The sequence below is a fragment of the Ascaphus truei genome, chromosome 1 (genome assembly GCF_040206685.1).
Source record: "Ascaphus truei isolate aAscTru1 chromosome 1, aAscTru1.hap1, whole genome shotgun sequence".
Lineage (NCBI taxonomy): Eukaryota > Metazoa > Chordata > Amphibia > Anura > Ascaphidae > Ascaphus > Ascaphus truei.
In genome coordinates this window covers 119,361,904-119,475,815 of record NC_134483.1, presented here as the reverse complement: position 1 = coordinate 119,475,815, position 113,912 = coordinate 119,361,904, and the positions used below count along the sequence as shown (strand labels likewise).

Genomic DNA, 113,912 nt, shown 5'->3' with positions numbered 1-113,912 from the left:
AAGTATCTATTATTATTTTTTAATATTTATATTTTATTTTAATTTTTTTCTTAATTTTGCACTAACCTTTGTTGCCATTAATAAATAAGGTATGCTATTAAATCAGTATTTTGTAAGTTCGGTAGAAAGAACACAGCTGTTTATTTCCACTGAATACTAGTGAATACTGGCTGTTAGATGGAAAATAAAATGACCCTAAATTAGCTTCTCTTTCTAAGGCCCAGATCCACAAAATGGTGCTAAGCTTTAGCAATCCTTTACTCGCATTCCTATGAATGGGAGCTGAGGCGATCTAGGACGTTTAGCCGCGACCAAACCACAGCCAGCTCTGCGCCATCACACATGTTGACGCCTTTACAGCTCGCCGGCAAGACACCTGACCGCAGGGAATATCTCGCTTTTTGCCGTGCGTGTTCAACACCATCTTGAAATGTTAATGTCCCGCTACACGTCCTAGACCGCTCGGCTTTCAACAAGCCAGCTTTAAATGTACACATAGGACTGCTACATGTCCTAGACCGCCTAGCTTCAACACGCCATCTTTAAATGTCCCGCGCCGAAGCAGGCAGTCTAGGCTGTATAGCATGCTGCGAAATGTCAAGCGGCCAGGTGTCCCTGCGGCATTTTGGCCACAACCAAACTTACCATTCTGAGCTGAGGCGTGTCAAAGTTTTGCACCCTTTTGTGGATCTGGGCATAAGAGTTCGTTCTTGGCTTGATTAAAAAAATGTGAGCACTTCGTGATGTAATTTGCCAGCAATGTTTGATGTACCAATACTACTCGGCCTATAAATGTACTGCACCACTGTAATTACATTAACAATTCATCCAGCAAATACACTTTCATACATGGATGTTAAAATACAAACAGCATTTCTTCACAAACACATTTGAAACAAGCTCCTAATAAACATGTCCTACTAGATAAATGCTAGCCTCTCTTTTTAAGAATATAGTGCTACTTTTCCTACGTTCATGTGCACAAATAGCGGGCTACTTTATGAAATACTGCTACTATAAGGCCGAGTCCAAAGCAAGGGAGGCCGCGCTGAGCCGTGCTGACGCTCCGCGCTGAGCCCCTGCATCCTCCATGAGGATGTCTTTAGAGGGGGCTCACGGGAGCGTCCGCAGGCGTGCTGAGGCGTTGGATTTTTCAGCCGACAGCCAAGCTGTTTTTTAGAGCACTGTCGGCTGAAAACATCCAATCAGCGCGAAGCAGCGTCAACGTCACTGCGCGTCGACGTCTGTGCATCGCGGGCGATTGGCCCAGCGACATAACTGCCCCGCCTCCCTCAGTCTCCCCCCGCCTCCCGATCGCGCCCGCTGGCTCGCCTGCATGGGCATGAAATTGCACAGATTTCAGCAGGTGAGCCTCAGCGCCGTCCAGCACTGACAACCCCTCTATGGACGCAGCCTAATGCTGTAGTCGCATCTCTTCTCCCCCCCTCCAAAAATAAATAAAGGTCACATGGGTATGTAAAGTGCATCATGGATACAAAATTATGCTTTTTTTTAATTTATTTTTTGTGTGTGGCCCCAAACAGGTAAGTGTATCGTGAAACAGTGGGGGGGGGGTCCCTGGAGCTGAAACTAACATGGTTCGGCTCCTGGGATCTCGTGCTTCAAACCTATAATTCTTAAAAAAAAAAAAAGACAGGATTGTCACTTTAACTTACGGTATGTCACTATGCTGTGAGAGACATGATTGCTTATATGGCCAATCGGTTGTTCCAAGCTCTACGTAGCTGTGCTGGTCTTACAGCAGTATTTATTTGTTCTAACTTGTGATAATTTAGTGGAACCAACATGGCATTATAGAGCTTTTAAAACTTCACACTTCGCTTCCATTATATTGTCACACAAAAAAGTCCTACAACAAATCTAAGAAATATAGTTTTTGTATGAACTTTTTCATTTCAGCTTGTAATGGCACGGTTAATAAATATAAACCCTCTTGTACAGTGTTGCACCTCCTTCCCCTCCCCTACATTAATGGTCTTGTTACGGAGATACTTCATCCATTCCTAATTTAAGTTGTGGTATTTAATTACTACTAAATTGCATATACCATATATATACAAAGGAAAATCCCCAAAAGGTCCCTAATAATAAATGCACTCTGAGAAAAGAAAGGGAAGATTGTATAGGTCAACAAGATACCAATATCGCATATGTGGCTGTCATCGATGACCAAAGCATTAGTGACCTGTAGCTCAAGGGCAACAAGTACAATGATCTAACGATGACCATATAAAGAATAACACTTTTACATCAAAATCACAATGGTGAATGATTATTTACAGTGAAATCCTCTTAATCACCAATGGTGAGGTGGCAGATAGTGAAAATCTAGCAATAGTGTATTGTTCCACAAGCTTAGTCACATACAGACATCTAGGTGCTCTGTGTAGCCATCACATGAAAATCAAAACCATATTGGATATAGACAGTCTAGATGAATGGGCTATAGCGCTATCCCCTTGACTCAAGCTCCAATGTCCATATATACCAAATGTGTAGCAATGGTCACCACCAAATACAAATGTTATAAATTTCACAGTAATATAGAAATGTCTTGTCGGTCCAAAATAACTAGTGTTCTGCATAAACACTATTGGCAGCTATAAGTCTGTTGGCTCAATCCCTTATTGCTTGTCAGATCTAAAATACAATCTGTGTACGGCGGTCATTCTTCATAGGTAAAGACACATTTGTAATCACAAAACCTGTATGTGTGGCAAACCGAGCTGTGCGCAGCAGGCGCAAAAAGAAAAACCATAATAGAATCGATATCTGTTGTGTAGTGCGTGGTTGCGCTGCCTCACCTACAGACGTCATAAAAACCTGACGCCTGTTTCGTGTGACTGCATACTTTATCAGTGGAAGGGTCGGTCACTAGTGAATACTTCTTTATATATCCAATGCAATAGAGGTGTGGTACATTTCTGGGCCAATCACAGAAATTTAACCCATTAGTGGCCAGATATCGCAAGAGTAGTATATGACGAGTCAAGGCCTACAATAACAAAGGTGGAACTACTACTAATAAGTAAATGGAGCAACAATAATGAGGCAGCAATAATGAAAGAGTCCAGATACATGAAAGATAATAATGCTCTGTAATTATGTAGTGTGGAACAATATGATTATCTTATGTATTAGTTGCCCTATATTATCATTGTCACAGTAGACCAAGTCTTTTAACACATTTATATTTAAAGGATCAGTCAATAGGCAAAACAAGTAGAGAAAATTAGTAACAAACCTCAAATCCTGGTGCTGCAACTCAGGCAAATAGTCCTTTACTCCATAAAACACTGAGACATAACGTAGACATGGATTAAGTAACTTGATCCGCTGTAAATGATCCAAGTGTGACCGGACTCTCTCGGGGACCTATAGAGCAGTGAGACTGGTAGAGATATGGAGGCAAAACAAGGCAGTGGAATAAAATGAGGTTTATTCGGATGGAGACCTCGGAAACACAAAATACAGAAAATATACACACTTTCCTGATCACCCTGGCAGTGGGCACCATTGGGTTAATCCCTTCTCACTCTAGGTAGGACAGGAAATAGACTTTTGCAGGTAGGCCATATAAGGCCCCTCCCTCTACCTGCACCTTAGTCTTTTTCCTGTCCTCACAGCTAGGAGTAGGATTTTTTATTTTCTAATAGTACTCACCTACTGCACCTAGTGCAGATATCCAGGGTCTCAGCCTCTCTGCCCTGAAGCTCCGGTCGACGCGCCCTACGGGTGGCAAGACGGAGACCCCTTAGAGTCTGGGGAGCCCCTGGAACCCATTGGGGGGAGCAGCTGCAGCCGCGGGCGGGGAAGCTTATGTGCAAAAGCCCCAGGACCAAACGAAGGGGCACGGGCGCTGCAGCTGGGAGCCGTGGAGGCCCAGACTCGCCGCATTAGCGTCTGGTACGCTGCGGTAAAGTACCCAGGAGCCCGCTACACGCGGAGGGGGGAGCAGCCATAGCTGCGAGCCGGAGAAAAGGCTCAATTGACTGCGCTAGCGTCTGGTACGCGGCGGTAAAGTACCCCAGGAACCCTGCTACACGCGGAAGGGAGTAGCAGCCTTAGCTGCGAACCGGAGGAAGGTTCATATTGACCGCGTTAGTGTCTGGAACACTGCGGTAAAGGGTACAGTGCACGCGGCCGCTCGGGAGCGCGCGCGTCACATCCGGCCGGCAGATGCGTGCACAGACACGCGAGCCATGCACGAGCACTTGATGACGTCATAGAAGCGACGAACACACTGTGTGTATGTGTGAGTGAGAGCTGCAGCATGGAACGCTCAGCAGGGAGAAACCAAGTGCTGGAAATGGATTCAAAAATGGAAACACCCAAAACTTCAGTTCCCAAGACTAGGTGAGTCCTTAGTTTTAGTTCTACATGGGAAAGAGAGATGGTATATATACATTAGGGTGTATGTCTAGTATTTATTTTGTTTTTATAATTTAGTTCGGTGGTTACCTTACCCTCCCAGAAGCAGAATCTTCAAAAGGGACGGGGGAATCCCTGCAACATAAAAGAAAGGTTGCTAAAAAAACTAAATGGTGTTCAGCTTATGAGAAACCAGCTCTAATAGGGAAGAAATTATGTAAAGATTGTCTTAAGGCAGCAGCAGGTGATGCCAATGAACAAATGAGCACTTTCCTTGTATTGATGAAGGAGGCAGTTAAACAGAGTGTGGATGAAGCAGTCCAGCAAGCTGTTAACCCTACGCAGAAAAGATCTAGATCCCAAACCAGTCTGGATAAGGGGAAAGGTTTTTCGTCAGATGAGTCTGAAATTGATTGTTTTCAAATATCAGAGGGGGAAATTGATTTATCAGATCAAGATATTCAGGAGGAAGAATTTGAATTTGATGTAGAAATGGTGGATCCACTTATCAAAGCCATGAGATATGCGTTTGAACTAGAAGACACCGAGGAGTTAACCCACAAGAAAGATAAACTTTTTGGGGCAAGACAAAGAAAAGGTAGAGTTTTTCCTATCCATCAAGTGATTAAAGACCTCATTCAGGTGGAACTGGCTCGACCAGACGCCAGAGTATTTGCGCCTAAAAGATTTGGGAAGATGTATCCATTCCCACAAGAAGAGGTAAAAAATTGGGAGGTTAGCCCAAAGGTGGATACTGATATTTCCAGAATAGTAAAAAAGACCACAATCCCAATAGAGGAAGCTGCGTCACTAAAGGACGCTATGGATAAGAAGATGGATTATGTATTGAAAAAAGCATACGTTTGCGCAGCAACAGCCTACAAACCTGCCATAGCAACTACGTCAGCAGCAAGGGCTATGCGAGTATGGATTGCCAACATTGAAGAGGCAATAGACAAAGGCGTAAAAAGAAATGCTATTCTTAAGGCACTGTCAGAAGTAAAATGGGCAACAGATTACATAGCAGAAGCCTCGTTGGATGCAGTAAAATTAGCTGCCAAATCTATGACACTGGCGGTATCAGCAAGAAGGGCTTTATGGCTCAGACAGTGGATGGCTGACACAGCATCAAAGAACACCTTGTGTGCATTACCATTTGAAGGTGAATTCCTCTTCGGCAGCAAACTGGATGCAATAATAACAAAAGCATCAGGAGGTAAGAGCACTTTTTTACCTCAGGAATACAGAGCCAGAAGATTCGGTTTCCAACAGGCTAATAGAAACCAGTATAAAGAAGCAAAGGCATATAGACCTGGTAGGTCTTTCCCAAGGCAAACAACATGGAGAGGTGGCCAGAATCGGCTTTTTCGTGGCCCCAGAGGAAGAGGATCATTCACAAAGAATAAATCCACATGAAGGTCAGAGGGCCCAGCAGTTGTCCGTAGGAGGGCGGCTGAGACAGTTTTCTGCAACATGGGCCCAAACAATACAGGACAATTGGGTATTACAGACCATTCGTCAGGGGTACAGTATAGAATTCAGGGAGATACCAAGAAGGAATATGGGCGTAATAACATGTATACAGTCCAAGGAGAAAAGAAGACAGATGAATTCGGCTTTAAAGAAATTATTACAAGCAGAAGTAATAAAGAAGGTACCTCAGGAAGACAGAGGAAGCGGAATTTATTCCAGGATTTTTCTAGTAAAAAAACCTACAGGGGATTACAGAGCAATCCTAGACCTAAGAAGGGTAAATTCATTCTTGAAGATAAGAAAATTCAACATGGTGTCGTTGAATCTGATTATTCAAGAGGTACAACCAGGAGACTGGATGGTGGCGATAGACTTAAAAGACGCTTATCTACCTGTGCCCATAGCAAAGGGACATCAAAAATTCCTAAGGTTTGCAGTAAATCAAACATCAATTCCTGCCAAAGGTGGTATCACAGTTCCACATGAATCAAGAAATTGTGATTCCGTCATTTTGTCCAGAACCAAAAAATAAGAAAAAGACTACACAAATTAGACGTGGTAAGATGTCTAAAAGTGTACCTGAAAAGGATGCGAGATATCAGAAAGTCAGACAAACTATTCGTCATTCCAGAGGGACCAAAGAAAGGACAAGCAGCATCAAAGACAACAATTTCCCAGTGGATTGTGTCTTGTATTAAAAAAGCTTATGAAAGCAAAGGACAAGATAAACCTTTGAACATTAAAGCTCATTCTACAAGGGCCATGGCTACTTCATGGGCATTTAAGGCCCAGGCTACACCAGGACAAATATGCAAAGCAGCTGTCTGGTCTTCATTCAATACATTCTTGAAATACTACAGACTAGACGTACAATCATCAGCTGACGCAAGCTTTGGTCGTAGAGTGTTAGAATCTGTAGTGAAATAAAGTGTAAAGTGTATTAATAAAGGTCAAACTGATAAAGCATTAAACTGGTGTTGTCTATTCTGATGTATCCCTCCCTAAAAATTTGCACTGCTTGGGTATGTCCCAATGGTGCCCACTGCCAGGGTGATCAGGAAAGGAGAAAATTTAAACAACTTACCGTAATTTTCTTTTCCTGGAACCATGGCAGTGGGCACATAGTTACCCTCCCTATGTATGTCTAATGCCTCCCTATGTATGTCTAATGCCTATCAGTTATATTTTTCATCTATGGAAGAATCGTAAGACTAAGGTGCAGGTAGAGGGAGGGGCCTTATATGGCCTACCTGCAAAAGTCTATTTCCTGTCCTACCTAGAGTGAGAAGGGATTAACCCAATGGTGCCCACTGCCATGGTTCCAGGAAAAGAAAATTACGGTAAGTTGTTTAAATTTTCTCCTTTCTGGGGGTTGGGATCTAGCCCTTTCCTAGTTCGCTCTGGTTGGTTCCAGCCTACTGGCTGGTCTTCTCCATGCTTCTCTGCAGGTGTGTGTATAGCTCTTTCACCCAGAAGCACCTTTGAGAAGCCTGCCAGCAGCTCCTTGTCTCCTCAAATCTCTAACAAAAAAGAGCTATCTGCTATACTGTACTCCCTTATATAGGACTTGCTGTCTAACTAACATTGAAAGGACTGGCAGTCAATTAGAGCACGGATTGTGGTTGTGCATTCAATGAGAGGAGGGGAAAATTCAAAAACTTGCCAATGATAATCATGCCTATGGATTTGAAGCCCAACAACCTTTTCCTGGCTATCCCCACACCAACTGTGGTCCCAACACCTCTGTGTCTAGAGGAAACAAAGGCTATCCTGAAGATAGCCAGTCCACAGCCCTTCCCCCTCACCATGTGCCACAAACCTGCATGTCTTTTGCAATTAACACAGGGAATCCCTATACTTGTGCTGGTGGCATTGAAATGCTAATCCACGTCTGGTTACATGGACATTAATACATAATGTATAAAACACAATAAACCATACTTTAATACAGTATAAACATTGGGGAATCTTATATATGTGTGGGACCTGCATCAGGGATACCTGGGCTTGAAAACTAGGAGACTGGGAGACACTGTTTAGCCCCAGTGTAATTCTCCTATCGTATCCACAAATCATGCCTGCACGTCGGGGAGAACGACTAGACCTCCAGTAACTTTGTTCCCCGAACTCCTGCAAACAAAAGGAATACATTTCGACCCAAATATCCCACCTAAAACTTACACTCCCAAAATATGTTTCCCGGACACCGGGAACCCCAAAAAACCCTAAACAGGTAAGGTTTTTGCTATACTTTACATGGGACTTCCATAGGTCACCCCATCCCTATGTACAGACGAGTACCCGCAAATTATACACTATTTGCGGGTAACATAACAGTACTACCGGTTACCGGTCACCAACAGAATATACTTTTTTAAACCTAGGTGATCCCTAATATCCACCCTTAATCTCCTGCTCCCAAAGTCACTTTCCTGCAGCTATCTCCTGGGGGAAATAACAACCCTACTTGTCATTCCTATCCCACAACCCTGCAGGGGACCATATATGGGAACATGGTTACAGAAAATACATGGTTTTACCTTGCTGGACGCAAGAGCTAACTCGCTCGGCCAATTACCCACTGGCCAGGCTTTACCTTTATTAATGAAGACCAGCTACCTCCGACCGTCACAATCATGATAGGAGATAACTGTCAGAGATGGTCATCCCATTAGAAAGCAGCCCCAGGTAAATATGGATGTATATCCAGGTAGAGAGGCACAGTCTAGGTATATCAGATTGAAAACTAATCAATATCCTAGTGTAAAGTATGTATGGTATGTATATTGCAACACTGATCTAAATAGATCTCCCCTTCGGTTCAAATAGCAAAAGTGTATACAGTAATAAAATAATGAACTAAACCTAGAGCGGGCCGCCTATAGAAGTCAAAACGGACCATCATGAGTATAATTGAAACTGTATACCTGGATCCTGCTACCCATATAGTCCCTATTCAGTAAGTGGAGTCTAATGAGGAGACGGTACTATCGTATCCGTGGTGAAGATAAATGATGTGCCAACAAAGAAGATCAGTGGTTGGATATAACCACTGGATATGACCGTGATAGCCAGGACCCAATCCTGGGTGAAGAATTCAAATAATACCACAGTGAAATAAAAACTGGCGATACTAAAATATGACATAATATGTGACCCTAGGAAAAAGAGTATTCACAAAATTTGTGGTGTGCACCATGATACTAATAGCCTGGGTAGGTGAATACGGATACACGCACCCATATAGGCGAGGTCGTGAGATGTGAGTGATAGTAGTGAACATGTATATATAATCTATATGGTGAATAAAGGTGGATAATGTCTGTGATAATCCCTTTGCATGAGTGGTCCTAATACTATATGGCTAGATAAATAAGTAAGTGGTGATGTGTGTCTAGTATTTAGTTAATGGGAAAAATAAAACCCCTACTAGATAAATCATACCCTGTGAGATCAAAATACCTATAATTAAAGAAAAGGTGAATAAATGAATCCTTCATTTAATCCTAATGGGCTAAGCGTCTACAGACTATAGATCCTCCTACAATCTTTCTGAAGCAGACGTTTTCCCAATCTCCTTTACAGGGTCCCTGAGGGACATGTTCAATTCCTGTAAAGTGGAGGGTTCTACTGTCACCTTTGTGTGCTTCCACCACATGTCTGACTACAGGGGTGTCTTGTAAGTTTCTAATAGCTCCAATATGTTCCAACTCCCTGGTTTTAAAATTCCTGTGGGTATTTCCCACATATTGTTTGCGGCAGTTGCAGGATATAAGATGGATAGCTCCTTTTGTTAGACAGTTAAAGAACTCTCTAATTTGGAAAAGTGATGTCTGTTTTGAATCAGTGAATTCCTTAGTGACCGTTATGAACCTACAGGCTCTACATCTCCCACAGGAGTATGATCCAATTGGTTTGGTTCCAAGCCATGTTTTTTTTAGATATAGTTTGATTGTGACTATGTACTAGTCTATCTTTCAGATTTCTAGTCCTTCTGCAGACCATACTGGGAGTTGAGTATATGAAGATAATGGGTGCTCTAATAGCCCAGAAATATTGAATTATATTCATCAATAATAAGGAGACACATATGACTCAATTATGGAGTGGGTAGACTGCTGGGTGAGGGAAATATACCACTGGAAGCATAAATATCCTTGAAGGCAACAGAAAAATTATGTAACACACCCTTCGCTGTACCTCATTGGAAATAGCTGTATGATAGAGTCCAGAACTCACCCCAGCATGTAGTAATGAAGATGATCCATAATAATAATAAAGTATCCAAAGATCTTACCCACTCCTAGAGCCTGTTGTGATCCTAGTGGCGTGTCCAGCCGCTGGTTGAGTTCCAAACAGTCTAAGAAAAATGCAAAAGAATGCACAAAGCAGCGCACTGCCCAGGGACACAGGTGTACAAAAATGAAAAAATGACTTTATTGTCAATCAGACATGACAAACAAGGGGGTAAGCACCCTCCAACGCGTTTCACACAAAGTGCTTTATCAAGGAAAATATGGGTTCCGAAAGGTTTTGACAAATGTGGACACTGCAAAATCTGCAGGTTTGTAAATCCCATCAAATGAATTAAAAATAATAAGATGAAAAATCCATATACGATACAATCCTTTAGAAACTGTAACACCAGTTATGTTATGTACTATCTTGAATGTGATTGTGGAAAAGGATATATAGGCAGAACGATCAGGCCATTAAAACTTAGACTCATGGAACATATATGATCCGTAAACAAAGCATATGATAGATATCCAGTCTCCAGACACTTTTCAAACTGTAGGCCTGCAGGCATAGATAATTTCCATTTTTGGCCATCGAACATATTCCCATCTCTAAATCGAGGAGAGGATTTTCTCTTTCAAAACACACCCAGAGGTATCAATGATGATTGAGAATTAAATGACTTATGAATACTGACAAAGTTATAGCTATACATGTATAGAGAGTTCTGTTATTCTTATACAAGGGGAAGTATCACCGTATGTTTCTCCAATCTTTCAATAGTTCTATAGTTCATTATAACATTTTGAAGCAAGTATTATGGATTGTAGTTGACTTATCTTCCATTTAAATTGCACATTTCATGGATATTGAGAATCGATTTCCATTTATACAATATCGGATGCCTTCTTGCAGTATACATTATAAATATTAATCTTGATTAAAAAAAATACATATTCATTATCAGAATGATAAAAACCCAAATTTGTAGGCTGGGACAGATGTAGGTCTTGACATCGAATATATACTTCCATATTATCAATCACATTTGATATCTTTGAATCATAAATGTATGAGGTGTGTGTGTGTATATATATCAATTTTATTTAGTTATGTATTCTCTTGATTGTCCAATGTTTAGAACATATTCTGAATACAGAAATGGGTTTATAAATTTCTATGGATCCATATACGACAAACATTTTTGATGTAGAGAACTATATACATACATACACACACACACATGGATTTTCTTACAAAAGTTATGGTATTATGAACTCTCCAACTATATTAACATTCTATTATTCTTTATTCCGTTCCAAACATATTGTTCATGTCTATACAATTATCCGATTTATTAATAAATATTGTTAGAATGAAAAGTTTATTTTTTAGGTATATTACTTGCAATTATATATTACATGGATTTATAAATGTAAGTTAGTTATGTGTATAACTTTGTTTATATCCATATGTATCCCCGATTATTCTTCTCCTCTACAATGCTAGCATCTTACTCATTTTACATATACTATTTTATGTGTTTCATACTTCCTCCGGTTTATACACCTGGAGAGGAGGCATTTAGCTTTAACACAATCATGAACAGTATAAAGCAACGGAACAGGTTTTCTTTTTAACTACTCTTTGACAAAGCGCCAATTCAGGAGTGAAACGCGTTAAAAGATTTTTGTGCTCTCATGGCTCTTGTTCAATAAACACCTTTTGTTTTTCCATTCATCAGCCCTCCAGCCCTCATACATGTGGTCTGCTGTACATAGTTTGGTTTTCCTGTTTTCATTTGCTCATCTGATATACGATCAGCATGCTGCCTCAGAGAGACGGATGGCTGGTGGAGAAAACATATGGACACACTACTTATGTGACTACCAAGTTTAGATCAACGAGAACCTGCGGATGGATGGATTACTTCTGTGACGTTATCATGTGCATGGTTGCTCTAGGACACCAGTTGCCGGGTGTTCTGCAGGTTCTCTCGCTCCGGACGTTTCGGAGTCATCGGTTGCAACCGGGGCTTCAGTTCCGCATTACCCCGGTGGATGTCCATTCACTTTTATTACATCCTCAGTCTATTACCCTGCGATCATCCAGATTTATGCCTGGTTTCAAGATTTGACATTCTCTCTCTGTACACGGGCATTTATTGTGTTTATATACTATACATTTGATCACATTCTCTTGGAAGCATCAAGATTCTCTTTGCTCTCTACACGTATAAGTACTGTATTTTGAATTACTTAACCACGCATTATAGAAGTTAAGGAGGGTAAAAAAAGGTGACACTATGTGCTCGTTTGCATGTCATTGCCCAGCATCCCATGCTGCAGAGGAAGCATTGTATGCTCGGAGATAATGGTGAAAAGCCGAGTTGGAGACCTGAGATATTTGAATGAGGTGATATTTTTATTTGTTGAATTACATTTTTAGACTTCTATTATCTCCATGGTAAACAAATGGGGTTCTACAATCTTTAATGTCTTTTTGGGAGAAGTCATAATTTGTTTTTTATAGCTTTGTTCCTTTGCAAAGTAATTATGGTGCCATCATTCGTCCGACATAAACAAGTCACTGATATGCTTGAATCAGTGTTTCCAGCAAGAAGCCAAAGATACATCTATCTTGTAAAAAACTAGTAAGGCAATTACTTTCACTGTGATTTAATCTTTTTAAGGAATCCAATTACACTGGTAGGTTATTTTTAAAAACAAATAAGATGAACTGCCTTTTTCTTTTATTGCAAGAGATGTTTAAGCATCATCTTCTACTTGTGTGCTGCCAAGGGAAGTCAAGAACAGATATCTCTGAAACATTGGTGATCAAACTTTTTACAATGAAAAACATTTGCCCATCTAAACAAAAACATACCCCACCAATTGAAAGTATGGAGTGGTACTGATGTCATGAATTGCAATGCACTATAGAAAAATGAATCCAACAATTGCACTTCTACCTAAACGGTATACTTCCACAAGATGTTGGCCAAATAAATACTGCACCCGATTGAAATATTACATGAATGTATTGACAGTTCTTGTACTTACAACCCTACTTATAAAAATGCACAACAATGGTCAAGAGAAGATAATTCAGGGAAATATTTATTTTGGCCATGGAATGATGCATGCTATAGAATAAATGTAATCTCATGTTGATTTGTTTCCAAAGGACACGGCGCAGATTTTAACTTTAGTTTAAATTCTCTAGCTTTTTCTTCAGCAAGGAACCCTTCTCTTGCAGTTCAGGCCTGCTGTCCATTTCCATGGTGGATAAAGATGCAATGATGGTCTCTCTGCTGTCTAGACTCAGGCTTTTCCACTGTTCAGAATCTAGTTAACAAAAGATGGGAAAATCAATTGAGGAAATTCACCAGAGTAAAGCAGCACAACCTTTGATATGTTGTATCAAATTGAAGAATAAATGAACCAATAAAATTCAAAACAGGTTCCCTACTTTAATTATCTTCATTGGGGGAGTTCCCAACATAGACTTATTCAGAAGAAATTACATTTTTTGTTACACAAGGATTTTGACCTTTTCCAAAATGGCTGCTGCTGAGCCAATCACTAAGGGTAACACAATTAGTTTTCCTTACTGAACTGGCTTGTAGCCTACAGTTGCGAATCATTTAAAAACCAACTACGGTATATGGATTATTGTAGAAGTGGTTCAGTCCTGTGCTAAAATTCCACTCAATTTAAATAATGGAAAAAAATAAAAGTAAAGAAGTACAGATATATATATACTGTATATATATATATATATATATATATTGCACAAACTGTTTGCAAATACAACTTTAATAGTTTCTAGAACAGGCATCCCTGTGTTGTGTTACATGCCAAGAGCAAAATTTGCTGTATGATCTTACCATACATTTTTAAATATTTAATTAGCAAAAATTATTTCATAGATAAGACAAAATAATCAACGTACCTTCAAGTTTTTTAAGCAGTAGTTCTAACACGGACACAGCCTCAGCTCTTACAGATGAATAGCTCTTATTTTCTATAAAAATAAAAAACATTATTCCGTTACCAGTGAAATTGGAAATAAAACAATGCCACAATTTGGGCATTTTTTTGTGGGGAGTGCAAGGGAAGAGAATGTGTCATGTTAATCGTTTACAATACACAGATCGGGGCTCCTCGTGCAGAGTTCCTAAAGAAGCTTTGCCTTAATTATAAAGAAGAATGTAACCCCCGAAGCAGGGGGTTCCCAGTGCAGAGCTGCGTTACATGTGGCCCCGGGGATCGCCTGCTCCCAGGGATACATACATCTGAATGTGATGCCGGTATCTCTCTTCTGTTTAACGGTCCTGCGTCACACGGGCCAATAAGTAGCTGCAAGGGATGACGTCACAGCTTCGTATTGGCCTGTGGGACCTTTAAAGAGACAAAGCAGCCCTTTCAGGTGTAAGTATCTTGAGAAGCAGGGGGTCCCTGGAGCTGAAATGAACGCGATTCAGCTCCAGAGACCCCCTGCTTCAAACCTGTTAAAAAAAAAAAAAAATATCAATCCACTTTAAATGCCATCAACATTTCAAGATTCCTCTCATTAACAATTCAACATTAACACGAAGACAACTTGTTTACGTGTGTACTGCCCTGAAATCCTGGCCTGTACAGTGGTTCTGGAGGACAGAACCTGGAGAGTCCTATGTGGATTATAATGCATACAGCAGCTACACAGTTATGGAATCAAAAGACAGACCATGGCATGAAATCAATGCTGTTCCTAAGAGAGTTTTACTTATTAGATCTAAGGCCTCGGCCATGCTCCCTGCTGGCGTGCTGAGGCGCAGGGAAAGCAGGTGCTTTCCCTGGCCTTGCGGTTGCTTACCGCACACACTGTCAGCAGCCGTCAGGGGGCGGGCTGGGGGCGGGCGCGTCACTGGCCGGGGGCGGGCCAGTGACGTCACGGAGCTGGTTCGCCCTCATTGGGCGAACCGCTCACGTGACCGTCCTGTCGCGCCGGCAAGCGGGGGAATATAAAATTCCCCTAAGACCTGCGCTTCCGCAAGCGCGCGGAAGCGCAGATGAGCCCCTACTAAAGCCGCTCGAATTGCGGCTGTAGGGGCTCAGTGCTGAGCGGGAGAGCGCGTCAGCACGCTTCCGCCAGCAAGCGCTAAACATGGCCAAGGCCTAAGAAGTAACACTTGAACAAGTGACCACAAGGGCTTTTAGTGACCCCTGGTGGTCACTTGTTCAAGTGTTGGTTGTATATTATTCCCTGTGCACCAAGTTTTTTATTATCTGTACTATTAGGTGAGCGACTAGTCACTATGTTTATGTGATATAGATCTAAGAAGTGCCTACTTCCCTTACTAGGTAAATAATTATTCCTCGATGTCTGAGGAACACCCTCTGATATTGGGGTAACGATCCCAGTGCCCCCACACGCCCTCTATGATCAGAGGGAGAATGGCCACCCTGTTCCAGGTCCTTTCAGAAGAGACTAGAAACTGGTCAGAGTTGACCTCTGAATTCGCTCTCTATAAAACACATTTTAGAGAAGAAAAATACATGCATAAGATGATTCCAAAAATAAGTCAAATGCATTATTTTGGATTGCTAATGTACCTAGAGAATGTGCTATTGCTGGACATGCTTCCGTGAGGATTTCTGTGAGAGCAGCGCTGTCTGAATGCTCCCTTTCTAAAAGCAGCAACCTGAAAGAAAAAGCAAAAACAACAAAAATATGTTTTTGTGCAACACAGCAAATAAAGTATTATGGGCCAATTTCTGGGCTGGAGGATACCTTAGAACCCATTGAAGTGATGGAGCCATGAAGGACCAGATTAACTAATCCATGTTACTCCATAAGACACCTTCCATGTATATTTAGCAGCAAGTTGGTATACTGTAGCGCTTTACAGACACATTTTGCAGGCACAGGTCCCTGCCCCGTAGAGTTCACAATCTATGTTTTTGGTGCCAGAGGCACAGGGAGATAAAGTGACTTGCCCAAGGTCACAAGGAGCTGACACCGGGAATTAAACCAGCTTCCCCTGCTTCAAACTCTGTGCCAGTCAGTGTCTTTACTCACTGAGCCACTCCTCCTATGCATACATCTTTGGGAGTCGAGCTGCTGAGTAAATATGGCTCTTTATACACATGAAGTATATTTCTGATCTTTCAACATACATAGGTGACAAAGCAACCACTTCAAGAACTGCGAACCAGAACTTTACATCTAAATCCTACTATAGTTAGGGTGACCGGATGTCCTGGTTTAGCGGGGACAGTCCCGTTTTTTAAGGTTGCCTGACATTCTTTAAAATGTCCCGGTTGTTCTGACTGTCCCGGCTTTGAACATCAGAGCAAGGGGGACAGCAAAGCGTGGAGGATACCGGCAGGGAGGAGAGCAGGAGGAGAGCGGAAGCTGGGCTTAACTGCAGCTGCAGAGAGTGGGGGCGGAGTTAGCTGCAGAGGGCGGGGTTAGCTGCAGAGGGCGGGGGTGGGGTTAGCTGCAGAGGGCGGGGGTGGGGTTAGCTGCAGAGGGTGGGGCGGTGTCCAGTTTTTTACTTTTGTAAATCTGGTCACCCTAACTATAGTCTCTAGATTTTATATTTTAACATATAAAGAGAATATAAAACACAGATGTTTTTAATGTCCTAATTCTGGGGTATAAGTGCACTCAAGTAATCCTTGGGGCTGAATGAGCAGCTGAGCGAGTAAAGGCACTGACTGAAAGCAATGACACTGACATTCTAGTAGGCGATAGAGTCTAAAAAATCCGGGGAGCAGTGGCTATACCGAATGGAAGAAAAAGAAAACTACATAGAGCAGTATAGTTGTGATGCCAGTAAAAATACAGAACAGTAGTTCCTACTCACACTTTGGACGTTAAATCAAGCATTTCCAAAACTGGGGCAATGTGAAGATGTGTAAAGATGTGGGTATTCCGATGTGCACTGGCTCTGGCTGCATCAGTCATGTCCGCAGTCGCGCGCTCCCACGTCCCGTTACGTCACTTCCGGTTCCGATTATTCTTGTCCGGCGGGGGGAGCTTGAAGCTGCCGATCTTCAGATTCTGGCCATTCACCGAACCGCTTCGTCAGGAGTATTCACAACTATACAACCATACTCTAGTTTTCTATTTCTTTCATTCGGTATAGCCACAGCTCCCCTGATTTGTTGGGGAATCTATTGCTTGGAGGAGACTTGTGGAACAGTCTTAAGAAGGGTCGAGTAGAGGCTTACTTATATTCACTTTTTATCGCTTCAATCACCTATTATGTCTTGATATTTATTATATTATCACCGAGTTGCACATTCACTTAAGAGTGATTAGAGCGCCACCATCTGATTTTGGTGCTATATTCAAGTAGGCGAGCCTGGTTCAAATCCCTGTGTCAGGACAAGTCATCTTATCTCCCTGTGCCTCAGGCACCGAAGTTGGATTGTTATGGGGCAGGGACTCATTGTGCCAGTAAAATTGTATGCACAGCAATCTGTACACGGGCAGTGCAATATAAGAAAAATAATGTCATTTATTTAAACAAATAAACAGTCCCCAGTTAAGCCAGATTTACTTGCAACCACAATACCTTGAAAATAATTTGGGGGGCCTTCATCCAGCAGTGGATTAACAAGGGCTGAAGATGATTAATACATATAGATTACTATATTATTTGACAAGATAATGCAGCATTCAGGGCAAAATTATTCAATAGTTCCTGGAAAACGCTTAGCAGCTGCCATTTTAACAAGGGACAAAAATAATGTGATTTTAATACTTTTCGAACTTGTTAGGAATTCATATTGGCGCATGTGGTCAATATAATAAAAGTGTTAAAGATACCGATGTTTTAATTACAGAATAAGTGAACTTACCCTTGAAAATAGGCATTCATTGACTGCAGTACTGCAAGTTGGACTTTCCAGGTGCTGAGTTTCAGTCTCTCACACATTAACTTGCATACCTCAAAACGGTAACAACCTTTCGCAGCAAAACACATGAAGAGAGCATGAAGAGAGCATGAAGAGAGCATGAAGAGAGCATGAACAGAGCATGAACAGAGCATGAAGAGAGCATGAAGAGAGCATGAACAGAGCATGAAGAGAGCATGAGCAGAGCAATGAAGAGAGCATGAACAGAGCATGAACAGAGCAATGAAGAGAGCATGAACAGAGCAATGAAGAGAGCATGAAGAGAGCAATGAAGAGAGCATGAACAGAGCATCCTTTTAGTGTTTACATGTGAGTGCAAAAGATCTTCTACCTGGCCCTGTCTATCTATTACTGTACTGTGTCTACCAAGCTAATTACAAATGGCTCACAGCCTACTCACAATCCAGAAGCATTCACATTATTTGTTACCTATGCAGAAAGAGTGACCTTTCAGGCAAAGGCGGTGTATTCCTCAGCCATTGCCTCTCCGATTACCTATAGTGGGGCGTATTATCTCTACACAACGCTCGTTTATATGCTCTTTATAAAACAAATACAACGTGTATACTAGGACGCCAAAAATATCTTGTATAATGAAGGATAAGTACTAGTTAAAAAAAAACGTCCCAACCATAGATGTGCTATACAAACATCACCAGGCTCGACTTGAACCCAAATCACATTAACTAACGATTTTGAGCTGCCTCACTGCTGAAAGGGTTAATACTGTACTGCACAATGTCTTTTATTTTAACAAGCAGAATAGCTTGAACAAGACCCAAGGTTATGACTGCATACCCACAGTTGGTGTTGCCGACACCATAGTGTGGCGTTATGAACAGCAGCCGAGTTGGTTTTGTGAAGGTTAACTCACGTTGGGTCTCTGGATTCCTGGGCCAGGCTTTGCCCAGGGATGAGTAGGCACACATTAGAGATGCCGTCTGCAGCTCTTTTGCTTTTTTATTCTCATCTTCGTCGTCATCCTTTGGTGAACGGGCTCCAACTGTTTCCAGGGAACTCTGTAGAAAGTATGATCCATCAGAGCCGTATAAGAGAAAGCGAAATAAATGACCTCATGCCTATGTCACTTGATAGCACAAACCTTGATGCTCAAATCTGAACAGTACTTTTTTTGCCAGTCAGCATTTAATAAAACTCACAGTATGTCTAACCTTCCTTTTTTTGTGTCGCTTTGCCATCTATTCATGCTAAACACGTCAAAGCCATGTTGTATCACTTAGGCCCTTATTCAGGTAGTGAGACAAAGATAGAAAGACATTTTCCGTCACATTTATTTGAATAGAGCTCAACTCTTCAGCACTGGGAAGCAGCTTCAAAGACAACTCAAAAGAGGTCTTCGTGTCGGTATACACAGAGGTCCTTGGAAGTCTTGTGTCAGAGAGCAATTCAGTTATAAGAAGAGACACAAGGGGCCTGCTTAGCACCTGATTAAAATGGGGATGTATAAACATTTTTGGCTGTAATAGCTTTTTTTTTTTAAAATCTTTCTATGCATTGAATAAATTGTCCATGTCTAAGGTGTCATTCTCCGCTGATCAGCATTAAACACCAGTAGAGTGGTTAGCAAATCTCTTACAATGGATGTGGGCTTACAATTTCTCGCTCTGTGGCAAGGCATTAATATCGGCCTTTTGACACACTCCTACCAATGTCGCAGGATTTGTTTTGTATCTATGGGAAGTTCCATGGCTTTAAATGCCAGATACACACGAAGAACAGATGCTTCTCACTCGCGACTGACACTCGTAGGAAGGAGCCCATGAGAAGAAGAGACACAAATATCCGATTACAAACCGAGTGACCACTCTGTCAGCAGATGGTTAAACAGAAGATATCATATCTATCCATATTTACAAACTGGATGGGAGAGCGACCGCCTCCTAATTTAATGTTTGCTTTGCAAGAAGGTCTTGCTTCTCCTCTCCACAAGCACCAGCACCAGCACCATTTGGTTTTACCCAAACTGAAAGCCTAAGTGAGTGGATTGATAATACTGTTAAAGATTGGATAAAACATTACAAATAGCAGTGCAGTACCGAAATGGTGAACTTAAAGGCAGCATTCAAACCGTTGTCATATTTATACTAGAAGAACAGAAGGATAAAGCATGTTTTTTAAGCAGATCCCTCATGCTAAAATGGAAAGGAAGTGTGACCAAAGCAGTTGTGTTTGGCACTATTCACCACTGCATGTTGCAAAGCAGTCTCTCCGTCATATTACCTTCTTTATGAGAGGAAACAGGATATCCGTCAAGTCGTGGAAGTGGTCCTCCTTTGTGGCTTCCAGCACGTCTGCAGCACACTTTAGCGCGCTTATCTTGTACCGGACATTCTCTTTTCGGCACTCCTTCAGCACGGCCTGCACAATATCATCTACGCTGGGCTGATCAGGGACGGATTGTTTCAGCTCTTCGCTATAAGGGGAAGTGTATTGTAAATACGTTCTACTCAATGACAGGCAAAGATTAAAGGGTCCATGTATCAAAGCAGAAGGGGAGCAGTTCTGTGGCCAAACAATCACTCTACTTTTGCGTTGCTACGAAGACCCCCCGCGTCCATTAGTGTCCCAGGAATGCTTGAAAAATGTAACAAAACACCATGACAAAATCCTACCCTATTGGCGACTGACACTACAGAGGTTTTCCTTTTTGTGTCAAAGTATTTTTAAGTATAGCATTCAAAAATGTTCCACGGGGTTACGGGGAAACACTGCTGGGAAACCTGCGAGCTGCTCAGAACTAGAAGCTCTTCGGGGCATGGATCCCTTTCCTATTGGTACTTTTTATGTCTGAAGTGCTTATTCCCATTATCCGTTATATTAGTACTGTATGTCCTGTGTATTACTTCTGTGAAGCGCTATATACATGGATGGTGCTGTATAAATAAACATATACATACATACATACATACACACACACACACACACACACACACACACACACACACACACACACACACACACACACACACACACACACACACACACATACATAAGTGACAGGCACACAGGTTTAGGTGAACTAAGGTGCAATTGGTCCAGAATCGCCTTCTGGGAAGATTTTTTAATCCATGATGGCGACACACTCAAACACTCAGGAAGAAGGGAGCCAGCACCTGGATGGTTGTGGCTACGTTCACCAGCTCACACACTCACAGTTAAAAAGAATACAATGAGCCCTTATTAAGCAATGGAACAGAACAGGTGCCGGCCACGAACATGGCGCTGAAGCAGATTATCTGGATTGGTGGCAAGTCACCAGGGAGATCCAGTCTGTTCTATTGTGTGATACTGTAAGTGCTCATTTTATCATCTTTCAATGGGTGTGTCGACCACTGGCTTCATTCTATTACGATGCATGTCTACTGTAATGCATTAGGGTTTGTTGTTGCACAGTTTATGTTTGTATTGTGTTGAGGAGTAAGCTAAAGTACCGTGGTATTTTTTGGCTCAACTGTAGCTGCTCTGGGTTTCAATGTTATTAGCACTGGCTTTTAAGTGCGTGTGTTCCTGTAGGGGTCTGTCCCTTGTTTTTTCACCCTGTTATTGGGATCCTCTCATGTGTGGGAATGGGGGACACTGCCTGATAGCATCACCATGTTTAGGTGGATCACCATTTTTTGGCGTTTTTGATTATTGGTGGTAATGATGAAAATTGGAGCGCTTTTCTCCTTATGCTTCACAGTTGTGATTTGCAGCCTCTTGAGTGCTGCGGTAATTGGCAAACATACTTCTATTAACCGCATTTAAAAAAAATATATATATATATATATATATACAGTATATATATATATATATATATATATATTTTTTTTTTTAAAAAAGAGATTTCACCAGTAATAGTAACGATCCATTTGGAGCAGGTTATTGGCTTCCGATTTAAGGTTCAAAGGGTCAAAGTGTGATGGTGCCAGGGGGTACAATAACTATATTTACAAATCCAGAGTCCTATACCACAACTGTATTACTTACAAACAGGGAGCTTCTTTATTTTTATTTCATTTTTTACAAAGGTCACCCGTCTTTGCAATTTTTAGAGCATAAAGACTGTGTGTAAGCATTTTTTTTATTTTTTTACTTATTTGGATACATAATTTTCTCCTAATAATTTAGCGCTTTCATATAGAAGCATTGGCTAAATTCAGGTATTTTTTGTTTTTGCTGTCTTTGTTTTCTCTTGGTTAAAAGAAAATAAACAGCTCTCACTCATAGGGATTCCCCCCCCCCGAACCGAGATGGTAGTATGCTGAGATAATAGGGTTACTGTTTGTGCAATATTAAGGGTTTTACTTATCGAATTCCGAGAATTCAGGTCATCTGTCTGTCACGCGCCTCACTTCCAAGAAATGTGTGTGTAAGACCTATGTGGTGGTTAGAACTAGCCCTGTTAACTTAGCATAGAAGGAAATTACTTTAAAACTTTTTCGTTTGTGCAACCAGGCTGTGTGTATTCACCATGCGTGATTTTGTGAAGGTTGACGCTCAAATAGCTTTTATTCATATTTACCTGCAAGCTGAAACCACAATTCCGAGAGCTTTTATTAGCTCTTCCTGTAGGAGAAACACAATGATCAGTATGGGCAAGTGGGAGAACGCGAAGTATATTTATTTGAAGAGAAGGTAGGTTTAGATAAAGAATCTCCGCTGAAATAGGCCCAGTGGACTTATTGATTTGGTACCAGATTACAGGTTTCTACACTAGCCTGTCAATTCCATGTCTTCATTGCTGGGGATCCCAGAATCCTCTCACCACAATGGTGCATAGTGTCGTATAAGCTGTACTTAGAAAAGGTTCTAGAGCCTATATAATAATAGGCGGTGCAAAGTGCATACAGTATATCAACATTTATAGGCAAACATCAGACAATCATGTACTTCTACAGCATTCAAAAAAACAAAGGTAGTTATTTTTTTTTTACAAAGTTATATTAAAAGAAAATGCCCAGTTAAAAATGACCATAAAACCGCAATCGTATGCTATATCTAAATTAATGACTTGGCAGCAAACACAGATTGCAACTGCTTATAACAAAGAATACATAAAACACACAATTGAAACATGTGTATTTAAACAGGTGCCATTTATAACAAACACACACATATTGTCATGCTCAGTAGCACTCCTTTTTGACATTTATATACACATATATATATATTTTGTGGTAACTTTTGGGGCTTAAAGCTGCAGTTCAGTCTTTTTTTTTTTTTTTACATTTATTTTTTTACTTCAATAGTTTTATGTGTGCAATCTCTAATTACCTAAAGAACAGTATAGCTGCAGCTCAATTCGTTTTCCATGTATTGATAGGTCGAAATTTGGTGACATATTAAAAGCTGGCATTTGTTTATAATCTGCTTGACTGGCAGTGGAAGCTCATGAATATTTATGAGCACTCCTGCACTGACATGTGCTAGAGGGAGGGCAGGGCTGACAAAGGGGTGTGCCAGAGCTTGTGACAGGACATGTATGGGCAGTGCCTTAGCAAATGGTTGTTAAAATAGAATACAAGAAAATTGGTCTTTCAAAGTTGTTTTTTTAAAAACAGAAAATGCTAAAAGTATTTTTTCTTACTACAGAACTGATTTATTAAAAAAAACAAACATGCAGGATATTGACTGAACTGCAGCTTTAAATGAGGTTACTGTGTATGTGTGTGTGTTTGTTAACTTTGTCCAGCTGGTCAAAGCTGATTTGGAGGTTGCCCCCCCCCCCCCCACCCCCCACCCAGGTTTAAAGCTCGTCCCACCCCACTTTCCATATGCACAGGTCTTTGCATGCAGCTGATTGCGACAGATCTAATACAGAGCATTCTTCCTGGTATTGTCCCGGTAAATAAGACTTTCAATAGGATTTAGAACCATGCAGCTGATTATGACAGATCAATTACGATCATTCTTCCTAGCATTGTACAGGTTATTAAGAATTTTAATCAGTGTTAGGACCTGTGAATTGTGGTCATGCCTTGAAGGGGCTCACAGGCTTACAATGCTTTAGCCAAAGTGTTAAACTAAATTACCCTTTTATTCAAGAGATATATAGGGATTTCACTGTGTATTTTTGCCATTGGATGTAGCACTGGGCTCTGCTTGTGTTTGTTTATAGTAGCCATTTATAACAGCCAGACATACGGTCATTCTGATCCTAGAATTATATGTGAACTATGGTCAAGCAGCAATCCCTCAAGGAAAATTTAGTTATTCAAATGTGTTTCCCCCCCCCCCCCCCCCCCCTCTTTCTTTAAATGAACCAAGCTGATCCGAGCTCCGGTCACTCCCAGCGTTTCACTATTGCCAGTGCGCTCTCCAACAGAATCAATATGGCCGCCAAGTCTAGCGGGACTATAGGAAGCCGCCAAACGAATGGGTAACACAGGCACCAAAAACTGTAATTATCTCGTGAATAACAGGGTCTGTGGAACTGAAAATAGCATGCTTCTGCTCCAAATGACACATTGGGTCCAATGATGTACAATGATGTACAATGATTTTACAATTCTGACGCCGTTGAAGTAATTATGCATTTCCCCAGTCTTGGAGGAACATTTCACACCACATGTGTAAAGGGTCACACCGTTAATACTGGATACACTGATTGGATTAGGTGACCCTTAAACATAACGTACATAAAAAGAACTCTACAATAAAAAAAATGTCTTCTCTCAGCAAACAGCTGGTTTTCTGTAGGGAAAATACGTAGATGCATCCTTCATGTTATGTTGTATGGCTTAAGCCAGGGTGCTCAACTGCAGTCCTCAAGCCCCCCGACAGGTCAGATCCTGAAAACCTGACCTGTTGGGGAAAGGGAGGGGTACGGGGGGGGCTTGAGGACAGGAGTTGGCCACCCCTGGCTTAAGGCGTGTCTATATTGTGTTGTGTAATCAGTACACTTTAAACTAAAACAACCTAAATACATGTTTACTTTAAAAAAAAGAAATAATTATTTTGTAACCACCCGTATTGAAGATACATTTATACACCGTAGGTGCAGTTTGGAAAAGTAAAAACGAGGTAAAAAGCCAGCTAGAGATGCATGGGTTTACCAAACTTAGACGGGTCCTAATGAAAGGAAGGGGAGGAATTTAGGGTAAATTTCCAGTACCTTCCCTGCCCATGTTTTCCCAGGCAGCCCCTGCAGCAGAGTGCTGACAACCATTCCCAGGTGAGGCGGGACTAGAGATCCAGTTTGTTGCTTAGCAATCGATGCAATGGCAGCCGCCCCCTGAGCCTTCATTTTCCAAAATGGCGACTGCAAGGCCTTCTGGGTAATACCGATCAACTCCTTCATATACAATCGAATGCCGCCGCCGATACTTCCTGCGTATGTTAAACAAGTAATAATAAAGTCTATTGCAAGACAAAAAATCCCTGTGTGACGAGAACATTACTTAGAAAGGAGCACAACATTTTTTTATGCATCAATAATAAGCACACCCCTCCCACCCCTCCAAAAAAGAGAAAAACCAATGTCTTCAAGTAATTAGACAGAAAAGTAGGTGAGGAGAGCAGCAGAGGAGATAGGAGTATCAAATTATCATATTTTTCTAAGAGAAGCTATTTGATAGTCCCATAAAACAGTGATGATCTGATAGTATTACTGCACTTCTGGTCACTAGCAAAACCCCTCTATATTCAATTAACTGTATATTCAATTAATTTCAGACTGCATTGTCAGGTTGAAAGCTAGCTGGGACAGGGTGCCTCCTCTTACCCATCCGTTTTTATTTTACAATATTATACGAGGAAATGTACATATGTTTCAACAAAACAGTTACATATGGTAATAGGGGTGGACACAGATTTTTTTAGATTTGCATTAAAAAATAAAAGTTTACATTCGGAATTTTGGATACGCAAGTTAAACCCCCATCTCCAAATGGCTTAAATGATATTTATTTGTAAAGCAAGGGAACGGGGGGAAGAAGGGAAGCTCCAGCATCAGCTTGAAAGTAATACACAATTATATAGTAGTAGGAAATATCATCTGGTGCAAAAAGGGATGTAGGGATGAGTAGACACAACAAACAGAAAATATACCCTCTTGAATGCACTCAAATTGATAGAGTAGGAATATAATTTTGAGTGCATTCAAAAGGGTATCTTTTCTGTTGGTTATGATATTTATTTGGCCAGCTTTTTTTAGGGATCATAAATACTGTATCTTTGTCATAAGTATGGAGATGATATTTTCTTGCTCCTGAGTAGGCTTTTTTTTCCTATTGCAGTGACATTTCCCGTAATTATTACTCAGTTATAGTTAATGTAGTATATAGGTTAACAGTATACATAACATATATCCATAAGTGCAAGCATATTTTGATTTATTGTGTGGCTTTTATTTAATTTACGAATATATATTTTCTTTTAAGTGTATGCAAGACAATGTGAAAAGATCTTCCAAATGCAGGGGAAAAAATGGCACTCCAGAAGACTTGATAGAAAAATATTAAAAATAGATTTATTGAAACGCACAATTATTATTATTTTATTTTTTTAATCTGGAAGACAATGTGTACAGTTTTCATTGGTTAACAGAGCCCCCTTTTTATTTTTTACTCTTCCCCTCTTCAATTGATACTTTTTGTTTATCTATACTATTATTATTTTTTACGATTTACAGAATAACAGTTCGTTATAAAAATAGTCATGCTACTGAAAATGTTGTAATTAAGTACAGATGGTCCTCTGTAATCTGCCGGAATCCATCCCGCAGACGGATAGCGGACTGTCGGATTCAATGTTATTCCGTTCCAACAAGCAGATAATGCGTTCAGCGGAATGCAGAATGCATTATCTGGTGTCAGCTAAGCCGATCCACGGATAACAGAGCCTTGTATAGCGAGGACCCCCTGTATCTATTTATAATTATAACTTTAAAAAAATATGTTATATGCATGTTACCATACCAAAACTAATATAACAATTACATTTTTTATCATTGAAATGATACTTGGATGTAACAAAATAGTTTGAATTCTGAATTTAACAAAGTGTTATTTTATTGTGTTATACAAGTATCTCCTGTTCTCCTTTTGATCTTAAAGAGTGGGCAACTAGGCACAGAGTTTGCCATAGCAACGAGACGCTATGGTTGCTGTGGAATAAGAGGATTTAGTAGAGAGCTACCTCCCTCCCACTGCCGCCATCCCCCAAGAGGATGTCTCCTCTAAACACGTAAGGGTAGTTCTCTATTGGCCCTTGAAAGTCAGGAAGCGAGTAGGGAGTCAGGAAGCTAGTAGGGAAGCAGTGGTTGAATTGGTGGGAGGTTCTGGTGCACCGTGGCATTGTGATGTAGACACGTGGTATGACAGAAGGACGGTGGAATTTTCCCTGCACGCCCCTTACCCAACGGAGGACACCGACAAACTGAGCCATTTTACTACGACTTGCAGACTTGCATCCATTGTTTGCCAGTGAGATTTTATGTGCATCTCTTTGATTATATGAAAGTACTATTCTATGGAGTTTGTGCTCTCTCTGCTTTATCTTTTCCCATGAATGTGTGTGTATACAGGGTTCACACTCCTTAAGTGTATAACGAGTGTGTTGTGTGGACTTTCCAGGCTGACAGTACCAACCCAATAAGTGTTATTTGTACCTGGCACGTTTTCCTGCCATACTTCTTTCCAAAGGTTTGAATCCTCTTTCTCCTCATCAGAAACTGCGTGCATGGCCAGAAACGCCAACGGCAAGGCCACCCCCGAGTGGTTCTTCAATACATCCGGGCTGTAGCGGCTGATGGCATGAACCGTTAAAGTGCAAGACGTCCTGTATGCTGGCTCTGAGAACAAAGGAGAGCCAGTACAAAAGCACATAAATAAAATGGAACATGTGGCAATATGAAGCAATAATGAGCTTGGCTACGTTCAACACCCTGACAACTGAACGTGGCTGAGGAAGATCATTTAGATATTTTTTAACAATCCAAAGTTCTCGGTGTGCTTGTGTTTACACGCAATATTTGCCGATCTACATGTACAATTGTGTGAAAAAGAAAGTACACCCTCGTTGAATTCTATGGTGTTACATATCAGGACATAATAACAATCATCTGTTCCTTAGCAGGTCTTAAAATTAGGTAAATACAACCTCAGATGAACAAGAACACATGACATATTACACCGTGTCATGATTTATTTAACAAAAATAAAGCCAAAATGGAGAAGCCATGTGTGAAAAATCAAGTACACCTTATGATTCAATAGTTTGTAGAACCACCTTTAGCAGCAATAACTTGAAGTAATCGTTTTCTGTATGACTTTATCAGTCTCACACATCGTTGTGGAGGAGTTTTGGCCCACTCTTCTTTACAACGTTGCTTCAGTTCATTGAGGTTTGCGGGCATTTGTTTATGCACAGCTCTCTTTATGTCCAGCCCCAGCATTTCAATCGGGTTGAGGTCTGGACTTTGACTGGGCCATTGCAACACCTTGATTCTTTTCTTTTTCAGCCATTCTGTTGTAGATTTGCTGGTGTGCTTGGGATCATTGTCCTGTTGCATGACCCAATTTCGGCCAAGCTTTATCTGTCGGACAGATGGCCTCACATTTGACTCTAGAATACTTTGGTATACAGAGGAGTTCATGGTCCACTCAATGACTGCAAGGTTCCCAGGTCCTGTGGCTGCAAAACAAGCCCAAATCATCACCCCTCCACCCCCGTGATTGACAGTTGGTATGAGGTGTTTGTGCTGATATGCTGTGTTTGATTTTCACCAAACGTGGCGATGTGCATTATGGCCAAACATCTCCACTTTGGTCTTGTCTGTCCAAAGGACATTGTTCCAGAAGTCTTGTGGTTTGTTCAGATGCAACTTTGCAAACCGAAGCCGTGCTGCCATGTTCTTTTTAGAGAGAAGAGGCTTTCTCCTGGCAACCCTTCCAAACAAACCATACTTGTTCATTCTTTTTCTAATTGTACTGTCATGAACTTTAACATTTAACATGCTAACTGAGGCCTGTAGAGTCTGAGATGTAACTCTTGTTTTTTTTTGCGCAATTTCTCTGAGCACTGCACGGTCTGACCTTGGGGTGAATTTGCTGGGGGGTCCACTCCTGGGAAGATTGTCAACTGTCTTGAATGTTTTCCACTTTTGAATAATCTTTCTCAGTGTAGAATGATGGACTTTAAATTGTTTAGCAATGGCCTTATAACCCTTCCCAGATTGATGGGCAGCAACAATTGTTTCTTTAAGATCATTGCTGATGTCTTTCCTCCTTGGCATTGTGTTAACACACACCTGAATGCTCCAGACCAGCAAACTGCTAAAACTTCGGCTTTTATAGAGGTGGTCACACTTGCTGATGATTAATTAATCAAGGGCATTTGATTAGCAGCACCTGTCTGCTACTTAGCATCTTAATTCCTATGGAAGCAGTAAGGCTGTACTTAGTTTTTCACACATAGCTTCTCCATTTTGGCTTTGTTTTTGGTAAATAAATCATGACATGGTGTAATATGTCATGTGTTATTGTTCATCTGAGGTTGTATTTACCTCATTTTTAGACCTGATAAGGAACAGATGATTGTTATTATGTCCTGATACTGTATGTAAAACCAGAATTCAACGAGGGTGTACTTTTTTCCCTCACACAACTGTATATGTATAGTGCGGTGAAGATTAGTGTAGAAGCGCTAGTTATACTAATGTATTAATTAAAGTGCTCATGATTAATATGTGCACATATATGCAAAATGCAATAGAAATTGACCAAATGACTTCAGTCCATATGCTGCCTAAAAACTCTTGCTGGTTTTCTTGGGGAGCCAGATATAGAAAGTTTGGGGAACAAAAAACTTTTATGGCACCTGGATACTTAATATATAATTTGAATACTCAGTGAAATCCAACCAAACCAAATGTGTGATCACAAAAATCAGCTGCTCGGCTCCGCTCTGCCTCTCCAGGCGCGCATCCCATTCGAATGACGTCAGTATTAACAGCTGTAGGATCCCTGAGAGTGCTCCGAGTTTAACCCTACGCGTTTCAAGACACGAATCTCTCTTCCTCAGGGGTGAAGGAGTGCACAGCATTGATAATACTGACGTTATTCGAAGGGGCCGCCTGGGATGCGCCCCGGGAGAGGCAGAGCGGAGCTGAGCAGCTGATTCAGCGAGTCCTCCACACTACTGACAGACCCGCTGGGGATTCAGCATACAACCAGACCTCCATGTACTTGGCGCATGTCCTAGCTACTTCTAGTACGTAGAATTCCAATTTTACACACCGACAGAAGAAGAACATCGAACCAATACGTTTTTTATTTGGTTTTTAATGATTTTATCAATTGTATGGTCACATGTACCTGTTTCATACGGATTTTTATGCAGAGATTCAATTAAATATTTTTGTGATCCCACATTTGGTCCTTATGAGGGCATTATTCCTCTAAATCTGTAATCAGCAATGATAATCATTGATGGCACCATCTCCATTTTCTTGTCTCCAATCGCCTATATGTACGATGGCATCGCAGTAAACCCCAAGGAGTTTCTAACTGCAGAGCTGATCTCCAAAGGATATCCAACAGGACAGTTTGAATTCACGGAGTATTCGACTTATATATTATTAAATATCCAAGCGCCATAAAAGCTTTTTGTTCCCAAAACCAAGTATATTTATAGCACTTACTGAGCCCCTGTTAGTTTTAGAAGTCATACGTTTTGGAGCTGGGTCTCCTGAAAAAGCCGAGACTCCCAAATGACATGGCAACGCAGCGTGTTAAATTACGCCACGGGGTCAGGTGATGTGATGTCACATGACCCCGCGGCGTCATTTGACGCCGGCATAAAGGTAAGGGTGGCGCGAGCACAGGGGGGGGGGGGTTTGGGGCGGGAGAGCAGGTAAGGGGGCGCAGCACCTAAAGTTTGCGCACCCCACAGTGAATTAGTGAGGGCATGACAGCGGGACTCACCTTCCTTCTCCATGTACCATGTACTCAGCTTCTGCAGTAGCTTTTCTGTGCTGTTATCCCTCGCTGTCTATAAAAAGATGGATTGGAGGAGACGTTATGAACTAGACCATTTCATTTTTATTTATCAAAAACGAATGAAAATATATCGGAGGAAAATACTCACCCGGACTAAATGGCCCAAGGCAAAGGCGTAAGACTTCTGGACAACGCTGTTGCGATCACCGAGCCCATTCAATAACGCACTCATAAGTTTACCTGCGTAAAACAAATGGGCACAGGAAAATATACAGGATAAGTGGTTTGCGGTTCTGCAAAGTCACACATAATATTTAAAGGGTTCCAAGTACAATATATTTCAAATAAAACATTCCCCGGCTCTGAAGGATGAAATAGGAAACCACTAGAAATGCTGCAATTTGACGCCCTTTTACTTGTACTTGAAAACAAATGGGTCAATGTTATTGTACTAGCATTCGTTTAGTGACAAAAACATCTTCAAACCAGCCATTAGTTACCCTAAAAGAGCTTATTCAGCCGAAGTGGCCGATCCATGGGGAACTGCGTCCGAAAACGACCCAACTGGGTACGTCGGTGCATACTAAATAATTCCCTCAGCCGGTCACACAGACACAGATTGTGATGTCACAAGATGTACAGTGTCTCAATGTGATTACTGTCATTACTGAGGCCGAGATTACAATTTACCGGTCCAATCTTAACTTCTCATGGCCTCAGAGCAGCAATCTGCACAATATGGACATTGTTTTCTTGAGACATCGCAATGCAGGACCACGTTGGTCAGAAGACTGGGAACCACATGTGTACTGAAGATACTGCTGTGTAACCATCTGCTATACAAACGGTGCGTCCCGGGATGAGGAGAAGTGGACACTGGCAACTCTCTAACGAGTGAGCCCACGAACAGCAGTACATCATGAAGAACATCCTCTCCTGTCTACCAACAACGCCTATAAAAGCCAAGAGCGTCCCAGCTGCTTGCTCTCATGGCAAGAAGGATAGCTCGCTTGAACCTTATAGGTAACATACGAGGCACTTATACTGACAAAACAAGGCAGCAACCTACCAGAATAAGGCATTAAATCCTGAGGACACTGTGTTGTTAAAGATACAATGACGCTCGCGCAGCCACCCTTTAAGAGAAGAAAAAACATCGTTACGGACGGAACTAATCAAAGATTCCCAATAACGACAGATGTAGCCAGACTCGCGCTGTAAAGAGCCACGTGAAGAAAAGCAAAACGCAGCGGGTCTTGGTACACAAGAAGCTGCAGTTGCCAGTGGTGAGAACCTCCCCCCTCGCACCCCACCGGGGGGAAACCTCCCCCCACAGAGGGATTTACCACTGCCAGAGGATGCCGCAGTCAGTTATCTGGGCTTCCCCCGGCAACGTGAATAGTTAGTCAAAGTGTTAAATGTGGCTTTGAAATTAAAACCCATACTGAGCTACTTCATGATTGTATTACATGTAGTATATAAAAAATCTATTCCACAAAAGTGTGAGGCTATCAATATTCCCTGTATAAGAGCTGTGTACATAGCGCCCGCTGTGAAGATGCAATGCGGCAGCTGTGGGAAGGAAAATGGAAAATCCAGCTTGGTGAATTCACTTTGCAATGTACCTTAGTGCCCAGACCAAGTCCACTTTTGATCAACTCGCATAATCTTGGAACCAGCTCTCCTAAAACCGGCACATCAAGGTGCTGAATGCACTAGAGATAGGAAAGGAGGGCTTCAGTAAGGATTACGTTGGTTACAAGGCACCCACTAGACAACTTCATGTGACATAGATAAGACGGTGATAAAAGCCTCTCATTTGGTTGCCTAGCCGTAGCATACTGTTACCAGATTGGCCTCCGATCATTGAACTTCAACTCAAAGATTGACTTTGTGGAAGGTTGTCATGAAAAACTCCGGTTCAATTAATAAGATTTACATCTGTAGAGGAGACTTCTGTGGAACTAAAATCTACTGTGCAATTTGCAGTTACAGTATAAGGAACGGTCTTGATCCATTAAAAGGTGTCCCCTGCAAAATAATTTCTCTTTCTTTAGGACCAATAATTCTACTGCAATGCTACGCTAAAGTCAACAGTGATTATAAAGATCTACATTTGGGGTTATTCATTTAACTGCGCCCGTGCTGATCGGAGCAAATCCCATTGACTTCAATAGGAGTTTCTCTGCGATACAGATATATATATATATATCCGCCAGTATATGTGATATAGCCGCCATGATCGCAGTTTCATGAATAAGCCCCGGTGTGGCGGAGCAGAGGCGTTAAAATAACGTTTTAACATTGCAAAATCTGTGATGTTTTGGAACGGCAACTGTTACATTAATCAGTACAAGTACAACACCATATTAAGCCATTGAGCAATTAAATAGCAGTCACACAAAATTATTTCACTGGACAAAAGAAAAAGTAAGAGATGGTGCAGGTATCATACAATGGCAACTTCTAAATAATTAGCTATGCAAATGTATGTATCAAGTGTCAAGCTATTGAGGTTTATATTTGGATGAGACATGTATATATATATATATTTATAAAGAAGACAAACTGGTTTCAGTGATCATGTTCAATAAATGTTGATGATACTTGCAATCCTGATTTACGGTATTTGATCTGGCTATAATAAAATGAACCTTACTTACCATATTGATGGTCTCCATCATTGGGGAGGACTTTGCCGCACTTAATCTTGCACTGTCTATTGCGCTCTACAAAATAAAGACAATCCCATGCCATATAATATATGTAGTCAAGTATGAGCATATGAACCTCAGTAAGAGCACATGCACGTTCCAGGCAGGTCCCCAAACCTGCCTTACCCCTGGGTCAGACAGCATCAGACAATGTTTCCACTGCAGCCAGGAACTTCATGCAATTGAACACTCATGGGGGGAGATTCACCAACTTCCACTATGGGTTAGCACACTGCGATCCCGGGTTAGCACACTGCGATCCCGTGTTACCGGCTATTGACTTGAATGCCAGTCAAAGCGGGATTGCAGTGTGTTATCCCATAACGGAGGCTAGTGAATCTCCCCGGTGGTGCATCTTTTTTTGTTCTAAAATGCGCTGTCAACACAACTCATTTCCAATTCATTACCCAGAATCCCTTGCTGCAGTGCAAGCACTGTTCGCAGTGTGATTATGGAGTAGGTTTGTGGTCCTGTCAGAGACCACATAAGTGGTCATAAATGTTCTTTATCATTGCTGTGCTCTATATGGTGGAGGGTTTTTGTCCCTTCTTTTATTCACTATAACTTGTTTATATAAGAAAAGTTTTGATGGCACCTACACATTTACTTTTTTTTGTGTAGTCTCATTACGGTGACAAATTGTTGCATATTATTTGTATTTCCCCGCAGTTTCCTTTTCTAAACGCTTTCTTTCCAGTAATAGAAAGAAATGCACCAACAGTCACTGACCAGACAAAATGTAAAAGGGATTAAAGCCGTAAAGGGGCAGACCTTGTCGTTACTACGCTTTTAAAAAAATGTTTCTTTTGTAAAATATGTTTGAAGCAGGGGGTCTCCGGAGCTGAACCACGCTGATTTCAGTTCTGTAAGCCCTCTGCTTCCGGAGATACCTCTGTGTGGGGTACTCGTAGGAGCAGTGACTGGGTTCACAATATGGCGACTTCATGTCATCCCTTGCAGATTCCTATTGGCCCACATTTAAACTGAAGAGAGATATCGGCACCCCATGCGGAGCCAAGTATCCCGGGAAGCAGCGGAAATGAACGCGGTTTCGCTCCGGAGACCCCCTGCTTCAATCCTATATGAAATACTGTTTTTTAACGCATAGCTGCAAAGACTGCTCCTTTAACCAGTCCCTAAAGAAAACAGGTTGTATTGTACATTCATGTGTTATTGCGTTAGCTTTCCAGAGGAATCATTTAACCGTTACACTGCCCTAACGATGTACCTGAAACGTCACCGGCCCCGGCATACCAATGTGTCTAGTGACGTTCCAGGAACATCATGGCGATACTGCTTGTTGTGTAGGGCATGATCAGGCAGACCGTAAGCAAAATGGTAGCGGAGCCCTCTCCCCTTACGTTTACATCAGCCAGGTGATCGCTGCTGAAGCTTTAACAATTTTATACATTTTCCAATAAATATTACTAGTTATTAACTCCCTCTCGAGGAAACCTCTGTAACACCACATGTAAGGAATAAGTAATAATATTGATAGTGCTGACAATGTGCGTATCGCTGTACTGTACATAGAACGTGGTTTCGCTTGCCAATGTAAAGATGTTGTTAGACTATAAAAAGGTATCAGAGAAATAGAAATGATCGATGCCGCTGCCTCTCAAAAACCAGGGACTCACCAGGTAAAAATAAAACTGAAGTTTATTCTAATCACATTAAAAATGAACACTCAGGACAAACAAAAAGAGAGCAACCTCCTTGAGAAAGGGCAGTGCATGCCCGAAACATGTGGGAGGAGGTTGCTCTATTTTTGTTGGTCCTGAGTGTTCATTTTTAATGTGATTAGAATAAACTTCAGTTTTATTTTTACCCAGGTTTTTGAGAGGCAGCGGCATCGATCATTTCTATTTCTCTGATGTTCCGGATCGGGCCAGCGCCGGGGAGTGACGTCATCGGTGTGCGCACACACTGACATCAGGAGAGAGAGAGCGAGAGCTACGGACTTACAGAGGATGGCTGTATCATAAGTAAAGTGCTACTCCAGGCTGATCCTGTCTTTCTGCATCATGTTACATGGATACAATTGTCTACAATAGCAGTTATACTCTCTATAACCTCTCCCCGAGACTCCTTATCTCCCATTGTTATGACTGGCAGACGCCATTAGGTGTTTACCTTTGAGCTCCTCAGTCGGTTTTTCTCTTTATAAAAAGGTATCACAAACAACAGAGATACATTTCCTTTGATATATTTGATTGTCCCTGAAGACCTGGTCTTCTGGTTGCCCGAGGACTGAACTTAAAGAAGCATATGCTCTTCAAAAAACATATCCCCTCCTAGGTATGAAGAGGGAGGGGTCTCCAGAGCTAAACAGTGCTTATTTCAGGTCCTGGGTCCCTGTTGCTTCCCGAGAGGATACTTACCTCTATAAATCGGTAGGAGCTCAGCAAGCGTAAATCTTCCGGTCACGCCGGCCAATAGAAGTTTGCAAGGGATGACATCGTGGTCTCCTATTGGCCCGCGTGACAAGGGACATTTAAAGCCGCCATTACAGGAACCTGAAAAAGCTGAAATGAACACGGTTCAGCTTCAGAGACCCCCTGCTTCAAACCTATAATTTATATATATATATATATATATATATATATATATATATATATATATATATATATATTTATATATATATATATATATATATATATATATATATATATATATATATATATATATATACACACACACACACACACACACATATATATATATATATATATGTGTGTGTGTGTGTGTGTGTGTGTGTATATATATATATATATATATATAAAATAAATAAAACAACACACCAAAAAACTCAAAGCAGGAGTGCTGCCTTTGTCTAGTACAATCAAACATGAACTTACCTTCTCCTGATCTGTAGCGTTTAGACTCAGATAGTTGAGCACCTGCGGTTCCAGCACACTCAGAGACTCCAACAAAGCCGGGATAAGTTTGGGGGCATGAGGCTTCAGCAACTCCCCCGCGTTCTTGCTGATTTTAACTAGCGTGTTGATGCTGCATAGAAGAAACATCGAGGACGCTTGTAAAAAAGCACACAGCTCAGAGACATGAAATAGCATGAAATAACACCTCATAAGAGAGGAGATATGTGAAGGGGGCTGAGGGGTGTTTGCTGGAACATTATCAGGTGACTTGTCATGGTATCGAGACATTCTGTGACACAAGAAACAATAGGATTGCTGTCAAATTTTTATATCACATAATTCAATGCTGCCATTGGCAGTTTTCTTATGTACATAACTTATACAATAATATAAAAGGAAGAACGGTGAATGGCCTGGGCAGCATGATTAGTGCATTGAATGGCTACTAAATTAAATGGTTGTAGAGAAACCTTTATTTTTTATTACAGTGGTGTGCAATGAAAAACAGCTGTTGTAATAATATAACAAAAGTCTGTACTTTTAATGCAAGCAGCTTGGAAAGGGAGGATAGGGAGGGGAGGAGGGGGAGGGGAGGATAGGGGAGGATAGGGGAGGGAGGATAGGGAGGATAGGGGAGGGTGGTAGTGTTCCCGAATAGGAAGACAGACATGTAGCAAAACAAGTGGAGTCAGATTAAATACAATGGCAAAGATCCCGCACAGCACCAAGAAGGGATAAAGATCCATATACAGTATGACAGAGGTGGACAACTCCAGCCCTCAGGGGCCACCAACAGTTCAGGTGTTAGTGATATTCCTGCTTCAGCACAGGTGGCTCAGTCAGAATGAATGAATGTTGGTGCCCCCTGAGGTCTGGAGTTGGCCACCCCTGCAGTATGATAATATATTTTGAAGTGAAACTTCTTTGATGGCACCTACAAAGTTTTGATAGGAAAAATCACTTGTCTTGTAACGGAAAAGCGTGACGGAAGTGACGCCTGCCGGCTCGGCGCGCATGCGCAGGAGCAGCAGCAGCCCCACAACACTTGTGAGGCAGAGACACCACACACACAGATACACACACGAGGAATTCCCAGTTAGTATAAGTATAGAAGTGTAAATAGCTAAAACGGGGGGTGTGTGCAGAGCACGTGCATTCTAAGTCACACTTCTTTGCATTTTGTCACTGAAATTGTGTTTTGATTGTTAAAAAAAATATCACCATCACAAATATAATTTGTGACAAAAAACAAAGAAGTTTCACTTAAAGCTGCAGTTCAGGCAATATCCTGCATGTGTGGTTTTTGTTAATAAATCAGTTCTGTAGTAAGAAAAAATACTTTTAGCATTTTCTGTTTTTAAAAAAACAACTTTGAAAGACCAATTTTCTTATATTCTATTTTAACAGCCATTTGCTAAGGCACTGCCCCTTCATGTCCTGTCACAAACCCAGGCACACCCCTTTGTCAGCCCTGCCCTCCCTCTAGCACATGTCAGTGCAGGAGTGCTCATGAATATTCATGAGTTTCCACTGAGTGACAGAAGCAGAAGAAAAACATATGCCAGCTCTAATTATGTCACCAAATTTCGCCGATCAATACATGGAGAACGGATTGACCTGCAGCTATACAGTTCTTTAGGTAATTAGAGATTGCACACATGAAACTATTGAAGTAAAAAAATAAATTAAAAAAAAAAAAGACTGAACTGCAGCTTTAAAATGCACGTGTTCGGCACACACACCCTTTTTTTGCATGCAGTGTCTGCAATGACGTATATAAAATTCGATAGGAACAATAAGACTTTGCCGTGAAAAAGATTTTAAATCTAAATGAGTGATGGAAACAAATGATTAACAGATGAAGTAGCGCTATTGATTTGAAATGGGGTTTCCCAGCGGTGCGCAAACTGGGGGGCGGGAGATTTTTGTAGGGGGGCAGGGTGGTTGCAGAGGCCCCGCTCTCTTCCCCACAGCATTTAAATTAAATGCTGGGGGATCGTGTGAGGCCTCTGCAACCTATTACTTACCAAAATTCAGACGGCTGCTGACGTGTCGCCATGGCGTGACGCCCCATGACACGCTGGGAACGGAGGTAAGGGGGTGCGAGTACCGGGAGCAGCAGGCAGGGGGGGGGCGCGCAGCTGTTAAAGTTTGCGCACCCCATGGTTATCCCACTGCAAACCCAGTGTCTTTTAGAACAGGCCTCAAAAAACAACCCTAATGAAGGTTACTAATCTGTCACACAGTTCTAATGATGTCACTTCCTGCGATGTAATGAAAAAATTCAATCTAAGTACATCAACACCTTGGTTCATGATCCTTTTACAGGGTCAATTATGTGTGCAAGATAAGTTTAATATTTTGAGTTGATCTCTGTAGGAACGCACTGGAAACAAGGCTAATCGCTAAAAACAATGAGAAGAACTAAAAGTGTTAAAAGTGGCACACACCTAAGCGCCCGGACCTCATTCACTGTGCTCATCATCCCTTTATCTAGGAGGCATGGCAGGATAACCGCGATGGTTCTTTGGCCCGATGCTCCTTTGGCGGGTTCACACATCCTTATACACACCTGCAGAGATAAAGATGGATACAAGTACAAAGGTTCATTAGCATACATTTGACATGTTACCATAGATATTACTAGCATTAACTCTACCCCCATGAAAGCTCTGCAACACTGAATGCAAGGCATAAGAAATAGCACGATGTAAAAAATATATACAGGGTATACTTTTATTTTTAATAGTTGTTGACGGTATACATAGCACTGTACATAGATTTTTGCCAGCACTCTAGAGCAGCGCTGCGCAATCTTTCCTGCTCGCATCCCCCTCCCTTACCTCTTCTTCATGCCACCGTGACGTCACATGACCATGCGGTGTCATTTGATGCTGCGTTGCCATGGCGACGCGTTGTCTAAGGGTAAGTGTAGTTGCAGAGGCCTCACGCGATCCCCCGGCCTTAGTTTAAACGCCTCGGGGGAAGAGCGCGGGACCTCTGCAACCGCCCGCGCCCCCCCTGAATAATCTTGTGCCCCCCAGTTTGCGCACCGCTGCTCTAGAGCTTACAATCTCATTTTCCGTATCCAAGGCACAGCGAGATAAAGTCACTTGCTGAAGGTCACAAGGAGTTGGCACGGATTCCAACCAACTGGCAGCGTTCTCATCATTAAGCCACTTCTACGGTTAAGATATTAAATAGATAACCAATAAATAAGGAAAAACACTTAATGTGCGTGAAGGGGTCATGCTGCATGGTTGTCACTAGATGCAGATCTGGCTGGGGTTTGTTGGGGCTGAGAACACACTGTCTATGTTATACAGTAAAAGCCGGCATTTTACCAACGGACAAGCTTTAGTATCCGGAATTTCTGATATGTCCCTGTACAAATCTTCAAAGTAATAACCAACATCCATGCCGAAGCTATCCGGCACCACCAGATGGCTCAGAGTATTTCCGAGTGCAGTCGGATGTTTTCGACAGTATTATAGTAGTATTACTACAGTACTTGATTGGCAAGTACATATAAAAATACTAGTTTATATGTTATAATGCATTGTAATGCACCTGCCGGATAACAAAGCTTTTACTGTACCTATTTTTATAAAAACACCAGCCATCTACTGTATACAGCACTTGTCAAAGTGTAAACATATATTTAGATCGTAAGCTCTTCGGGGCAGGGACTCCTTTTCCTATTGTTTTATGTTTGAAGCGCTTATTCCCACTATGTGTTATAATGTTATGTAACTGCTGTAAGGCGCTACAGTATATACCTGGGTGGCACTGTATAAATAAAGATATACATGCATGTGAAGAAATAGAAATAAAGAAGAATGGTGATACAATGAAGAGCAACAATATTTTCAACCACTCTGGAAACAAAGTAAAAAATAAAAATAAAAGGTTTATGTGAGCAAGTGCTAAAGAAAATATGACGTTTGGATGCTATGTCAGGATGCATTTACCTTGCTTAAATTTTTCAGAGCTAGTTCCGCAGCTTTCCGGACCGACTCCTGACAAGAAGCAGGCAATGAAATTACACACAAAATATTATATAATATATATATATATATATACAAACATATAAATAACAGTTAAATATAGAAGGCCCATACACATCCAAAATGACAAATTATTGAGTTAATTTCTAAATGTTTTTTCTTCTCATAAGTATGAGTCATTTAGTTCAATCTGTTGGCCAAAACATATCAAGCCTGCAACCACATCAATGTCACTTTTCCAGTAGCACAATTTAATAAAGAATACTGTGCTGTGGATCTGGGTTTGAGCTTGCTAAATATTTAGTGAATATATACACACACACACACACACACACACACACACACACACACGAAGATGTAAATATAGCCATTGAGGGCTAGCTGCCGTGCCAGGTACACTGGTAGATGCAGGAAGGCGTGTACAGTAAGTGCATGAATCACTGACAAAAGTTGTTGGAACAGAATAAAGGGAGCACTATGGACTAAATAAACCCACTTTATTATTTTCCAACAACTTTTTCAGTGCAAATATTTACTGTAAGTTTCATGCCCTTACACCCTTTCCTGTTAACGGTGTGTGTGTGTGTGTGTGTGTGTGTGTGTGTGTGTGTGTGTGTGTGTGTGTGTGTGTGTGTGTGTGTGTGTGTGTGTGTGTGTGTGTGTGTGTGTGTGTGTGTGTGTGTGTGTGTGTGTGTGTGTGTGTGTGTGTGCAATGACACTGAGTTTGAATCAGAGGAGCCTGGTTCAATTCCCAGGGTCCCATCCTTGTGATCTTGGGGAACTAACTTCATCTCCCTGTGCTTCAGGCACTAAAGGCATAGATTGTAATCTCTACGGGGCAGGGATGTGTCTGTAACATTCCTATGTGCTCCGTACCACGCACTCTACTGTAATTTTGAAGCACTGTGACACACAAACATATATTTCCAAAATCTGCTAGACACTCAATAAACATGTAAACAAAGATAAACACAAATACTCCCAAAGTCCATGACACAAGCAAATCACAAAGTGTCTACAGTATTGTGCATATAATGTTGGAAAGACTTCCTCAACTAACATTGTATAATTATAATAATTATAACAGAAGGGTATGGGTCTTCATTAATGGGCACAAACATTTGGAAATGCAGTGTGTTAGGCTTCCCATCATAAACCTGCCCATTTACTAACATTATATTATACAACCATATTAGGATCCACTGATGGAGAATAACACTTGTAAACATTTTAAGCATAAATTCAGCTTAATATTGAATTACAACCTTGTCATCCTTATTACAGACAGGCCCATCAAACTCAGAAGAGCTTGGGGGCCGATTCTCATTCCAACTGCAAGACTCGGGCCGCACCAGAAATGTATTGTTTTAATAGAAAAAACGTCACTATAACCTACACATACACTTTTTCCTTATTAAAAATATGTAAACATCGCTGGTATCTCTCCCCCCCCCCCATCTCTCCTCAATCACTCTTTCCCCCCCCTCTCTCACTCACTCTTGCTCTCTCCCCACCACACACACACTCGCACTACTCCGCACCCCCACAATACATACACACACACAAACTACCCCTCATCCCCACATCACACGCACACACTACCACTCCTCCCCACAATACACACACACACACACACACACACAAACTACCCCTCATCCCCACATCACACGCACACACTACCACTCCTCCTCACAATACACACACACACACATAAAATACCCCCGCTCGCCCACAATACACACACACACACACACAATACCCCCCCGCCCCACAAAACAAAGAACCCACACACACACACACATACACAATACCCCCCTGCCCCACAATACACACACACACACACAATACCCCCCATGCCCCACAATACACACACAGCGTCCCAGGCCCCCGCTGTTACCGGGCACGGGACTCCTATCGGTGCGCGGGGGTCTCATGGCGACAACTTGTGCCACGTGAGTTTGACGGCCATGATCTACTGTACATCCACAGAAATGGAAGCCACTTCATTCACGGGCACATTTACACGCGCTCACAGACTTCTCTTACCTTAATATCATCCTGGACTCTGAAGAGCGTCTCCCATATTTCAGGAAGTTTATCAACAACACCCTCCAACTGGCGACCACGCAGCAAGTCACTAAGCGCTAAACAGCTGCATGAAAAACGTGCAACCAATTAGATTTAATGCATGTAACATTTTAACCATTTCCTACCTATCTACCGGCTGCACAAAGAATAGAAAAAGGCCTGCTGGGTGCAGTTACTCAGGTAAAAAACACACAGCATGGCTCTCCAACGTGCAGCCCCCGAGCCAAATCCGGCCTTCGAAGGGTGTGCAAGTGGCCTTCAGATCATCTGCTTCTGTTGATTTCAGGGTAGATGAAAACATTTGCGCAATTTTTATTTTGGGAGCAAATTGTTTCTCTTGGTTCAGATCCCCCCCCCATGATGCGCTCTACAGCTCCATGTTTGCAGCCATTAACATTACAATCTGAGCCTTGCTAACCAGCTCTTTGCAAACTGCAGTTGAGGGTCCCCGGAATTGTAGCCCGCTTTATTCAGCTCCCGGGACCAACCTAGTTCCCATTATATATACTGCATACCGGTAAAAGTATTGTGTGCCAGTCCCCACCAGGTGAAGCAAAATGGCGTTTGAAATCTCCAGCACCATGCAAGGCCTATAGGAAGCCGCAATGCCGTTTGTTGTGGCGTCTTATTGGCCTGCGTGACGCTGGAGGAATAAAAAAAAAAACAGCAAGTACCGGTGCTACCTTTATCGAGAAGTATTTTGTGACCCAGGAGGTCAACAGAGCTGAAAATAACACACTCCCCCTTGTCACCTCCTGCTTTCGATTATAGTAAAATATAGCGGGAGAGGGGTATATGGAGGTGAACAGCTGCTTTAAATTAAAATAAAATAAATTGCATCCATTTTATTTTTTTTACGGTCACTACTTGTTCGCAGAAGGCTGGGGGGGGGGGAAACCCATCAGCCTTTTGCCACATTGTGAGTTTGATACGCATCACATTGTATGTACCTCGATTCACGGATCCGCCACATATTGCTCGTCAAGTTATTTATTAAGTCTTGAAGAATCTCAGTCAAGTATTTATCCACCTGGTGATAAGCAGAGATTGACAATGAACAAATATACTGCTCAGCTGCCCTGTCATGTCTGACATCCTTTTTTTAACATCAGTGGTCCAACAGACTTCAGAGAAACTTATTACAAGTCCCAATATTTCTACGGACATTTCATATTTTTTCTTTTTTGGGGGGCTCCAAAACCCCTACACTTAATCTCACTCATCTGTGACACTGGGAGCTTCACAACCATGCTAAGTTCATGCAACGTATCTAAAACTGAAGGGAAGAGCAGCCCTGTCGTTAGGGTACACGTAAACTGGCCTTTAAAGTGGGAGATTCCAGTTTGCGTGACGGAGCTTGCTAGGGTCTGTAGGTGGCTAGATGTTTCTGGATACTAAACCCACGGGCTGCTAGAAGAACAAGCAACACTTTGCAAAGCAATGAAAGGTTATAGGCACAGTCCCACTTAGCCAGTTCAACAAATGATTCTTTACTGCTTATTACACAGATGTAGCGCGTGACATTGTCGCCTCAGATAGTGCAACATATGCCATTGTCATGCAGAATGTCACAGAGTCTCCATAGGATTCTGTGGCAGTGATGGTGCAGAATATGCCAACATAACACGGCAGAGGGGACAATGAATCCCGCTACATCTGTACACATACACAGAATGGTGACGTGGTACAGAAGTTTCTTGCTTTGGGGAGGGGGAAAGAAATGTAAATTTTCCTATTTAAACATGCTATTTAGCATATCCCTTAATGGAAGCACCGTGTACTACTTGGGATATGTGTTGGTACACATTTTACACATAGGTTTTTGGGCCTACATTTGCCAAGATATACCCATATCTAAATGCTTCCAGCGCCGGTTTTGCATCAGGACATTCGATGGAAGAGAAGTCCTCACATATGTAGATGAAGTAAATCTGAAGTTAGCTTGGCACCCACATCTCAGTCATTCTGGTCCATGGTACACGGGGGACTTACTGTAGTCTTGTCAGTGACCAGAGCATTCCAAATGCTGGTCATAGCCAAACGAATTCCAGTGTTGGGGTCAAACTGATAGCGATATAGACGTGGAACCAGCTGGGGCAAAAAAGGAACTAGCTGCTCCCCAGCCCTGGTGGCAATCACATTGAAACCAAACGCAGCTCCCTAAAATAGGAGAATGAAAGTTACATAAAAAAATAAATAATCATCTTTACATGGTCAGTCTATCAGCTAAACTGATGGACATCCCTGTAAGTGTCAAAGCTACAGTATCTTGACAGCTTAAAACACAAAAGTGTAGTAAGCCTATACGAACTAGCAATACGTGTCGCAATTTAGTATAATTCTGAAAACGGTATGAAAAATAAAAAAAAGAAGTCCAGCAGATTCTAAATAATATGCATTATTAATTAAATAGAATGCCGAAGGCTCCACAAACCCCATATTTAAAATACAGATATTTCTGCATGAGGGTGGGGGGGAGGGAGTGGGGGGCGGGAGAGCGAGTGGGGGGTGGGGGAGGAAAGAGGAGTAGTGTACTGTTAATGACACTGCCTTCCGGATCCAAATTGGGCTCACCTACTTCTCGGTCAGCATCCTGTGACCCTGAGGAGGTCACTTTAACTTCCTTTGCCTGAGTACCAAACATTTGATTGAAAGTTCACTGGGAAAGAGCTTTGGGACTGAAAAACTCTATGTGAACTGTACTATTTCAATACAATTAAGTCCACAAATAAAATACACCACAGCTGAGTCTGTTTGACTCCTACTCTTAGGGCTGTTCTATACAGCATGCGGACGTGCGTTCCTATGCGAACGCGCGTGCACGTGCCGCATGCTTTTCATGTATATAGAGCCGGGAGCTGCAGGTTAGTATATATGTGTGTGTATGTGTTTGTATATGTGAGTATATGTGTGTGCATGGGTTGTGTGAGTGAAAGTAAGTCCTAGATAGATTTAAAAAAAAAAAAAAAAAATAAAAGTTTACATTTTTTTTTTTACAATCCTTGACACACACACACACACACACACACACACACACACACACACACACACACACACACACACACACACACACACACACACACACACACACACACACACACACACACACACACTTGAGCGCAGGTATCGGCGCGAAAAGATGAATTTCTTCATCTTTGCCGCTGTCTGTCGGCTCCCCTCTCCCTGCCGTGCACGCGGCATTTCTATAGAAAGGCTGACTAACGTCAGCCAATTGAAATTCCGCGCACGCACGGCGCAGCACGCGATCGGCACTATAGAACGTGCCTTTTATATGCACATACAAAATGCATCAAATGAGAATTCCTCTTATATAATGTGGGCATGGACAAAACACATAGAAAGCCTTTGACAAAATAGATTAAGAAAGAAGTGTACACACTCCAGACAAGGACTCCCCTCTCTATCCTCTTTTTTACTTGATGTATAATTGAGGACTTGACTCTAGAAAGCAAACAGCGGAGGGGGGAAGGTCTGATAGAGGTGTATACAATTATGAATGGTAACTTTTGTGGACAACAATTCACAAAAAAACACAAGAGACCACATTAAAAAGGTAGCACCTATACAGTAAAACAATCAATAGGAGGCACAATTAACCTTTGCAAGCGTATTACCACTGGATGTTTTATCTGTGCATAATATTAGGGTGTTCAAAAAGAGTACAGGCATAACCCGCTTTAAGTACACTCACTTTAAGTACACTCGCGAGTAAGTACATATCGCCCAATAGGCAAACGGCAGCTCACGCATGCGCCTGTCAGCACGTCCTGAACAGCAATACCGTCTCCCTACCTGTACCGAAGCTGTGCGCAAGCGGGGAGACTATAGAGCCTGTTACAAATGCGTTATTTACATCACTTATGCACGTATATGATGATTGCAGTACAGTACATGCATCGATAAGTGGGGGAAAAGGCAGTGCTTCACTTTAAGTACATTTTCGCTTTACATACATGCTCCGGTCCCATTGCGTACGTTAATGCGGGGTATGCCTGTATTACAAATATGCAAATCCATAAATGACTGGCAGCTGGATACACATCAATGTAACCTGCGTACCTTGAGCTTACAAACAAATCCTAATAACTGGAGCACAAAGGGTGGAATCCTCCCTGGACCTGTTCTATGCCTACTACTGCTGGAAACTTGATGGACCACATAGGTCCTCCTGGTTCTTGGCAAATTGTGTTCTATTTGTAGTCCCCTGTCCGCGAAATACACAATTCCCCTACAGTATATTGTAATAGTGCAGTCTTTCAATAGAACCACTGAGATAGATATATATCAATAAATAAACATTATACACATTTACTTTATAGCATTATCTTCTACAGCAGCCTTTTTGTCCTATCCCCACAGAACAAAACGAAATGCAGCAGGTATCTCTGGAGTCCTATATATTTAAAAAGAAAAGCGGTGGGCCTTATTCATTAAGCTGCGATAGTGCCGATTGCATCTTGATCCCGGTAAAACTGCTACGGACTTGAAATCGCCAGTATCACAACTTAGCAAATACGGCTTAAAGCTGCAGTTCAGTCAATATCCTGCATGTGTGGGGTTTTTTAATAAATCAGTTCTGTAGTAAGAAAAAATACTTTTAGCATTTTCTGTTTTTAAAAAAACAACTTTGAAAGACCAATTTTCTTGTATTCTATTTTAACAGCCATTTGCTAAGGCACTGCCCCTTCATGTCCTGTCACAAGCACTGGCACACCGCTTTGTCAGCCCTGCCCTCCCTCTAGCACATGTCAGTGCAGAATTGCTCATGAATATTCATGAGCTTCCACTGACAGACAAGCAGAATATAAACAGATCCCTTCACTAATTATGTCACCAAATTTCGACCTATCAATACATGGAGAACGAATTGACCGGCAGCTATACAGTTCTTTAGGTAATTAGAGATTGCACACATAAAACTATTGAAGTAAAAAAATAAATTAAAAAAAAAAAAAAAAAAAAGACTGAACTGCAGCTTTAAATTAGTCACTGCATTGAGGTTAAAAAGCTGCGTTTAAAAGGCGATTTTCAATAGAAGAGACGTAGCACGTGGACATTTAAATTGTCAGTATGATTTGACTACCGACTATTCTGATGCAAGTGCACTTTTTACAATTAATTTCTTAGCTGCTAGAAAAGATCAAATACTGACATCCCAAATCAATACACCCATACTGTATATGTAGAGAGAGAGATACACACACAGACACACACACACACACACACACTAAGAGAATTACCTTTCGAGAGTTCCACATAGCATGGTGATTAGCCAAGTTCATAAACTTATACACGAGATCTGGTTGGCTTAGGTCACTGGCCAATGAGCACAGCTCCTTGTATGTGGAGAGGCCCTGTCTTTGGGAACACAACAAAATACAAAACGTATATCATTACAATGCATCCATGTTAATTGTTTTACTCCCTAACTACACTTCATTCCCATACAAGAGCGATGTTGAAAACAGGCTATTCATCTTATGTGATTCTACCCATTGTTACAGAGGAAATAACCCATAGGGAACTGTATGATCAAGGGATGAAGATATATAAAAAGCTTTTAAATAAAAGCAGTCCTTTAAAGGACTAATTTAGCTGTAAAAGGGGGTGCGCTAAATGAACATATACTTTCAATGATTACCAACAACTACAACAAACAGCTATTCACTTAATATGTATATTTATTGTTCCTTCAAAAAAAAAAAATCTTACAAAGCCATTAGAGAAAGAGGCCTTTTCGCATTTGTATGAGGGTCTCAAACTAGCTAATGCAAAATGAAAACAAGTACAGTATTACAGAATTTGCTCTTGAAGATAGATACCTGAAGAGTGACAATTTTTCTTGAAACCATATATTAAAGGTGACTTAATTAGCCGGTCATTCAGAATCAGTAACTATAAATACATCTTGATTTGCACAACTCTGGACAGACCGTACAGCCCAATGAATCATTACCTGATGTGGTCTCGCTAAAGTATTTACTGTCATTGAAACTATGCTGCAGAGACTTGAAAATTAATAAGTTATAACAGACAGCAGCAAATCGCCACAATTTGTTTTAATGGTTCCTCTGACTGTGTTTGACTAGCACAGCCAGGTGCACTGAGTGATTGGCTATGTTAGAAAAAAGTGTGTAACTAGGATCATAAAAAATGCAGCAGGTAAAGGAGATGGCTCAAAAACATCTGAAGGACACATTTAAAGAAAGAATACCAGCGCAAAAAAACATGTTCCAATATAGAAGATATTTATATTAAATGTAGGATAAGAAAGCACAAATAAGTGCTGTGACAAAACACTTGAAATACTTAAACAAGAATATAATTAGAACGATACAGAGTTACCAGAGGCTCCTTGTGTGTTGTAAGTGCTGATGTAAATCAGCTGATCCACTCCACTCGTTACCCGGGTGCTTTCCCTGGCCGGTACAAGCCGAGAGTGGTTAACCGGGAGCGGGTGCTTTCCCTATCCGGTAACGAGTGGAGCCGGACGTGGCGTGGATCAGCTGATCTACATCACCCACTGCTGAGACGTGAACTGCCTGCACGGACGAGCGGAGAGCGGGTGCTTTCCCTGTCAGCGTTGCCTTAACCACAGGACTGCTACTTATGTTGCCTTTTTCAACGGCTACACTTACAACGCACAAGCAGCCTCTGCTAACTCTGTATCGTTCTAATTTTATTCTTGTTTAAGTATTTCAAGTGTTTTTTCCCCAGCACTTATTTGTGCTTTCTTATCCTACATTTAATATAAATATTTTCTATATCGGAAAATGTTTTTTGCGCTGGTATTCTTTCTTTAAATGTTATGTTCTATGTCATGGAGAGATAAAACTGCAGACAACAACAAGGCTGTTGCACATGTTTAAAGCCAAGAAAACATCCCAAACGATGAAACATAGTTAAAAAGGGTTGACACAACAAAGGTCTTATTCGATATGCTGAGATCGTGAGCGGCGGTGCAGCTGCCTTGGAGAAAATTATGACCAGTACTGCAAAAGTCTAAAAGTCTAGGCACGAAAATGTATTAAAGGCACATTAAAAACAGTAAGAGAACACTCTTACGCGTTTCGCGTGGTCACACATGCTTTATCAAAGAGTACGGTATACAAAACCGATCGATCACATAAATACCCATAATTCCTCCCTTCACTCGTGACGTATCGGCGTTTTCATCCAATAGGAATCATCACGCCCCTTCTCTCACGGAGAACTAATATAATTAAACTAATAGCCAGCTGATAAACACCATGCAAAGTAACATGATGTAGGGAGGCAAAAAGAACACTCCCTTTCTGGTGACGTATCGGCCCCTCAACCAATGGGAGCCATCATACCTCTTATCTCACAAAGCGTTGTTAAAGCTGGATATCAGCTAAAAAAAGACTGAAAAAAATGACACGAGGAAGGAAAGAACTGGGCACCTAGAAAGAGACATATAACCTAATTGGGGCAGTGCAAATATCCCACACATATATATACATATAAAACAACACATAGAAAAATCAAAAGCACTGCCCCATATGAAATATTGACCATTGCTAAAACACTATCGAACTTGTAGTGATTTAAAATAAAAAAAGCAATTACTGTAGTATAAATCCTCACAATATTTGAACCATATAATGACTAAGAAAGAAAAGAAAAACAAAAAAGAGAACGTAAAAAACACATCATCATGATCATAAATCATTAATTAAATGGACCATTGTATATCTTGTGGAGACATGTCAAAGGAAGTTTTAGACCAATGCACGATGGACATCCCTAAACATTATTATTTGTATTATGTTTATTAATGTATTTATTAAAATAAATTTGAGTCCCTATCTCAAGAGGATTGCATCACTGAACTCTAAACAACTCTTGTATGAGATCATAATGATGATCTCCCATTTACATATGACCGGGATAAATGGAGGAACCCTGAGAAGGGGAGGGGGGGAGGGGGGGAAGGGAGGGGGGGAGGGGGGGAAGGGAGGGGGGGAATGAATTAAGTCATATGTGATAAAAATACATATTTAGTGCAGAAAATGCTGCAATTCCCAATCAACATTTATGCCGATTGGGGCCAGAGTATCCAAGGAAAACACCCAAAACATCTCTCTTTTATTCAAACTATTTAGTCTATCTCCTCCACGTTTTGGAATCTCAATGTGCTCAATTGCCATGAATCTGAAGTACGCTAGACCACCCTGGGGACATTCCACAAAGTGTCTTGAAACTGGATGGTTTAAATCTTTATTTCTAATAAACCTCACATGGTTCCATCATTCGCTGTTTCAATGGTCTTATTGTTCTCCCTACATATCCCTTAGTACATTTACACCATATGTAGTACACTACAAACTGTGTATTGCCGTTAATGAAAGATCTAATTACATAGGGATTTTTCATTTTCTTTACCGTAAGATTTTTAACCGGATAAGCGTACCTGCAAATCTTGCAAGTACCACATCTAAAGAAACCTTTTGTTTTATTTAGGGATACTGCTGTATTTGCTGAATAGAAGAGACTGGGGGGTAGATGGTCAGCCAAAGTTTTGGCTTTTCTGAAAACCATTCTAGGACCCTTCTCAATAAATGGAAGAAGGTCACAATCTAAACTTAAGACCCCCCAATGTTTGTTAATGATGTTCTTAACTTGTTGGGCCTGGTTACTGAATTTCGTTATGAAAAAAGGTGTTGTGGATTCATCATTAGAACCACTATTTTTCAATCTTTTCTTAGATTTATCTCCACAGGTTGAGATAAGACTCTCTCTATCCAACTGCACAGCATGTTCAAAAGCATTTCTTACGGTTAGATCATCCTAACCCCTATCTTTAAATCTCTGCATAAGATTTTTAGAGTGATGAATGTATGTCTCATCTGAAGAACAAAGTCTCCTTAACCTAAGGAATTGACCCTTCGGTATCCCCTTAATTAGGGGCCTGGGATGACTGCTGGATGGTACAGGATAGATCAATATACAAATGTATATCTAAATAATTAATATTAGTTGCATGACTTTCAAAAGTGAAATTTAAATTAAAAATTGTTGTTATTCAATATATCGATGAATGTACCCAATGTATCACTATCCCCATCCCAAATAAGGATGAGGTCATCGATATATCTTTTAAAAAAGATTATGTGATTACGAAATAAATTTTTACTACCATAAATGTGAGTGCTCTCCCAAAAAACCATAAATAAATTTGCATATGATGGGGCAAAAGACGTCCCCATTGCAGTACCCCGTGATTGAAGAAAAAAGTGTGTGTCAAACATAAAATAATTGTGAGTCAACAAAAACATAATAGAATCCACCAGACAGATCTGATTGATGTAAATAATATTGGAGAGCAGTCATTCCCTGGTCATGGTCGATAATACTATATAATGATGAGGCATCCATTGTCACCCAACGGTAAGACTTAGACCATTGTATTTCCTTCAAGGCCTTGATCAGGTCCGCTGTATCCCTGATATTGAAGGCAACAATTTTTCCATAGGCTGTAAGAACGCATCCACGTACCGAGAGAGACCATCTCCCAAAGATCCAATGCTGGAGACGATGGGACGACCCGGAGGGTTCTCCAGCGATTTATGGATCTTTGGGAGATGGTGAAATATCGGTACAATGGGACATGGGGCAAGAAATATGGCACCTTCCAGCATGGATCGTGTGTTCTGGAGTAAGCACTTCTTAGTATATATGGACCATAGTATTGAATAAAAAAATCGAGGTAACACCGCCACTCCAACAACAACAAAAAATAAATAAAAGAAGACGGTCCATTTTGCAAAAACAAAAAACCTCTCATACTTGCTTCTATCCAAATAATGGAGCATCAGGATACAGAATAACACACAGCAACATTTCGGGCTATGAAGAATTTTGTCCCATTCAAGTGAATGGAGCTGATCTCTCATGCATGGACAATCTGTGTCACAGCATACTGACTAGAAGCGACGTGCCATTACTTTATTGCCCCCATGTTTCTACGTGGGACTGCAATGTATGTTTAACTTGTTAAAATATTTAAAAAAAACACACATTGCTTACACTTACCCATCCGGCGTTTTGCCAAGGGAGGTGCCCTGAAATACCTCAGTGTCTCCAGAAACCTCATGCTTAGCCCTGCAAGAAACCAATGAGGGTTAGGTATCTGATAATGTGAAGTAGCCAGAGGACAAGAGTAAGCAATCCTTACAGATGCAGTACACTGGTTGAAACAATACCCTTAAACAAGCATGTTACTAAAAGATTTTTATATATATATATATATATATATATATATATATATATATATATATATATATATATATATATATATATATATATATATTTTTTTTTTGTCCTAAATATTAATAACAATGCATTATGGGCCATATTTAATAAGTGGTCTTATTGCTTAAGTCACGTTCTGGAGCTAGAAGACACTTTACGGCTCGTTCAAGAGAACAAGCCGGAAGGCGAGTTAGGGAATAGCACCTCCGACTGCCATTTTATGAAGACCGAGAACGCCAACATTGGAAAAGTATCTCTCTTTAGACTGAAGGGAGCAAAAATCAAAGAAAACTCAAATGAAAATCAGCAGTGCCGATTGCCGCTTTAAAAAAATATTTTAGACAGAATTGTGGCCCGGAGAGGTCTTGTATAACACCATTTATATACACTGTAATTTGTATACGTGTCTCGTTCACAAGGCCGCACCAAATGCAGTGCGCGCTGGAAGCTCAATCACTTCAATGGACTCTTCGTGTGTTACAGTTCTTAGAGATTTATTCAGACACAATATTTCAGAGTTTCCAACACAAATAAGAATAAAAGAATTCAGGGTACATTATTCTCCTCACAGTTTCCAAATGCTTCTATCCTAGCAAGGCACTTGTTTACCAGACAACCAAAGCAGGAGGAAGTAGGTACAACAGGTAGCAAGTGGCTGAAGTGGGATGATATAGTGGTACAGAATACAATTACTTTTCTATTTTGAAACCTAAGCTTCCACCACTTTAGATAGAGATATATATTGGAAAAAATGGCTGCACACACCATGTTAAATGCCTCAGCAGAGGAGTACTGTATGTGGTACTTAAAAAGCAAAAAAAACCAATGGATAAGTCAAAATAGATGGCAAAAGTGATCAAAATACCAGCTCAGCACTATAAAATCACAAACAAAAAAAAGTTTATTTAGTCCAACATGTACACATAGCCTGACGGTTCGGTCCCCAAAGGGGGTGAGGGAGACATCTAAATAATGTAAAACCGCTTCTACCTTGGTTTTTACAACATAAATATAGCACAATTCTTTCAATACACAGTTCCTTCAAAATACGACTCTTTGACCAGGTTTTTAAAGATTGTGTTTCCTCTGATAATGGACATAAACCCTACTTCCTTTTAGTCCATATTTACAAATGGTGCCTAACACATTAGCCTCGGAAGTGAGCGGCACCACTATGAGAGCTGGTGCCAGCCTCGTTAGATTAGGATCTTCGGAGTAAGAATTGATCCTATCTGTAACGTTCTGCTTCCTTACATTAACAGCCGACAAAATAACATTATTAGCAAAAATGCTGATGTCAAAGCTGAAACGCACATCAAATGAATGGCACACGCTTAACAACACGACGATCCAAAGTACCTTTTCCCAGTCATAAGTGTGTCCACAAGCATGGCCACCAGCTCCTGTTGGTCTTGTTCACTGCCCAGTTCATATACCAACCCAAGACCCTTCGATGCAACATCTTGGCTAAGTTCTGTAACAGATTTTGTGTAATAAACAATCCAATTTTTAAAAAAAAAAATTATAAAAGGGTATCAACACAGACATAATTATTAATGAATTCAAAGGAGTTAGGCTGATAAATGGACTGAGAGATCAATGGTGTAAAAAGGGCATTCAATAATGTAAAAGTAACCAGCCACTATAGCAACTTCATGTCGTTGGGGGGGGGGGGGGGAGGGGGGTTATTAATTAAAATCTAAGATCGTGCCCATCTGGGCACTATGGCGCAGAAAAGTACATTAGTGCCCCGATCAGCAATATCGCAGTTTAAGGAGTAACCCTCTCTGACGGTTTAGTAAAAATATTTATTTTTGGGTCCACACCAAACTTCTTAAAGCTGCAGTTCAGTCTTTTTTTTTTTTTGTATTTATTTTTTTACTTCAATAGTTTCATGTGGGCAATCTCTAATTACCTAAAGAACTGTATAGCTGCCAGTCAATTCATTCTCCATGTATTGATAGGCGAAATTTGGTGACATCATTAGAGCTGGCATATGTTTTTATTTGCTTCTGTCAGTCAGTGGAAGCTCATGAATATTCATGAGCACTCCTGCATTGACATGTGCTAGAGCAGGCCTGCACAACAAGCGGCCCGTCTGGCCTCTCTGTGCGGCCCGCGATGATTCCGGCCGGGCGCCAGTTAATTAAATACATTTAAAAAAAAAAAGTTTAAAAAAATGGCGGCGATTCATCCCCCCCCCCCCTCCCTCTCCCTCCCTCCCCCTCCCTCCTCGCCCCAGGGTTTTGCGGTGCGCGGGGGCAGCAGCAGCATGAGGAGGATGTGGCAGCCGTGTGTTTTTTTTCTTCAATAGCAGGCTGCCGGGAGGTCAGAGCATGCCGGGGGCGGGGCTTAGTACCGGGGAGAGAGGATGTGCTGAGCTGATCTAAGAGAGGTGTGTGGTGTGTGTGTGTGTGTGTGTGTATGTATGTATGTGTGTGTGTGTCAGGCTGGTGGGGGGGTGGGTGTGAAAAACGGGCTGGTGGGGGGGGGGGTGAAAAACAGGCTGGTGGGGGGTGGGCTGCTGACATGTGAGGGGGGGTGGGCTGCTGACATGTGAGGGGGGGTGGGCTGCTGACACGTGAGGGGGGTGGGCTGCTGACATGTGAGGGGGGGCTGCTGACATGTGAGGGGGGTGGGCTGCTGACATGTGAGGGGGGGCTGCTGACATGTGAGGGGGGGGGCTGCTGACATGTGAGGGGGGGGCTGGGCTGCTGACATGTGAGGGGCGTGGGGGGGTGGAAGTGATGTGAGGTGCAGGGGGGGGAGAGAGTGATGTGAGGTGCAGGGGGGAGGGAGAGAGTGATGTGAGGTGCAGGGGGGGGAGAGAGTGATGTGAGGTGCAGGGGGGGGAGAGAGTGATGTGAGGTGCAGGGGGGGAGAGAGTGATGTGAGGTGCAGGGGGGGAGAGAGTGATGTGAGGTGCAGGGGGGGGAGATACTGATGTGAGTTGCAGGGGGGGGAGATACTGATGTGAGTTGCAGGGGGGGGAGAGAGTGATGTGAGTTGCAGGGGGAGGGTGAGAGTGATGTGAGTTGCAGGGGGAGGGGGAGAGTGATGTGAGTTGCAGGGGGGAGAGAGAGTGTCATATTGAGGGGAGGGGGAAAGAGTGTCATATTGAGGGGAGGGGGAAAGAGTGTCATATTGAGGGGAGGGTGAGAGTGTCATATTGAGAGGAGGGGGAGAGTGTCATATTGAGGGGAGGGGGAGAGTCATATTGAGGGGAGGGGGAGAGTGTGTCATATTGAGGGGAGGGGGAGAGTGTCATATTGAGGGGAGGGGGAGAGAGTGTCATTAAGTGGAGGAGGAGAGAGTGTCATATTGAGGGAAGAGAGACATGGGGGGGATGCTGACTTGTGGGGGGGGATGCTGACATGGAATGTGCTGGGGGGATGTGGAGGGGGGTATTGTATGTTTGATGTGGAGGGGGGTATTGTGTGTGATGTGGAGGGGGGTATTGTGTGTTTGATGTGGAGGGGGGTATTGCTAGATGGGAGGGCAGGGCTGACAAAGGGGTGTGCCAGGACATGAAGGGCCAGTGCCTTAGCAAATGGCTGTTAAAATAGAATACAAGAAAATTGGTCTTTCAAAGTTGTTTTTTTAAAAACAGAAAAAGCTAAAAGTATTTTTTTCTTACTACAGAACTGATTTATTAAAAACAACACACATGCAGGATATTGACTGAATTGCAGCTTTAACACTTGCAAATTTGTTGGAATTAATGCATACTTGTACACCCTCAAAATAAATCACTTTTATGCATGTCACACTGTATGTTCATTTTTTCTTTACATTGTGATAATGCATTCTGCTTGCAGATGTTTAGAAAAATCAATGAAAAAAACATTTACGGTGTGTTTATATATATATATATATTAAGGCCAAAACAGTCACAGTAATAGCAGAAGGTAATGCCTCTTTAGGTCACGAGAGAGAAGGAGCAATCTAGTAGAAAGTCGAGCCCGATTCGAATTCCACGGGTGACGACTCCTTTGAAAAGCCAAGGCATCCATGTTTCACGCATCCAGAAAATAGATGGAAAGCGCTTCTATGCAGGGCTCACGAACTCTAAGTTTTATTTACTATTTACCCGAGAACACTATGCCTGCGGCTCAGTGAGTACAGACACGGACTCTGTAAACCAACGACACTGGTTCTAATCCCAGTGTCCGTCCGCTCCTTGTGAGCTTGGGGAAGTCACTTTATCTCCCTGTGCCTCAGGCACCAAAAACATAGATTGTAAGCTCCACGGGGCAGGGGCTGTGTCTGTAACATTCCTATTTTCTGCTTACCGTGTACTATATTGTAATTGTGAAGCATTGAGTCCCATTGGGAGAAAAGCGCTATATGCAATAAAGTTATTTATTACAGCAGGGCCCCGGGTATACGGCGGGTTCCGTTCCAGAGGCCCGGCGTATAGTGAAAATCGGCGGAAAGCGGATCTGGCGATTTTCAGTGCTGCGCATGCGCAAACCGGCATTTTCGCCGTTCTGCGCATGTGTGACCTGCGGTCTGCGCGCGCAATCGGCGGTCTGCGCATGCGTGCCGGGCGCACCCGCCCGTTCTGCGCATGCGCGATTTGTAATTCAACATGGCGGCCCCCTTCTCGGTGCCGCCGTATCAGCGGATCACCGAAAAGCGGAGCGCCAAGAAGCGGGGCCCTGCTGTATTAAAATTAGATATCCACCACATTTCTGTCTCACTTGGAATATTTGCTTCCCGAACGTGCATTTTAAACGCAGCCGCTGCAATAATGTCACTGACACATCTGCAGACCCTTTTATAACTTTGATACATATTCCCTTTTGCTGTATCACACAAACACCAATTAGCCATGCAGCTCATATTTCTAATTTTTTGTCGAGTCGTTTTAATTTGATACCAATTGTGATTACATTGACGTAAATGTGGTGCTCTTGATCATCATATTAAAGCAGCAATACAACTTTCCAACTTTTTCTTTCTTATTGTTAAATGTGAAGCATGTGACAATGTATAATTCTACATTCTTACCCAAGTTGGCAATCAGGTGGGGCTCCTGTTATAAATCTGTCAAAATCCTGATTGCGTGCCTAACATAATGGCCGCTTCAGTCAGTGTAACTCAGCAGCTACAATGTATCCTTATATCACTAAGATAACATTATCTATTGTTACAGTTTACAGCTCAAACTGCTTGGAATAAACTTTCGCACTGAATCAGCAAGTACTTGGAGACTCTTCCCAGCATAAGTGGTGGAGGGAAATATTATAACACGCTTGGGACCGGCACATGGGTACAGACGAGACCACGAGTATTCTAAAGCTTGCCTTAAACTAGCCCGGTTACATTCTGCGTATGTGCTGGGTGTAACCTGGCTAGTTTAAGGCATTTCTGCATTGACTAATGACCCATAGGATTCACACAGCAGGGGTCCCTGGCAGTCCCATCCAGTTTGAATGGGACTGCCAGGGACCCCCGCTGTTAATCTGATGGGCCATTAATCAATGCAGAAATGCTGGGTCTGGTTTAAGGCAAGTTTAAGGCATGTATCCAGCATGTACCTGGGTCTTTTTGGTGATTGCCACTGGTTTGTGTTAGAATAACCGTGGGCACTACAGTATGTTACGCAGCTAGGACCTTTTATCTAGCACGATATGTGAGCTTTCCAGGGCAAATGGGCAAACTACATAGAAGACATTAACCAATTAGCCCACCTCCTTCAATGTAACTTGATGCTACCCTCTCTCCCACCTTCAAGACTAACCTTAAACCGCCTCTCTAAAAATGAAGTGCTTCAAAAGCCTGCACTCATGGCTACTGTCCCACACCCACGATCGCTGCTACCAAACATTGTGGCCAAAGCACTGCCATCTCCTGCACGCATTCCCTCACCTGCCATCTCCTGCACGCATTCCCTCACCTGCCATCTCCTGCACGCATTCCCTCACCTGCCATCTCCTGCACGCATTCCCTCACCTGCCATCTCCTGCACGCATTCCCTCACCTGCCATCTCCTGCACGCATTCCCTCACCTGCCATCTCCTGCACGCATTCCCTCACCTGCCATCTCCTGCACGCATTCCCTCACCTGCGGTCATTGTTAGCTCCCCGGGGCAGGGATGCCCTTTCCTGTTGTCTGATCTTATTTGTTGCACTTATTGTACTATAATTCCCTGCACTGTATTCCCTCACTTGTAAAGTGCCAAGTACAGCTGTAGTCACTATACAGTATAAACAAACCTACATCACTTCCCCACTTCATACAGAAACAGCAGTATTTGCTAAAAAGTTTATACATACCATCGTTCTCGGACAGGACGGAGATAAAGGCGCTTTGGATCTCCTTAAGTTTAGACTAGGAAAAAAAACAAACAAAAAAAAAGAAACCTCAAGATAGGATTTTCAAATTCTAAGTAATAAAACATCCTAAAAGTTTCTCTGACGTGGTTTACAAATACATCGTTCCCATTCCCAATTCAAATGAGCCCACAGTGCGCCTTTTGCTTTAAATCCATTTTAACATGGACCTCTACATGCATATGCATTACACAGCTTTTCAGCACAGCCTGGGTTAAAGACGCGCATAGCCAGCGATCCTACCGACAGACAGCGGTTTCAACCTTGTGGGTCTCACAGTGTGAGCTGGCTGTATTAGCTTTGCAATGTAAAGCTGGGATAGGTTTCAACCACACATTAAATAAATGATGGTGGCTAAAATAAATACATGTGGCCTGTGGCGGCTTTCCCATTAGGCCCGATTGCCAGGGGAGAGCGTGGGGCCTCGGTAAAGGTTCCTCACCTTCTCTTCTGCGCCGCCCTCCTTCTGCAGCACCGCGGCGCCAAATAACGCTGCAATGTCACCGAGTGGTCATGGAAACGCGTCACGTGACGTTGCGGCGTCATTTGCGACACTGCAGAAGGAGGGCGGCAAAATACCCCGCAGTGTTAACCCTTCGGTGCCACGACCACCGTGGTCACGACCATGAGCAGCCGCTGGCACCGAAGACATCAAGTTTTACAACATCTGCACCATGTAATTACTTTACGGTCAGCTGCACAGGATTGTTCTTATTATGCAATAATTCATTTTCATTGTATGTGACCAGCATTAGGATTCCTCAGCGATGACATTTTAGTACATAGTGCTTATGTAAACAGAGCAGTGGGCCCCTGTATAGCAGGCATAGTGCACGCATCATAGGAAATAAATACAGTTGTATCTCTAAGGCTGCGCTTATAGTTCACGCGACGGCGACAAAGTGACGGAGCGACAGTGCTACCAAAAATGTGGTAGTCACTGTTATTTAATTTTTTCGGCGACGGTCTCCCCTTGCGGCCAATCGGGGGCTTCTCCGTGCCTCTGCCCGTCCCTTTTATGACGTTGCTGGCCTTGCAGCTAGCGACGTCGCCCAAAACTAAAGTGCAACTCTAGCGATTGGCGACGTCATCGGTCGCCGTCGCCAGCACTTTAAGCGCGGCCTTACCCTGACCCATGGATCAGAGCAAAAAAAAGAAGCAGCACGTCACTGTCAAGTGTATCAAAATAGTGTATTGTACACAAAAAAAACAACTTTGGACCCTTACAGCAGGACCTTCATCAGGGTGGTGCTTAAGACACCAGTGAGGTTTTGAAAGCTCTGCACACTAGAATTTAATCTACGTAGAATTCTCTTGTTGGTCCCTTGAAAGGTTTCACAACCAATCTACCTTCCTCCAGGACAGATACAGCTACAAGTACTTTGATCTACAACGACGAATACAATTACAACTGGTGAGAAATATACAGTCCCTTCAACAGCACATTAAGACGGGATGCTTACAGGGGAATTGCAAGTTCCGTAGGTAAATCTTTACCTCCGTCCCCGGAACATGGTGCGTCTTGCAATGCTTCTGAAACTCACTGCCAGCCCTTTCATAGCTCTTTCCTCTTGGAGAAAATAGAACAAAGATACCCCAAATCTTCAGAGCATTGCACCCCATAAAAATAATGATGCTCATTACATCTGCGTTTATCCGCCAGTAAGAGGAGAGGCCTTTACCCGCACTGAGCGGTTTCTGTTGGTGCCCGAAGAAGGTTCATATGGTTTAGGTGGAAAGAGGGGGTGGACTTTAGCATTTTTAGAGAGCCCATATAGCACTTTCATGGTTTGAGTTCTATATCCCGAAGAAACAGTTACTTGCAAGTCTGTCATCATACCCCATGCGGTTTTATATTACCGAGATGAAAAAAAAACCTAGATTGCAGAGGAGTCAACATTAAATGGTAATTGAATGAATTCATTTCCTGCAATACATAGCAATGTTCAAACTGAACAGGACTCTTGTTTTGTTTTTGCTACCCTGGGATACACCACTGGCATTTATGCTCTTGCAGATATCCGCGTGTGTGAAACCGCTACATGGAAATTACCCGGATATCTTGATGTGTGCTCAGCTTCTTCACCAGTGACAAGAGCCAAATGCAGGCAGCCTGGCGGATGTGTGGGTTTACGCTGACTACGTATTTGTTCAGAATCTGCTCCAGGACCCACGGAACCTCATCATTCACCTTCACATCTATTGAAGGAAAGAAACAGACAGACAGACACAAACGTAAGGGGATATGAAGCACGCACTAACGGGTGGTCAAAGGTTTGCCGGCCACAGGCAACAAAAGGTGCTATTTATTTATTTATAAAATGTTTTAACAGGAAGTAATACATTGAGAGTTACCTCTCGTTTTTAATATGTCCTGGGCATGTGGGGTGTGAAAAATCTCATTGAAGGTCCCCTACAAATTTTTACAACCTACAATAAATCTGCATTTCTCCAGCACCAATACGGCAGCTGGAATTTTGAACTACCACAATGGAACTTCTGCTGGTGAGAAATATCCAGCCCCTTCAAACAGCCGATGAAGACGGGACGATTAAAGGGGATTGATTGTTTGGGACCTCAGTTCCCTGAAAATAAACATGGTGCTGAAAGGATGTGTGACTGCGCCTTTAAGAATGAGTACAAAAATCTCCTGTTTTGCAGCTTCTTTGTTCATTTTTTTTATTCTTGGACGTTACTTCCATTTTTGCACCCGGACTTGGCATCAAAAGGGTTGTTCATAGTTTTTTTTTCTTCTTCTACAGATGACCTTCACTTACCTCCTGCTTTAGTCAATCCAGTACGATCAACAACACATATTTGCAACTTTACTATTTCTATTACAAGATGCCGAGTCTATCCTCCTAACAGACACTAGCATGCGTTAAAGATGTATTACTCTAATCAATCCAATGGTATCAAATGTATGCTACGCCCCTGTAAGAGGCAGAATATACTGTTTTGCAATTCCTTTGTTAAGTCATGTGTTTATACCCCTCGTATCTTACTATAGTAAATCCAGCTGAATAATTACTCCGGTGCTTGTGTCTTATTTTCCTCAAATATATTCTTTAACAGTGCATCCCGTAATGTGTCTTACCGTTTGTAAACACTTCCAGCCTTTCACAGCTGTTTCTTCTTAGAGAAAAGAAAAGAAAAATAACTCACACCTACAGAGCGACGTGCCCTGGATTTATTCTTAAAAACAGACATTTGATGACATCTCTCAGAGAAAATGTAATTTTTCTATAGATTGCCAAAATTCTAAAACAATAAAAGCTTTGAATGGCAACGGAATTTAAAAAAACAAAAGGTAAAATTAACTTGTTTTTTCTGAGAACTGAGTGGGGACAATTGGAGCTCTGAAAATATTTCATCAATAATGTCAAATGTTACCTGAGAGAATTGCTTGTACAGGACTCGCTTAGCAAATGTCTGAAGTAATTTTCTATATAGTACATCTGATTAGCTGCACCTTGAACACACTACATTGAGATGCAAGAAGTGAGGGAACTTGACAAACAAAAGGTTTGTTTACTCCACACACTTGGTATAACCAGTCTTTTGTTTGTCTTGTTTTGTAATTAACATTTAGACCCCGGGGAAACAGATGCACATTCCTAGCAGAGATAAAACCATGGGAATGGTTAGATAGGATGAATTGTATTGTATTGTTTTGTTAGGTCTATAATAAGTACAAACCTTATAAGGAATTATAATTAGTACGACCGTGTAATTGTTATATTTTGTTTGCTGTTCTAATACATTTCTGTTTAATTTGATTGAAGACATCTCTATCGTGTCTATAACTCTCATAAGCCAGAGAATACATGTGTAAATGTGTATTATTCTGTAGCCACAGGGTGTATGCTCGATATAGTATGGCCAGATAGCTTAACTCAGCCCCCTTTTTAAAGCACACCAAGTCCTGTGATATTTTCTTAACTTTATTGGAAAGGCATAAGATATATACAGGTGCTTGCAGATGGTATGATGTGATGAGAGTGCTTCTCTGTGTAGGTGCTTTGTAATCAGAGGCAGGTAAAACAGAATGGCCTTGCCATGGAGTGTGTACTCAGCCAGGAAGTGAGGAGCAAGGGTCACACAAGAAGTGAGATGGGACTAAACTAACTGTCAGCAAAGACAGAGGGGAGGGCAGAATAGCCCATTCTGAGAAGGATCTCAGAGGTTGCTATAGCAACCCACTGACTAAATGTACAGCGGCAGGGATTGCAACATTGTGTCCATCACACAGGCAGTGTGTGTGTTCAGAGCAAATATACATGCAGCTGAAATAAGGAACTGACAGGCAGAAGCTGCAAAGGGGGGGGGGGGGGTAAACAGAAATATGAATCCTGTTCCAGGACATTTATACTATAGGAACACATATCTACACATCCATTCCTTAAGTAATAGTTTTGCCAGTACTTTTATAGATGGATGACTAATACATGCATCTGTATTTCTATTTCTGGATAAGGCTAAACATTATCGGTAACACAAATATAATTAAAATTTGAGCTCTCTAATGGTCGATGTAATTCTTACCAACCCTTGACTTCACAATTCACACCTGCAGTACCCAAGCATCATTTAGGCTTTACCATTAAACATGGCAGTCGTGGCGACTTTCAATATTACTTCATTATGAGTTTTGCTCAACTATGATTATATGAAACACTTTAAAAATAAATATGTTATTATTATCCTCTGTTTAGTTTCATAAGCCGTTCCGACCATTATAATCCGCACTCTCCCACTGAAGTCAATGGGAATTTTTGTCTAATAACAGCCACTTCATATTCGTTTAATTTTGCCTCATTTGTATTGGATTTTCTAACACACATACAAAGACAGGAACAAAATCACAGAAGTGATCCAATATACCCAATATACCAGCACAACACAGCAACTGAAGAAAAAGATTATTTATTAGTCCATGATGCAGACAAAAAGCCCCACGTTTCCGTCACCCTTGTTGTGCTGGTACATTGGATCACTTCAGTGATTTGTTCCTGTTTATACCTCTCTCCCTTTACCGTGCATCACGGACACCATCTTTTTTTGGCATATTACCCTGTGTGTGCAGCCATCTTTTGTCTATACACACACACACACATATGTATGTCCAGAAACAGAGACACACACAGAGACACACACACAGAGACACACACACACACACACACACACACACAGACACACACACACACACACACACACACACACACACACGTACACAGACACACAGACACACACACACACACGTACACAGACACACGTACACTGACACACGTACACAGACACACACACACAGAGAGACACACACACACACAGAGACACACACACAGAGACACACACACACACACACACACACACACACACACAGAGACACACACACACACAGAGACACACATCTTTTTTTAGTCTCGTTTGATGAAGACATGTAGGCCATATATAACCAAGTGGTGCTGTGCCATTAGACACATTATGGTCCCATTCACTAGAATGGGCTGTAAGGTGTCTTTCAGAACCAGAATGTCTCATAGAATAGCACTGCTTAATAAATATGGGCCTTAAACTCAGAACAGTACATGACGGACACGCTGGGTGTAGTTAATGCGTGTAAAACGGAGACCCTACTTACCAGCAGGGGGCGTGTACTCCTCCTCTGTAATGATCCAAACGTCCCGGGCAGCTGCAGACTTCGTTCCGACAGCGGCGTTCGTAATTGCTTCTCCTACAGTGAACTGGAGTTCTATTTGTTTAGCCTGGTTAAAGAGATGTGAGCAGCGGATGAGCAGTCACCGAGATATCACAGGCGTACAGCACAACGGACTCCTAAGCAGATGCACATCTCAGGGTGAGGAAGCCAGATTTACCAGCAGTCAATCCTTTTGATGGCATCACAAATGCCAATACCATCCCGGAAACAATTCACGTGCCTCCCACAGGCCTTTTCAGCGTCTCATAGAGCACTCTTGGGTCAAAATCAAAAAAGGTGTAAAAGCATTTCCTTCGTTAAAGAGCTTGGTACAGCAATGCTTAAATCGCCATTTTTTGAGCAGTCTACAAATATTGGCTTGTGAATTTTGGATTTTTTTCACGTAGGGGAAGAAAAAAAAAATAACATACAATTCTTGTACCAGAGCAAAGAACAGTTTGGCTGCCAAGGGAATCATTGCTGAAAATATTCTAATTAGATTTTTTGGGGGAAAAAAGACAGAAGAGGTGCTAAAAATAAAATCATTACTTATATGTCTCTCATTTTACACCGACTGCACGATTGCGATTTACTAAGACAAATTATTATTATTATAATTCCATTATTGTCCCACTTCACACCAATTTCCTTCTTGTTTACAGAGCCCCAGTAGAGCTGAAATCACGGTCATGTTTACAAGAAGCGGGTTTGGAGTTACTGGAGAAGAGGGAGAAATTGGGGGGAGTGACATCTGAAGATTGGACTTCTTATTTAACAGTGCATTCTTTTAATGGACATCTTTCCCTTTCTTAGTATAAAAAAAAACAACAACAAAACTGTTGAAACCAGCAAAACACCTTGTATCACATCTTTTTTTTTTTTTTTTTTACTTCTAGGATGGAAGCAGAGGGTCTCTGAAGCTGAATGGTGTTAATTTCAGCACCAAGGACCCCCTGCTTTCCAAAATACTTACTTCCGTGGGGGCTGGCGGTATCTATGTAGCCAGGGAGCTTTTGGGCCTATCAAAATGGTGGCTTAAATGTCCCGTGTGACACGGGCCAATAGGAAGCCGTGACATCCTCCGGGGCGGATTTCTATTGGCTCGCGTGACCTGACATTTAAACTCCACAGAGATACCGGCACCCAGTATGGGAGGTAAGTATCTCTGGAAACAGGGGGTCCCCGGAGCTGAAATTAACACCGTTCAGCTCCAGAAACCCCGTTTGTATCCGATAACTTCATTAAAAAAAAAAAAAAAATAGAAATGCATATGCATATCGTCAACCAAACAACCGCGACAGTAATGAGTTTCACGGAGAGTGTAGAAAAACCTGCGAAAATCACCAGACCCCATGGCTTTCTCACGTGGCAATTTAACATGATCAACGTCGGTGAACTTGGACACATTAGCAATTTTTTTGCAGCTGTGAACGTTCCAAGTCTGTCTTTTCCCTCCATCTACATCCACGATAAGCAAAAATAATACCTGCTTTAGATAATCATTCTCATGTCTTGGGTTTAAATGAAGCAGAGTCAAGAAATAACAGAATAGTGGAATCTAATTAGGATATTATGACAACAGTATTTATTTTTTAACAAATGATCACCCAGGGTGAAATCACAAGGGTTTAATGTTATTAAGGGTGAATGCAGTTTTATAGATAATAAATGCAAAGCTATGCATTCTGGACAAGAACGTACGGAAGAGCACACAAAGTTATGGTGTCATTTTCAGCTTCCCGTCCTCTCTACTTCCTCCAACTAGGGGAGAAGGAGCGGCTCAGCGAATAAAGACACAGACTCTGTAAATAATGACACAGAGTTTGAATCAGGGGAGCCTGGTTCTAATCCCAGTGTCTGCTCCTGGTGAGCTTGGGGAAGTCCCTTTATCTCCCTGTGTCTCAGGCACCAGAAACATAGATTGTAAGCTCCACGGGGCAGGGACTGTGTCTGTAACATTCCTACGTGCTGCATACTGCGCACTGTACTGCAATTGTGAAGCACTGCGAGTCCCATTGGGAGAAAAGCAATATATGAAGTTATTATTATTATTAAGGAAGTGTCTTACTTCTACTGACTCCATGAGGCCTTGAAGCAGCTTCTTCTGATACGGAAAATTACTGTCTCCTACAGGAAAGTAGCCCAGCGTCCTTATGGCTCTTTCTTTGGCCTGAAAACAGACATCAAAGCATTAATCCAACAAAAAGGAGTCGACGTGCTCAAGGGGCAAAATACTAACAGGATGAGGGTTAGTCATCAACGCGTATGGAGGGTTTTGCTGCTTTAAATTGACAAGCAAGCCCTGGTCATGACCAGTTTGCCTCCTCCCAAAACAGGAAATAAATATATAAATATATCCCTTAGAATCACAAGGCCCTAAAATAGTCAACAAGAGTACAGATAAACCCTGCAAACGCAGACGCCAAACCCACCATACCATATATGTGTCCAAAAGGAGCGCTGCTGAGATTGTGACCTCATGTGATATAACCGAAGACAAAAAGCCTCAGTGCTACATCCAATATGACAAATTATACAGTTAAATATGTACCTGTAGTTTTGAGCATTTCCGTACGTTTACTTTGGTTTCTTATTCAATACACCGGCCTGGCCCTGTACACAGTGTATGGCCTTCTCTACAATGGATGCATCGTTATTTATTTAATGCCCACACTATATACAGACCACAGAGAGACATTAGAGGGCAGGGAATCAGAATACATCAGCAGCCTCATAACATGGATATACAATAGGAAAAGGTACCGCTGCCTCGAAGAGCTGTCGGTCTGAGACACTGTGTGAACAATTATTTTTGCACATCTGGATATTTTTGTGTAAACGGTTACGCTCGTCAACATATCTCCCACCTTTCATTTCCTCCAATTCGGTAACACCCCCTCATCTATGTACAGATGCAGCCAAACTATCCCTCCCCATTGGGAGGAGGGTGGAACCATAGGAACTATGGTGAACTGGATGCTTGCATCTGCTTTCCTCACATTGGGTGATTGCTACGGTCTGTTTTCCAAGCAATCCCCATGTGTGGGGAAAACAAAGCCTGAGCTAAGTCTGTACACGAAAAAGAAACCTGAAATAAAACCATTCAAATTAAAAAATGTTCAAGAATAAATCTTGCCCTGTTTGTCTCTTTGCCAGAGGGTATTCTAGCCTGCAGACTTTCCACAAGTTGCTGCTTGGTAAACCCAGATCCTTCATCCGGGATTGGCAGTGGTCCATTCCTTCCAATCTCCCCCAGAGCTGTAACAGCCGCAATCGCCAACAGAGGAGATGCGTTGTCCAAAAACAGACCTGAAAAAGCAAACGTTAACATCAGGATCACTGCAAAAAGAATTCTCCCATTTGGAACAGGACTCTTTTTCAGATCTACTCTAGTCATGTGTCATAAATAATGAAGTTTAGGGGAAACAATCACTTTAAGAAGAATAGTGTGTGTGTGTATAATATATTTATATATATATATATAAACACACGGATGGAAAAATCCAGAGCGTAAAATTCCCCCCCTGGCGCCGGGGCACAGTGATAACTGACGTGATTGACAGGTTAAGTCACCGCTGCACAGCTCAGTGAGGAGGCGGCGCGGGAGGGTGGGGGTTGAGCTAGACGCAGCTGAGAGTGGAGATGTGAGTGCGTCAGTGTGTGTGTGTGTGTGTGTGTGTGTGTGTGTGTGTGTGTGTGTGCACGACTGTCACAGAAAGTGTGGTCAGTGTGTTACAGATACACACAGCGACACCGAGCCTACGGCAGATATTATTTTTGGCCACCCCTGTGGACATACACACACACTACACACACGCACTATAAAGTTACCAATGGTTTCTGTGCAGGTCTTGATGATTTCATCCTGTTCGGACATTGGAGCCGGCTCAGACTGTTCCATATCCTGCAGCTCAAAAGCACGCATGTTATATTTAGCCAGGTACCTCCCGATCAAGTAGCCCAACGCCAGCAGAGAGCCATGCTGAGCCTCTGGGTTCTGCAAACATTGTGGGACAGAGGGAGTATAAATTACTTGCCTGGCAACCTGTGTGCAAGCCGGGAAATGGGGAACAAAATGCAGAACACTTATTCCCTATTTTCTGTGCAATTAGTGTTGTAGTTAAAGTGCATCACGTTTGCCTCGGATTTATAAATGAAGCATGTTGTACATGACATTCTGAAACAAGAGACAAGTTGGCTTAAACATATAATGGTCTTTTTATAGAGCAAAAGAAGTATCCAAACGTAATAACTTTGGCCCACTCGCAGGATGTCGCCTTATGCTGTTGTAAATTTGCCTGTCATCTCTGGCGCTCCGTGCTACTCCGCTTAGGCGTCCGGTAGCAACACCTCCATGCAAATCACAAAGAGAAATAATGCAGCAGTCGCGACAGAAACAAGGCACCCCTGAGGAAATCTTCCAAATCTACTTTGCTCTATTCATCTTCAACATGTGTGTCGGAAACGGGGTGAGCACAAGGTTTCAAAGAGCCGCAATGCACCCGACGAAGGGAAGCGGGGTCCCCCAAAACAATGTGCTGCTCACCTCGTTTCTGGCACGTGGTGAAGATGAATAAAGTGAAGTAGATTTGGAAGATTTCCGCTGTGGTGCCTTGTTCCTGTTGCCATTGCTGTATTATTTCTATTTTTCTAAAGCAGCAATCCCGCCTACGCTTTATTTATTTTTTAAACTATTGACTTTTTTTGAAGGGCCCCTCAGAGCCGTACTATGCTATTTTCTTTTTAGCTCTGGGAATCCCTGGTCCCCGAGAAACGTATCAGTCTATTTGCTGGCATTTTTCTCCTCTTTAGGGAAGTCAAGGTGCCTGCCAAATGTTGTGGGTCTTGTGAGCCAATTGTAAGTGACATTATCATTGGGGGGTGGGTGGTTTACATTGCAGCTTCCTATTGGACAACAGTTTCAATGTCCAGGAAGTAATACCGGCAACTAGACCTGGTAGGTAACTATACAACCGGGGCATGGCCCAGAGCTAAAATTAGTGTGATTCAGATCTAGAGCAGGGGTGCAAAAACTTTGTCCGATGCACCCCCCTGCCTGCCACCCCCTTATCTAAAATCCAGCGTCAAATGACGTGCGGAGTCACGTGACCCGCGGCGTCATTTGACGTGCATTGCCATGACGACGCGTCGCCGAAGACAAGGTAAGAGACACTGCAGAGGCCTCACGCGATCCCCCGGCACTTAATTTAAATGCCGTAGGGAAGAGCGTGGGACCTCTGCAGCCGTTCCCAAAAAATCTTGCGCCCCCCCTGAAATTCGGCAGGATCGCTACTTTAAAATATGCTGGAGAACAACTGCTGAGCAGCGATTCATTTTTGCAGAGCAACGCTCTGGCACCTATAGAACCTGTATAGTTAGAACCTACTATACCTTTGAATAAACCAACAAGACTGCTCTTCACTGACGTAACATTACTTACAGAACGTTTGAAATCCCTCAGGTACACACAAAGAACAGACTTGTGACATCTCCACAAGCTCGGTGCCCATAATTACATACATGATGACCTCTCCTGCTGGTCTATTAAAAAGGTTTCCCAAATCAACTACAAAGATTGCGGTGGTTTTGCACACACAAAAAAAAAATGATAAGCAAAGCAAAAATCAAGTGTGATTATATGGATCATCAAATTCATTTATATTCCGCCAAGGACAATATATTCATTCCCAATCTCTTAGTTACATTTTGCCCACATATCAGATGTTACTTTGCTTACATGGTTGTCCTTTGCAGTCTTAATCAGATTCTCCAGTTTAGACTTCAGTTCAGATGCAGGTACTGTGGAAACAACTACTGCATAAAGTTGCGCTGCCAGCTCACGCATCTCTATCTTGTTTGAGATCATCAGACCCTTAACATGCAACAAGATGAGACGTTGTTAGGGGATATAGGAAAACACGAGAAACATCTGCTTAATTCCCCCCCCCCCCCCCCCCCAATGTTTGCAAGCAAAAAAAATGCTTCTTTTATCGACAACCAAACAATCGTTAGTCACGAGTTTCACAAAGAGTGTAGCAAAACCTGTGAAAATCCCCAGACCCCGTGGCTTTCTCATGGGGAAATTTTATGTGGTCAACCTTTGGTGAACTTGGGACACATTAGCAACTTTTTGAAGATGTGAATACCCCAAGCCTGTTTTCCCCCCCATCTACATCCGTGATAAGCAAAAGTGTGAAATCCCTGCTTTAGGTAATCGTTCTCATATCTTGGGTTTAATGAAGCAGTCTCAGGAAATAACAGAACAGACTAATTGACTAATTGAATAGGTTATTATGACAACAGTATATATATATATATATATATATATATATATATAATATATATACACATACACACATATATATATATATATATATATATATATATTTACTTTTGTACAAAAATGATCATCCAGGGTGAATTCATAAGGGTGTAATGTTATTAATGGACACATTGTGTGTCCTTCCTACCTTTATCCAGTCAGTTTTGTCTACTAGTTTGGCAGCCAACTTGTGAGGATAGACCGAGACTACTTCCAGGAGGCAGTACATCACTGGCAAACCTAGCAACGCACAGGAAAACAAGTCTATGAATACATACATGCAATGGTAAAATAATATTCTATAAATCACTGAGCAATGACTATCACTGCAAATGGAAAGTCTTGTGAAATGGCTTTCACCACGGCCAATGTAAATCAGAGCAAGTCTAATGAGTAGACACGTAAGTGGCTTTAAATAAACAGCGATGCTGAAAGAAATGTTTTTCTATATCTTGCCCTATAGAGTTAACTGGACCATAAACAGGTGTGCAGAAGCCATTATTGATAACATATGGAAAAGTTGAAATGGTGATACAACTGTTAGAAGTTACTGATAAGAAAGACCTCCCATAGGGGCAGATTCCCGAGAGCACTATTTGCATGAGAACAACCATTGCACACAACCCATAATGATGCGCTTTCATGAATCTAGCTCACAGAGCAGTGGTTTTTATCCTGTGTTCTATGGACCCCCAAGAGATTACTAGGTATTCCCTAAAAACAAATGTGATAAATGATGAATTTTGCTGTTTGAGGCCCAATAATTTAAATTGTTGCCATATTTTTTAATGAAAGCAATTGAAAGGGGTAATAAATGTTATACTTAAAAATAAGTAAGTGTACATAAATACATTATATATACTGTACACACACTACAGAAAGCGGTTAGCGCATTCAAAGAGTAAAAGCCTGTCCGCAGCAACAGTATTCTAATGTGCATGGCATGAGTTGGCTGAAGGGTTCTGCGTAAGTTTGAAAACAAATGGTGTAAAGTACTGGTCCTGATCAGGAAACAAACATCTCCAGGACATGCAGCTGACCCAGAAGACAAACGCAACAAAAATAGTGCAGCATTTACACCGTCTAGAAAGGAAAGAGTGTGCAGAGTATGACAGAGGGTTTCAAATATCTCATGGGCACACGGGAGGAATACATTTCAGTGAAGTTCCACAAGGGGTCCACCAATAATGCTGGTGGTGGGTGTAAAATAGTTCTTTGCTCCCAAACCTGTTACATGCTCAAGCCCCTGGAAAGAAAAGGTTTTGCTTTTAGGACCTCCATATCTTCCAATGTTTGGCGAGTTAAGCCTCTAAAAAAATTATATTTGAAAGAGTAAAGCATTTTTTACCTCGTGAAATATATAAATTGAGTTATTAATGCAGTGAAACAGCTGATGTTCCATGTGTCACTATCTCTGCCCCTTTAACATACCTCCTCTCCCGTAGCTTTTTGACCCCCCATGTCATACTTTTTCCTTGCCACTTTTTTTTGTATCTCCCTTTGTGTTCTCTGGTCACCAAGTCCCCCTTTAAAGTCGACTATCCCCCAAGGTTGATCCACTTTGAATACAACCTCCCAAAATAACAGTATATAAAAATACATTTGTTACCCATTTACTAGAGTTACATAGGAATTTACAATAAACACCGAAAAGAAATGGGTTGACAAAGCGAGCGATCGATTTCTGTGTTTCTATGAGAAACTGCAGGAACCCTTGTATATGTATGCTGGAGATACACGCTAGTATTTGGAGACTCCCACCCACCCTTGCATTTAACTTTTACCTCCGACTGCAGATAATAATTGCTGGAGAAGGCCTATGTACATCTCTACTGGGCTCAGGTCTTCGTTCTTTGACGAGGAAGAAGCTGGGGCTATGGAGCCGCTGGACATTAGCTCCCTTATGTAGCGCCCCAGAGCTGGAGCTTGGTCTTGCATGTCTGCCAAAGACTGACAGGTGGGCGTCACGCCCGCGCTGTGAGCCAGACACATTCTTAAATACAGGATTATCTGAGGAGAGAGGCGGAATGGTGCGTCAGCAACAACTAGCAAAAGAGAAATCGGAACCATGACTGGTCAACATTCTAAAAAGTGACACTTTACATAAGGTTAGCAGCAGCAAGTCAATTAGCAATCCAGCCAGCATTGGAACTCACCAATGGATTATAGAGATGTAGCAAGACTTACAGTCTCCAGAGCCGGAGACACCATAGGTGTGTATGAATCTCAGATTTTCTTTCCATGATCCATGGGAGAAAATCTACTACAAGACTATTTTCGTGAAACTAAATCCAAAATGTAATCAACACCGTCTTTGAGCTCTCACTGAACCTGTGTAACGGAAGGATTTGCCCTCATTTTCAGACACGTTTCACCTGGTTTTTTTTTTTTATAAGTTGGGGTGTTTGTTCAATGTATGCATTTTGCTTGGAACACAGGGGACCGAGGACCCCTTACGTGTAATGGATATTTGGGGGGTGCGAGTGCTCATATAGTTCCCTGAAGGGAGGTGGGAGACCAAAACTAGGGTAGCCTGCTTTGTTGACAACCCCATTGATCCTCACACACACACGTCCACGTGGGCAAGCATTTAGGTGTATTAAAGATAATAGATTAATCGTTTTTGACTTAAAGCGTCTTCACTATATAAGCGTAGCAAAAAAACAACACAAAAAAAAACTCTGTCTTGATAGAAATACCTCCAGAAACGTAGCAGGGTTAAACGGAAGCACTGAAGATGTAGTCACAAATTTAACTTGCGTTTTTATCCGGTTAGAAACCTAACGAAGAGAGAGAGAGAATTAATTAATAGGGTATATTTTCAGAAGTCAAATTCATTAACCGCAACAGAATATATTTGAAAGTCTGCGCAACGTAACGCTTAAAAAAAAAAAAAAAACCTCTGTAAAACTAGCCCTTTATTTAGTTTAAAAGTAGCCATTTCTTTATTCTCACCCGGAGCATGGTTGTTGTATAGTCATTGGAATATTCATCATCTCATTTTCTAAAGGTTAATGCAAAATGTATGTTGTAGAAATTGAAACGGAAATACTCCTTTTAATATAAATCCATTTCCGTTTTTTGTTTTTTTATGAAGTGAAAGTGTATACGTTAGTAAAGGAAAGAAAGGGTAGTGGTGATCGCAAGTGAGGGTACTGAATACGGAGTATACCCCATAATACATGGGTTTAAAAGAAGACTAGATATACCTATGGAGGGCAAGTCCTTCAATGGATAAGACACAAATGTCAGACGCCCACTTGGAGGCTACAAACACCTCCCAATGTCAGAGGCAGCGAGTGACAGATCTGAGCGGGATCTTAGCACAGCAATTCCACCTACCTTACCTTCCGGCCCCCAGGACTGGAACCGGATGATTCAGGTGGGGGGGGATTGCTACTTTAATCCACATGTCAGACTCTACGCTCTCTCCAGAAGGTTTCAATGTTGGCCACTGTAGGAGCCAGGATGCTGAGCTTCATGAACCATTGGGACTAACTCTGTATAGGCAGATCACACATTCTTGTGAAGTCCTGTATTATGGACACCAGAATGTATGACCTACACAGCACTGTGACCAACATGAGAAGTGACCCCCCTCTCCCTTCCCCTCCCGTGCAAGCATAATTACCGTGGTAAACCAGGAAATAGGCTGTGCATACTGTACCTTATCCATAATGTGACTGACCATCACTGGGAAGGAGGGAAGCTTCTGAGGAGCGGAATCTTTCTCTTTGCCGGCAGGCAATGTCCGCAGAGCCCTCTGAGCTTCTCCATGTACCTCCTCTCGCCTTCGGTTCAACGTGATATATATGAAGACAGTTACTCACACCTTCGTCATATCAACTATCCCAGGCTTGCAGAAAGCTACACACCCCAGACGAGCGGACGAGTGGTGGACAAATGTCCCTGACCCAGCCAAAGGGGGGGGAGGGGCCCTGGCGGTCCATAGCCGAAAGTTAGGCCCAACCGTAAGTTAGGCCCAAACTTCCTCTATCAGCTGCCAGAGAGTGGCTGTTCCCTCCACTCAACAGTGAGGGCCCAGGGGGGTTGGGGGGGGGGAAAGAGAGGAGGATGTGTAGATCGTGCACAGTGTCTTATCTCTGTCTGGTATACAGTGGGAGTGGTGGGTAAGCAGCCTCTGCGGGATGTGTACATCCTGCACAATGTTTCATACGGAAGGTAAAGGTAAGCAGGGGTGGGCATGAAAAACATTTTGTGGGCTATTACATTTTTTAGAACTTATCTGCAAGGCCGAAGTATCCCGATAGATTACATTTCTCACCTATGGTAGCTTGGGGATTGGTGAAAAGCATTGTACGATTACAACTATTTTTTTCAGGCTTACAAATACAGAAAACTGTTTTTCCGCTGGTATGGTAATATTTTATTGGCTCAATTTGCTGTTAATTGCTATGTAAACCTGCTCTTTTATAATTATATAAGGATCTTTAAAAAATCTCTCTCTCGACTTCCATGAAGGTTACAGGGATAATACCATTTACATCAGTGCTAACAAAATGCGGCCTCACAACACCAGTACCTCGAGAATAAACTACAAACAAAACCATGCGCACAAAAGCAACAAATAAGACAGGAAAGAAACTCACGGATCTCCAGCTGTTAGCAAAAGCAAATATCTGGAAGGAATGTGGTCAGGGGCAAAAACGTTGCTGGCAAATTTCACCGCCACCTGCCGAACTTGAACTTCTGGCTAAAGAAAAAACATGACACAGATGCAGAGTCAGAATATAACTTTCTCTGTTGTCGAGGAGGAGAGAAACTCAATGAGACGAAGTGCCTACAAAGTATTGTCAGCAGCGAGTGCAGGGAAGAGGCAATGTGGAAGCACAGAATCTAATTCATTTGCTGAGAAGTGTACACAGTAGGACACTGGGAATGCGTTCCTACCCAGAAAAGAAGCTTACACGCAAACCTCAACTCCGGGACAATGAGGTGACCGGACGTGTCCAGGGTCAGAAAGAGATAGCGCTGGGTTTTGAACTTGTATATTATGCACAAAGTTTTCCCATCCGAATGGCAGCCACAAAGACTCTTTGCAATAATGGGGAGGGAAAAGCCGTGCGTACCTTCACCAAGTATGAACCCACAAGGGCCTCCATGAGAGTCAGCTGAGCCCCTTCTAAATTAGTGTAAGCCCCGACCATCATGGACAAGGCTTCTTGGATGGAAAGTCTGACATCCGGTTCCTCCTGCAAAGAGGCAAAAGCTCCAAGTTATATCTAAATCAGTACATGTCCCCTAAAATGCACACTCCCTCACCTCTCTTTAATTCCTTTGCCATTCTTGTTGTAATAAAAATAGAAAGGAAAGAAGTTGCGCTTCTCCATGCCAATGGCATACTTCACTCTAAAAGTCTCCCCCCGTAGTTTTTTTTTTTAAATAACAAATAACATCAGACACAATTAAGAGCCAGAGGAAAGTTAAACCCCATCCCGTGTGCCAAATGGTCATACTTACAAATCATCTTTAAGAAACAAAAAGAAAATTGAAATGCTAGATTGTATTTTTGGGAAGCATGAACCAGCCAGATGTCACTACTCAATCATGTCACGGCCATTTGGTCCATCTTAGCCTGGGCCGGGACTGCGACAGTACAGATTGGTGGTGCCTAGGAGGTGGATGTGGTGACCGGCGCTGAAGCGGTGGATGTGCCTACCTTCCTCATGGCTTCAAAGAACTGCTGCACCAGCGCCAGGTCCTTGGTGAACAGCTGGGGCATCCGGCTGGAAGGGGACAACAGGAGGGTTTATTGGCACAAGGCACGGCAACAGGATCAGCGCGTTAACCCCTTTGCCGCCTGCAACACATTGCAAAGCAATGTCACATCGCCAGAAATGCTGCTTCTGTGCTCCGCTTGCTCACTAACCCGCAGTAATAACCCACAGGCGCTATAAACACTCAAAAAGTATGCTGCCCGCTGAACAGATAACATGGATCAAACAGAGCCAAAAGTATACTCTTGGTGCTAGAACCATGTGGATGATGCCACCAAACTAACCGCCTACTGTAATAATTCCTAATAGCAGGGGAAGCGCTCTACAGGGCAATACGTCTCCTTGGTTTACATGTTACAGGCTTCTCTATTACAGGGTTCTTCCTGATGATGGAGCTTGGCCCCCGAAACATTGAACTCGGAACAAAACCTGCGAGATGCAATACTGCAGTACATTGTTTTCGGGCTTATGCTCTATCTTGTAAAGTGCTTCACCTGCTTCATTTTTATTGGCTAAAATTCATATTTACTCATTTGCATGTCATTTCCCAGCGTCCCTTGCTGCAGTGGAAGCACTGTATGCTAGGAGATAATGGTGAAACGCAGGGGTGCAGACAGAGATTTTTGTAATTTTTTTAAATTTAAATATCCAAGGGGGGGAGGGGAGGGGGAAATAAAATAGAAAAAAAACAAATATTTAAACAAATGTGCAGACAATAAATTAAAATATAGAGCAATGCCCTGCTGCTCTTAATATCAAGTCTTAGTTTATGCTGATATAGTGCTGGAGGGGCATCAGAGAAGGGTGAATAGACATATATACATATATTGAGCCCCCCCAAAGGGGGAGTTTTCACCAACCTCTTTGGTGACTGTTCTGAGTATTACACTCTGGGACTACAGTACTGAATCCAATCTCCTGCAGGACATGTATGCTGTGTGAGTGCAATACATTCGGGAACTCTTTTGTGACCCCTTAGGGGGCTCAATATATGTACGAAAAATAAATAGGTAAAAAATGTTGAGCACTACAAATCTAGTAATACTAAAATGCAAGATGTAGTCCCGATAAAAAAAAAAAAAGAGGTTATGACTCTTTGCATCCAGTTACCAAAAGAACATTTTCAAAGGAATAGGATTTTTTTGTGTCAAAAAAAAAAAAAAGTTAAGTTGAGGTTTAGGTAGGAAAAGTAGTAATTCTCCAACATCCAGTAACGTCGCACTGTGACAGGGACGGCTGTTTAATCTTTTGGGTGCCACAGTCCCTGGGAAATATCGCTATCATGTGACCACTCCTCAGCGTGAACCCGTGATCGCTGTGTCACTGAATCAGGAAACGGAAGGGGAGCGGCTGTCCTCTTCCATTCCCCTGCATGCCAGATCACAGTCAGAGCGCACCATGCCATCTCCCCTGCATGCCAGATCACAGTCAGAGCGCACCATGCCATCTCCCCTGCATGCCAGATCACAGTCAGAGCGCACCATGCCATCTCCCCTGCATGCCAGATCACAGTCAGAGCGCACCATGCCATCTCCCCTGGAAAACGAGCTGTTAAAAGCCATGAAATAGCCACTACCTTATGGGCCTCCTAGAGTGGCAGACCCCATGACAGAGGCTACAATTTAGGACACCCAACGAGTTCAAGCAGAACATGCTATTTACGCTCTGAGTTACAGGTGGTTTGGTGAAGCACTGAAAGGGTTTCTGTGGATGTCTTCATTGAATTACAAGGGGGAGAAATGATGGTTAAAGTGCTTCTTGCGATATGACAGCAACCGAGACTTCTATCTGCAGTAACGAGCATGCTGCTAAATGGAAAACATGTCCAGTGCACTTCACATACCTGGCAAGCTTTCCAACCGCTGAATATGCCGTCGACAGCAACTTAGGATCCTTTAAAAAAAGCAAGAGAAGTAAATATCATCATTCCACGACATCCTTCCACACACCTGTTCTACCTCTGGGAGAGCAGCCTAGGTTGCGATAAAGCCGGTGCTGTCTGTAATCCCCATTACACAACGAGAATTGTGGAAGGCCCTCAGACAAGAACGTGAAACATCAAAAGGCTTTTACAATCGTAAATAAACCAATTTTTTTTTATTCTTACGATTATTATTCCCTGGTACTTAATGCTACTACCTTTTGGACCTCTCAGAACACAGAGAGTTAACCGCAATGATGGAGGGGGTTATTTACCCTCCGAGGGAGAGAGGGCGAGTCAGAGTTATGTATAGTCATATCCCTTTTTCCCCAAGTACTATGACAATTCTTGGGGTGAGAATCAAATAGTTGAAACAGTTGTGGTATGTAAAAAAAGAGAAGGATATTACTAAAATAGGACTCTCCCTTAGCCTGGGCCGGTGACATCTCTGGGCGAGCAGAACCGTGACAATCAAACCTTGTAGCTTGAATCGCAAGGGAATACCACATTTTTGCGAGAATTCGTTATTTGCATACAAATTTGCAAACTACATGGATTTGTGCAGCCAAAAAACTAATCACAAACCTAAAATGCAGGTTTTGCACGGATTGGATATGCGAGAACTGCTTAAAGGAGCAATTTGTAACCCTTTTTTAAAATTATTTTTTTAACATAGATTTGAAGAAGGGGGTGCCGGAACCCCCTGCTTCCTGAGACACTTACCTCGGAAGGGGGTGCCGGAACCCCCTGCTTCCTGAGATACTTACCTCGGAAGGGGGTGCCGGAACCCCCTGCTTCCTGAGATACTTACCTCGGAAGGGGGTGCCGGAACCCCCTGCTTCCTGAGATACTTACCTCGGAAGGGGGTGCCGGAACCCCCTGCTTCCTGAGATACTTACCTCGGAAGGGGGTGCCGGAATCCCCTGCTTCCTGAGATAGCGGCACCCCCTTCCGAGGTAAGTATCTCGGCAAAGTTTAAAGCTCCCGCGTATCATGGGCCAATAGGAAGCCGAACTAGATGACGTCACGGCTTCCGATTGGCCCGCAGGGTGCGGGAGCTTTGAAACACAGCCACAATGCGATCCCTGCTAGCCGAGCGCACCCTCTACAGAGGAAAGTATCTCCAGAAGCTGGGGTCCGGGAGCTGAAATTAATGGGGTTCAGCTCCGGGCGCCCACTGCTTCAATGAAAATTGTGAGGGGAAAAAAAAACACACATGGATTGTTGCTTTAGTATATACGTTGAGATGTGTTCCCGTGCGAAAATTCGCATTTTCTCCTAAAAACACATCTCGCCATTCTTGCAGTTTAATTAACAGAACCTATTTTTGGACATTTGTGTTCTTTCATCAATAGCTTTCCAGGCATGTAAAAAAAAAAAAATATTGTAAATACAGTACGTACGTGTGTGTGTGTGTGTGTGTGTGTGTGTGTGTGTGTGTGTGTGTGTGTGTGTGTATATATACACATATACAAAATTACCTCTTTGTATTCATTTATCAACTTGGTAAGCCCATTCAGGAGCATTGGGCCTAGCGGTTTCATTTTACTATCAGGACATCTGAAAGCAAAATTGGACTTTTTAGGATGTATTTCCATTTTCTGAGCAAAATCCCCCAATCCACAGAATAGTTTCAACCTTCACAATATCTGCAGCAGGCGGTCCCGGGGTGTAGCCATACACGCAAAAACAGCGACACAACAACAACAACAACAACAACATATCAACGGTGCATTAACCCCCTCACTGCCAGAAAGAGCAGCAGCAGTGCATTACATCCTCTAGCAGTGGAGAAGCCAACATTGGGGCTGTATTTTGTTAATTCAAGATAAATGCATTATTTTTCAGATTATTTATAAAGCATTTTCATTATTACCATTATTTGAGAGTGAGGTACGTAATGCTTCCTTGTATAAATACCCAAAGCGTGTTTGTTGCATTACAAAAAAAAGAGTCTTCCAAAGTGAACTTTCCCAAGCGCACACGACAAGCCAGCGCCGTTACTTACGCCGTGCAGATGTGGTGCACAAACTGCAGCGATAACGTTCTTAATTTGGCATTGGTATTTCCACCAAACAGCCCATCGTACACCACCTGCAGCAAAACAAAAGTCACTCACTTATTCAGCCCCGACGTTGAGGCCAGTGTCACCTGAGATGTTCCTACTGAAAGCGGTGAGGTGAGCTGCACAGTATTCTAACGCAGCGGGATTGTGAGTGGGAGAAAGCAGAGAGTGCTTCAATGCCAGCGATGCTCTTCTCTCTGGTCAGGAGATGTAATGGGACGGTACGAAGTAGTATGGAATAACCTTATGTTGGCTAACTTGTCCATATCTTCAGTAAATAACATTTGTTTTCAGAGCATACGTTTCAGCACTGTGCTGACAATCAGCTGAGGTTTTCATATTGTAAACACAGGCGATGCGGCAATTTAAACACAAATATGTTTCTATAGTATAGTATATGTATTTACATATACATATATACATATACAGTTAGGTCCGGAAATAATTGGACACTGATACAAGTTTTGTTATTTCGGCTGTGTACCAAAATAAATTCAAGTTACAGTTAAATAATGAATATGGGCTTAAAGTGCAGTCTATCAGCTTTAATTTGAGGGTATTCACATCCAAATTGGAGAAAGGGTTTAGGAATTACATGTCTTTAATATGTAGCCCCCTCTTTTTCAAGGGACCAAAAGTAATTGGACAAATTACTCAAAAGCTGTTTCATGGACAGGTGTGGGCTATTCCTTCGTTATTTCAGCATCAATTAAGCAGGTAAAAGGTCTGGAGTTGATTCCAGGTGTGGCATTCGCATTTGGAAGCTGTTGCTATGAACCCACAACATGCGGTAAAAGGTGCTCTCAATGCAAGTGAAACAGGGCATCCTTAGGCTGCAAAAAAAAGAAAACCCATCAGAGAGATAGCAGGAACATTAGGAAGTGGCCAAATCAACAGTTTGGTACATTCTGAGAAAAAAAGAACGCACTGTGGGCTCTGCAACACAAAAAGGCCTGGACGTCCACGGAAGACAACAGTGGTGGATGATTGTAGGATCCTTTCCATTTTAAAGAAAAACCCCTTCACAACATCCAGCCAAGTGAAGAACACTCTCCAAAAGGTAGGCATATCATTATCCAAGTCCACCATAAAGAGAAGACTTCACGAGAGCAAATACAGAGGGTTCAATTCACCACAAGGTGCAAACCATTCATAAACCTCAAGAATAGAAAGGCCAGATTAGACTTTGCCAAACAATATCTAAAAAAGCCAGCCCAGTTCTGGAACAGCATTCTTTGGACTGGTGAAACTAAGATAAACCTGTACCAGAATGATGGGAAGAAAAAAGTATGGAGAAGGCTTGGAACGGCTCATTATCCGAAGCTTACCACATCATCTGTAAAACACAGTGGAGGCAGTGTGATGGCATGGGCATGCATGGCTTACAATAGCACTGGGTCACTAGTGTTTATTGATGATGTGACAGAAGACAGAAGCAGCTGGATGAATTCTGAAGTGTATAAGGATATATTGTCTGCTCAGATTCAGCCAAATTCAGCGAAGTTGATGAGACGGCGCTTCACTTTACAGATGGACAATGACCCAAAACATAATGCGAAAGCAACCCAGGAGTTTTTTAAGGCAAAGAAGTGGAATATTCTGCAATGGCCGAGTCAATCACCTGATCTCAACCCGAATGAGCATGCATTTCACTTGCTGAAGACAAAACTTAAGGCAGAAAGACACACAACTGAAGACAGCTGCAGTAAAGGCCTGGCAAAGTATCACAAAGGAGGAAAACCAGCGTTTGGTGATGTCCATGCGTTCCAGACATCAAATAGTCATTGCCTGCAAAGGATTCTCGACAAAGTATTAAAAATGAACATTTTATTTATGATTGTGTTAATTTGTCCAATTACATTTGAGCCCCTGAAATAAGGGGACTGTGTATAAAAATGGTTGCAATTCCTAAACGTTTCATACGATATTTTTGTTCAACCGCTAGAATTAAAGCTGAAAGTCTGCACTTCTATTGCATCTTGGTTGTTTCATTTCAAATCCATTGTGGTGGCGTACAGAGCCAAAATTATGAAAATTGTGTCAGTGTCCAATTATTTCCAGACCTAACTGTATATATACACACACACAACCACACACAACCACACATATATATACACACACACACACACACACACACACATATACATACATACATACATACATCAATATATATCAATGTTTTTCAAACAGGGTTCTTAATAACCCTTGGGCATCCCTAAAGTGTTCCCTTTCATTTTCAGGTCATTTGGAAATTGTACCAAATACAGAAGAATTTACAATGCATCTGATCTAAGACGCGCTATTAGAGAGGGTTGGGGTTCCTTACAATGCATCTGATCTCAGACGCGCAATTAGGCTGGGTGGGGCTATGGTACCGCAGACCGTGTGGAGGCGTCCGCACGTTGAGCGATCAGATTGCAGTGTTTGCATCCATGTGGCGTGTGGTCGGAAGCGGGAGGGGGCGCTCGTTACGCAAGAAATCAGTTCAAACTGATTTCTTGATGTGACAGGCAGGTCACGTGAGCGCCCCTAGGAACGCCACCCGCGGTCCGTCCACCATGACCATGGAAAGCACCTGCTTACCTCACAGCCTCCGCACGCCTCCACGCGGGCGGAGGCACCATGGCCCAAGCCTTAGAGAGGGTTGGAGTTCTGCAGAATTTCACAATATAAATTATAGGATTCCTTAATGAAAAAAAGGTTGGAAAGTGTGTGTGTGTGTGTGTGTGTGTGTGTGTGTGTGTGTGTGTGTGTGTGTGTGTGTGTACAATATCTTTATAGTCAGAAATAACAGTTTTATTTTGACTATAAACATATTGTATAGAAAACTTCTCAATCTGCTGTTATTTTGGCAACGCTTTAAGCTGCATTTATTTTTATTTATTTTACCTGAATGTTAGCTGGAAACAACTCTGCTGCCAGCCTGGAGCGCAGGAGATGAGGGACGATTTTCAGTTTAACCCGCGTGCTGACGGGATCTCGCTTCAGTTCAGGCTTCAGCGCGCTCCCCTAAGATTAAAGCGCAAGTTAAAGATATTCTCGTAGGACAGTGGCTGAGTAAGAGCAGTGTCCGCTAAACCGCGGCTTCCAAGTGCCATGTGCTGCCGTGAAACGCAATGCATACTGTCTCACTTAGAAGGCCTTTAGTAAAACACCAATAGCACGGCACAGTCCCGCCTGCCAGGAACTGCTTCGCAAGCAGAGTTTATTCAGGGCTAAAGAGTTGAAAGGATGCCACGTCGCACAGAAACTTGATAAAGAACTGATTGAGGTTCCAAACGTTGTGTGTGCCACTAGGAGAATAAATTCTTTTTTGCAAATCCGAAGTGCCCCGGATCCTCTGCTTACTTACATGTATCCTGAGAATACACCAGACAGGTTTTTTTTCCCCTGAACCACGGAGCACTGGTACTTTAAACGCAAGTATATTGCTAACATTATAGCATTTAAGGTGTGCAAGACTAAAACCTCTGACCATATTACACAGGGGGAAAAAAACACGCATATTTAAAATCTCTCTCTTTCTCAAAATAACTTGGAATAAAAATAAATTGCTTTATCTCACAAATAATTGGCTTTAAGTTTGTGAATGCTGAGAAATCAATAAAAACAAGCAACTTACCTCCTTTGTTTTAAGCGGTATGTCTCCCAGGTAAACCTTATACATCTTGTTAATAATGGTTGGGTCGTTCCAGTCAATCAGGCTAGGAAATGTGAAAAAAATATTAATGAGGTTGATGGTACTAAATGAATTTATTATGATAGAGATTATTTAATGCCCCAAGCACTTCACAAAGAAAAGAAAAAGGGGAATTTTTCACATTTTCTAATTTTGAGTCCATAAAAATGTATAAGGCACCTGAAGATAAAAAAAATTGAGTGTTCCCAATACTGACACCCCCCAAACCCCCAATAATTAGCACAAAAATATATAATTTGTTATACTTCCTCCCTGATGCAATGTAATGTATCCCAATGAATTGTAATGGAAGATCACCAGTTTTCCTGTCTCTCCCTGGTAGAGGTGATCACACGGTGCCCTGCCTGCCTCTCCCTGGTAGAGGGGATCACACGGTGCCCTGCCTGCTTCTCCCTGCTAGAGGTGATCACACGGTGCCCTGCCTGCTTCTCCCTGGTAGAGGTGATCACACGGTGCCCTGCCTGCTTCTACCTGGTAGAGGGGATCACACGGTGCCCTGCCTGCTTCTCCCTGGTAGAGGTGATCACACGGTGCCCTGCCTGCTTCTCCCTGGTAGAGGTGATCACACGGTGCCCTGTCTGCTTCTCCCTGGTAGAGGTGATCACACGGTGCCCTGCCTGCCTCTCCCTGGTAGAGTTGATCACACGGTGCCCTGCCTGCCTCTCCCTGGTAGAGTTGATGACACGGTGCCCTGCCTGCTTCTCCCTGGTAGAGGTGATCACACGGTGCCCTGCCTGCCTCTCCCTGGTAGAGTTGATCACACGGTGCCCTGCCTGCCTCTCCCTGGTAGAGTTGATCACACGGTGCCCTGCCTGCCTCTCCCTGGTAGAGTTGATGACACGGTGCCCTGCCTGCCTCTCCCTGGTAGAGTTGATCACACGGTGCCCTGCCTGCTTCTCCCTGGTAGAGTTGATGACACGGTGCCCTGCCTGCCTCTCCCTGGTAGAGTTGATCACACGGTGCCCTGCCTGCCTCTCCCTGGTAGAGTTGATCACACGGTGCCCTGCCTGCCTCTCTCTGGTAGAGTTGATGACACGGTGCCCTGCCTGCCTCTCCCTGGTAGAGTTGATGACACGGTGCCCTGCCTGCCTCTCCCTGGTAGAGTTGATCACACGGTGCCCTGCCTGCCTCTCCCTGGTAGAGTTGATCACATGGTGCCCTGCCTGCCTCACCTTTGCTTGCTCCTCAGTTCCAGGTCGGCCGCGGTAGCCACGCTGTGCCTCGTGTCACTGGATGCCATTACCAGATGAATGACCGCTTCAAGCTCGGGCACCTGCTCAGCCTCGATGAACTTCACTATTCCCAATTTGCACTGCAGAGAAACACAGAGGGGTCTAGGTTAACTGGCAGCCGAGTGAAGGTTAAAGGTTTAAAAGGTGCCGTTCCCCTTTGGTGACATACTAGAGTTGGAAAGAGAATTTGCACTTGGATTCAAGAACCCCCCCCCCCCCCCCCCAGATAGTGCTGTTTTTTACATTGGGTCGGAATGCCACCCTTTTGCTGCCGAACACTCTTTTTTTTTTTTTTTTTTTTTTTTTTACTGGATCAGAACCAGAGGGCCTCTGGGAGCTGAACGGCACTATTTTTAGCTCCTGGGACCTCACGGTTTTCAAAGATACTTTCCAGTAAAGATACTGCTGGTATTTCATGTTATTTATATCCCTCGCATCACGCAGGCCAATAGTCTGTTGCAGCTTTCTATTGGGCCACATGATGCAGAAGATGGAATCCGCCATTGTTTGCCCCGGCAATGAGCAATTTTACTTAGTAGATATAGAACGAATATATAATATAAAATATGAATTGCCTTTATTTTTCCCTTGCTTGTTGTTTTTCCATAAAGGTAAAACATATTTTGCAGGAATTCTTACACATGGCCACCAATATGGATTTTCTGCAATCGGCATTGTAATTCAGCCCTGATTGCTGCCACTTTGGAATCAATCCTTCATTCATTTTTCCGTTAGGTAAAATGAACATTACATTGCTGTACAGTACTGTATGTTATCTGCTACTTTTGAGGCCTTGATTTACAAAGAACCTAAATGTGTGTAAGGCATTATAAACGATGTTTAGTGGCTCTTGGCTGTCCCCCTTCAACAATCAGTATACATTGGGAATACTACACAGTCTGCTAAAACTGTAAATAGGGTAAGTGGGTGTAACTATATAAACGTTTAGGAAAACTCGTTTGTAGGCGCATTCTCATATCACAGCTCTTGACCAAGATCCCAAAGAACTGGCAGTGTTCCTTAAAAAGAGAGTTCTCCCACTTCACTGACCAGCACCTTAACCACTAGACCATCCCTTCTGCCTTTTAAGTGTTAGAGACAAGTATTTAGTCCCATTAGATAAGCATGGACATACTCAGCAGGCAGAGCAGCCAGCGTGTGTTACCTTTAACACAGAAATGTCCTGATTTTGCTTGTTACCTGCTCTAGCTGTTCTGCTGTCCATGGGTTGTCCCCCACAATGCGTTTCGCTGCGTAGAAGCTCAAGCCGGGGGGAGGCTGAGGCATCCCCACTCCACTGGTGCTGCTTGGAGTGGAGGAACCCTGTCCGGGAGGCACACTTTGGCGATTCTGGGGTTCATTCAACACAAATCTACAAAGGAATACAGGGAATGAGTAGTGCATCCTGCAGGAAGGATAACACCTCACAGAGTTTTTACATTCTAGAAGTGCAGAGTACGAGGAACCATTCTGGTCTAGGACACGTATAGAATCACAGCACAGCTGAAGAACACGCGTTAGAGCAGCAGTCATTGAGATATTTCTCCCCCCAGGAGAAAGGTGCTGATGACCTTTGCTGCAGCAATAAGCATGGTAAATTATATATACACACACGTGTGTGTGTGTGTGTGTGTGTGTGTGTGTGTGTGTGTGTGTGTACATACATACATACATACTATGCACACCCACATATACTATACATACATACACACACACACACTATATACTGCGTATATTTGCTAGGGCACTTGTTTTCTAACCTGTTTTAACTGCGCTGCAGTTCATACATGGCACATACAGCGCTTCTAAAATGTAACCCCTTAGCTACTTTATACACAGCGTCAGATTTCCCCATTAGGCCCGGGCCACAAACATTTCCGCCCCCATATAATTTTGCCGCGCTGTCCGGCCTATCGGACCTAATGGGAAGGTACTCGCTTGTGTCGGCCGCCTCCTCTCTGCCGCCCTCCTGCTCCTTTGGAATCCCAGCATCAAATGACGCTGCGGACGTCCCAACGTGACGTCACACGGAGTCTCTGTGCCATGGCAACGTGACGTTGACACGTCAAATGACGTCACGTTTCCATGGCAACGCGCCGCCGTGCGACTTCACGTTGGTGACGTCGCGGGATTTCTGAGGAGCAGGAGGGCGGCACCAAGGAGGAGGCAGACACGGACAAGTGCCTAGGGGCGGCAACTTTTGAAATCCGCCGCTGTCACAATTTCCATGCTATTATTGTGACAGCGAACACAATAATTTGCGGATTTCAACATTTCAATTATTGTGTTGTTTAATATTCTCTCCATGCAGTGGAGGAAACACCAAGGACAGCAGAACCGTGGTACTGTAGGAACCTGCCAAAAGGGTCTAACCCTCACGTAGATGCTGGCTGGATATGTTTTGGCCAACAGATTGAACTAAATGACCCATACTTCATGTATAAAAAAAAACAAAAGAAATGACCTAAATAATTTGCCATATTGCATGAGCATCAGGGCTTCTTTGTTTACGGCTGTATATTTGAAGTCACTTTCCCAGTAACACTCCAGTAGGCAACTCATATGTCAAATGAAAGGCAGATCCAGAAACAGCTTGCATTCCATGAACCCAAGCTAGGCCAACACTAGCAGAAGCTTTGACATAGGATGAATGAGCAGCTTAAATCTAAAGACACTGGCTTTGAGGCAGGTAACCATTGGCAAGTCACTTGCGTCTTTCCGTGCCTTCATACCTATGTACCCCACCCCCCAAAATAAAAATCAGACTGTCATTGGGGCAAGGATTTATTGTGCCTGAAAAACGCTCTGTACAGAATACTTTATCAGAAAGAATGTGGTTTGCCAGCTAAATTTGCATAGTGATATGTATGGGCAGATGAGGATGAGATCCTGATATAAGTGACATGTATGGTCAATTTCAGCAAACAAGTGAAGTGGTTTTAAAATTATTTTAGAAATCCTTGAAGAAATAGGAGATTAGATGGTGTTTAACACCCCAAACAGGGGAATTATATCCTGTTCTCAGGGGGATTCTTACTATTCTAGGCTAAATGTTTGGTTTTGTTTTTAGTTTGTGTGATGTATTTGTTCTACTGGGCAATTAATATCTGAAATTGCAATCTACCAAATCCCTGATAAAAGCGGTTTAACTAGGACAGTGTGTTTTTTTTTTTTTTGTAAACTTTTTTTTTGGTTAAGGAACACTAATATCAGATGCATTGTAAGGAACCCCAACCCTCTCTAATAGTGCGTCTGAGATCAGATGCATGTAAGGAACCCCAACCCTATCTAATAGCGCGTCTGAGATCAGATGCATTGTAAGGAACCCCAACCCTCTCTAATAGTGCGTCTGAGATCAGATGCATTGTAAGGAACCCCAACCCTCTCTAATAGCGCGTCTGAAATCAGATGCATTGTAAGGAACCCCAACCCTCTCTAATAACATGGCTAGCGGGGGCTTTACGGGGAAAGAGAGACGTGGGGCGTGTGATAGAGAGAGGGGCGTGTGATAGAGAGAGCATGTGTGCGAGTATGGAAGAGGGAGAGGGCGAGCGAGGTGTGGAAGAGGGCGAGCGTGGTGTGGGAGAGGGCGAGCGAGGTGTGGGAGAGGGCGAGCGAGGTGTGGGAGAGGGCGAGCGATGTGATGAGAGGGAGAGGAAAGAGGGAGGGTCTCGCAAGGTTGCCAACACTGGGAGAAGGGGGGGGGGGAGGGGAAGAGTGGAAACTCTAGTCCTGGGCCCCGGGAACACTGTGACCCTGTTCGAAAACATTCAGCTATGATAATAGGGCGTCTTATTGAACGGGATACTGGAAAATCACAACGGCTTCTTATTTGGAGAAATGCTGTCATTGCATTAGTGGCATGCTGTTTGTGGCTTACACTAATAACATGCATGATAAAGCTCAGAGTACAAATCAAACAATGATGGGGCAAGGTGCTCACTGAAGAATAGGGCATTGTCTCTTACCCATAAGGCATCAGAAGGACATCCAACATGAAGTCTAAAAGCAGTTGCACAGTCTTTGGTTTCTCCGCCAGGTTAAAAGGAGAGTTGGCTTTGAACGATTCGGAAGAGTATTTCATGTGATACAGGGTTGGTATCAGAAGATGCATTAGGCTGAAAACAAAAACAATTACACTTGTTCAAATGTAGGACTCACAAGAGATACAATAGTTATTCTGCCCCTGTGCGACTTGTGCTCTCTTTAACCAAATGTGTCAAATAAAACGATTATTAAAAACTAAATAAAGGTGGTTACTTATCATACCCCAAAATAGGGGCCATTCCTCGAAAGAATGGGGAGAGAGGAGAGAGAGAGAAACGGTTACCCATGTACTATGTAAACATTATACCGTATCCGTTATTCACGCTTTGACAATACTGAAATGTTTTTCTATCATTCCAATAAAGCTGAGAGAGGAGAGAAAGAGAAATATGGGGGGGGGGTTTTATATTGCAAAGACAATTACACAATTTATGGATATTTGTGCATAACTTCCGTTCAAGAATATGGACATGTTACTCAATTCCTATAGAGACTACATCTGTCACAAATATTAGGAATGCTAATTTTACTGATGTAAAAGTGATATAGAAAAAATGGTTCAACACAGGAAAACAATTTGGTTCACGGTGTAATTATTTCAGAGCAGCAGAAAAGGAGGGGTTACTTTTAAAACCCAGCCAATTAAATGTCTTAAAAATTCCACCTGGCAGTTCAGTTTAGTTGGTCCTAAGTAAGGTTGGTTACACTGCCCTCCCCCTCCTGCTCAATACGCTGTGACATCACTGACGCTCTGAGCTCCATTCATTTGACTGGAGATTTCCTGGTATGGAGAAGCTATAAAGCCTGCTGCAGAGAGACTGTTGGAGGCGGCAGTCACTGCAGTTAAATGGGACGATGACTGATACTTCTTAGCCCGGGACCGCGCTTACCTGTCTTGCTGTGGTTGGGGCCTGCCTTCCATGGCAGTAAGGAGGGTCGGAGCCAGTTCACACTGCTTGTCCAGCGGCAATCGAGGGTAGCCCATTTTTATATAGATAATTGTGAAATTCTGTCAGGACAAAATGAGGTTCACTTTATAAAAAAAGTCAGAAAAAGCATGTCCTAGTATCCAATCTAAAAAAGAAGGAACGGTCTTATTTTCAATTTAGGCAGCAATTTGGCCCAGGCCGCCTCAGTGACAGAGCCAACCATTTGTAAAATGAATGGCTTTATGGTACTAGCAGCGCCTCCAAAAGATGGTTCACACCCTAGGGCAGGCACCCTGTGGCGATGGGCCACTTCCATTAGCTCGTTGTGCATAAGGCTATGGCCCTTGTCACTGCGTGCACCGGAGCGCCTGGCTGAACCGCCACAGTGACCAATGCTCGCCCGCTGCGCCAAGACAAAAATCTTGTCTTTGGCAAAGGCGGTCGTGGGGGCCGAAGCCTTAGGTACCGGCAATGACATTGCGAGAGAAAGAAAACAAGAGAAAGATAAGAGAGACAGTGAGAGCATATTGAAAGTCCCTTGGGGCACAGACTTGTGTCTGCTTTGTATATTTTTTAAATAGATATTATATTGGACTACAATAAAAAAAATTTTGCAGACAATACAAAATTGCAGGATTGTAAATTGCAGACAGAGTGCTACTAGTAAAGCAATGCATGACACAACCTATTGCCTTTCTGCTATTGCCTACTGCTTTTTACTGTACAATGCAGAGATAAAAGGGAAGGTGGAACATACGGTACAGAACAGGAGGGTCCAGCTCCAGTCCTCAAGGGCCACCAACTGGTCTTCAGGATATCCCTGCTTCAGCACAGGTGGCTTAATCGGTGGCTCAGTCACTTCTGCACCACCTGTGCTGAAGCAGGGATATCCTGAGCTGTTGGTGGCCCTTGAGGAGTGGAGTTGGAGACTCCAGATATAGAAATACCATATTCCTGCTAGTGTCAACCAGACATGTTTACGTGGCAACAATATAATGGAGGTTGAGTCGGGAACTGCACTAAAAGAGAGAATATGATATTTTAGACAAAATATGATTATTTTGTTAAGCTTTTCCATGCGGTCTACAGTTATTCCTCGACTTATTTGTGCATCTGTACAGACCTTTAAACTAAAAAATAAAACGGACATGCCAAATGAAACACTATAGCTTTAGGAATGTAGATACAGTATATGCATTAATTCCGAAAGAACAGCACCTTTGTGGGGGTCGTCCTTATCAGCAATCCTGGCTCCATTTTGGTTTTTTTAATTATGTTTTTTTTTTTACAGGTTTTGAACCAGGCGAGGAACCAGAAGCGAATCGGCAACCAAAACTGAAAGAGAGGGGGGAGCTCGGCGGAGGAAGGAGGCCCGACTGCCGGGGTTGGATGATCGGGCCGCACTCCTATGCCAAGCCAGAGACGTCTCTCCCAGCGAACAATGAATAAGGAACTCCTGTCACCTATATCGGTGATTTCGAAGCTCTGGAAACCAGCACCGAGGCCATTTTGTGCTGGTCCATGGAGAAATATTTCCCCTGAACCTCTTACTTAGGCGCATGGGTATTAAGGGTTGCAATTCTGTCTCTAATACAATACTAAATGCTACTCGAGCTGCTGAACGACAAGCTCTGAATGTTTGGGATGATCTGGATTGGGGAGGTTTCGGTAAAGGGAGCGGTGTGTGCAGGGGGGAAAGAGCTGGGACAAGTGTCCCGGTCCTGTTGGCTGCAGGGGCCCGGCCAGCCGGCGCTGGAAGTTTGGCTCAGCCAGAGGTCGGACCCAACTTCTTTGCCTGGCTGCCGGTCCTCTCGTTGCCGCCAGACCCCAGCTGCGGGCCTGCCTCTCCCGCACTCTCTCTGCCTCTGGTGCGCGCCAAGCCTCTCTGGCGTCGGTTGCATGCCGGAACCTGGACCCAGAGAGAGACTCGTCGCAGGACGGTGTAGGAGGCCCGCAGCTGGGTAGAGCCGGGGGCACTGCTGTAACGAGAGGACCGGCAGTCAGGCAAAGAAGTTCACTCCATAGCATCTTCCACTCAGGGGAACTTGCCTGCTTGCAGTTTGGCTGTGACATCTCTAATACAGAATGCTTTTCCTGGTAATGTACAGGTTAATAAAAGCTTCAGTCAGACTTAGAACTTTGCAACTAATATTGACAGATTTACTATAAATCATTCTTCCTGTTATTAAACAGGTTATTAAGAATTTATATTAGCGTTAGGGACCCCTGATATGTGGTCTGCCTTGGCGTTGGCTCAGGGGCTTACAACAATTTTGGCCAAAAATGTCAAACTAAAAGACCATTTTACTTATTAGATATTTATACATATATATTTAGGCACTGTACCGTGTATGAGTCTCACTGGATGTGCTAAAAACTGAGCTTTGTCTGTGTTTTATGTTTTGTCTCTGGTTTTAAAAATTGCTCCAGCAGCCAACAAAATGGTCATAGCGCGTGCAACTCACCGTCACAAAACAGACGGCCGCAGGATCCTGGTACTGGACTAGCAGCGTCTCCACTGGCAGCTGTATTTTAGGACGACTCTTGATACGTTTGTTCAGGTGAACCAGAAGCTCCATAACCTGGAAGGAGAAGCAAACACTGCTCTATCCCGGTCCATAACCAAACCTACTGTGACTTGCTGTCTTTCTTGTCCTACATGGTGCCAGCCACTCCAGCCACACAACACAGCTGTTCAGAGGAATATAATAGTACACAATATGCAGGGAATTATCAAATAACACATGCATAGGAGCAGCAGCCCTAGAGCTTCCAATACCGTTAATACAGTATGATGGGTGAATCAGAAAGACAGTAGGCAACAGAGAGCTAAAAGGTGCCTTTAAAATCAAGAAAAAAAGCAACATTCAATTACATGACTTATTCGCACAGGAGAGAATGTTTTTTCTTTTTTCTTAAAGTGTCAACATTTTTTTTTAACGTATGGGAAATTTCTATAAAAGCCCTCACTACAGCATTGCAGCCAGAGATTCCTGGGTTGGTCTGAGAAAATGTAATCTTTTAGGGACTGGCTTTCAACTTTATTGAACCGTAATCTAGACAAGCTGTGGTCCACTTGATATGTCTAATGCGTAAAACTAGATCTGGGGAAAATCCAGTAAACAAAAGTGTCAAATAAAATGGCAGCGAATATGCAACAGTTCTGGTGGTCCATTAATAGATCACAGGTTCAGCGTATGCTGCTATATAAAAAAGCACCTTTCACTTACTTTTGCCATTAGTACACCTTGGTGCCTATCACATCTGGAGGTCCCTGTACGTGCTGCTGACTTACCTTCTTCCGGACTCCCTCCTGGACGCTGGAGAGCTTGAGCAGCACCGGAGGCAGGAACTTGGAAATAATGCTTTGCAGTTGTTCATCCGTTTCTGCATGGCCGAGGCGTAAAAACACGCGCTCAAGCTGATCTACGGGGGAAACATTACGTTTCAGTCAATTGAAATGTGGCTCAACATTCCATGTCCCCATGTTTCGGAAGAAGCGGTGTGCTAATGTTATCACTTACATTTAACCTTTTTTTTATTTTTATTTACATCCATTACCACATGGCAAAAAAGGAAGTCACTGATGTTTTTTTTAATCACACAATATGCCGGTGTTGCCATTCTCGTGCCTTGGATGTATCATCGCGCGGCTGGGCTAGTATCTCACATTTTTGTTTCCTTGCCATTGGAAATAGAAAGCAGCGCAGCTCAATCATATTGTACAAAACAATATACAATACAACGTCACATGGTGTATCCAACGGTTCGGCCCCCCAAAAGATATTATAATCCCCAAACAAGACCTTCATTCAGACTTTCATTAACCTGAAAGGGTGCAGGAGATCTGGGCTCTTACCCAACATGCAGTGGAACATCCTCACCATGGCAGGGAAGCTTCTACGTTCCATTCACTTGGATGCAACATTTCTTTCTTGCCATTTCACTGCATATAGAATAAGGGCCTTAGATGGTTGTGCAATAACCTTTACAGTGCCAGCCTGATCGAAACCAACGTGCAGCCCCCTCCGCCTACATTCCCGTTCTTCGGGGACCAGTTGCATCATGTGATCGTTCCATCACCTTTGTGCCGGTGTCAAATGACGTCGCGGGGTCACTTGAAACCGCATTGCCATGGCGATGCATCGCCGAAGCCAGCTGAATCAAGATAAGTGAGTTGCAGAGGCTTCGTATGGTCCCCTGTAACAGCAGGGCCCCGCCAGAAAAATCTCGCGCCCCCTGCTCTAAAAGGCGATAGTGCTGATCGGGCACTACTTCACGAGAACTCCACATTAAGTCAACGGGAGTTTCCGTACAGCACTGTCCAATCAGCACCATCACACTTCAATAAGCCCCTTCGAAAGGGGGATATCAGAGTGATGGAAGAGACGTGCAGATGGGAACATTTAGAAAGTGGCAAAGAAAAAGGAGAGATTTTAGTCCCATTCATTTTAACGGAGCAGAAGTCTTCTCCAGAAAAGGGAAGGTGGCGTCCCAGCATATGGGGTAGAGGCCAAAGAATGGCAGAGATTTAGCAACAAAGAGATACATGGCAGTTTCTCTGCGTCAATAACACTATGACTATATTTTCAGTTTCCACGTCCCAGTTAAAGAAAAAGCCAACAGTTATTAAGCAGACCAGATCTAATATTCATTGCTTTACTATTGAAAAGAAACATATTGTAAAATGGAAGCGATTGAGAGTTTTAAAAGATTAACAAAGTGGTTTGGAAGATTTGATCTAGATCCAGCAAGAACATTGGTTGTAGAGAGCACACCGCAATCCTGGCCAGTAAACGGATTGTAGAGGGCGTGTGCGTGGGACCAAAAACCACGCAGAATTGCCTAAAGACACCTGTAGTAAAACAATAGGTATGTCCACAGCGCATCTTCATGGGTGCCTCAGTCTTCTTTATTCAGCATAACATGTTCTCGCTGATAAAACAATATACGAGCTACGTTCTGGGCCCATGGCCCTTTCTCAAGCCTTTGCAAAATAAAAGAAGACACATACGTATCGTTTAGGCGTGCTGCTGACAGTGCTCTCCTTTTACAACATTTCACCTAGATTTATACTTTAAATCCTTATCAACTAAAATGTGGAAAACTCATAAAAAACGTTGATGTCCAGAGTTAATGCACCCAGGAAAATTTAAAAAAAAAAAGGTTATTAAATATTATCTAAATATTTCCTACATTGGATTGTTCTGTTGGCCCTGGTTAACTTGCTAATGAAGAGCAGCCCACAAAAAAAAGGTATCTGCTTCTGCCCCAAATGGCAAAAGGGGCAGATCAGGGCCATTATCACATTACCCTGGAGTCGGAATGCCCTCATCCCACACAGGGTTAATCAAAGTTTCCTAAAAGTACAACAAATAATGTATATATTTAAACTGTGGTGAGAATGTTTTTGTTTGTTATTTTAAGGGTACCTTCGCACTCCAGAGCTATCCTCTTACGCTCGTACATTATTGAAATTTATTTTATAAGGTCTGCCACTGGGATCCAAATAGGAACGTTCTGCTTGGATGTGTGTTCAATGGACTTCCAAAGACGGTCTTAAAAATAAACCCAATTATGAAATATGTTAGGCTACATCATTTATTTAATTTTATAATGCGTGTATGCTCTGTGCCGAGTACATACAATAAATAGGGACAAACGTAAATCGGCATGAACCTAATAATTCAGTTCAGTGGCGTCTTAGGCATTTTCTGAGTTTATGTTCTAGGACAAATGGAGGGCAAAAGATCAGACCAGATTTAAGGATTACCCAAAGGTTGTGGGGGCAGAGATGAATATTTGATTTTATTGTATTGTTTGCGAAAGATTTAGCTTCACATCTTAAATAATTCCCAATATGACAATGAGAAGTGTGTAAATATAAAATCTGGTACATACAGTATGTACTAAGAGGCCCTAAGTAATTAGTGAATGGGCCATATGATACCCCAAGCCTTAGCACCACTTGGTAATTATGGATTTCAATTGCAGTTTCTATTCAGTTAGACAGGAACTCGGCATATAGATCATACCAACACAAATCTAGAACCATCTTTCATGCATAGCTGCCAATATCCAATGACATCTGAGCCATAAAGAAACATTTTAAATAGAAAAATAAAATGTTATTTAAGTTTATGGGACCACCGATTCGCTAAATTGAATGTGTCAGTCTTCCAATAAGACTCACTCCAAATAAGCGACACCTGGACGGCCAGTCAGTGGTCACACTAGTCTGAGGTTTGATATTTTTAGCTCCGTGCTAGAGGGCGGGCCGAGAATCCAATAACTCCACAGCATGGTTGTTACTTTGCCGGAGAAGCCTCACATTCACATGTAATGTAAGCTCTGGGCTGGTGCTCTTAACGGCACTGCTAAGCGGAGAGACAAGAGACAGCCTACTACACCACTTCTCTCCCACAGCCGCTGATAAGCGGCCAAGCTTCCCAGTGATATCACTTTCTCGTGTTCGTTTTAAAAGGGTTGTGACGTGTGTTTATTATCTGTACTCCCAGAGGCATCGTAGCCGCTGTCTCAGCAGCCAAGCCCCTATTCCATAGAGGTTGCTACCCAGTTTAGCTGAAGTGTGTCAGCATGTCCAGGGCCTAAGCTAATTATTGTGAGAAAGGGTTATAGCAGAAATCCCCCTCCTCCCAGAAGCCTATATGCAGACAACTCATATAATGTTAGTATTTTGCATGATGTGTTGAAGCACATTATTGTCAGCCCTCGGGATACTTGCTGGTTTCATTACAGGTTTTAAAGCTCCCTTCAGTGGAAATAAAATGGCCACGAAATCTCGCAGATACACGGGGAAATAAAAAGCCGAAACATCATCGGTGTTCTATTAAATCAGCCATTTCAATATTTTTTTAAGGAAGGCCGGTGATAATCACCTGTAAGTACAGTATCTCGGAGCTGAAAATAGGGCGGATCAGCTCGAGAAAACCCACCCCGTTCAAGTCCTCCAAAATGAAAGGGGGATTTAGTCGGGTTGTGGCTTTTTTAAGGAGACCACAGAAAATATTTATATTAATTGTTCTCTGCAGTTGAAAACTGTTCAAAATTGACCTTTCCCACCTCCAATCATCTGAGGCTAAAGCTTCAAAAGTATGTTGTTTTTGTTGTTGTTGCTGAACAATGAGTTCCAGCAGCCATCTATTATGCAAACGCTCAGCAGGATTTTCACATTATGTAAAAAAAAATAATAGTTATACGGTTTCCCTATTTTTATTCATACACTGTGCCTATAATTACAATACTGTTGTGTTGTTGTGGGATATCAGAACATGTTGACAATTGAAAGCAAACGTCCAATGGAGCACTTCTTGGCACACAGAAGATGGCTGTATGTATGTAAGGTGTTATACAAGAAAGAACAAACAAAACTTCTAATCACCATTTTCTTTCACGTTTTCTTTTTTTATTACACATTTCCCTGTCTTTTTCAACTGTTTTTTTTTATTTTTTAAATCCGATGCTCCCCTCAGGAGATAAAGTAGTTGAAATATTAGGTGTCCGGGACGTTAAAATGGAGCTCTTCCCAGAGCCCAGTGCAGTCTACAGTTTAGAGACTATCATGATTTTTAACATATTAAAAAAAATAACATAGGACATGCTCAGGGTGAAGATACTAACATTATAAAGGTAACCCTTGCTTTACGACGTTCTGCTTTCCGTCGGGTGCGTTTTCCGAAGACGCATAATGCAGTCCAAAAACTCATTATCCGCCACCGTTTCCGCGTATGCGATAGAAACTGCCGCCGGGTTTCATGGGTCCCGCTTTTCGACTGTCTCACATCCGATGCGGGTTTGCGGGACGCATTCTGTCGGAAAAGCGAGGACTGCCTGTAGTCATATAGGTTTCTAGGCAGGGGAGAATTGCTGCTTTACAAGTGGCAGCAACCGCAAAATAAGGGGTCGATTCTATAGGGCTTGGCCTTGAATGGGAGGGTTTTTTCGCTTCAGAGGTTATAGAACTGTTGACAAAAAGCCTCAGTGCTACATCAAATATACAAATGATATAGTTAAATACTTATCTATTTTTGTTTTCATAAGCAAGGGTCATTTAGTTTAATTCTTTGGCTAAAGTATTTGAAGTAACCTGTAACCGAGTCACGGTATGGCTCCTCTGTAAATCCTAATACTGCTGCACCTGTAAAACAATCCTCTCCTAACTTCTCTAAGGCTGCGGCCTGGCTGGCGCTGACCGCGCTCATGCTCGAGAGTGGTGACATCACCATGCTCTCCAAGCATGAGCGATCGGCTGTCCTAGCTATATCGCAAGCGAGCGCGGGGGACGTTGCAGGAAAGCTGAGAATGGTCGAAAGTCAGGTTTTTTTTGTTTATCTAACGCCAGAGCGTGGGTGCCCACACACAAGCGCGCGCGCACCGCGTGAGCAGGAACGGGACAATTTAAATTGCCGAGACTAACCTCGCCAAGCACCGCGCGGTCAGCGGCAGCAGCTTAATAGAGCGGGTGCTATAGAGGGGGAGACTGGTCATTCACAGGTGCATAGACAGAACTGCCATTTAAAAAAAGGTGGGATGAGTGAGCTTTTAAGCTTTCACCGTGGCATGGTTTGCAAGCTTAAAATGTTTCAGCCAAAGAATTGAACTAAATGACCCTCACTTGTGAAAATAAAAACTGCTAAGTATTTAGCTATATCATTTGTCATATTGGATGTAGCACTGAGGCTTTTTGTCTTCGGTTATATTACATGAGGTCACAGTCCCAGCAGCGCTCCTTTTGGACACAAATATATATGGTGTGGTGGGTTTGGGGTCTGATCTCGCAGCCGCAGTGTGCGTTATAGAACGGTTACCTAAATGTTTTGCAAAAACAAACAAAAATGTAAGTGCTCTCTGCTATTTCCCAAATATTGATATATTCTCCTTAGCAATCACCTATAATAATCCTTCAGCCAGGCCTTGCTTCCACAGTGCAATCTCTGATCACAGACCTACTGCAGAAACAACACTTTGTAAAGGGTTAAATAATCTACACGTCTTCCTTAAAGAAATATAAGCACGATTAAAGCAGCGATGTGCCTGATTTGTTTCTTTAGCCTTTGGATAAGGCAAAAGGGTGAAGAAATAAATTGACTGACAGTCAGGATATACTGTACTGTGTATTTTATACGAGTGCTCAGCAGAGAGCAAGGTCCAACATACTGCACAGTTTCCCATTTATATTGCTGAAAATAGCGGCCCCCTCAGTGCGAAGAAAGTGAGTAGGTCGACTAGATTTACTTTCGCAAGTGTTTCTTGGGGTTTAATTTACTCCACTGATGTTTCTCAGGGCTGTTATATACAGCATGCGGCCGCGCGTGCCTATGCGAGCGCGCGCGCACGTGCCGCATGCTTTTCCTGTTGATAGAGCCGGGAGCTGCAGGTAATGTGTATGTGTGTATGTGTGTGTGTATGTGTGAGGACATGGGTTGTGTGAGTGAAAGGAAGTCCTAAATAAGATTTTTTTAAAGAAAAAAAAAAAGTTTAATAAATATATATATTTTTTAGTTCTGCCATCATTGACACACACACACACACACACACACACACACACACACACACACACACACACCTGTCTTCGCCGCTGTCTGTCGGCTCCCCTCTCCCTGCCGTGCCCGCCCGCGGCCCTTGTGTAGAAGGTCTGACTCACGTCAGCCAACTAAAATACTGCGCGCGCCCGGCACTATAGAACGTGCCTTACTCCTTTTCAAAGCAGCCATAGGTGCGAAATGCGTTGGATGAAGTTTGCCTTTTTTATGGCTCAAATAAAATAAAAACATTTAATTTTTTTTTAACTTCGATTTTATTGATTTTTTCCATCAGGCATATTAGATGGTAATAAAAAAAAATTTAAGAACATTTTTGCCCTGTTTGCCAGAGTGGCTGTGCGCTGCTTCAATTTTTTTCTTCACCCTTATCCAACCCATTAAAGATAAGCGAGGGGTCTCTCCCTGTGGAAGCTCTTGTTGAACACACAGCGCTATCACCGGAATTAATCAAACCCTCCAAAATCTCAGCTCACCAAACCAACTTAAAAAAAAGAATTTAAAAATACTTTTAGGTGTCAGATTTTGGTTACAATGCAATCACCTGAACTTAACCACGTCGCTGCCACTAGCACACGCTGGTCCTAGGAAGGGCTGCCCCTTTAACTGACAGAAATGTACACAATTACAATAACGCAAAAACTAATTCACGTAATATGTTTTTTTAGTCGTAAAATAATGATGTCGGGCCTTGTTTACTAAATCGTGCTAAACCCAACAGCACCTTTTGTCTTGTGGCTTAGCATGGTTTAGTAGACCCAGCGCCTCTGGGGATGGAGTAGCAGCTCAGTGGTAATGCCAGTGTCAGCTCCTTGTGACCATGGGCAATTCTCTATCACCCTCGGGCACCAAAATTAGATGGCACTCAATGGAGCAAGGGCTCATGGTCCCTTGCAAACTGCGCTGCTAGGTTTGTCAGCGGCATAAAAAACAAAAACATTGCAGCTTGCCATGCTAGCCGCCCCTTCTCCTGACAGCCTCTGATTTCTGAGCACAGGAACAGGTAGATAGCTGCCCATCATTAGAACATGCCAGTGTCCCAATAGCAAGTGCTTCCCAATGATGTTCGTTAAACATTCAGATACCAATTATTGTTGTTTTCTTCTAAAAGAATGGGAGTATGGGATCCAAACTGTAATAATAATATTAATAATAATAATAATAATAAATGTTATTCTGTCATTATTGTTTAGATCAGGGGTGCACAAACTGGGGGGCGTGCAATTCTCTGGGGTGGGGGAGAGAGGGGAGGATTGGAGTTCGGCGGTTACAGAGGCCCTGCACTCTTCCAAGGCGGGGACCGCGCAAGGCCTCAGCAATTTCCCTTACCTTGGCCGTCAAATGACGCCACGGGGTCACGTGACGGAATGTTAACATGGCAACGTGACGTCACATGACCCCGCGGCGGCGTTTGACACCGGAGCCAAGGTAAGAGGGGGGCGCGAGCAGGGAGGGACAGCATGCGGGGGGGCGCAAGGGGAAAAGTTTGCGCATCCCTAGTTTAGATCATAGACTATGCATAGTGTCCAACTGCAAAACGGTGATAACTTACTGATTAAAAGTGATGTTTCAATATCTGCTTCTTTGATTATTAGGGAAACTTGTCTTTACCTAATGTAGTGTTTTTCAGCTGCAGTTCTTTGGAGCCACTGGGTTCCCTGGGCAGCCCTAAAGGGTTCCGTGCAGTTTTCAGGTCAGTGGAAAATAGCACCAAATACAGAAGAATTTACAATGCATCTGATCTCAGACATGCTATTAGAGAGGGTTATTTACAATGTATCTGATATCAGACGTGCTATTAGAGTGGGTTGGGGTTCCTTACAATGCATCTGATCTCAGACGTGCTATTAGAAATGGTTGGGGTTCCTTACAATGCATCTGATCTCAGACGCGCTATTAGAGGAGGTTGGGGTTCCTTACAATGCATCTGATCTCAGACGCGCTATTAGAGAGGGTTATTTACAATGTCTCTGATCTCAGACGCGCTATTAGAGAGGGTTGGGGTTCCTTACAATGCATCTGATCTCAGACACGCTATTAGAGAGGGTTTGGGTTCCTTACAATGCATCAGATCTCAGACACGCTATTAGAGAGGGTTGGGGTTCCTTACAATGCATCTGATCTCAGACGCGCTATTAGAGAGGGTTGGGGTTCCTTACAATGCATCTGATCTCAGACGCGCTATTAGAGAGGGTTGGGGTTCTGCAGAATGTCACAATATAATTACAGGATTCCTTACCCCAAAAAAAGAAGGTTGGAAACACCTGCCCTACCTTGTTAAATTAAAATAAAATTGTTATGAAACATACCGTCTAATATTTATTGCGTCACTATTCGCATATGCCTAATGTAAAAAAGTGAACAAATGTTTTAAAAGATTACCACCCTCTTGCTCAACCTTCCCATGGATGATTATGCTTATAGTATTAGGGGCTTATTCTAGATCTTCTCAAGCGGCCGAATAGGCTTTTTTTTTTTTTGTAAGAAATGCCTCAATAAAGCCAATAAGCAATTTCGTCCAAAAAACGTCCCGATCGGACGCTTCGACTGAAATAGAATAAATCCCTGCTAAATGGTTAGATACATTTGGTCTGGATTTAGGTTTTAAATACTTTTAAATCAAAAACCTTAAACAACCAATGCGGATGTCGAGGGTTAATGCTTTTTGGTTGGTTAAAAATCTAAATAAAATGAAAGATTTTTAAATATTACTGTCAGCACAGATATTTACGTAGGAATTCCCGAGCTTCAATCAAATATTTAGATGAGTGCAATGTATAAAAAGGTGCAATCTCTTTTAGTCGACCCATACAAATTGGTATAAATTGCCTTTACTTGTCACATTCCACTGATCATGTTTTATTGTGAAATTATCTGGCCTTTTTAATTTTTAGAGAAAAAACTATACAGAAATATGTTTTTTCTGGGGTACATTTAAAAATAGACACCATTATGAATTGCAGCTGCATTCTAACTTCCCAGTTGCATTTTTTTTTCTTCAGTTAGATAAAAGCTTTTACTTAAAGCTGCAGTTCAAGCTGTCGTTTTAAAAAATATATATATATATATATATATATGTTTTCTCCATTCAATATGTGCATCAATACAAGCTGCACACTGACAAGTGATTAGCTAAGATGCAGATCGATCCGTTCTCCTGTAATCAATCGCTTGCTTGATCAATTGGTTATGTAATTCAGTTCTTGCACAGCATTCTGGGCAATGTAGTCCTAGAAAATGATTGACTAGGCAGTTACAAGATACAATTGGTGCACTGCTAGAGAGGGGGCGGGTCTCAAGAGCCAGAGCCTATCAGAAGGGGAACGGGCTGTCATTTTGTAAATGCTTCCTACATTAGAAACAAAAAAAATGTCTTTAAAACATTTTTTTTAATTACATTAACATAGAAACACGAGTTGAAGAGGCAATCCAAGCACCTTAAAAATAAAAAATTAAATCTTTTTGTTTCAATATATGCAGTATTTCATTACTTTTATTGAAAAATTACCCTAAGCTGCCTTTCCGTTTCAAATCAATCCAGTCAGTGTACAGTAACTCAGCAGCTACAATGTATTCTTATATTACTAAGATAACATTATCTATTATCACAGCTTGCAGCTCAAACTGCTGGGAATATTGGCAACAATATCCACGCTGCCGCTGACTGCGCTTGGCACGGTCAGCAGAATCATGTCAAATCTGTCCGGCCATGCTCCCGCGGCGCGCGCCCGTGAACGTGCATGTACACTCGCGGGTGCTCGGCCTTTGCCGAGACAGATTAAATTCAGTTTGAGGCGTGCCTAGCGGTCACATGACCTCTCAGCCAATCAGCGCCAGTCGCTGTTTAGGCCACGCCCCCCTGCTCGCGCTTACCGAAAAAGTAGCCGGATAGCCCAACCCTAATGCTTGGAAAGTTGGTGACGTCACCACTCAAGCATGAGCGCGGTCCGCGGCACGGGGGACGCAGCCTTAAGCCTCGTTTATAGTGGAGCCGGCAGTGTGCGCGTGAAACCTGCACTGCCGGTTGGAGGCGTGGCCGTGACATCACGTGAGCGGTTCGCTCCCATTGGCTGAACCGCTCACGTGATGCGGCCGTCGCGCAGGAAAAACTATTTGTAAAAAAAAAAAAAATCAATCGCGTGCCTGGACACTGCATTTGCGGTCGCGCACAGAGTGTGTGCCATCATTGCTCGGCATGTTTGTTCTGACGGCGCGCACACAAACCCGCCATTATAAGCACGGCCATAGTGATTTGGAGTCAGTATCACCGACTTATTTTGTGCATTGGATGCAACACAGACTTCTAATAGTCTCACTAATAAAAAAAATCAGCACCTTTCCTAAAAGAATGGGAGTATGGGATCCAAACTGTAATAATAATATTAATAATAATAATAATAATAAATGTTATTCTGTCATTATTGTTTAGATCAGGGGTGCACAAACTGGGGGGCGTGCAATTCTCTGGGGTGGGGGAGAGAGGGGAGGATTGGAGTTCGGCGGTTACAGAGGCCCTGCACTCTTCCAAGGCGGGGACCGCGCAAGGCCTCAGCAATTTCCCTTACCTTGGCCGTCAAATGACGCCACGGGGTCACGTGACGGAATGTTAACATGGCAACGTGACGTCACATGACCCCGCGGCGGCGTTTGACACCGGAGCCAAGGTTAGAGGGGGGCGCGAGCAGGGAGGGACAGCATGCGGGGGGGCGCAAGGGGAAAAGTTTGCACATCCCTAGTTTAGATCATAGACTATGCATAGTGTCCAACTGCAAAACGGTGATAACTTACTGATTAAAAGTGATGTTTCAATATCTGCTTCTTTGATTATTAGGGAAACTTGTCTTTACCTAATGTAGTGTTTTTCAGCTGCAGTTCTTTGGAGCCACTGGGTTCCCTGGGCAGCCCTAAAGGGTTCCGTGCAGTTTTCAGGTCAGTGGAAAATAGCACCAAATACAGAAGAATTTACAATGCATCTGATCTCAGACATGCTATTAGAGAGGGTTATTTACAATGTATCTGATATCAGACGTGCTATTAGAGTGGGTTGGGGTTCCTTACAATACATCTGATCTCAGACGTGCTATTAGAAATGGTTGGGGTTCCTTACAATGCATCTGATCTCAGACGCGCTATTAGAGGAGGTTGGGGTTCCTTACAATGCATCTGATCTCAGACGCGCTATTAGAGAGGGTTATTTACAATGTCTCTGATCTCAGACGCGCTATTAGAGAGGGTTGGGGTTCCTTACAATGCATCTGATCTCAGACACGCTATTAGAGAGGGTTTGGGTTCCTTACAATGCATCAGATCTCAGACACGCTATTAGAGAGGGTTGGGGTTCCTTACAATGCATCTGATCTCAGACGCGCTATTAGAGAGGGTTGGGGTTCCTTACAATGCATCTGATCTCAGACGCGCTATTAGAGAGGGTTGGGGTTCTGCAGAATGTCACAATATAATTACAGGATTCCTTACCCCAAAAAAAGAAGGTTGGAAACACCTGCCCTACCTTGTTAAATTAAAATAAAATTGTTATGAAACATACCGTCTAATATTTATTGCGTCACTATTCGCATATGCCTAATGTAAAAAAGTGAACAAATGTTTTAAAAGATTACCACCCTCTTGCTCAACCTTCCCATGGATGATTATGCTTATAGTATTAGGGGCTTATTCTAGATCTTCTCAAGCAGCCGAATAGGCTTTTTTTTTTTTTGTAAGAAATGCCTCAATAAAGCCAATAAGCAATTTCGTCCAAAAAACGTCCCGATCGGACGCTTCGACTGAAATAGAATAAATCCCTGCTAAATGGTAAGATACATTTGGTCTGGATTTAGGTTTTAAATACTTTTAAATCAAAAACCTTAAACAACCAATGCGGATGTCGAGGGTTAATGCTTTTTGGTTGGTTAAAAATCTAAATAAAATGAAAGATTTTTAAATATTACTGTCAGCACAGATATTTACGTAGGAATTCCCGAGCTTCAATCAAATATTTAGATGAGTGCAATGTATAAAAAGGTGCAATCTCTTTTAGTCGACCCATACAAATTGGTATAAATTGCCTTTACTTGTCACATTCCACTGATCATGTTTTATTGTGAAATTATCTGGCCTTTTTAATTTTTAGAGAAAAAACTATACAGAAATATGTTTTTTCTGGGGTACATTTAAAAATAGACACCATTATGAATTGCAGCTGCATTCTAACTTCCCAGTTGCATTTTTTTTTCTTCAGTTAGATAAAAGCTTTTACTTAAAGCTGCAGTTCAAGCTGTCGTTTTAAAAAATATATATATATATATATATGTTTTCTCCATTCAATATGTGCATCAATACAAGCTGCACACTGACAAGTGATTAGCTAAGATGCAGATCGATCCGTTCTCCTGTAATCAATCGCTTGCTTGATCAATTGGTTATGTAATTCAGTTCTTGCACAGCATTCTGGGCAATGTAGTCCTAGAAAATGATTGACTAGGCAGTTACAAGATACAATTGGTGCACTGCTAGAGAGGGGGCGGGTCTCAAGAGCCAGAGCCTATCAGAAGGGGAACGGGCTGTCATTTTGTAAATGCTTCCTACATTAGAAACAAAAAAAATGTCTTTAAAACATTTTTTTTAATTACATTAACATAGAAACACGAGTTGAAGAGGCAATCCAAGCACCTTAAAAATAAAAAATTAAATCTTTTTGTTTCAATATATGCAGTATTTCATTACTTTTATTGAAAAATTACCCTAAGCTGCCTTTCCGTTTCAAATCAATCCAGTCAGTGTACAGTAACTCAGCAGCTACAATGTATTCTTATATTACTAAGATAACATTATCTATTATCACAGCTTGCAGCTCAAACTGCTGGGAATATTGGCAACAATATCCACGCTGCCGCTGACTGCGCTTGGCACGGTCAGCAGAATCATGTCAAATCTGTCCGGCCATGCTCACGCGGCGCGCGCCCGTGAACGTGCATGTACACTCGCGGGTGCTCGGCCTTTGCCGAGACAGATTAAACTGAGTTTGAGGCGTGCCTAGCGGTCACATGACCTCTCAGCGCCAGTCGCTGTTTAGGCCACGCCCCCCTGCTCGCGCTTACCGAAAAAGTTGCCGGACAGCCCAACCCTAATGCTTGGAAAGTTGGTGACGTCACCACTCAAGCATGAGCGCGGTCCGCGGCACGGGGGACGCAGCCTCAGGCCTCGTTTATAGTGGAGCCGGTAGTGTGCGCGCGAAACCTGCACTGCCGGTTGGAGGCGTGGCCGTGACATCACGTGAGCGGGTTCGCCCCCATTGGCTGAACCGCTCACGTGATGCGGCCGTCGCGCAGGAAAAACTATTTGGGAAATCTTTTTGTAAAAAAAATAAATCAATCGCGTGCCTGGACACTGCATTTGCGGTCGCGCACAGAGTGTGTGCCATCATTGCTCGGCATGTTTGTTCTGACGGCGCGCACACAAACCCGCCATTATAAGCACGGCCATAGTGATTTGGAGTCAGTATCACCGACTTATTTTGTGCATTGGATGCAACACAGACTTCTAATAGTCTCACTAATAAAAAAAATCAGCACTTTTCCCATTAAAATGCAATTTTTTGGTCCTGAACACCGAAATCTCACTGAATTTGGTCCATGGAAGTGAGGATAACATCTCTAACAAACATCAATACTCCTCCCATACACGATATTGGGATCACGCTCTTAAAATTCAGTATCCCATTAGCATTTTTTTTTTTTTTAATGGAAGGTAAAATGTAATTTCCAGTTCCTAAAACTAAAATAAATAGGCTGCACTGATCAATACTCCTACTGTTGTCATGACAACTTGGTCAGGAAATACAACTCTGCCTTGGGCCTGGGACATAGTAAGTTTAAGCTCGCTGAGGCGGGCTGAGCCGCACTGAGCAGATGCACAAAGACCCTGCATCTGTCATCAGCGCGGCTATAGTTTCCCCCTCCGCATGCGCGCTGATGCGTGCGGAGGCTCAGAAACTTTGCAGAGACAGTCAGGTTTCAAATTTGCCGCTCGGGGAAGCGGAGGAGCGGTCACGTAACTGCTCCCATCCACTGGAGACTAGGCCCGCCTCCCGCTCCTGACACACCTCCGCCTCTGCTCCGCCTCCGCCCCGCCCCCTGAGCGCGCTCACTGCCTCGCAGGCAAGGACAGAAAAAAGCTCAATTTTCAGCAGGCGAGGCAGAGCAGGAACGCGGCTCAGCGCGGCTGAACACTCTATGTCCCAGGCCTTATCCTCCTCTCGATCTACATGTCCCGCTTTCTCTCTGCCATCCTCCCCCTTCTAACCCCAGGCCCTGGCTAAATTCCCACACGCACATGCTGCGTTCCTCCACTCGTTCCTCTGAACGCCTCTGGAGGAAATCTCACACTCTCGCAGACTTCCTTCACTACAAATTTATGCTATCCTGTTTCAATTCTGCCCTCTCTCTGGCTATACAAACCTACTTTTCTTCATTCATCTAACCCACACCGACTCTTCTCTGTCTTTGACAATCTACTCAGACCACCCTCAGCTGCCTCTTCTTCTTCCTCCATCTCACCTCAAGACTTTGCTGATTATTTTAAGGAAAAGGTGAAATCCATAAATCAGAACATCCCCTGTTTCCTCCTTCCATCCTACACTGCTTCCTAACTCTCCTCCTGCCTTGACTCTTTTTCCACTGTCTCAGAGGAGGATGTGTCAATGTTGATCTCCTCTTCTCCCTCCTCCACTTGCCCTATTGACCCCATCCCCTCCCATCTCCTAAAACCTCTTGCTCCTACTATAATCCCTACGCTCACACACATTTTTAACTCCTCCCTCTGCTCTGGTACCTTTCCCTCCTCCTTCAAAACATGCCACAGTTATTCCATTATTCAAAAATAGCCAGCTTGACCCTACCTGTCTTTCTAACTATCGACCTGTCTCCCTGCAGCCTTTTGCCTCTAAACTCCTTGAACGTCTTGTATTCTCTCGCTTGCTCCATTTTCTCAACACCTATTCTCTCCTAGACCCTCTACAATCTGGCTTCCAAAAAGACAGAGGTCATTACACTCTGCTCATATTACTCAACCTCTCTGCAGCATTTGACACCGTGGACCACCCTCTTCTCCTTCACATTCTCCATACTCTTGGTATTCATAACAAAACTCTATCCTGGATCTCCTCTTACCTCTCCCATCATACTTTCAGTGTCTCTTTTGCTAACACCTCCTCCTCCTCTATTGATCTCTCTGTGGGGGTACTCCAGGGCTCTGTCCTGGGACCTCTTTTTTCTCTGTACACACTTTCTCTAGGTGACCTAATCACATCTCTTGGGTTTAAATATCACCTCTATGCTGACGACACACAAATTTGCTTTTCAACCCCTGATCTTACACCTGCTGTACAGACCAACATTTCTGAATGTCTCTCTGCGATATCATCCTGGATGGCCTTCCGCCGACTTAAACTTAACATGACAAAAACAGAACTCCTCATATTTCCTCCCAAACCTGGCCCTACTACCTCCTTCCACATTATTGTTGGAAGTACGATCTTTCACACAGTTGCCCAAGCACGCTGCTTAGGGGTCACACTCGACTCCTCTCTTACATTCGCCTCTCACATTCAAAACGTTTCTAAAACCTGTCGCTTTTTCCTCCGCAATGTCACAAAGATACGCCCTTTCCTCTGTTGCTCACTGGCTAAAACTCTGATTCAGGCCCTCATTCTCTCCCATCTCAATTACTGTAACCTCCTGCTGTCCGGCCTTCCTGCCTCTCACCTGTCTCCCCTACAATCTATCCTAAACGCTGCTGCCAGAATCACTTGACTCTTTCCTAAATCTGTCTCAGCGTCTCCCTTGCTGAAATCCCTCTCCTGGCTTCCAATCAAATCCTGCATCTCGCACTCAATTCTCCTCCTCACTTTTAAAGCTTTACACTCTTCTGCCCCTCCCTACATCTCAGCCCTAATTTCTCACTATGCACCATCCCAACTCTTGCGTTCTGCTCAAGGCTGTCTTCTCTCTACCCCCTTTGTATCTAAAGCCCTCTCCCGCCTTAAACCTCTCACTGACTGCCACACACCTCTGGAATACCCTTCCCCTCAATACCTGACTAGCACCTTCTCTATCCACCTTTAAGACCCACCTTAAGACACACTTGCTTAAACAAGCATATGAGTAGCACCGTGGCTAATACTATACACACGATACATAAAGCTTGGTCCCCTGCAGAAGCACTTACCAGAATGCCCTCCTACTGTCTCTGTACGTTCTTCCTACCTACCAATTAGATTGTAAGCTCCTCGGGGCAGGGACTCCTCTTCCTAAATGTTACTTTTATGTCTGAAGCACTTATTCGCATGACCTGTTATTTGTATTATACGTTATTTATATGATTGTCACATGTATTACTACTGTACTGTGAAGCGCTGTGTACATTAATGGTGCTATATAAATAAAGACATACATACAATACCAACACTTCACTGACACATTTAACTTATCAAAGTCAGGTATCTTTACCACAACCCACCAAAATTACTTTAAAAAATGTAATTGAAAAATATCCACATTATAAAAATCGAAAAGGAGACACCGGATGAGCATAACATGTACAGGTCGACCAGTTCATATTGACATATTGTGTATTAGAAGACCGGGATTGCAGCTATACAGCAGTCAGCACCACCTTACATAAAGCATCAGCCACCCTCACACAGATGGGTCACCCTCTCTCGCTCGTAGTCACCCCAGAGGCTGAAGGCTTTATCGCTTGCTGTGGATGTTGGTTTCATTTCCAGCCCATGACTCTGCAAGTCCTGCAGAGGCCTGGGGAAATATGCACAGGGAAAGTAGGGCCCTCTAACTGCCCTTCGTGTCTGCAAACACACACATACACACACACTCACACACAGCACTGGTGCCCTTCCAACACACAAGGTACACCCACATCAGCATATCCCCCTCTCTCCTGCCCAATGCGACAGAGACAGACACACACACACACAGTCGGCTGCAGCAACACCTCCCTCCCCCATTCCCCTCATCTGCACACAGCAGCACCAGCGACCACGATTCAGCGAGATTATAACATGTATATATGCAGATGTAGACTTGTTCACAACGTGCAATCAGTCCCTAGCTGATCACCCCTCCCACTGCCCCCCTGATCAGGGTCTTTGCTAACTTACTCAGCTCGTCCTGAGCAGCAGCAGCAGCCATGTTCACCGGCAGCACATACAGAGGGAGGAGCTCACGGGGAGGGGGTTGCTCTAGTTCCTGTAGATTTTGGTTTCTTTTTATCTTGTTGCAGTGAATCTATTCTTTGGGAGGGTTGACTATGGATCCATTTTTCTGTTGTTGTCAGATCCCTCCAAAATCACAGGATCTGTTTCAAGAATATATAATATGTCATATATATATATATATATATAGTCTGCTCAGTGCAGTATCAGTGACAGAAGCAGGAAGGAACAGCTGTTGCATGGGTAACAAACTTCTCCCTTCTTCTCTCCTTGCAGAAAGAACAATGATTGCAATCGCGGACACATACACACACACCTTTCTCCACTCTTTTTTTTTCTTTACTTTTGCTAGTTTTACATTTAGAAAGAGTCGATCCTTCTTGCCAATCCAGATCCCCCTCCTTCCTTGTGTCTTTTTTAGTCACTGGGAGTGCCAGGTATTAAAATATTGCAAGGCTGGGAGAGACAGCAAAGAAAATATACACAAAGCAGAGAGAGGAAGGGAGAAGGGCAAAAATAAAATACTGTAAGACATTGCTTTACATCAAAATGTGTCAAGCTGAATGGGTTAAAGTAAAATGCATAGCTCATCACAAGGGGATAAGTGACAAGACATCCTACAGTATGAGTCAAGTATGACAGTATGAGTCAAGTGTGACAGTATGAGTCAAGTGTGACAGTATGAGTCAAGTGTGACAGTATGAGTCAAGTGTGACAGTATGAGTCAAGTGTGACAGTATGAGTCAAGTGTGACAGTATGAGTCAAGTGTGACAGTATGAGTCAAGAAATATATAGTTTCTTATAAAATCATGTGAATAACTTTCGGTGTCTGCTTTGTACGTCCAATTCTAGGTGCACACCTCAGCCATTATATCCCTTTGTGTACAAACTGAAATGGGATGCTACTTATTCATCTTAAATCGTAACATAAAACTGTACCCCTTCATTTAAAAAAATTTTTATTTATTTTTATTTATAAAATGTTTTACCAGGAAGTAATACATTGAGAGTTACCTCTCGTTTTCAAGTATGTCAAAAATGGAATAAAAACTATTACTGAAAGAGCTATTGGTTTTCAGCGAGTTTGTTTCCCTAGGCTGGAACATTGGAATGGAGTACAACATTTGATACCAATGAAACTATACGCGCACAGCCTAAGGCCGTGTGTATGGTGCCGGCGATGGCGACGCCGCCCAAAAACAAATACATTGCCGCCGCGTGCGCTTATAGTAAGCGTGACGGCGGCAATTCAACGGAGCAATGTCGCGTCGCAGACTTTGAAAGCCGGCGAATATTTGATTTTTCAAGGGCTGTCGCCTCATGTGACAGCCCCTGAACAAATCAAATGCCCGGAAGCCCGCGCTGCCGCCGCAAAGCGAAATATAACTTTCGATATGGGTGACGTGTCGCGTCGCCCGTCGCGAGCACTATACGCGCGGCCTAAGAGACAAACAACTAGCTGGAAACCAATAGCTCTTTCCGTCGTACTACTTTTAGTCAATTTTAAGTGAGTTTATTTTGTTGTATTCAAAATTACATTTGAAGGTGAATAAGTCGAATCAGATTTCAGTTTCTACACAAAGGTAAATAATTACATAGGTGTGCACCTAGAATTGGATTTATTTTTCTATCTTGGTTCTAGTATGGAATAAATAATCCAGTGTAGCACCTATGATGTCATGATCTAATTGCCTGTCGGGTGGTCTAACTATTGACAGATGGCGGTTTGAGGGAGGAGATCTTACACTTTTTATATAGTCTGCTTTATAGATGTTTAATTTGCTTTAACACCTTACCAACGTTTGCCACATTTCCAGCAGAGTTGAAAAAGAAATCCAATATATAAAGAATGCTATCTGCATTATGGCCCTTGCATTAAGTTATTGTGTGCGTTCAGAGATCACTTCTGTTTATTATCCATGTGTCAAGATGCATTACAGCCTTGCCCTGGATTTCTTTGTCGCTGCATACACTGAAAATGAATGTGTTACTGACCTGTATCTATGTGGATGTCCATGTTTTTCTCCCCACACTGCCATGCTGTTTTGAGAGGAAGCAACAAAGCAGCACGTTTGGCATTTCTCCCCCTATCTGTTGAAAGTACTTTAGCAGCCTTTACCTGTGCAGAGACCACCCACCAAAAAGGCAAAGGATGGAACAGGTGTCCATCTGCTCCCAGATCCAGCTT

At 42.7% G+C, this 113,912-nt stretch overlaps 1 protein-coding gene across 2 annotated transcripts; it reads right to left on the bottom strand.

Moving 5' to 3' along the window:
• Positions 1-13,202: 13,202 nt before the first annotated feature.
• ECPAS (Ecm29 proteasome adaptor and scaffold) lies at positions 13,203-111,821 on the bottom strand. Of its 2 annotated transcripts, none has more exons than XM_075594121.1 (49): positions 111,670-111,821; positions 94,232-94,362; positions 93,402-93,518; positions 90,898-91,016; positions 89,929-90,078; positions 87,161-87,332; positions 85,901-86,040; positions 84,651-84,732; positions 83,918-84,037; positions 80,972-81,057; positions 80,445-80,523; positions 78,886-78,935; positions 76,985-77,051; positions 76,395-76,517; positions 75,915-76,018; positions 74,972-75,095; positions 74,004-74,084; positions 73,089-73,314; positions 71,453-71,544; positions 70,720-70,854; positions 68,814-68,979; positions 68,119-68,291; positions 67,051-67,152; positions 64,926-65,049; positions 61,338-61,483; positions 59,228-59,282; positions 54,305-54,419; positions 52,727-52,795; positions 47,911-48,028; positions 44,642-44,809; positions 43,600-43,679; positions 42,608-42,713; positions 40,526-40,573; positions 39,005-39,126; positions 36,534-36,684; positions 33,625-33,690; positions 32,587-32,676; positions 32,031-32,097; positions 31,110-31,201; positions 30,947-31,013; positions 27,631-27,813; positions 25,135-25,349; positions 22,543-22,586; positions 20,259-20,451; positions 18,892-19,036; positions 17,961-18,066; positions 15,705-15,793; positions 14,059-14,130; positions 13,203-13,451 (listed from the first exon to the last, which is right to left on the bottom strand). In XM_075594121.1, exons 1-49 carry the CDS (start codon positions 111,698-111,700, stop codon positions 13,312-13,314), a joined length of 5,541 nt encoding a protein of 1,846 aa, XP_075450236.1. In that variant the 5' UTR covers positions 111,701-111,821; the 3' UTR covers positions 13,203-13,311. The 2 variants fall into 2 exon arrangements, with proteins under 2 accessions (XP_075450236.1, XP_075450242.1); XM_075594127.1 differs by lacking the exon at positions 111,670-111,821 and adding an exon at positions 111,173-111,298.
• Between the last annotated feature and the right edge of the window lie 2,091 nt (positions 111,822-113,912).

Bases quoted from the DNA above. Each gene is read 5' to 3' on its own strand.
- ECPAS (XM_075594121.1), bottom strand. From the start codon at position 111,700: ATGGCTGCTGCTGCTGCTCAGGACGAGCTGA. The intron at 78,936-80,444 runs GTAATTTTGTAT...CTTTTTTTAAAG, and splicing joins TGATAAATGAATACAAAGAG to GATCCTAAGTTGCTGTCGAC. The intron at 67,153-68,118 runs GCAAGATTTATT...GTCTGTTTTCAG, and splicing joins CTGGCAAAGAGACAAACAGG to GCCAAAGAAAGAGCCATAAG.